The sequence below is a fragment of the Dendrobates tinctorius genome, unplaced genomic scaffold, assembly GCF_039654945.1.
Source record: "Dendrobates tinctorius isolate UK_male_01 unplaced genomic scaffold, ASM3965494v1 ptg000063l, whole genome shotgun sequence".
Classification (NCBI taxonomy): Eukaryota; Metazoa; Chordata; class Amphibia; order Anura; family Dendrobatidae; genus Dendrobates; species Dendrobates tinctorius.
The window spans coordinates 22610029-22754207 of NW_027361731.1; the positions used below are offsets into that span (position 1 = coordinate 22610029).

The following is a 144179-nucleotide window of genomic DNA, read 5'->3' on the forward strand; positions in this document are numbered from 1 at the left end:
GCTTGGAATTCGCAGTCACACAGCTTAAAATTTGTGGTCAGCTATCCAGGCCGAGTTTGAACAATGGCAGTCTCCACACAAACTGGATGCAGGGAATGGTATGTGAGATAATGGCATGAACATGTTGCCTTCCCCACAACAGGGTCAACCGTACACACACGTCTTGCATGGCTCACGTTCTCAACCTGGTGGTATAGAAATATCTCTACCACTATTCGGCCTGGATGAGTTGCTGCAGAAAGCTCGGTCGCTGTGTTGTCACATCCGCCATTTGCACGCTGCAGGTCATCGACTTGCATCACTACAGAGGTCTCTCTGTCTACCGGTTAACCGCTTTATATGCGATCTGCCGACACAGTGGAATTTCACTCTCCACGTGTTGCAGCGACTAGAGATGAGCGACTGCCTTTTTTAGGGTCGGGTCGGGTTTCACGAAACCCGACTTTCTCAAAAGTCGAGTCAAACGTAATCGGCCTACTATCGGGAAAAGTCGAAGGTCCGACTGAAACACGAAACCCAATGCAAGTCAATGGGGAAGCAAAGTCGGCAGGGAGTGGAGGACAGTAAATACACCTACATGCCGAACCGCTTTTTTAAAGTGCGCGAAAACTCTCCCTCTCTCCCCGGACGCTGCACATGTCACCTCGTTACCCGCTGTATACGTCCTTGCTCAGTGGCTTAAAAAAGTCACGTGCAAGCATTCTGGGAAATCCAACTTTGGCGCTTGTTTTGCCGACCACATGGCCGACTTCGCTGTGGTCAGGTTTCGGTCGGTGAAACCCGACTTTGCCATAAGTTGGCGACTTATGAATCTGACCGACCTGTTTCGCTCAACTCTAGCAACGACTATGGCAGTAGCGACAAGCTCTGGTGCTATATGTCCTTTTTTATAGCCTGGGGCAATGTAGTAGAGATGTGAAAATCACGCTTATGTAGTGAGCACAGATGAAGGACATTTGCACCCTTCTGCACAGTTTCGAAATGGTTTTCGCTGACCATGCCATCATCTTCATCTCTATTCTGGTCATCTACATGCTGGAGCACACTTTGAATAGTCTGCGGGAGGTTGTGGTGGTCCCAGAGGAAGATGCGGAAGTGATATCAATATCACAACGTTTCAGACTGTTGCCGCACAAGCGGGTGCCATGGGAGGGTTTATTACAGCGATCGAGGGGGGTTCATGGTACCAGACAAACTGTTATTGAAGGTGCAGGAGCTGAGTAGCAAATGGAGGAGGACAAGGAGGAAGAGGTGATGGGCATGCAACAGTCAGGAGATGAAGAGAATAATGATCCCCTCTCTGTTGTCATGGTTGATGGGAGAGGATGTAGGAAGCAAGCTTGAGTGTTACCCTGCCACCAAGACAGCATGGACTAGGACCTCATGGAAGCGCCTCACATATGAGCGCCTTCTTGCTGCACTATCTACAACATGATGCCCATATTTTTAGGATTAGAAATAGTGCTGGCTACTGGGTTGCCAATCTGTTAGATCCACGGTACAAGAGTAAATTTTGTCAGATGCTCTCCCCCTGTAATGGGATGCGCATATGCTGCTGGAGTATCGAAACACGCTTGTATACAAAATTAAGAGTGGTTTTCCCCAAGACAGCAGTCACCCACAATTGGTGCATCAGTTAGGGTTCCAACCTTGGGAATGTGTAGGAACATTAGCAGCAGCAGTGTAAGTGGCATAAGGAATTTCTGTGTGTAATTTCACACATTTTTTAAGCCAGCACGTGCACCAGCAGAAGAGTGTGCAAGTCTGACATTTGAACGACTGCAGAGGATGGTGCAGGAGTATCTTCAGATCAATATCAGTACCATCGGGGAATTTGGATCCTTTTGCATTTTGGTCTTCAGAAATGGCTGAGTGGCCTAACTTTCATCAAGATGAACAAGTCATGGATCTTCAATTACTTTTGCACACTGGGTGATAGTGTAGTTTTCAGTGGGCTGCATCGATCTTGCGTTATTATAGTATGTGACACCTTTGTCGTGGATCCTGTGCGTGCTGTTGCTATTGTTGCTAACAATTTTTGGAAATGTGGAGATTCTTAAGTTGTGTCTTGCCTGTAGTGGAAGGAGTGTCAGAGTCTCATTATACTTTCTCTGCTGTGGGGAAATTGATGACGCTTTAGTGGTGTCTGCCTCTAATTTTTGGAAATGTTTAGACTTCAATTTGGATCGCCCACATATTTTGTTGCTTGAATTTGGCAGGGCTCCCAGAGCACCAGGCCTACACCTGTCACTCAACCACCTGTTAATGATCAATGTTTAAGCTAGAAATACTGGTCCAAGCCCTGTCCCAGGCCCTGCACCATGCATTACAATTATACGATTAGTATTCTGGGCGAGTTGGGTGGTTGGAGAGTTTTGATGCGTGGAAAAACAAGGGTAATTCTGGTGCCACCTCTGAGCTCTGTACTTTCATGTTGAGGAGGAGGAGGAGGAGAGGCCACTTGATGCAGCGCTTGCCATCTACTGGAGCACATGCTCTTTCTGGCCCTCATCTACAAGGCGTACTGCTGCGTGGCTGCAAAAGAAAGTGAGTTGAGTATCCTGTCCAGGAACACAAGTTGTCAGTTGTGTATGGAAAGGACAATGTTTGTTCAGTAGCGCTTTCAGCAATATTACCACCTGCTCCACGTAAACCTCTAACACCAAGCCTGTTCCCCTTTCCACCACAACTTTACTTTTCCCACTCTTGTTGGCAGTACGCTTCCCCTTTTTGAACTAGATTTTTCTCCTTCGCCTCATTTGAGGACAAAGGTACTGTGGGTGTATGCTACTGCCGCCTGGAGGCTGACACTAAGTGAAAAAAAAAAAGGTTAGCTCCTCCTCTGCCGTATACACCCTCGCCCCGATTGTGGGCGGAAGCCAGTTTTTTGCCTAGTGTCTGTTGGAGGCACATGTCTCTCTGTCTCAAGACTGATTTTTTTTTTTTCTTCTTCCCCCCATGAAGATAAGACGGGGGCGACGGACCCTATTGACAGGGTCCGATCTCCCCAAACCAACAACAGGCGAGCACGTGCGAGTGTCCCTCCACGTATCCTCTACCGCAACGGGGATTTTTTTCCAGATGTTCCTTTCACATAAAGATGAGAGAGGATCCGTCACCCCTATTGAAAGGGTCTGATCTCCCCAAACCAACAACGGGCGAGCATGTGCGAGTGTCCCTCCACGTATCCTCTCCGCAACGTGGGATATTGCCAGTCCACGGAGGTGAGATACGGGCGACGGACCCTATTGAAGGGGTCCGATCTCCCCAAACCAACAACGGGCGAGCACGTGCAAGTGTCCCTCAACATATCCTCTCCCGCACCGTGGGACATGATGCCGGACTTAGCCCTGTCCACCCTAGGGTATTGAAACCCTAGGCTGCACAGAGGCACAAGCGTAGTCCGTGCAGCCCCCACTGCCCCACCAATGCTAAGACTGCGGTGGGGCGAGGCGGCGGACGGTCCCTCTCCTCACCCAGGCAAGGGGTTAGATGGAGTTAGGGTGCCTGCACCGTCCTTTTTTTTTTTTTTTTTTTTTTTCATATGGCCCCCCTCCCCTCTACCTGAGCTAGACAGAGGAGGTTGGCCGGGGAGGGCTCCTGCAGCAGCGCAGGGCTGGAGCCCTTAACTTCTCCCTGGCAGCGGTGGATCCGGTCCCAGCCTTGATTCTGGGGTCCGGCGGTTAAGACCGCCCCCCCCCTGGGCGGATGGTAAAAATTGAGGCCGCTGCTTCAGCCGGCGCTAGTCCGCGGCCGGAAGTCCCCGCCCCTGGCGTCGCATCACGGCGGCCCCGCCCCCGTGGCCTGTGCGGACGCCGAAGAAATTTAGGCCCTGGCTTCAGGCGAAGCTAGGCCGCACTTGGAAGTACCCCCCCAGGATCCCTTTTTTATTCCGGGGGCCTGCCCGCAGTGGTGGCGTGCAGATTGAAGCGACGCCTCACAGGCTGAGGACACGGGACACAGGACTGGGGTAAGTGCTGCCCCCTAGCCCCACAGAGAGGCCACGCTAAGAGAAGAAGAAGAGCGCCCTCCCCTGGCGGTTTTTTTTTTTCAGCGCGGATGGCTGACAGGTACAGCATGTCAGGAAAACCTAAGACGCATACGTTTTTATACGCTGCATGCATCTCCTGTCGGTCCGCTTTTCCGCGGGCGCAGACCAAGCGTGTATGTGAAGCCTGCGAGTCTAAACGCGCTCAGGAGCCCTCCCCTACGACCAAGCCCAGTGTACCAATTCCCCCGGAATGGGTGTTATCACTGTCGCAATCTATGGCGTCATTTACGAGAGCAATCGAGTCCCGAACTATCGGACCCCAGATAGGGACAAGGACAGTGGCTCGCCTGTCTTAGAGGGGTCCTCTACCTCACAGGAGCCTCCGGCCTGCAGGGGCCGCTCTCACTCCAGGCAGACCCGGGGGGAAGCAAACCCACACAGCATCTCCCGGGCCATCCGGTGCCTCGGCATCCGTGAGCTCTGCTTCTCGCTCCCCGTCACCAGCAGTTGATAGGGAGCAAGGCTCGGACTATGACTCGGACAAACCTCTTGACCTAGATACGCCGGGTCGTCAGGAAACGGTTGACAGTCTCATAGAGGCCGTCAACCAACCTCTGGGGACTGAGGATGATTCCATTCTGGCTCTGGGCCATAAGGTGTCATTTTAGCGAGTCAAGCGTCCCCATAGAGTATTTTGCACTCACTCACTCACTGAATTTGAGGACAGTGCAATGACACAGAGAACGACCGGACAGGCGTTTCTTGGGCCTGAAGGCACTCGAGGCGAAGTATCCTTTAGCCCCGGATCTCCGTAAAGAGTGGATGGAATCCCCAACGGTGGATCCACCTCTGTCACGCTTGGCTACAAAAACTCTACTATCCTAGTATTTCTTCTATTAAGGATCCCACTGATCGTCTCAGAGAACTTGGCTCGCTCAGTGTTTGAGGCATCGGGATCAGCACTCTCTCCCTCATTCGTAGCAGCGTGGGTAGCCAAGGCCATGATTTCTTGATCAGAATCATTGAATAGAGCCTTGCAAGACATACTTCAGCCAGTAGGTGTATCAGAAATCACAAATCAGATAGCCATGGCGGGGGACTACTTGATCAATGCATCTTTAGATGCGGCCAACTGCGCTGCACTTGCGGCCGCAAATGCAATCTCCATTAGGAAAGCGCTATGGTTAAGGACATGGCAGGCCGATTCAGCCTCAAAAAAGTCCTTGACAGCGCTACTATACCAGTGTGGCCGCCTGTTCGGAGAGAAGTTAGATCAGCTCATCTCACAGGAGGCGGTTTCCTTCCTCAACAAAAGGTCAAACCGCCATTTCGTCACCAGTTTCAGGCGCGTTTTTGGGCCTTTTGCAACCCCGGGTGGACTACGGCGGCTAATTCCGCCGCGTCAGGGCGCCCCAACTAGAATAGGGACCGACAGGTCTCATATAGGGCCAACCCATTGGGGAGGATGCGTACTAACCAGTCCAGGCCGAGGGGATCCAGATCCCAAAGATCTTCAGCCAAATGACTCGGGGCATTTGTCAGGCGGCCCCCAAGACGATTTTTTTCTTTCCCGTCTTCCCAAAGTGGATACCCGGGCAAAGGCTCTACTAGGAACCATCGATTCGCTCAGCCACAACGGAATCATCATTCCGGTACCGGAAAACGAGAAGACTCAGGGCTTCTATTCCAATCTGTTTGCAGTCCCCAAAAGGGACGGGACTGTCAGGCCCGTTTTGGATCTAAAGCTCCTGAGCAAATTTATCAGGATCAGACATTTCCGGATGGAGTCTCTCCATTCAGTCATATCGGCAATGGGGCAGGTAGAGTACTTGGCCTCTATCGATATTCTGGACGCCTATCTACATATCCCCATTTTCCCTCCGCATCAAAGGTTTCTACGTTTCGCCATCAACGGTCTACATTTTTAGTTTGCAGTGCTGCCCTTCGGGCTAGCCACTGCCCCCAGAGTGTTCACAAAGGTCATGGCAGTCCCCATGGCCATCCTGCACTCCTAGGGCATAGTCGTATTTCCCTACTTTGACGACCTCTTGGTTAAGGGCCCTTCAAGGTGGGCATGCGAGGAAAGTGTCAGCATCACGCTAGATACTCTTGCCCACTTAGGGTGGTTGGTCAATGTAAAGAAGTCATCCCTTGTTCTAGCTCAGAGAATTTTCTTTTTAGGGATGACCTTCGACACTTGCCGAGGGTTGGTAATTCTCCCTCGAGACAAGGCCCTAGCCCTCCGGCAGGGAGTGCGGGTACTGCGCCAACCAGTCCCTCACACAATCCGTTTCTGCATGAGGATTCTAGGAAAAATGGTGGTGGTGATGGAAGCGATCCCGTTGGCCCAGTTCCGTCTTTGCCCCCTGCAGCATGCCCTCTTGTCATCCTGAGACAAGAACCCATTCACGCTCGATCGATGCCGGTTGTCCTCTCAGGTCAGACAGTCACTAGAGTGGTGGACAATCAGTTCCTCCTGTTGTGAATTCGCTTTCTGGCCTCCCTCTTGTTATTACTGAAGGAAGTGGAGCTGGTCAAATTGACAGAGGGGTTGCGAGTTCTCCTTCTGGGCTCCCTCTGGTGGTTACTGGAGGTAATGGAGCTGATCCTATTAACAGTGGCTTGCCACCTGATAATGAGGACGACTATTGGAGAGCTGGGTTTTCAGATTGGGATTTAAGACAGATTTTCTTCCTGCCTCCTGAGGTCTTAGTTTCCAGCTCAGTCCCTGCATGTTCAGCTGAGTGTTCATTTGCTATTCTGTTTACATTTGATCTGGTTTTGTCTATCTCAGTTTTGTGTGGGTCAGCCAGCTCCGGCTGGGGCTGTGCTGAATCACTATCGATATATTACTGCTTGTGCCAGTTTGGTTTTTGTCCCTTATTAGATTGGCCTCTTTTTGCTCTGCTTTCAGAATATACCAGAGTGCTGATATAGTGGGCGAAGTCATGCGACTTCAGTATTTTTTGCATCAGATGTGTTGGACTTTTTTGCAGGGTTTTTTGCGTGATTGCAGACAGTGTCTTTCCTTTCCTGTCCTGTTTAGTCAGTGTGGGCCCCATCATTTGCTTAGTCTATTTTCCTGCCTGCGTTTGTGTTTTCATCTTGTCTCACCGACAATATATGTTTGGGGGCTATCTATTCCTTTGGGGTCTGCTCTGGGGAACTTTAGATTTTCCCCTTTCTTGCTTTAGGCTTAGGTAGCTCTTCGGCTGTGCCTAGGCGTCTAGGATCATCGTAGGCACGCTCCATGGCTACTGCTAGTTGTGTGGATAGGATCAGGGGTCTGCAATCCTCTCTGGTTTTCTGTGGCTTAGCTTGGACTTGCTCTCCTCCTTGGTGACCCAGTCATAACAGAATCACCAGCCCAACCGCAGACTCTAGGGTACTCAAAACAAGGAAAGAATTGTAAAAAAAAAAAGCGTCAATTTTTTAATATATTTTTTTTCCTCTTTTTCTTTGGGGCCGTAGGAGGATTTTTTCTTTAATGGAGATTAAGCAATTGTCCGATCATGTTGAGCAGCTCGCTGCTGAAGTGCGGGGAATTTCTGCCTATCTCACTCAATCATCTGCTGTTGAACAAAAAATTCCTACTCCTGATGTGTTTTCTGGGGATCGGTCTAAATTTTAGAATTTTAAGAATAATTGTAAACTATTTCTTGCCTTGAAACCTAACTCATCGGGGAGCTCTGTGCAGCAGGTTAAAATTGTCGTCTCCCTGCTGCGCGGTGATCCCCAGGATTGGGCTTTTTCTCTGACACCTGGAGATCATTGGAGATCCTATTCTGGCTAATGTGGATGCATTTTTTCAAGCCTTAGGGTTGTTGTATGATGAACCTAATGCTATTGATCAAGCTGAGAAAACCTTATTGGCATTGAACCAGGGTCAAGATTCTGCAGAGTTAGGCTAGTTTCACATTTGCGTTTAAGGCAGCGGTGGCCTGCCCACGGCCACCGCTAAGCCCTGCCTCCTGCCGTGCCTCCACCAGTAGCTCTGCCTACGGGCGCATGACGCTGCATGCGTCCTGCATCCCCTATCTTTAGCACTGGGGACGCAGGCTGTGCGCAGTATGCGTTTGGCGGTGCATGCGTCCTTTTGACACTGTGCCGAGCCCACCAAATTGCAACCTGTTGCATTTGGCGCTGGTCGGCGCAGCGTCAAAAGGACGCATGCGCCGCCAAACGCATACTGCACACGGCCTGCGTCCCCAGTGCAAAAGATAGGGGACGCAGGATGCATGCAGCGTCATGCGCCCGTAGTCAGAGCTACTGGTGGAGGCACGGCAGGGGGAGGGGCTTAGCGGCGGCCGTGCACAGGCCGCCGCTGCTGCCTTAAACGCAAATGTGAAACTAGCCTTACATTGTCAAAAATTCAGAAAGTGGGCGGTCCTTACTAAATAGAATGACGATGCCCTAGCAGCTCTCTTTCGGAAGGGTTTGGCAGAAACCTTAAAAGATGCTATGGTGGGATTTCCTGTTCCCTCTGGTCTTGACGACCAGATCTGCGTTTACGTGAACGTAAAACTACACGAGAGGCGTTGCCGCCTTTTGAACGAACTTCTGAACCCATGCAGTGTGATAGGGTTTTGTCTAGGGCGCAACCTCAGGAGTTTAGAAGGCGTAATAAGCTGTGTTTTTTTTCTGTGGAGACGCCTCTCATACTATTTGTCTGCCCTAAATGAGGAAAACGTTTTGCTCACACATTTGCTGTGGGCAGTGTACAACCTAAGTTTCTTTTGGCAATTACTCTGATCTGCTCCTTATCCACATTTTCCGCTAAGGCTTTTGTAGATTCAGGAGCAGCTTTGAATCTGATGGATTTAGACTTTGCTAAACGTTGTGGTTTTCCCATGATACCCCTACCGACTCCTATCCCTTTGAGGTGTATTGATGCTACTCCTTTGGTGGAGAATAATCCTCAGTTTTGGACCCAGGTGATAATGTGGGTCGCCCCAGACCACCACAAAAATTGTAAATTTTTGGTGTCGCACAATTTGCATGATACCATTGTTATGGGTTTTCCCTGGTTGCAGAATCATAATCCTGTTTTGGATTGGAAATCTGTGTCTGTGGTGAGTTGGGGTTGTCAGTGTGTTCTTAGTGACACTCCTGTTTTCTCCACTTCTCCCAGGCTCATGATATTCCTGATTATTAGGCTGATTTTTCTGATGTATTTAGTGAGAGTAATTCTGTGTCTTTGCCTCCTCATAGGAGTTATGACTGTGCAATTGAGTTAATGCCCGGGTGTAAATTTCCCAAGGGTCAGTTTTTCAACTTATCGGTACCCGAACATGATGCTATGCGATCTTATATCAAGGAGTCGTTGGAGAAGGGTCATATTAGACCATCCTCGTCACCTTTAGGTGCTGTTTTGTTTTTTTTTGTGGCCAAGAAAGATCGTTCATTAAGGCCATGTATTGACTATCGTTCCCTTAACAAAATCACTGTTAAATATCAGTACCCATTACTCCTGATTTCTGTTTTATTTTCCAGAGTTAAAAGTCCCTGTTGGTTTACCAAGCTTGACCTCAGGGGGGCGTATAATCTTATTCGCATCAAGTACGGGGATGAATGGAAGACGGCGTTTAATACTCCGGAGGGACATTTTGAGTACCTGGTGATGCCTTTTGGGCTCACTAATGCCCCTTCTGTCTTCCAATCTTTTATCAACGATATTTTCCGGGACTTTGTGGATCAGTTTTGATCATTTATCTGGATGATATTTTGATCTTTTCCAGTGACTGGGATTCTCATGTGGAACATGTCTGGACTGTTACGGATTTTGAGGGAAAATTCCCTGTATGTTAAGAGATCGAAGTGCCTCTTTGGTGTACAGAGGATTTCATTTTTGGGATTCATTTTGTGTCCCCGTCTGCTATTGAAATGGACCCAGCCAAGATACAGGCCATATATGATTGGGTTCAGCCCACTTCTTTGAAGGCTCTCCAGAACTTTTTAGGGTTTTGCTAATTTCTACCGTAAAATTTATAGGTAATTTTTCTGGTATTGTCAAACCACTGACTGATCTGACCAAAAAGGGCGCTAATGTGGTGAACTGGTCTCCAGAGGCAGTCTCGGCATTTCAGGAGCTTAAGCGGAGATTCACTTCTGCTTCAGTTCTACGGCAACCTGATGTCTCACTCCCATTTCAGGTGGAGGTAGATGCTTCTGAGATTGGTGCAGGAGCCGTTTTGTCCCAAAAAGATCCGGTGACTTCTAAGATGAATCCCTATGCCTTCTTTTCTTGAAAATTCTCCCCATCTGAACGTAACTATGACGTGGGGAATCGGGAATTGTTGGCCATGAAATGGGCATTTGAAGAGTGGAGACATTGGTTGGAGGGAGCTAGACATCAAGTTGTGGTCCTCACCGACCACAAGAATTTGATTTATCTTGAATCAGCCAAACGCCTGAATCCTAGACAGGCTAGGTGGGCCTTGTTTTTCACGCGTTTTAATTTTGTGATCTCTTTTCTTCCGGGCACTAAGAATGTTAAGGCGGACGCCCTTTCTAGGAGTTTCTTTGTGGATTCTCTTATTGTGACCGAGCCTACTACCATTCTAAATGAGGGTGTAGTTCTTTCCACCATCTCACCCGATTTGAGATGTGCCCTGGAGGAATTTCAGGAGGAAAACCTGAACGTTGCCTTATGGGAAAATTGTATGTCCCCGACCAGTGGAGGAAGAGAGTAATGTCTGAAATTTATTGCTCCGCGTTGGCTGGTCATCCAGGTATTTTTGGTACCAGAGATTTGGTGAGTCGGTCTTTTTGGTGGCCTGCCTTATCTCGTGATGTGAGGAATTTTGTGCAGTCCTGTGGGACTTGTTCTCGGTCCAAGACCTGTTCTCATTCTAGTGGGTTGTTGATGCCCCTGCCGGTGCCCAGGAGGCCATGGACTAATATCTCAATAGATTTTATTTCCTATCTTCCTGTCTCTCAGAGAATGACTGTTATCTGGGTGATTTGTGATAGATTTTCTAAGATGATCCATCTTGTACCACTCCTAAAGTTGCCATCTTCTTCTGAGTTGGTGCCCTTGTTTTTACAACAGGTGGTTCAGTTGCACGGGATTCCTGAGAACGTTGTGTCGGACAGAGGAATCCAGTTTGTTTCCAGATTTTGGAGAGCTTTTTGTTCCAAACTGGGAATTCAGTTATCTTTCTCCTATGCATTTCATCCTCAGACCTATGGGCAGACTGAGAGGTACAAACCAGACTTTGGAGTCCTATTTGAGATGTTTCAAATCTGCTGATCAGGATGACCGGGTCTTATTTTTGCCCTTGGCCAAATTCGCGCTAAACAATAGAGCTAGTTCTGCCACTTTGATGTCGCCCTTTTTCTGTAACTTTGGGTTTCATCCTCGATTTTCTTCAGGGCAGGTGGAATCTTCAACCTGCCCAAATGTGGACACTGTGGTAGAGAGAATGCAGCAGATTTGGGACCAAGTGGTGGAAAAGTTGTCCCTCTCTCAGGAAAAAGCCCAACGGTTTTCCAAGCAACATAGGACCATTGGTCCTCGGTTTAAAGTGGGTGATATGGTTTGGTTGTCGTCAAAGAATATTCCTATGAAGGTTGTGTCTCCAAAATTCAAGCCAAGATTCATTGGACCTTTATAAGATTTTGGAGAGCTTTAATCCTGTTTCTTTTCGATTGGCTCTTCCAGTTACGTTTAAGATCCATAACGTGTTTCATAAATCTTTGCTGAAGAGGTTTGTGGAGCCAGTAGTTCCTATGGCGGCGCCTCCTGACCCTGTATTGGTTAAAGGCAATGTGGAATATGAGGTAGAGAAAATATTGGATTCTCGTTTGGCTAGATGGAGACTCTAGTACTTGGTCAAATGGAAGGGTTATGGCCAGGAGGATAGTTCTTGGGTCTCTGCTTCTGATATTCATGCCGAAAGATTGGTTCGTGCTTTTCACCGGGCCCATCCTGATCGGCCTGGTGGCGTGGATGATGGTTCGGTGACCCCTCCTCAAGAGGGGGTACTGTTGTGAATTCGCTTTCTGGTTTCCCTCTTGTTATTACTGAAGGTAGTGGAGCTGGTCAAATTGACAGAGGGGTTGCGAGTTCTCCTTCTGGGTTCCCTCTGGTGGTTACTGCAGGTAGTGGAGCTGATCTGATTAACAGTGGCTTGCCACCTGATAATGAGGACGACGATTGGAGATCTGGGGTTTCAGATTGGGATTTAAGACAGCCGACTCCCTCTATCCCTGTTGGTGATTTTCTTCCTGCCTCCTGAAGTCTTAGTTTCCAGCTCAGTTCCTGCATGTTCAGCTAAGTGTCCATTTGCTATTCTGTTTACATTTGATCTGGTTTTGTCTCTGTTTTGTGTGGTCAGCCAGCTCCGGCTGGGGCTGTGCTGAATCACCATCCACATGTTACTGCTTGTGCCAGTTTGTTTTTGTCCCTTATTAGATTGGCCTCTTTTTGCTCTGCTTTCAGAATATACCAGAGTGCTGATATAGTGGGCGAAGTCGTGCGACTTCAGTATTTTTTGCATCAGACGTGTTGGACTTTTTTGCAGGGTTTTTTGCGTGATTGCAGACAGTGTCTTTCCTTTCCTGTCCTGTTTAGTCAGAGTGGGCCCCATCATTTGCGCAGTCTATTTTCCTGCCTGCGTTTGTGTTTTCATCTTGTCTCACCGACAATATATGTTTGGGGGCTATCTATTCCTTTGGGGTCTGCTCTGGGGCAGTATAGATTTCCCCTTTCTTGCTTTATGCTTAGTTAGGCTAGTTTCACACTTGCGCTTTTGAGCACAGCGACGGCCTGCGCACGGCCGCCGCTAAGCCCCGCCCCCTGCTGCGCCTCCGCCGGTAGCTCCGCCTACTGGCGCATGACGCTGCATGCGTCCTGCGTCCCCTATCTTTATCACTGGGGCGCAGGCTGTGCGCAGTATGCGTTTGGCGGCGCATGCGCCTTTTTGACGGTGCGCCGAGCACAACCAAACTGCAGCCTGCGCCCCCAGTGATAAAGATAGGGGACGCAGGACACATGCAGCGTCATGCGCCGGTAGGTGGAGCTACCGGCGCGGCAGGGGGCGGGGCTTAGCGGCAGCCGTGCGCAGGCCGTCGCTGCGCTCAAAAGCGCTAGTGTGAAACTAGCCTTAGCTCTCCAGCTGTACTGAGGCGTCTAGGATCATCGTAGGCACGCTCCATGGCTACTGCTAGTTGTGTGGATAGGATCAGGGGTCTGCAATTTGCTTAGTTACCAACCTCTCTGGTTTTCTGTGGCTTAGCTTGGGCTTGCTCTCCTCGGTGACCCAATCATAATATCATCCCTTCTTCAGGGGAAACCCTTTCCCCCAGATCAGTGGCTGGTGGTCACAACAGATGCCAGCCTCCTCAGCTGGAGAGCGGTTTTTCACCACCACACGACCCATGAACGGTGGTCACCGCAGGAGGCATGTTTCCTGATCCACTTGTTGGAGATACGGGCGATCCGGCTGACTCTGCAACAGTTTCATCACCTTCTAGGAGGCCGCCCCATCCGGATTCAGTCGGACAACACCACGGCTGTGGCTTACATAAATCACCAAGGGGGCACCCGCAGCAGGGCAACCATGTGCGAGGTAGGGCATGTGCTTCGCTGGGCCGAGAGGAACCGCTCGGTGATATCGGCGGTCCACATCCGGGGGTAGAGAACGGGGCGGCAGACTTCCTCAGCCGGCAGGGGCTTGCGTCCGGGGAATGGTCACTACACCCAGAGGTCTTTCAGCAGATTTGCCAATGGTGGGGAACACCGGATGTGGACCTGATGGCCTCCAGGGTGAACGCCAAGGTGTCCGTATTTGTCGCTCGGTCCTGGAACCCGCAGGCAAATGCCGTGCATGCGCTGGTTCTGCCATGGAATCAGTTTCTCCTCCCATACCTATTTCCCCCGCTGCCACTACTTCCGAGGGTCATCAAGAAGATCAAGGCAGAAGGGGTGCCAGTGATTCTGCTGGCCTCAGACTGGCCTCGTCGGGCGTGGTACACAGATCTAGTGCAGCTGCTCGTCGACGTGCCAAGGAGACTGCCAGAGCGCCCAGATCTACTTTCTCAGGGGCCGATCTGCCACCCAAACTCGGGGGCCCTGTGTTTGATGGCTTGGCCGTTGAATCTTGGATTCTGATGCAGGTGGGGTTTGGGCGCAAAGTGGTTTCTATGATGGTTAGCGCCCGGAAGCCTGCCTCCGCACGAATTTACCACCACACCTGGAAGGTTTTCTTTGCATGGTGTCGAGGCAATGGTTGTTCTCCACTGAGATTCTCTGTTCCTAATATCTTGGCTTTTCTCCAGTCTGGCCTAGACTCAGGCTTGGCCCCCAGTTCTCTTAGGAGACAGATATCGGCTTTATCCGTCCTTTTTCAGCGCAGGATTGCTACCAACTTGCAGGTAAAGACTTTCATCCAGGGGGTCTCATACTTGGTACCTCCCTATAAGGCACCTATGGACGCCTGGGACCTTAACCTGGTCCTAAGTGTTCTGCAGGAAGCTCCATTTGAGCCGCTACAGGATGTCTCTTTGTCATACCTTGGTGTTCTGTTATGAATGAGTCACCGGAGGAGGAAAAAACACAAGCTAAGTCCAGAAAACCGGAGAGGTTGGTAGCTAGCGGATTGCGGACCCCTGATCCTATTCACCACAACTAACAGTAGCCGTGGGGGGTTCCTACGGTGCCTTAGACCCCTCGTCACAGCCGGAGAGCTAAATAAGCCTAAAGAAAGAAAGAGGAAATCTAAACTGCCCCAGAGCAGACCCCAAAGCAATAGACAGCCCACAACATGTATTGTCGGTGAAAAGCAGATGAAAACACAAACACAGACAGAAAGACAGGCTGAGCAAATGATGGGGCCCAACTAACTAGATAGGAAAGGACAGAAAAGATGCTGGCTGCAATCACGCAAAAAAACCTGCCAAAAATAATGTCCAACACGTCTGATAGAAAAGGCCCTGAAGTCACTAGACTTCAAAATCACTATATCAGCACTCCGGTATATTCTGAAGACAGAGCAAAGAGATCAACTGATCAAAGACAAACATGGAGTTCAGCCCGTCCCAACCAGGGCAGGCTGAACACAAACACTAAGTAAACAGACAAAATCTCATGGAAAAATAGCAGAGCAAAAACTTAGCTTTTAGTAGACAGGAACTAAACTGGATGCCAGAGCTCAGAGCAGAAAGGATCACCAGCGACCCTGCAGGGCGTCGGCTGCCTTATATCCACTCAGAAATTCCGGATGTCCAATCACACTCCACCTGCTCAGATGACAGGTTCTTCCCATCCAGATCAATTTCACTACCTCCTTTCACCAGCAGAGGGCGTTCATCAGACATCAGAGGTGAAGGAGAAAATGAACTCATAAGTGTTCCTGGTAGCTATAACATCAATCAGGCGGGTCTCTGAGCTGACAGCATTATCTTGCTGAGCCCCGTTTCTGACCTTTCACAAAGACAAGGTGGTTCTTAGACCAGCTCCTCCTTTTTTGCCAAAAGTCGTTTCCTCGTTTCACATTAATGAGGATATTGTCTTGCCCTCTTTTTGCCCAGCACTGGTACACCGTGTGGAAAAGGACCTGCATACGTTAGACCTGGTGAGAGCACTCAGGAGGTACGTGTCACGGACGGCACCCTTTTGTCAGTCAGACGCGCTGTTCATGCTCCCTGAAGGTCGCAGGAAGGTACTCGCTGCCTCAAAATCGACCATAGCCAGATGGATTAGTTTGGCTATTCAGGAGTCCTACCGCATCAGAGGCGCGCCGATTCCAGCAGGGATCAGAGCGCACTCTACTCGGGCAGTGGGCGCCTCGGCACCAGGCTTCGACGGAACAGGTTTGCAAGGCAGCAACCTGGTCCAGCCTGCACACGTTTACTAAACATTACAATATCCATACTCTGGCTTCAGCAGATGCGAGCCTGGGTAGGATTCTCCAAGCTGCGGTGGTGCACCTTTAGACAGGAGGTGCATGTAGCTTGGATCGGTGAGTCAACTTCCCACCCAGGGACTGCTTTAGGATGTCCCACAGTACCTGTGTCCCCCAATGAGGCAAAGGAGAAACATGGATTTTTGTGATAACTCACCGTAAAATCCTTTTCTCCGAGACGCTCATTGGAGGACACAGCACCCACCCTGTAAGCCAAGTTGGCTTCTGTTTATTTAATTAATATGCTCTTTGTATGAGATTAGGGTGGTTATTTTCTAGACATGTTGTTACCTGCATTAAGGTTGATGTCTGATTTTTGTTTGATCTCCTACTGGTTTTGCACCAAACTGGTTTCCGACAGCAATTGGGGTGAGGGTGTATACGGCGGAGGAGGAGCTAACCTCTTTTTTTCACTTAGTGTCAGCCTCCAGGCGGCATTAGCATACATCCACAGTACCTGTGTCCCCAATGAGAGTCTCTGAGAAAAGGATTTTACGGTGAGTTATCACAAAAATCCATGTTTCACAACCCTGGGCCCAGACCTGTAAGTCACCTGTCACTAATTTAATAATCAGTATTTATTGACTGATATAGTGTGGCTAGACCACAGAATTAGCACAAAAGATTAATATGTTGAAATGTGGACTGGTGCCTGCATCAGAGTATTATCCCAAACGATTTTGATTAGTAAATGTGACCTCTGGAGTCCTGACCGCAATACAGTATTAGCCCAAATGATTTTGAGTAGGAAATGTGAACTACTGCATGCACAACACTATTAGCACAAACTAGTTTGATGCTGGAAGGTTGATTTACACAGGACAGGATTCTATCTGTTTGACAAGTTAACTTGCAGCAGCAGGAACGACCTCTCTGTGCTGTTACACTTAGAAAATAGCGCCAGTAAAGCATGTCCGCTTTTTATATGGAGAGGGACATGTGACTTCATCAATGACAGAAGCCCTTGTGTCATGACGTTGTTGATGGTTTCTGCACCTTGATTGGCTGCCAGAATACACACATTAATTTCATTAAAAAAACATACAGACTGCCGGTACTCTGACCTCTCCCCATTCATCAACCCCTTCCCCCTCATCAAACACGAACCCCCCCATCCTAGCCAAAGTCCTAATGTCAGGACTCGTCTGTCAGGTGACAAGGAGCTCCTTCCCTGCCCCTAACACTAGGGGGTGCCCTAGCTCGCCCTATTTTCCGGGATATTTCTGAAGGTGAAGATGCCGGGGCAGCCACCCTTGCCTTATCTCCTGAGTTAGCCCTCCGTCTGTTCTCTTCCCCACCCAGGGAAAAGGAGCGCTACTGTGCACCTCAGTACACCAAACCGACAAACAAGGCTATACAAACAAGGGTAAACAAAAACACCATGCATGCAAATATTCACCCACATTTAACAGAGGACTGCATCGGGAAGTGGAGGTTGGGAAAAAAAAAACAAAGAGGAGGGAAGGGAATTACTACACTTAAAAAACCACAACAGTCATAGAGAACTCCTCCAAAACTCCTCATGAGAACACCTCTCCTCCTAAGCCATGAAACAAATGCTAGCTCTGACATGGGTTTAAATCAGGGCCCAGATTATATAGGGGATGGGAATGGCTAACCGACCACAGCTGAGAGCTCAGAGTTTCCAACATGGTCGATTAACCCCTGTTCTGCCAAAAGAAATAGACACCGCAATCGGACACTGCGGTTTTCTAGCTACTCTCTGTTGCAGTAACCCCTTGACACTGAACAAAAGCATTATTGGAAATGTGCTTGAACTTTGCTTGGGAACACTAATCTGAATGTGCTACGTTTGTGCCGAATTTGAGATTGGCGAATGTTTTCTGACAAGTTCACACATCTCTACTCCCCGTATAATAAACTGCACATTGATGCCTTCCTGGACAATCTCTTTTTTTTTTTTTTTTTTTTTCTCTTTTTTTTTAATGGACTCATAGCAGAATGAGTTCTGTGACCTCACTATAAGCACCATTTTTTTGGCGTCTTATCTGCTGTTTTCAATTGACTTCTTGTAACTCTTTTGCAGCTTTAGAAATCTGAAGGGGTTAATAGAAGGTTTACAACATAAAACTATGAACAGTGAGTTGTTTTTCACTTTTGTGCATTATGTTCCAACTTTTGCACTTATTCGGATTGGTTACAGGACATGTCCACCTGACATGACACGGCGTGCACATGTCCTTACACTATACCAGCATCACTGCTCCTGTATCTTGTTTTCCCATGGTATTCTGTATGAATCTTCATCAGCTGATCTTCCTTCCATTTAGGATCCTGGCAGATACAATCGGTATAATTATCTTCTAGAAGATTTACTATAAACTTTAACGAATGGCTACGGACAAGATGGTGGAGAAGATATTACACCTCACCCTAGAGATCCTCTTCCGGCTTACTGGAGAGGTGAGAGATTCTGATGACGTCACATTACATCATTCTTATCTATGGGAATAACAGATGGACAGAACTGGAGAGGTGAGGACTCTGGAAATGTCTGTAGTGAGATTTATTAATGTGTCTCTCCATAACCAGGATTACACAGTAGTGAAGAAGACCTCTAGTGAGCGCTGTCAGGACCCTGTTTCTGAGGGATGGGGAAGACCCCTGAGTCCAATCACGGGGCCTACACCTCACCCCCTGATACATGAGGACATCAATCACCAGAAGATCCTTGAACTCGCCTATAAGATGATTGAGCTGCTGACTGGAGAGGTGACACTGCTGGGAATGCTGGGACGTTATACAGTAACACTATGAAGGGATCCGGGGGATGACGGTATCATTGTATGTGTCAGGTTCCTATAAGGTGTCAGGATGTCGCCATCTATTTCTCCATGGAGGAGTGGGAGTATTTAGAAGGACACAAAGATATGTACAAGGACGTCATGATGGAGGTTCCCCAGCCCCTCACATCACCAGGTAATAGACAGGGCTAAATACACACGGCCTATAATTATCTGTATGTAAAGAATGAATTCAGCCCCTGTATGTGTTTCCTCCAGCTCTATCCAGTAACAGGACAACACCAGAGAGATGTCCCCATCCTCTTCTTCCACAGGACTGTAACCAAGAAGATCCCAGTGTTCCTCAGGATCATCAGGTAGATGGAGAGAAGGGGTCATGAGATCTCCCCTATGATGTGTAGGCGGCTGTGTAGGTCTTGTGCTCAGTCTTGTTTTATCCACCAGTATTATATGTTTTATACTTGTGTAATGAGAGCGGTGGAGATGGCAGGATTCGAGCTGATCATAGATGGGACTTCTCCATCTGTCGGTGACTTTTACAATATTTGTTTCAGGGTGAAGATCTGACCCATATTAATACTACAGAGACATATGTGAGGGGAGATGAGCGGTGTAAAGAGGAGATTCCTACAGGTGACTACCCAGGTGAGTAGTGACCACTAAATGCAGAGAAGTCACAGATTCTACTGTAATTACACAGGTGGGCAAAATTGTTGGTTCCCCTCGTTTAAAGAAAGAAAAACCCACAATGGTCACAGAAATAACTTGAATCTGACAAAAGTAATAATAAATAAAAAAATCTATGAAAGTGAACAAATGAAAGTCAGACCTTGCTTTTTAAAAAAAATAAAACTCATGAAATAGGCTTGGACAGAAATGATGGTACCCCTGAAAGTAATGTAACAAAACGGACATGTTAAATCAAGGTGTGTCCACTAATTAGCATCACAGGTGTCTACAATCTTGGAATCAGTGAGTGGCCTGTATAGAGGCTACAGATACTCACTGTGCTGTTTAGTGACATGGTGAGTATCACACTCCACATGGACCAGAGGAAGCAAAGGAAAGAGTTGTCTCAGGAGATTAGAAAATTATAGACAAACGGTAAAGGATAGAAGACCATCTCCAAGCAGCTTGATGTTCCTGTGACTACAGCTGCACATATTATTCAGAAATTTAGGATCCATGGGACTGTAGCCAACCTCCCCGGATGTGGCCGCAGGAGGAAAATTGATGACAAATCAAAGAGACGATTAATACAAATGGTAACAAAAGATCCCAGAAAAACTTCTAAAAAGATTAAAGGTGAACTTCAAGCTCAAGGAACATCAGTGTCAGATCGCACCATCCGTCATTGTATGTAAAGTGGACTTCATGGGAGATGACCAAGGAGGACACCATTGTTGGAAAAAAAAAAAAAATCAGAAAAAAAAGCCAGACTGGACTTTGCCAAACTACATGTTGACAAGCCACAAAGCTTCTGGGAGAATTTCCTATGGACAGATGAGACAAAAATGGAACTTTTTTGGCAAGGCACATCAGACATAAAAATGAAGCATATCAAGAAAAGAATGCTGTCCCTACTGTGAAACATGGAGGAGGCTCTGTTGTGTTCTGGGGCTTCTTTGCTGCATCTGGCACAGGGTTTCTTGAATCTGTGCAGGGTACAATGAAATCTCAAGCCTATCAAGGAATTCTAGAAAGAAATGTGCTGCCCAGGGTCAGAAAGCTTGTTCTCAGTTGCAGGTCATGGGTCTTGCAACAGGATAATGACCCAAAACACACAGCTAAAACACCCAAGAATGGCTAAGAGGAAAACATTGGATTATTCTGAAGTGGCCTTCTATGAGCCCTAACCTAAATCTTATTGAGCATCTTTGGAAAGAGCTGAAACATGCCATCTGGAAAAGGCAACCTTCAAACACGAGACAACTGGAGCAGTTTGCTCCTGAGGAGTGGGACAAAATACCTGTCGAGAAAAGCAGAAGTCTCATTGACAGTTACAGGAATCATTTGATTGCAGTGATTGCCTCAGAAGGTTGTGCAATAAATTATTAAGGGTTCCATCATTTCTATCCAGGCCTATTTCATGAGTTTTATTTTACTAAATTCTTGTGGACGCCTGGTTGAAAAGCAATGTCTGACTTTCATTTGTTCATTTTCATAGATTTTTGATTTATTACTTTTGTCAGATTCGAGTTATTTCTGTGACCATTGTGGCTTTTTTCTGTCATTAAATGAGGGGTGCCAACAATTTTGACCACGTGTGTGTATATGTTGAATTTCTAGCGGCCGTACCGGTCCTGGATGGATAGTCGAGACGTCAAACTGTTTTGAGGTCAACAAGAAATATGTAGGCAGATCAGGAAAGGATTTAGAAGTAGGGTCCGGTAATAATCTACTCAAAACTGGGTAACAACTTAGCTCTGGTAATAACAGATTCTCTAATATGATTCTTACACAATGAACTAAGTGACCCTGTGAATTTAGTGCAGCATCTCCACCAGCGCAGCCATAGACTATATTGGGAAGGCTGGTTAGAAAAGTGACAGTGCAGGATCATGCCAGTACAAGACCATTACAGAGCAGTCATGGTGAGACGTGACATGGCAGCATATGAAGTTCTTCTATGTACAAAGGTGTTTCTCTATACCTTCTGTACACAACTGATTATTGATACCCTACTTTACGTGATGTGTTTGTTGGATGAGATCACTTGGGAAGAATAAACATATTGATGCAGAAATTAGCAAACTTTTTTGAAATGACCATACTGCTAAGAATAAAGATCATTTTCTCTCCACTGCATTTGGCTGCGTGCGGGCACCAGGCAGCATAATAACACTGTTAACCTGCATACTGACCGCATATCTGCAGGTTAATAACGTTATTTCTGGTGACAGGTTCCCTTTAATCCCTTCGCAACATGCGCCATACTCCGAGGTTGAGCCCACATCTTTTCCGGCACATGTCAGCTGCTTTGAACAGAATTGCGATCCACCTGCAGCTCTTAACCTGTTAAATGCCTCTTCCAGACTCTGACAGGGGCATTTAACACACGCTTTCTGCCATCGTTGACCCCCGCAGGTCACCAATGGGTTGGCATGACAACCAGTGGTCTCCAGGAGACCTCTATGGTTGTCACTGCCGGCTTGTTGTGAGCGCCGCCCAGTGGTCTGCGCTCATAGCAAGTGAGGTTTTCTGCTACATACAGGCGATCTGATCATCGCCTGTATGTAGGAGAGCCGATTGGGTTATGTCAGCTTCTAGTCTCCCATGGAGACTATGGAAGCATGCCAAAAGTAAAAAAAAAAAAAATCTTTTATATATATATCTCCCTTTAGCCCCATTCAAAATAAAACAATAAAAAAAATCAAGCATACATATATTTGCCGTTCAGAATCGCCCGATCGATCAATAAAAAAAAAAAGATTAACCTGATCGCTGAACGGCAGAGCGAGAAAAAGTCAAAATGCCAGATTTACGGTTTTTTTGGTCGACATGCATTAAAATGCAGTAAAGGGCGATCAAAAGATCATATCTGCACCAAAATGGTATCATTAAAAACGTCAGCTCGGCACGCAAAAAATAAGCCCTCACCCAACCCGAGATAACGAAAAATAGAGATGCAACGGGTATCAGAAAATGGTGCAATTTCTTTTTTTTTTTTAACAAACTTTGGATTTTTTTTCACTACTTAAATAAAAAAGAACCTAGAAATATTTGGTGTGTATGAACTCATAATGACCTGGAGAATCATAATGGCAGCTCAGTTTTATCTTTTAGTAAACATGGTAAAAAAAAAATCCCCCCCAAAAATTGTGGAATTGTACTTTTTTTGCAATTTCACCACACTTTTTATTCCCATTTTTGAGTACACGATATGGTAAAACCAATGGGGTCATTGAAACGTGCAACTCGTCCTGCAAGAAAACAAGCCCTGTTAACGGAAAAATAAAAAGTTATGGCTCTGGGAAGAAGGAGAGCGAAAATTAAAACGCAAAAACGAAAAAGGGCAAGGTCTTGAAGGGGTTAACGTAGCACAAAAATGTACCAATAAAATTGCTCACAGTTTGGGCGTAGAACTGGTTCAATAGCTAGTCCTGGTATATGCTCCCCCATCCTATTATATGCTCCCCCCATCCTGCATGCGCTGCTGTTGTTCTATACAAACATAAATACAAACAAAAAAATAAACCTTTCCCCTGCTACGCACTGTCTGTGTTAAATAGTCAAATAAAATGGCGCCGGAGTCAGCGCATGGTCATACCATGCTATCCGGCACCATTTTGTTTAAAGGGAATCTGTCACCCCATTTTTGCCCTATAAGATGCGGCCACCGCCATCAGGGGCTTATCTAAAGCATTCTGTAATGCTGTAGATAAGCCCCTGATGAAACCTGAAAGATAAGAAAAACTAATTAGATTATACTCACCAGGTGTTGGGTGCGGTGGATGACGCGTTCCGGTCCGGCACCTCCCATCTTCATACGATGACGTCCTCCTTCTTACTTCTTCCGCAGCTCCTGCGCAGGCATACTTTATCTGCCCTGTTGAGGTCAGAGTAAAGTACTGCAGTGCGCAGGCTCTGGGAAAGGTCAGAGAGATCCTGCGCACTGCAGTACTTTACTCTGCCCTCAACAGGGCAGATAAAGTATGCCTGCGCAGGAGCCAAGGGAGAAGCAAGGAGGACGTCATCATCATATGAAGATGGGAGGCGCCGGACAGAACGGCGACACCCATCGGACCGGACCAAACACCGGGGTGAGTATAATCTAACTTGTTTTTCTTATTACATCGGGGGCTTGTTTACAGCATTACAGAATGCTGTAGATAAGCCCCTGATGGCTGTGGCCTCAGCTTATAGGCCAAAAATGGGGCGACAGATTCCCTTTAAGACACTGGGTACGTATTTGTCTTCAATAAAATAGCGCCTGAGATCGCGCCTTGTACAGGGGCTGACTTCAGCCCAACACTCCTCTTCCAGCCTTGCCGAAGCTCGTGGCAAGTCCTCACATATTTGGTCAGCGCCTACGCATACCGCAATCTCCAGCTCCACACTCCTACTCCATCCTCGTCACCTCTATTAACACTGGATGCATCCTTCTGACTCTGGCCACGCTGCGCAGGCGCAGTCTATACCAGCTTTAGACAGAAGGACGCATTCAATGCTACATTATAGATACCGTCATGGCTGAAAGCAAATTTTGGCAAAGTGCCAGCAATGATGTCTGGCCTGGAGATATGTGTCTGTGTTTCATACATGTGGCAACCATGTGCCGCATCAGTATCACATACCGACGCCAGGGAATTAGCTGTACTGTTTGCGCTTATCCTTGATACCTGGTGTTGAAGACAGCGCCCATCATTGTCCTCTGCTCAGAGCCCACTGTCTACATAGAGTAAAATTAAGACTACAATAAAAAATCACATTATAGTCACATTAAGGGCTCATACTCATCTGCGAGGAAAATGGACGAGTGCAATCCGATAAAAAATCAGACCACACTCTGATCAGTGTTATTCTATGAGCATGCTGCAACTGTCCTTGTATCTCGGACGAGACTCGTCAATGGGTGCGAGAAAAAAATCGCACGGCACTCAGACTATGCGAGTGCCGTACGATTATTTTATTTTTTTACACACCAATGTCCTTTGAAAAGAAGGTCATTCATCTGCCGCATACAGTAAAATCACAGCGTGACCCAACGGAATAGAATAGATAGATATAAAGATGTCGGTCACATATAGAATTAGTACAGTGTGTACAGCTTGCTCTACATGTATTTTATTACTTACTAATTTATTTACTGAAAAAACTGGCATGGGGTCCACCGACAATTTATTAACCAGCAGAGGGAGAGCGGACAGCTGGGGGCAGATGTTTATAGCCTGGGAAAGGGGTAATACACATGAAACTTCCCAGGATATTAATGTCAGTTCACAGCTGTATACTTGGCCTTTACTGGTTATTAAAATTGGAGTCCCCTCAAAAATGACTTAAAGTCCCCCAATAATTAATAACCAGCAAAGACTTAGCAGACAGCTGCGAGCTAATATTAATAGCCTACAAAGGAACCATGGACATTGACCCCATTCCAGACTAAAAACATCAGCTCTCAGCTGTAAGAGAATGGGCGGCCATGATTGTCTCTAGCAGCCATTTTGTTGAAAGTTAGAGAAGATTCAACTTTTGATAAAATGTACTAAATGAGGATGGAAAATGAGATCATGTCTCCTAGCAACCTCAGCCAATGTGCGTAGAGGAAGATTGGATCAATCAATAGGGTCACAGGTCACCAAATATATGGTCAGTATGCTTATACGTGATAGTGTGGTAGCGAAGTGTAGAGTAGTTAAAATGTCAGGATGTAAGAATTTAGGGATCTAGACTGGAGACAATGATAAGATTTTAAGACAGTAGCCATAGATACCAATGACTTATGGGTTTTAGTGTTGCTTGGAGAAATGTTAATTAATATCTTCGTATTATGTCATTATATTCTCTGTTCTAAACCACGTTTCTGTAGATTACATGAAAACTCCTTAGAATTATAATGTTAACGCCCTCTGCGGCAAAATGCAGCTTTCTTTGTTCTGATAATGTATAAGAAGCTCCTGTTACTGTCGATCGGGGCCATTCCATCGCAATCATGCCACTGTGCCTCACCATGGCCAGGGCACAGAGCCTTATCATCGCCAGACTTCCTAGCGAATCTCTGCCTGTCTGTATTCCTGTTTTTGCCCGCATATTCCAACTCCTCTGTTATTCTGTATCTGTTTTGCCGTGTATCTCCGAATAAACCTTCAACCTCAGCTTGATAATAGATCGTCTGTGGAACTTCTTCCCGACTCTTCCAGCTCTCAATAGAACTTTTTCTTACATCAGCCGCCCCAGAAATGGAGCATATATAAGATGCACCAATTCTGGCACTTGCCCTCGCTCTTCCCACTTGCCCTGGTGCTGTGGCAAGTGGGGTGATGGGAGGATTGATGGCACCTTTGTATTGTCAGGTGACATCAAGCCCAGAGATTAGTAATGGAGAGGCGTCAATAAGACTACCCCATTAATAACCCCCTAGTCAAATTGAATAAAAAAACACATACCAAGAATAAAGTCTTTAATTGAAAGAATGCCACTGACTCCTTTTAATGAATCTAAATTAAACCATACTCCCATCATCACCCAGTCCACTGAAGGCAGTGTCTCTTGCAGCAGAATTAAGATAATAAACAATATTCCTCACCTGTCCGCCGAGAAGATAATAATCCATTTGTCCCATGACTGGTCTAGCTGTGCTACATCTACATGGCAGGCTGCCATCCAGCAGAGACACTGAGCTGTGTGTGCTTTCTCAGCTTAGTGTCTCGTGGTGAACTCTCTTCACCTCACTGATGTCACCTCGAGCCTGAGAACTTTGTCACGCTTGCTGTGACATCAGTGAGGCGAAAGGAGTTCATTGAGAGACACTGAGCTGAGCAAGCACGTGCAGCTCATTTTCTCTGCTGGATGGCATGCTGTACAGTTGCATCATGCAACAATGCAGTCTGGATGTAGTAGAGCAAGATGCAACGTGGGACAAATGGATTATTATCTTCTTAGCGGACAGGTGAGGAATATGGTTGTTTATTATTTTAATTCTGTTACAGGGGACATTGGCTTCAGCGGACTGGGCGATGAGGTGAGTATGGTTTAATTTAGGTTTGTTAAAGGAGTCTGTGTCATTCTTTCAATTAAAGGACTTAATTTTCGGTGTGTTTTTACAAATAAAAAGGAATTTTTTTTATATAGAATTTGACTATAGGGTTAGTAATGGGGACATCTTATACACAGCTCTTCATTACTAACCTCTGGGCTTGATGTCATCTGACAATACAAAGGTGTCATGAACCCCCATAACAATCAACCCACTTGCCTCCGTACCAGGGCAAGTGAGAAGAGCGAGATTAAGTGCCAGATTTGGTGCATCCTGTGGATGAGTATTTTCTGGGGTGGCTGAGAACTGATGTTTTTAGTCTAGGATGGGGACAATATACATGGCCCCTTCTCAGGCTAGTAATATCCGCTCACAGCTGTCTGCCTAGCCTTTGCTGGTTATTAATTACAGGGCGACCCTACCTCATTTTTTGGGGTGGTCCCCATTATAATAACCAGTAAAGGTTAAGTATTCAACTGAGAGCTGATATTAATAGCCTGGGAAGCTCCATCGGCATTACCCCCCCTTTCCAGGCTATAAACATCAGCCCACAGCCATTTGCTTTACCTCTGCTGGTTATGAAAACTAAACCCATGCAATTAGTACACACTGTACTAATTATATGTGTGACTGACCTCTTTATATCTATCTGCACTTCAATGCACTCAAACAAGCAACACTTGCATTCAAATCCGCTCTCACCTCTGCTAAACAGGCCTACATTACATCCCTTGTATCTTTCTTATCCGACAAGCCTAAACAGTTGTTCAATACTTTTAACTCCCTCCTCCGCCCACCACTGCCCCCTCCAACTTCCCTAATATTTGCTGAGGACTTCGCCATGCAGTTCAAAAACAAGATAGACCAAACACTGCAAGTCTTTATTATTCAACCACCACAACCCCTTTGTATACCAGACCAATGCCCATACCCCATAACCTCCTCATCCAACTTCACTGAAGGGGAGCTTGCTCATCTTCTCTCCAAATCACACCTCACCACTTGTGCACTCGACCCCAACCTCGCCACCACTCTTATCCCATCCCTAACCCCCTCTTCAACCTATCCCTTACTTCCGGTACCTTCCCTTCTGCTTTCAAACATGCCACAATCACACCTATCCTTAAAAAGCCAACTCTCGACCCAACATCCATGTCCAGCCATCACCCAATATCGCTGCTCCCATTCGCTTGTTAACTCCTGGAACAGCATGTCCACGCTGACCTTTCCTCCCACCTCTCATCTAACTTGCTCTTTGACAGTCTACAATCTGGTTTACGTTCCCATCATTCCACTGAGACAGCCCTGACCAAAATTACCAACGATCTACTAACAGCCAAAGCTAACGGACAATACTCTATACTCCTCCTTCTATACCTGTCTTCTGCTTTCGACACAGTTGACCACTGCCTCCTACTACAGATCCTCTCCTCCTTTGGCATCCAAGTCCTCGCCCTATCCTGGATCTCCTCATACCTTTCCTACCGCACATTCAGCATCTCCCACACCACCTCCTCATCCCACCCTCTCTCTGTTGGAGTCCCCCAAGGCTCTGTTCTAGGACCCCTACTCTTCTCAATCTACACACTTGGCCTGGGACAACTCATAAAGTCCCATGGATTCCAGTACCACCTTTATGCCGATGATACTCAGATCTACCTCTCTGGCCCAGACGTCACCTCTCTGCTGTCCAGAATCCCGGAGTGTCTATCAGCCATATCCTCCTTCTTCTCCTCTCGCTTCCTCAAACTGAATGTAGACAAATCTGAAGTGATCATCTTTCCCCCAACTCACAGATCTTCCTTACCCGACTTATCTATAACAATTGACGACATCACACTTTTCCCCCGTACCAGAGGTCCGCTGCCTCTGAGTAACCCTTGACTCTGCCCTGTCCTTCAAACCGCACATCCAAGCTCTCTCCACCTCCTGTCGCCTCCAGCTCAAAAATATTTCCAGAATCAGTCCCTTCCTCAGCCCTCATTCTACTAAATTGTTTGTACATGCCCTCATCATCTCCCACCTCGACTATTGCAACATTCTTTTCTGTGGCCTCCCTGCTAACACCCTTGCACCTCTCCAGTCCATCCTTAACTCTGCCGCCCGACTAACTCATCTCTCTCCTCGCTACTCCTTCGCTTCTCCCCTCTGCAAATCTCTTCACTGGCTTCCATTCCCTCAGCGTATCCAATTCAAATTACTAATGCTGACCTACAAGGCCATCTATAACCTGTCTCCCCCATATGTCTCTGAGCTAATCTCCCAATACCTTTCCTCACGTAATCTACGGTCCTCTCAAGACCTCCTTCTCTCCTCCACACTTATTTTCTCTTCACCCAACCACCTCCAAGACTTCTCCCAAATAGCCCCCATCCTCTGGAATTCTTTGCCCCAACACGTCCAACTATCAACCACAATTGGATCCTTCAGTCGGAACCTGAAAACCCATCTCTTCAGGAAAGCTTACAGCCTGCAATGATCCCCGCTGCCTCCTCACCACTACTGGGGCTACCGCCTCGCCATCACTGGAACTGCTGCAACCCCCCAACCTACTGTCTCCTTCCCCACCCTCCTGTAGCATGTAAGCCCGAAAGGGCAGGGTCCTCTCTCCCCTCTGTATCAGTCTGTCATTGTTAATTTGTTTACTGTAAGTAATATCTGTACTTTGTATGTTACCCCTTCTCATGTGCAGCACCATGGAATCAATAGTGCTATATAAATAATAACTGTCCTATTCTGTTGTATCACGATGTGATTCTACTGTAGGTGGCAGATGAATTACCAGCTTTACATCAAATACAGTGGGGAAAAAAGGATTTAGTTGGATTACAGCATTTTTAATTCGATTATTTCATCTGTGTGACATTTGCTCATCATAATAATCTTTATTTATATAGCGCCAACATATTCCGCAGCGCTTTACATTTCAACAGTTCATATACAACAGTCATAACAAAGTTAATGATAATACAATAATTGATGCAAAGATACTGACGACCCTGCCCATAAGAGCTTACAATCTACAGTGTGGAGGGAGTGACACAAAGTACAGAGGCTTATTTACAATGATGGTCCAACCATCTTGAGGAATTGGGGGTGGATAAAGGTCACCAGCCAATATTTGTAGTGCTTTTGGGTGCGATGGAGTTTGATGCAGGGTTATGTGGCAACCTCTCCCACTGAAGAGCATAGGAAAATGACTCCCTTCAGCGAGAGCGGGCCTATGAACTGTGATGACTTCAGTGAGAACATTGGAGTTCAGCTTGAGAAATCAGGATGCAATGAGTCATTCTACCCAGCTTTTCAACGTGAGTGGTCGCCGCAGGTCACCGCAGATGCTGATAAGCAAATGTCGTACAGATGGATTCCGGCGTGGGACACTTTGGATTCTTTCAATTTTGGACAGGTGAGGGATATTTTTGTTTTTTCATTTTTGTTTCTTTACAGGGGACAATGGCTTCACTGGATTAGGTATTAAGGTGAGTATAATGTGATTTTTTTTTTTTTTTCTCTTTTTTTTTCTTTTTTTTTAATTTTATACTTAAAGTAAAATTAAGTAGACAGCGGGGGCTGAATACAACTCTCAATATTGTCCCCTGCTTGTGCTGATCACAGGCAGAGCAGGGTACAATGACGTGAGCTGTTTTCAACACCTGGAGCCGGAGATCAGCGCGAACAGTACCGCTGATTCCCAGGCGCCAGTACGTGTCAATGAGGACACACAGTTGTCATCCATGTGTCATTAGTGTGCACGTGTGCGAGACATTTTGTGGCCGTTCTGCTGCTAACAAACAGTCATGCCACAGCATGCCTTGCCCAAAGACACACGGTCCGAGGAAACACACTGACATGTGCGCAGATCCATTCACTTTAATGGGTCTATGTGTTGAAGTGTCTCCGGTACGTATGAAAACTGTCACCACACGTACTGGACACACTGACATGTAAAGAAGGCCTTAAGGGGGTACTCTCATTTCCAAGATCCTATCCCAAAATATAGTAGGTGTAATAATAGCAAATACCTCAAATTAGAAATGTGGTATAGTTTTTCTGATTTTCTATGTCGCTTACCCCATGTCCAGGGCATTGCAGTAGCTTAGGTATCCATGGTTATGTTCACTAGCAACTAACAGTCACTATATGAGTGGTAGTAACCATGGATATCTAAGCTAATGCAATGCCCTGCACATGGGATGAGCAACATAGCGAGTCAGAAGAACTATACTACATATTTCCTAATATTATTATTACACCTGCTACATATTGAGGTAGTTGACCAGAGATGGGAATACCCCTTTAAGAATCTCACATGTTTTTATGGTGTATATTTTTCTGTTGCTATAGATTGTAATGTAATAAAACTTATTTTTAATCCTCCCTTTATTGCTTCAAACTTTTGTGTATTATGTTTGTCGATTGTACTTTAGAGGTTCAGTACCATGGGATTTGTGAACAGGTGGCTCACCACTGTCTTAGGTCATCGTTTCATTATACTTTGAGTTGTATAGAATTATGTATATAGAAATTATATAAAATATAAGGCATTGATAATGAAAAATAATAATATCCGTTTTATTCTTGGCAGGTGACTGTGGTGTCAAACCAGATACCTATGAAAAGCATGCCATTATTCCAGCTATACCTCCAGCCCTTCAGAGCAAAAATCAATCATCGGAGCCTTTTCAATCAGTCACCTCTTTGGATTCATCACAGACTGTTAAGCAAAATGAAAGCCGCAAAAGTGATGTTGAGCATCAAATAATTCCCACAGAGAAGAAATCATTTACCTGTTCAGAATGTGGGAAATATTTTAAATATAAATCTAAATTGCTTACACATGAGAGAATTCACACAGGAGAAAAGCCATTTTCATGTTCGGAATGTGGGAAATGTTTCAACCAGAAAGCACATTTCCTTATGCATCAGCGAAGTCACACAGGAGAGAAGCCATATCCATGTCTAGAATGTGGGAAATGTTTTATTCAGAAATCAAGTCTTCTCAATCATCAGAGAATTCACACAGGAGAGAAGCCATATTCATGTCCAGAATGTGGGAAGTGTTTTACAGAGAAATCATGTCTTGTCAAACATCAGAGAACCCACACAGGAGAAAAGCCATTATCATGTTCAGAATGTGGGAAATGTTTTAACGAGAAGTCAAAATTGCTTGGACATTACAGAAGTCACACAGGGGAGAAGCCATTTTTATGTCCAGAATGTGGGAAATGTTTTACAGAGAAATCATATCTTGTCAAACATCAGAGAACCCACACAGGAGAAAAGCCATTATCATGTTCAGAATGTGGGAAATGTTTTCACGAGAAGTCAAAATTGCTTGGACATTACAGAAGTCACACAGGGGAGAAGCCATATTTGTGTCCGGAATGTGGTAAATGTTTTACAGAGAAATCATGTCTTGTCAAACATCAGAGAACTCACACAGGAGAAAAGCCATTTTCATGTTCAGACTGTGGGAAATGTTTTATCCAGAGATCAGATCTTGTTAAACATCAAAGAATCCACACAGGAGAGAAGCCATATTCATGTCCAGAATGTGGGAAATGTTTCAAGCAGAAAACACATTTCCTCATGCATCAGCAAATTCACACAGGAGAGAAGCCATATTCATGTCCAGAATGTGGAAAATGTTATAATTCGAGATCAAGGCTTGTTGCACATCAGAGAACTCATACAGGGTAGAAACCATTTTTATGTTCAGAATGTGGGAAATGTTATTCCTGGGAATCGTATCTTCTTCCTCATCTAAAAACTCATGTAGAATGTGAAGGAAATAAATAACAAGGGAAATCAATCAGGCAGTAGAGTTACATTTAGTTGACAAAAGGGTGAAACTGGATATACCAGTATTGTAAGCACAAAGTGGCTTTTGCTGGAGGTAGGTGTCAATCCTGGCACCTTATAGCTCCTGGATTCTCAGCTTATAGAGGGGATAGCAAATGGTCTTTACTAGAAGGAATATTTCCTATTGTCTGTGTAGGAAGAGGCAAGTATTTGAAAGTGTGCAACTTGGCTCATTGTCCATTCATAGACAGCATTGTTTAACCCATTCCCGCCTTGCGTTGTATATATACCGGTATAAGGTGCGCAGGAGCTGTGTTCCCACATACCACCATATAGATATTGTGCTGTGATCAGCTAGATGAGCGATCTGTCATTGTACAGTTGATGTCCCAACAGGGGACAATGTAAAAGAGTTAAAATAAATAAGTAATTTGTAAAAATATTTTTTTTATCACAAAATAAAGAACAAAAAAAAAAAGAAATGATTAATCCAATAAATACATTTTATTTTTGTTTAATATAAAAAGTCCACACATTTGGTATCGCCCCTTCTGGAACCACATGACCTATAAAACTGTCCCACTATCCCCTTCAATGAACACTGTAAAAACAAAAAAAAAAACAAGGCAAAAAACTATGCTTTTTCATCATATTGCTGAACAAAAAGTGGAAAAATAAGTGATAAAAAAGCAATCTACATAAAAATTGTACAGCTGAAAACGTATTGTCTTGCAAAAAAACAAGCCGCCATATGGTTCTGTCAGGAGAAAAATAAAGTTATAGCGATTCTTTTTAGAATAAAAGTTTTAGTGTAAAAGCACTAAAGCATAAAAGAATATAAATGAGGTATTGCTGTAATTGTACTGACCCAAAGAATAAAACTCACTCATCAATTTTACTACATGCAAAATAGCATAAAAAACAAATATATGAATTACTTTTTTTTGTTCTTTCTGCCTCTCAAAAATTGGAATATAAAGCGATCACAAAATGTCATGTGTCCAAAAATTATACCAGTAAACATCAACTCCTCCTGCAAAAAAACAAGCCCTCACATGACTGTCAGCAAAACTATGGAAAAATTATAGCTCTCAAAATATGGCGATGCAGTTTTTGCAACAAAAAGCGTTCTCTCCAGGAACACTACAGGATAGCTGCCAGATCATGGCTCCATCACGAGGGAAACAGATTTGACATTTTACAGGATGCCAGCTTAGGGGACCACGACCCCAGCTGAAAGGATAAAGATCTGCTCCATTAACCATCACTGTACCAAAGATATGTTTGGGTAGTCAGGATTTTGGAACCACCAGTCACCAGAGCCCCATGGATACATTTGGGAAAACCAGAATTGGCACCAATCGGTCACCTGGCTCCATGGAGATATTCGGAGAAGCAAGGATGTGACCCTCTGGTCACCTGGCCTTGTGCCTCAATGGACTGTCAGCTTTCTAGGCTTGTTGCTACCTCCTCCTTTGTATTACACTGGTGGAGTAAGCAGCCCTTGAAAGCTCTGAAGTCACAGCTGCTCTTATCCTGGTGAGTCAGCGGAAGTGTGAAACTCTATAATTTTACATCATCTTGGGCACCCACTGACCCCTGTGTCTCCATATCTGGTATCGCTGTACTCGCACTTACCCAAAGAAAAAGGTCACCTAATCACTTATACCACATGATGAGCAGCATTAGAAAAATAAAACCAATTTTTCACCTGCTGTTGATTTGTTCTTTCTGCCTCCCAAAGATCACGCTTGACTCATATTTATTCTGCGCTCTATGCTGAGCGTTTTCTCCGGGGTTTACTTGTAAATCTCTGAAAGACGAGATTCAGATGGAACGTCTGTTGGATGATTACCTATAATGATTCAGAAGGAGTCACTGTGGATGCAGTGTGGCTTCCTATGATCTGGCATTGTCTATATAGGTGCACATAAAAGCGCAGTCAACCACAGTTTTGTGCACTTCTGAAAAGAAGGACATCTCCAAACAGAGTCCAGAGTAACTCTGCTGCTGCATTATAGTGAATAACTTGGAGGTTTCATCTGAATCCTGTCACTAACAGTTTTAGATGCAAAGAGTAAGTGCTCAGTGCAGAGAGCTGGATAAATGTGATCCCAAATGTTATGAAAAATGTTCCCTACAAAACCTTCAAATAAATCCACAAATGGAAATCTAGGTGGCTTCCATGTTACTGGTAGCACAAAGGCTCTGGAAAAGTGCTTTGGCTCCTTGCCTCCCAAAAGAACGTCAGCAAATTCTGCGCTCCCAAATCCAAATGCCCTTTCTGATCACCACAGTGTGCTAAACCACATTTAGCGTCCACATGTTTGGCATTTCTGTAGTGATAACAGGCAAGCTACTTTACAGTTGTGTGTCTACAGAAGCATGAGCTGGTTACTACCACATACTGGTGACTGCAACGTACGGGCGCCACAATGGCAGTTTTCAATTTTCACTAAGCAACATCCACAGCTGCTTGTTCTGGAAAATACCCATGGAGTCAAAATCGTCCCTATACCTGTAGATAAATTCCAAAAGGGTATAATTGCCAGAATGCTTTTACTTAAGGGTCATTCTGCTATTCTAGCACTTACTGTCTCTGTATATGGAGTCCGCAAAGAATTCTCGAAATACCTGCACTCCAGGAGGAAAATAGCGCTCCGTCCCTCCTGAGTCTCGCCGCATGGCTAAGCAATACTAAAACAACATTTTTATGCTAATGTAATTATTTTTTCTTCACTTTTCAATGGTATGAAATTTTATGACACACCTGTGGTGTCAATATGATCACTTCACCCATAGATTAATTCAGTGGGAGGTGTGTTTGTAAAATGGGGTCACTTATGGGAGGTTCTCCAATTCTGGCACTTCAGGGGCTCTCCCAATTTGACATGCACCCTCAAATCAGTCCAGCAAAATCTGAACATGGCGCTTCTTCTGAGCTTTGCAGTGTGCCTAAAAAGTAGTTTTCTCTAGTCACCTTCCACGACAGCCTTATTGGAGGATGTCTCCCCGCCCTAATGGGGGACAGGAAATGCACAAGAGGTTAAATTAACCCTCCCCTTCCTACTACCTCCAGTGTTTTTCCTGTCCCCTATGGGGCATGAAGAGATCCGGATAGTGCTGCCGTGGCCGGCGACCGGAGGCACTACTACGATTTCCTGGAGCTTGGCGGCCAACGGTCGGGGGCTCCGCTCTCCTCCGCGTGATGGTTGCTCCCATCTGCGCTTCGGTGAGGCTCGGGACCCCTGTCCGCCTCTCCTGCGCCCCTTTGCGGGGTAAAGCGAGGCGGTGATGTGCGGCCGGGATCCTCTATGAGCTCCCCGGCATCCTCCTCCCCATGCGGCAGGCGCATGCGCGCACCAGAAGTGACGGAGGGACTAGCGCCGAACTTACGGGTTTGCCTCCCTCCTGCGTTCCTGGCTGGAACGTTTATGCGGCCGATATTACCGGGCTGCCGATAGCGTCTCGGGCCCCCGTCAGTGGCTCTACTGACCCCCATCGTCACACCGACCGGCTGCTAAGCAAGAGGCTGGACTGGGACAAGGAGGCGGAGCCAGCGACCCCAAACGGGGTGGGGGAATGGGATGGCCGCTGCAGCTGCAGAATCAGCTACGAGGAGGGGTGATTACAATGACCCCCACCTGTGGACCAGGAGAGGAGCACGGAACACGCTGGATTGGACCTCAGCTATTAAAACCCTGGTCTGGGTGCGTCCAGATCAGGCCATTTCTGTACAGGTGACTGTGACAGACGGACCATGATCGGCGATAAGCCCTCATGATCTGCTTCTGCGGAGCCCAGCGTTCACCCTCCTTCTGTAAGTAGCTGGGTGGGTCCCGCCTTTATTCTGTCCGGGTGGTCTCTGAGGTGACTTAGTATGCCTTCTCTCTCTGTTTTAGGGAGACAAGGCCCCTGAACCTATAAAGAAACCAAGCTGCAAGTGTGTGTGTGGTACCAAACTTCCCTCGGCATTTAGGAAGAAGCTATGTCAGCCCTGCACGGATGACGTAATACATGCAGAGCAGCCCTCCCCACTGGACAGTATAAAAACCCTCATCAAACAAGAAGTCCAAACTTCTATGATGACTGTTGCCCAGACCCCGACGCCACAGCCCCCTCCTGCTAGGAAAAGGAAAGCGGCCCCTGTGGAATCGGACTCGGGCGAAATTGATACCTCTAACTCAGAGGATGCACGGGAAAATGAGAGTTCCACTTCCGCACCAAACCCGATAACAAAAAATACTACTTCTCGTCTGAGGACATGGGGGATGTAGTTAATATGGTAAGGGATTATATGGGATTTGAGGAGGCGGAAGTGGAATGCTCTATTCAGGATCAAATGTTTGGGGGCCTGAAGCCCAAAGACCAAAAGGGGTTTCCCCATTCACGAAAACATCCGAAACCTGGTTATGCAGGAATGGGCCCTCCCCGAGAAGGGGCTTAGTGTCCCCTCAGATCTGAGAAATCGGTTTCCCTTAGTGGGAGATTGCTCCCTATGGGAGGTCCCTAATCTGGATGTGCAGGTGTCCAGGGTGACTAAGAGAACGGCTCTTCCATTCGAAGATTCATCTCAGCTCAAGGATCCCATGGATCGGAAAACGGAGAGCCTGCTCAGGAAATCCTGGGATGCCCCCACAACCCTGCTTAAGGCCAATATAGCTACGTGTGTAGCCAGGTCCCTATTTCGCTGGCTGCGTACGCTGGAAGACTACCTCACTCAAGGGACCTCCAGGGAAGAAATCCTTGACTCTCTTCCCCTATTACAAAAAGCAACAGGGTTCCTAGCTGATGCTTCTGCGGAATCCATACGAGTAGCAGCAAAGTCTGCGGTCCTCTCTAACTCAGCCAGAAGAACACTGGCTGAAATCTTGGGGAGGAGACTTTACGTCAAAAACAAAACTCTGTGCGTTTCCCTTCCAGGGAAATTATATATTTGGCCCAGCTCTCGATGACATCCTGGAGAAAGCCACGGAAAAGAAGTTGCTTCCAGAACAAAAGAAACCTAGGAAACGATTTTTTTCGTCCCCCCCCCCCCCCCGTGACCAGCCCTCCCAGAGAGATTTGAAAGGGAAGGGCAAAACGGGCCGGTGGAGTTATCCAAAAGAGGTAAGGGCAGAAATATTCTGGCCCCCCAACAACAACAACAAAACCCTATGGACAAACAATGACAGCATTCCGATCGGGGGGCGGACTCGAATTTCATAGATCAATGGCAGTCAATAACCTCAAACCAATGGATTCTTCGCACTATTCGTGATGGACTGAGATTGGAATTCGAGAGTCCTCCCCCCTCAATGCCTGAGAATAACCTCCCTACAGGCGCACCTCCAAAGATCCTTGCTGTCAGACAGAAAAACACTTCTGCAAGCAAGAGCGATCTCCCCAGTTCCACAACAGGAGATAGGAAGAGGCCACTACTCTCGCCTCTTTGTAATTGTAAAACCCTCAGGGAAGCACAGGGTTATAATAAACTTAAAGCCCTTGAACCGAGTGGTGAAGTGCAGACGATTCAAGATGGAGTCGGTCAAATCAGCAATCCCCCTCATAGGACAAAATTGGGTGATGGCCACTATAGACCTGAAGGACGCTTACTAACACGTCCCGATTCATCCAGACCACAGGAGATTCCTCAGGTTTGCGGTGTCCCAGGTCAACCACTACCAGTTCAATGTCCTGCTGTTCGGGGTGTCATCAGCCGAGGAGTGTTTACCAAGGTGATGGCAGAGGCAATGATCTTCATTCGCCAGCAGGGGATCTGCATTGTCCCATACCTAGACGACCTTCTAATAATAGCTCCATCCATATCTCGCCTGAACCAGGACGTAGAGAAATCTCTGGAAATTTTACAGTCGTTGGGCTGGATTCCCAACCTGGAGAAATCAGACCTTCATCCCTCTGCAAAGAAAAAATTCTTGGGGATACTCCTGGGCTCAGAAAAGCGAACATCTTTTCTACCCAGGGAACGACAGCTCTACCTTGTTCAGAGAGTCTACAAGTTCAGAGACCAGAGGGCACCAACCCTGAGAGACTCAATGTCCATCCTAGGTTCGCTTACAGCATGCATCCAAGCCTTCTCCTGGGCTCAAGCCCATACTCGGATCCTTCAGTCCTATGTACTCCGATGCTCGAAGAAATGTCGGAATACACTGACCAAGAGAACCCCTCTTCCAGGTTATGTGAAGGCGTCCCTCCTATGGTGGCTGAACTACCAGATTCTCCAGCGGGGTGTCAGCTGGGATCAGCTCCCCCTGAAAATCGTCACCACAGATGCCAGTCAGAGAGGCTGGGGTGCTATAGTGGAGAAATCACACTTCCAGGGGATATGGCCCCCAGACGTCAGAGCCAGCTGCTCAAATTTGAGAGAACTGAAAGCTGTAGAAGAAACGTTGAAGGCAGCTTCAACCCTTGTCCAAAACCGTCATGTACGCATCTGCTCAGACAATATGACTACAGTGTGCTACATCCGTCACCAAGGAGGCACGAAATTCTTCAACCTAAAATTGGGGGCTGCAAGAATTTTTTCTTGGGCAGAGAAACACTTGCTGTCCATATCAGCAGTACATCTAAGGGCATCGGACAATGTGGAGGCAGACTTCCTCAGCAGGAATGATGTTCATCCCGGGAATGGAGCCTAAACCAAACAGTTTTTTTGTCTCTGGTGTCAAGGTGGGGAAATCCCAATGTGGACCTTTTTGCCAGCGGTCAAAACGCGAAGGTGGAAATGTTTTTTTCCCTCAGTCCCACCGACGGAGCGTGGAAAGTAGATGCCTTCTCCCATCCGATCGATCTGGCTTACGCCTTCCCTCTGATTCCAATGATAGGGAGAACACTGCAGAAGATACGGGCAGAGCAAGTCACTACAATCCTAGTAGCTCCCTTATGGCCAGGGAGAAGTTGGTACGGAGCCCTACGAAACATGGCTCAGGAAGGTCCAATACTTCTGCCCCAGAGGGCCAATCTCCTTCACCAGGGCCCTCTACTGCACCCAGACCCGCACAAAATGAACCTTGCGGCCTGGCTACTGAAGCCGGAATTCTAAAGGCCTATCCGAAAAAGTAATCCAAACTCTACGAAAGAGTTGGAAACCAGTGACTAACACTATTTACGGGAAGGTTTGGAAGAAGTTCTCATCTTGGTGTTCCCCAAATGCTCCAGATCGCTTCCATCCTAATCGCACAGATCTTAGAGTTCCTTCAAGACGGCCTAGATCTGGGGCTCACACCTACTACTTTAAAGGTTCAGGTGTCAGCCCTTAGTTCATTCTACGACGAACATCTGGCAAACCATCGATGGATCAAGCGATTCATAACCTCAGCATCCGTCCCAGACTCCGTAGTCAGGTACCCCCTGGGACTTGAACCTAGTTCTCAGGGGCTTGACCAGGGAGCTGTTTCAACCGCCTCAGACTGCGCCTATGTCCTATCAACCGCCACTTATCACCACCGCTGCCAGTCCCTGTCAGGGAGTTGCGGCCTCCCCCTCTCCCACTCCCAGGCTGTATCCCGCTGCCTCCACTGGGGGGACAACCCACCAAAGAACTCTCCGCGGGCCTGTTGTGCCCCTACTCCTCCTGGGCGTAGGAACACCCGAAGACTAAGCCAGATCTTCAGTGGCTGGGCCCAGTGGCTGCGACGCAAACACACCGTGAAACAGAACACTGAGGGATGTCAGGACGGATAAGTGATACATAGTGACTAAGGACCTGTAGTCGGCCATTCCGCGGCCATATAGTGACCGGTCTTTGCCGGATTATTCGTGTTCTCCCAATCCTTGTTTATGTGTATTGGCTCCCTGCCAGGACAACTACTGTTATTCTGTTGGTTGCGTAACAATAGCCCTAACGGCATTTATCTATAAAAGTTAATGTTTAAAGTCATTTCTGTCTCGCGTCTCGTCAATGCATCCTGCGTACCTGCTATTACCACATTTGGCGTAGTTGGCAGGATGCAGTCTCCGAGCGCGGACAGCGGCACCCCAGGCCAGAGCGGGGCCATAGACACAGCAAGCAACCAGGGACCCCGGCCCAGCATTTCTCTGGGGGCTATGCTAAACAACCTGCCCAGGTTCTCAGGCTCCAACACCATGCTGTGGAGCTGGGCAGAGCGAATCCGATGCCTCTTCCGAATGCATCCGATGACCCCTGACCTGGAAGCCGAGGTAGCTCTCATAGCATTAGAAGGGGAGGCCCGGGATTCAGTAATGTTGAGGTCCCTGGGACACCGCAACACCTTTGCTAGGGTCTTGTGGATACTGGAAGAGACCCATGGGGATCCGACAGATGTGGGAGAGTTGAGGACCCGGTTGTTCAGTTGAATGCAGGGAGAGGGGGAGACTATCACCTAGTATATGAATGTCCTCCAAGAGTTATACACGGCCATCGAGCGGAAGGACGGCGTAGGGGTAGGACCCATCGACATTACCCTACGCAACTTGTTAGTGACTGGACTCCGAGACCCGTTGATAAAGCAGGCACTAGGAGAGCAGGTCTGAGTTAACCCACATTTAGCTTTCTCTGAGGTGGGAAGTCAGGCGCGTGCACGAGAGCAGGAGCAGGGAATGACGGTCCCCGTGGGGAAGGTCCGGAGTGTGGAGGCCGGTGAGACTGCTGTCGGAGAGCCCCAATGGATAGAAGAGATGAAACAAGAGCTGAAGAACATCAGGGGCGAGTTGGCCGAAGTGAAGAGAAGAACCGAGGTCACGTCTGGGCGGCCTAGTTTCAATCCCGGGCCCTGGGGGCCTCGCAATGCTCAGTGCGGCCAGCCCTCACAGCCCCAGTGCTATGAGTGCGGGGAGCTGGGCCACTTCGCACGAGATTGTCCGCAGTATGGGAGGCACCCAACCCGGCCGTCGTTAAACTAGAGGGCTCCGGGCTGGGGGAACGCCGCTGGGAGCCAGAAGCCACGACGTGGTGGTGGAAGTCCTGAAGATCTGGTCGCCAGGTGTCTGGTGGTATGGGCAGAAGTCGAGGGCCATGCCGTATGGTGCCTAGTGGACACGGGATCGCAAGTAACGACCATGCCTGCAACTTACTTTTGGCAGCATTTCCCTGAGGCAGTGAGACCCCAGTGGGGACCCATGATAAAACTGGTAGCCGCCAATCAATTACCGGTCCCTGTCACCGGGGTGGTTTGGGTACAGATGACGCTGTGTGGCAAATCCCTCGGACGCCAGGGAGGGGTCCTGAGTCATGGAGAAACCAATGACAAACATCCAGTTATTCTGGGCATGAACATCCTGCGGGAGTTTGGCAATTTACTCCTCAATGACCCCACGCAAAAGACTGAACCAGTGGGGTTCCCGCACGGCCCAAAGGCAGGTCTTCCAGCAGTTGGTGCGGGAGGCGCGAGTTCTCCAGGACTGCCAGAAGGGCGAGGCACTGGGCAACATCATTGCGCCAGCTGCTCCCCCACTCATGCTGCCCCCCCCGGGTAGACAGTGGTGGCCCTGCCCATCCAGGCCCCGGTGCCTTTGGAGGGCGTGGAGATGCAGGTGGAGCCATGCTACTCGGAACGCCTGCCTCCTGGCATACTGGTGGCCCGCTCCCTGGCCACTGTGCGGAGAGGGACCATCCTGGTGCCCAGTGTCAACCTAGAAGACCAAGACATCGTCTTAAGGCCCCGGCCAAGCTGGTGAGGCCGTTGGAAGAGGTGCTGCCAGGCCCTATGGTCCAATTGAAGGTGCAACCCGAGGACCCTTAGGCAGTGACTATTCGAACTCTGCAGGCTGCCGAGACCTCGACTTAGGAAAAGTCCTGAAACATCCTGGAAAGAATGCGGGCTGAACTCTCTGGCCTGGCTCCTGCCCTACTTCTCCAGGTAGAAACACTACTAGGACAGTATTATGGGGTATTCGCTAGCCACGAGGATGATTTTGGATGCACCACAGCCATCACGCACGGAATTCCCACAGCAGGAATGGCCCCCATACGGGAACGATACAGACAAATTCCCCAACTATACCAGGAGGTAAAAACTTTACTGGCCCAAATGCTGCGGAAGGGGGTCATACGAGAGAGCCAGAGCCTCTGGGCGGCTCCCTTCCTGTTGGTCCACAAAAAGGATGGCACCCTGCATTTTGGCGTGGACTATAGAAAGCTGAATGCCTGTACCATCAAAGACTCGTACCCGTTGCCTCGTATAGAAGAATCCCTGTCCGCCTTGGGGAAGGCAAAGTACTTTTCAACGTTAGATCTGGCCAGCGGGTATTGGCAGGTGCTGATGTCGGAAGAAAACAGGGCTAAGACGGCATTCATTCTTCCTATGGGACTGTTCGAGTTCAATCGAATGCCGTTCGGTCTGGCCAATGCCCCGGGGACCTTTCAGCGGCTGATGGAGCGGTGTCTGGGGGATCTCACCTTCGAGGCCATGCTGATATACCTGGAAGACATAATCATCTATGCCGCCACGTTTGAGGACCACCTGCCGCGGTTGGGGCAGGTGCTCGGCCAGCTGCAGAACTATGGGTTGAAGGTGAAGCCCCAGAAATGCCACCTGTTTCGCACCCAGATTGAATATCTGGGGCATGTCGTCTCTGCTGAGGGTGTTAGACCGTCTCTGGAAAAGGTTGCTGCCATTCAGGGATGGCCTACCCCTGAGACGATAAAAGATGTGCGGGCCTTCCTGGGGCTGGCTGGATACTATCATCGTTTCGTAAAGAAATTTATACGCCGGGCCCGAGCCCTGCAGGACCTGCTAAAGGTGGCTCCTGCCGGGGCGAATGGACAGAAAATCCAGTGGCAACAACCGCAAAAAGAGGCCTTCCAAGACCTTAAGGCTGCGCTCTCGGGTGCCCCAGTGTTATCTTATGCGGATTTCTTGCAACCATTCATACTACACACCGACGGGAGCCTCCACGGGCTAGGGGCTGTATTGTCACAAGTTCAGGATGGCCGAGAGAGTAATCGCGTATGGTAGCCGATCACTTCATGACTCCGAGCGAAACCCTGACAATTACAGCTCCTTTAAGCTCGAGCTCCTGGCGGTACTGTGGGCCATGACGGAGCGGTTCACAGAGTACCTTTCGGGCTCCGAAGTGGTGGTGCGGACCGACAACAACCCGCTGGCCCACCTGGAAAATGCCAAATTGGGGGCTCTGGAACAGCGATGGGTGGCCCGGATGGCCAAGTTCAACTATAAGATCTTCTACAAAAGAGGAGCAGAAAATGTGCATGCGGATGCTCTCTCCAGGATCTGGCACACAACGCCAGGGAAAAGTCGAGATGACAAATTGGAAGGAGAAGAGACACCGTATGCCCTCACCGCCGCCGTCCTCACGGCTGCCACGCAAGAAGGACCCCCAAGGGGTGTGCTGGAGCAATCACGTGACAGATGGATCCAACAGCAGCAAGATGAAGAAAGTGGGCTCCTACACCGATGGGTGACCACTGGCAGACTACCCACTGACGCCCAGAGACAGACTTCATCTCAGGATATGTTGCTGATGCTATGCCAATGGGAGAAACTAGTCAAGAAAGGACTGTTGTATCGTAAAACAGTATCACGGGCAACGTCTGCAACAACTTGGCTGGTAGTCGTGCCCAGAGCCCAACTCGGTGAACTGGCACGGGAAGCCCACGAAAAGGGGGCTCACTTTAGAGTCCAGAAAACCTTGCAATGGTTGCAGCAGATAGTTTACCATCCGTGCTTTCACGCTGCTGTGGAAGAAACTTGCTGGGCCCGCCGCCTATGCGAAATAGCTAAACCACCCGCACAACGACATAGTGACATAGGCACCCCTCGAGCTCTTGACGGTGGATTATGTGACCATTGGCCCTGCATACCAGGGGTATGAGCATCTCGTCATGGTGGATCACTTCACCAAATTTGCCATGGTAACCCCCACCCAAGATCAAACTGCGGAGTCAGCCGCCTATGCAATATGCAAGAACTTTATCCAAGTGTACAGCTTCCCTCAACGGATACATTCAGATCAGGGAGCATGCTTCCTGGGGAAGGTCATGGAGGAGCTACACTGTCTCTATGGTATCAATAAATCTCGGACCACACCATACCACCCACAGGGAAACGGGGCCTGCGAGCACTTTAATCGGACATTAATTCAAATGTTGCTTACCCTGGAGAGTGACCGGAAGGCCCGCTGGCCTGAGTATGTCCCTGAACTAGTGTGGGTCTATAAAAACCGGGTGCACCGAGTTACTGGCTATACCCCCTACTCACTGCTATTCGGGCGAGAAGGCAAAGGGATCACAGAGGTAGAACTAAACCCAGAGGAACCCCAACCCTGGTCTGGAGTGTCATCATGGGTCCGAAACCACCGACACCGGCTACAGACCCTTCCCCGCATCGTCCAGACAAAGCTCCAGGACTTAGAGCACCCAGGGGGGACTCTACCTCCACCCACCGACATTCAGACTGGGGATCGAGTACTCGTACTAGACCAGCGCCCCCAGAACAAGCTAGAACCCCGGTGAGAAGAGAGTCCTTACCGAGTATTGCGCCGAATAAGCCCTGATGGGCCTGTGCACAAGTTACGACCTGAAAGGGATGGGGCACTTCCCACTCGTACTGTGCACCGTAATATGTTGCGGCCCTGAACATCCAACGATCCCGTGCAACCCGAACCCACTCCTCAGGCCCCCGAACCAATGCCCACGGTCTGCGACCTAGATGACGAAGAAGATAACCCAGCGGTACAAGCGGGCCATCCAAGGAACAATATCTCAGCAAGTCACGCCAGCCCACCAGAATTGGCCAGTCCACCACCGGCCACCACCCCAGAAAGCTCCACCACAGTCGAACTAAGACGCTCCGAGCGGTCAACAGCTGGCAAACCCCCCGAACGCTACGAACAGGATCAGTTCGTATGGCAACAGGAACGTTTGTCTCAAAAGGCCAACCCGAGCCTACCAAGACCCTCACCCGAGGACTGGCGAGCATACAGGATTGGGGGAGTGTAGGAGGAGAGGCCTCCGCCGAGTACCCGGGCCAGAACCAAGGGGACCGTCTTCCAGGTTCCTGGGGATCTATTTCCAGGGAGCAGAGCTAGGGGATGGACTGCTGAGACTGACAGGGCAGATGGGGGAGGAGTCCAGAGAAGAGGGGCGGAGAGGGCCAGACTGTGTGAGTCAGCAGAACGAGGGAGAAGGAGGTGGAGACTTGGGGAGGGACAGAGTGAGAGCCACAAGCAGCTTCCAGAGAGGAGAACAGCGACAGGAGGGAGACTCTCGGTGGACCGCAGGGAGACGGCGCCGAGCTTACCGACAAAAGAAGACTGCTGCCTCACTCCAGCTCTCAGCTGTGGCCTACCCACAGCCGTCCGCAGCCGACGCTGCCTCACTCCAGCTCGTGGCTGCGGCCTCCTCGCTGCTGCCCGCAGCCACCGCCGCTTCACTCCTGACCGCGGCGGTGACTCCTCCTTTGCCGCATGCAGCTGCCACCGCCCCGCTCCAGTCCGCGGTAGAGATTGGGCCTGTGCCCACTGCGGATCATCCAGTGCAGCCTCAGACTGCTCCCATGGCCTATCAACCGCCACTTATCACCGCCGCTGCCAGTCCCTGTCAGGGAGTTGCGGCCTCCCCTCTCCCACTCCCAGGCGTTATCACGCTGCCTCCGCTGGGGGACATCCTGACAAAAAACTCTCCGCGGGCCTGTTGTGCCCCTACTCCTCCTGGGCGTCGGAACGCCCGAGGACTACTACAGATCTTCAGCGGCTGGGCCCAGTGGCTGCGATGCAGACACACCGTGGAACAGAACACCGAGGGACGTCAGGACGGATAAGTGATACATAGTGACTAAGGACCCGTAGTCGGCCATTCCGTGACCATATAGTGACCGGTCTTTGCCGGATTAGTCGTGTTCTCTCAATCCTTGTTTATGTGTATTGGCTCCCTGTGAAGTCAACTACTGTTATTCTGTTGGTTGCGTAACAATAGCCCTAACGGCATTTATCTATAAAAGTTAACGCTTAAAGTCATTTCTGTCTCGCGTCTCGTCACTGCATCCTGTGTACCTGCTATTACCACATAAGTATGGAGCCTTTGAAAATGTATGTCTCTCTCACTGCAGTCTGTTCTTTTGTACTAATTTTTTTTCTGTTCCTTTTAGACTGGTTGTCTCCTGGTGCTGCTGTCTGTCCTGGTGCTGCTGTCTTTCCTGGTGCTGCTGTCTTTCCTGGTGCTGCTGTCTGTCCCTGTCCTGTGCTGTTGGACTACTGCCTGTAATGTAAGTATTCGTGTCCATTGTTTTGTTTTGTTTAGCTACATTGTGTTTGGCTCTTAATAAGTTGCTTTTTGTCCCTTATTAGATTGGCCTCTTTTTGCTCTGCCTCAGAATATTTCAGAGTGCTGATATAGTGGGAGAAGTCTAGTGACTTCAGGATTAATTTTGTTATCAGAAGTGTTGGACATTATTTTTGTAGGGTTTTTTTGCAGATTGCAGACAGTGTCTTTCCTTTCCTATCCTTTCTAGTTAGTTTGGGCCCCATCGTTTGCTCAGCCTTTTTTCCTGCCTATGTTTGTGTTTTCATCTTGTTTCACCGTCAATACATGTGTGGGGGCTGTCTATTCCTTTGGGTCTGCTCTGGGGCAGTTAGTTTTCCCCTTTTCTTGCTTTAGGCTTATTTAGTCCTCCGGCCGTGATGAGGCGTCTAGGTTCATCGTAGGTACGCACCACGGCTGCTGCTAGTTGTGTGGTTAGGATCAGGGATCTGCAATCTGCATAGTTACCAACCTCTCTGGTTTTTCTGGGGCTTAGCTTGTTTAGGTTTTACCTCCACGGTGACCAATTCATAACAGCTGCCCAGTCTCCAGCAGTACGCCAGAAGACTGCTACAGAGGCCACCACTCCCACTCGGCCGAAAAAACAGGACAAAAAAAAACAGATTGCCACCAGGACGAAGACCCGGAGGCAAAAAACCCTGCCAAAATTGGACCCACCACCTCCACCCTCACCTAGCAATTTGTCTTTGTTGTCAAATGTGTCACTACCAGAGGCGTAACTAGGGTTTCAGCTTAGGAGGGACGAAAAATCTGAGTGGGTCCCTAACCAGGTACTACTGACTACAGCTACGTTGCGCTCCCTAATTGTAAGTATAGGGGAGCATCAGCAGATGACCGCGCTGTGATTGTGGAGACCATATAGTGGTAGATACCAGAGCTGCCAACCATATAAGAGATCACAGCACAGTTATAGATGGTGACTTACAGCTGACATTCATTCTTATGGAGTTGTTCACGTTTCCCGTCTTTTCCACCTGGCCCAGACCGACATAACAACTTCTCCAGCCAGGACTTGTCTGCAAAGATTACAAACCACAACACATTTGACTTCTCACATTTCCTGCACTGTCCATATCTATCCCGAACCTGCACAAACTCCTCATCTTGCTGATACCCCAATACGGTGCCGCTGCTGCCGTATGTGTCCCTATTACTGCACCTACTGTGTGGTACAATAACCGTGCTCCCCTTACCGCCCAATATAATACTGCCACCACTGTGCTCCTTACATAGAAATACAGCCCCACTTGTGCCCACTTAACATTTAATAATGTCCCCTGAGTTCCCCCATGTACAGTAACAATTGCCCCAGCATCGCTGATGTCAGCAGGCGGTCATGTGATGACTCTTTTGGCTTCTCTCAATTATCTTCTAGTGGACACATTTTTTTTCCTCACCGCTGGAGTGGTGCTTTTAGCGCAAGTCCCCTGCCCTGGTCATATACTCATCCTCCGGTGTATTCACCGTTTTTGGCACCGCTCCAGTCCCACGGCTCAAACTTGTGATCACAGCTTCTGACTGGCCAGAAATTAGAAGCTACATCACAAGCGCTCAATGTAAGTCTATGAAAGACAGAAAGAGGCCAGAAAGAGGCGAGAACAAGGCTAGAACGAGACTCATTGATTAGAGACCTCTGCGCCGCTCTATGAAACACTGGGGCAGCGGACAGGGCAAAACGCCGGAAGGTGAGTATCAAACAGTAGGATTTTAAGTCGTCACTCCAGCTGTGAAATAAAAAAATGCTGGAGTGGTGCTGGAGGGAATGTCACCCTCCGGAATGTGAATGACCTATTAATATGGGTATACAGGTAATAGAGATTTTGCCCTAGTACTACCTGTAGGCCTCATATTATTGGCCTTGCTGTTGAGATATCTTACATTCTTTCCTTATGCTAATGATTTCTTCCAGGCTCCGGGGCGTGCGGTTCTGTAAGAAATAACCGCCTCCTGTCTTCATTATAATACTACCCCCCCTCCCATGTATGTCAGTCATGGCCCCGGAATCCTATATCTGCGAGTCACAACAATCTGAACCTCATCCTCCCTTCTGGGGGCACTGCATTGATTGATCTTCTGCGCAGGCGAGTCACTGTGACCTCCCATGCGCGCACTGATAATATGCTCTACCTATTTCCTCTCTGCAGTCATCGCTAGGAACCATGTGTACATGGTGATGACTATGCAGGGAGGAAATGGGGACAGCACCTTATGGGCGCGCACACTGGAGGTCACTGGAGCGGAAGTCACCGGCGACTGCGCAGGAGATCCCTGAATGCAGTGCCCATAGAAGGGAGGATGAGGTACATATGAATTGAAAGAGCGTTTCATTTCTGCTCCAGTTTTAATCCAATCTCCAGGAACCGCTCATTGTTGAGGTGGATGCCTCAGAGATTAGAGTAAGGGCTGCAATATCTCAAGGTTTCAAAACTCTGAGCAACTTGCCACCATCTGCTTTTTTCTCTCGGAAATTTTTGTCTGCTGAAAGAAATTATGATGTTGGGAATCACGAGCTACTCGCGGTTAATTTAACTTCTGAAGATCGGGGACATTTTGGAGAGGGCGGTTCATCAAGTCATGGTTGTAACAGATAATAAAAATGTTTGCATATATTGAATTAGCTAAACTGTTACCCCCTAGACAGGCCTGATGGTCCTTATTGTTTTCTAGATTGAAAGGCTGATGCTTTATCATGCAGCCTTGATTCCGTTTCTCACCCAGAATCTCTACACCTTGTACACACACAGCTCTGCTCCGTACACCTCGTACACACACGGCACTGCTCCGTACACCTCATACACACACTGCTCCGCTCCGTACACTTTGTACACACACGGTTTTACTCCGTACACCCTGGGTCGTACTGGCCCACCGGCGAAACTGAGGATTCTTCAGTGGGTCCAGGCATTGACACCTGCTGGCATACTGGCCAGCAGCTGCCTAGGGCCCCCACTGCTCCATTGGCCCCCAGCCAGTAGCTATGGGTCCCCTGAGTCAAGGGCGCCCACCCTGTGCTAGTGGAGCAGCAACGGGTGACAGGAAGTCACGCCAGTCCCTGTTGCTAAAGAAAAATGAATATTAACGCTTCCCCACGCCCCATGGGTGTGGAGAGAAGTGAATACCATTTCACTTTAATAGCGGGCAGTGTTAGTCACAGGCTGCAGCTAACACTGCCCGCATGTAAAGCTCCACCACCACACCGTTCTCTCATACACACACAAAGCAACGCACCACATACACACACACACGCAGACAGACACACAACACCACTCACCTCTCGCAGCACTTCCCGGCATCCTGCTTCCTGCCCGGCGCTTCCTGTCTGAGTCAGCGCAGCTGGATTACGTCATCATTCAGCGCGTGGCTGTTTCAGACAGAAAGCTGCTGGTGAGGAAGAGGCTGCCGGGATATGCTGCAAGAAGTGAGTAGTGCTGTGTGTATGTCTGTGTGTGTATGTGGTGTGGTGCTTTGTGTGTTAGTGAGAGAGAGTGGTGCGGTGCTGTGTTTGTGTATGTTGTGGCAGGGCTAAGGGTCGTGTAATCGATGGGCGATATGTGCCTCATAAATGGCTTGTCTCTATAATGTAAAGCCTACCAGATATTATTATTGTTGTTGTTTGAAGGACCTGTGGTGAGGTCACAGTCAGGTGACTAGTCAGCTGCTGGGTTCGTGGGTGTGGCTACAGCCTTATAATGTGGCCTGCTCCTGAACCAGGGAGCTGTATGTGGGGAGGACTACACCTCCCAGCATGTGCTGAGACTCGCGGTCTGAGTCTGCAACCACGAACGGTTATATTTTGTTTGCCTAAGCTGGAGGCTATTTTTGGTGACACGCTGTTTTATGGTTTATGACAGAAATAAACCTTATGAACTTGGAAGAACCTGTCTCCTGATTGTCTCCCGCTGCACCTGAGTGAGTCACATCCCTACAATTGGTGGAGAATGCGAGCAGCGGTCCCAGCAGAGACTTGAGACAGTTGCTGCATGTCCTGGGTGAAGTTTGCAGCGGGGCAACAAGCACTGCCAGGAATCATGGAGGACCTGCTGAAACACCTGGTCCAGTCCCAGGCACTGCAGCAGGAAACCAACAAGCTGTTGTTACAGCAGATCCAGCAAGGCCAGCAGGAGCAGCGGCAGCAGTTCCAGCAGAGCCAGCAGGAACAACGGCAGCAGATGCAGCTTCTGGCAACCGCCATTCAGGAGGGCAGGACGAGCGCCCCAAACCCAGGTCGGGCTGATGACACCAACGTCGAGAAGGCGGTAAGACGTGCATTACAAAAAATGACCCCTGAGGATGATGTTGAGGCCTTCCTGACGGTGTTTGAAAGGGTGGCTGAGAGGGAAAAACTTCAGCCAGAGCGGTGGGCGGAGGTACTGGCCCCATACCTAACGGGGGAGCCCCAGAAGGCGTACTTTGACCTGACGGTACAAGATGCCAGAGAGTATCCCAAATTAAAAGCGGAAATTCTCGCCCGCTTGGGGGTAACAATGACTACCAGGGCACAGAGAGTGCATCGTTGGGCCTATCACCGGGACAAACCCCCGCGCTCCCAAATGTTTGACCTGTTGCACCTGGTCCAGAAATGGCTGCAGCCAGAGTCGGCTTCCCCGGCACAGATGGTAGAGCGAGTTGTGATGGATCGGTTTGTGCATTCTCTGCCGAGACCTCTACAGACTTGGGTTGCCCAGGGTGATCCCCAAAATGCTGATGAACTGGTTGGGCTGGTCGAGAGATACCAGGGGATGGAAGGTTCCTTGGGAAAGCAGCCCATTCCGTATTGGGGGTCCCAGCAGGGGGCGAAGTCACAAAAAGGGGTGGTGCGTCCAAGGTCAAAAGGGGCGGGGGGAGGCGATGCCCAAGGTCCCCTCGGGTGTTATTTGCTGGAAGTGTCATGAGCCAGGACATATAGCGGCCCGTTGTCCCCAGACCACCGAGCAGATGGACTGCAGCATGGGACGCCGTAGTTCATACTACGCATATCCAGCCTGCAGTGTGAACTCGCTACCTAACAAGGGGCCACAAGTGTGTCCCGTGAAGGTGAACGGTCGAGCAGTAATGGCGCTTCTGGACTTCGGGAGCTTGGTGACCCTTGTGAGGGCCAGTTTTCCTCTAAACATACTCCCGGGTAAAAAGATTGGTGTCCGGTGCATACATGGCGATGCAAAGGACTACCCTATGGCTAGGGTGAATATTGAAACGGCGCATGGCACCGAGTCGCATGAAGTTGGCGTTGTTCGAGACCTGTTGCATCCTATAATTATTGGCCGGGATTGCTGTCTGTTTTGGGATCTGTGGGGGGTGGGTTCTGAGTGTGCTAGCCAGAGCAAGGAACCAATCCACCCCACTGAGGTATCGCCACCACCAGACGCAGACGACTTTCCTTTATGTGTCCTTGTTGGGGATGAAGAGGAAGGGTCCCCTGTACCTGACATCCCGGAGTTAGGGGTGGCCGGGGAGAATTTTGGGACTGCCCAACATAGGGACCCCACACTAAGGGAAGCCTTTAACAATGTCACCGTCATTAATGGGGTTTCACAAGAGCCGGGAGCAGACACAAGGTTTCCCCATTTTATGTTGAGTGGGGAATTGTTGTACCGGGTCACAAAAATAAGGGAGGAGGTGGCAGAGCAGTTAATAGTACCAGCCCCCTATAGACGAAAAGTGTTGGACATGGCCCATTCACACATCTTGGGGGGGACAGCTGGGGGTGGAAAAAACCCAGGAACGGATTGTACAGAGGTTCTATTGGCCTGGGTGTCACCGGGAAATAGTAAACTATTGCAGGTCCTGCCCGACATATCAGTTAACTGCCCCCACATCTAATTTTCGGAACCCTCTTGTGCCACTGCCCATTATCGAGGTGCCATTTGAGAGAATTGCCATGGACTTGGTCGGTCCCTTAGTTAAATCAGCTCGGGGCCATCAGTATATATTAGTCATCCTGGACTATGCCACATGCTATCCTGAGGCCATTCCCCTGAGAAACTCCTCCGCGAAGAGTATAGCCCGCGAGCTGGTCCATGTGTTTTCCCGGACGGGTTTGCCGAAGGAGATCCTGACCGACCAGGGGACGCCTTTTATGAGCAAGGTGATGAGAGAATTGTGCAGAGTCTTGCAAATTTCCCAGTTAAGGACTTCAGTGTACCATCCGCAGTCAGATGGCCTTGTTGAGAGGTTTAACAAGACACTGAAGAGCATGCTGAGAAAAGTCATAGAGGAAGATGGTAGAGACTGGGATTGTCTCTTACCGTATTTACTGTTTTCTATCCGTGAAGTTCCCCAGGCCTCCACGGGGTTCTCCCCCTTCGAGCTTCTGTACGGCCGGCATCCGCGAGGTCTCCTAGATATAGCCAAGGAAACCTGGGAAGCCGAAGTCACGCCCCACAGAAGCGTCATTGAGCATGTGCCACTGATGCAGCAGAGGGTTGCGAAGGTGATGCCCATTGTTAAAGAACATCTCCGCCAGGCACAAGAGGCTCAGGCCAGGGTCTACAACTGGTCAGCCAGAGTGAGGCAGTTCAATCCGGGAGACCGAGTTCTCGTGCTAATCCCAACGGTGGAAAGTAAGTTCTTGGCCAAGTGGCAAGGGCCATATGAGGTGGTGGAGAAGCTGGGAGACGTAAACTACAAGATCCACCAGCCCGGAAGACGGAAGCCATACCAGGTTTACCATGTTAACCTTATCAAGCCATGGCAAGATAGAGAGCCAGCGGTAACTCCGTGCTTGCTGGGCAACCTAGAAGGGGAGGTTGGAGCCGTTACCATAGCGGAGACTCTGTCGAAGGCCCAGAAACAGCAGTGCCTGGAGTTACTCCAGAAAAACCGCGACCTGTTCTCAGAGTTGCCGGGGTGCACGAAGGTGGTGGAGCACGAAATTCTGACCGAGCCACATGTGCGGGTGAACGTGAAACCCTATCGTATTCCTGAGGCCCGGCGAGAGGTAATCTCCAAGGAGGTGCAGCGTATGTTGAAGCTCGGGGTCATTGAGGAATCCAAGAGCGGCTGGTCGAGCCCGATTGTCCTGGTCCCAAAACCTGATGGTGAATGGAGGTTCTGCAACGATTACCGAAAGCTGAATGAGGTCTCCAAGTTCGACGCTTATCCCATGCCACGCGTTGATGAGCTCATCGAGAGACTTGGACCGGCCAGATACATAACCACTTTGGATCTGACAAAGGGATATTGGCAGATTCCCATGGCACAGGAAGCCAAGGAGAAGACGGCATTCTCCACACCAGACGGGTGCTTCCAGTATGTCCGGATGCCGTTTGGCCTACAGGGAGCTCCAGCAACCTTCCAGAGGGCGATGGATAGAATCCTTGCGCCTCATAAGCTATATGCTGCCGCATATCTAGATGATATCGTCATCTTTACCCCGGACTGGGAGACTCACCTGGAGAAGGTCCAAGCAGTGTTTGATGCTCTAAGAGAGGCAGGGTTTACAATAAACCCGAAGAAGTGTGCCTTGGGGAGAGAAGAAGCCAAGTACCTCGGATATGTAGTGGGGCGTGGCGAGATCAAACCCCAAATCAATAAAGTGGAAGCAATTCAGACATGGCCGAGACCTCTGTCAAAGAAGCAAGTTAAAGCTTTCCTGGGGATTGTGGGATATTACAGGAGGTTCATCCCAAACTTCGCCACAATGGCTGCACCTCTAACTGATCTGCTTAAGGGGACGAAGTCAGTGATGGTCAGCTGGTCCGAAGAAGCAGAGTCAGCCTTCCAAGAAATGAAGGGAGCTCTTTGTAAGCAACCCGTTTTGGTGGCCCCAGACTTTAAACGTGAATTTGTCCTCCAGACAGATGCCTCAGATGTCGGGGTAGGAGCAGTCCTCTCTCAAGAGATACGTGGGGAGGAGCATCCTGTTCTCTACTTGAGTAGGAAGTTGACTTCTTGTGAGAGAAATTACTCAGTTGTAGAGAAGGAGTGTTTGGCCATAAAATGGGCAGTGGACACATTACGGTACTACCTGGTGGGACGGAAGTTTAGGTTAATATCCGACCATGCCCCACTCAGGTGGATGAGGGAAACAAAGGGCAAGAATGCTAGGGTCACCCGCTGGTTCTTAGCCCTACAAGACTTCAGCTTCCATGTAGAGCATAGGGCCGGGAAGCTACATGGGAATGCCGATGCCCTCTCCAGAATCCCTTGCCTGGTAGGTGAAAGTGCCAAGCCCTACTGCTTTAGGCAGAGGGGGGAGGTATGTGGCAGGGCTAAGGGTCGTGTAATCGATGGGCGATATGTGCCTCATAAATGGCTTGTCTCTATAATGTAAAGCCTACCAGATATTATTATTGTTGTTGTTTGAAGGACCTGTAGTGAGGTCACAGTCAGGTGACCAGTCAGCTGCTGGGTTTGTGGGTGTGGCTACAGCCTTATGATGTGGCCTGATCCTGAACCAGAGAGCTGTATGTGGGGAGGACTACACCTCCCAGCATGTGCTGAGACTCACGGTCTGAGTCTGCAACCACGAACGGTTATGTTTTGTTTGCCTAAGCTAGAGGTTATTTTTGGTGACACACTGTTTTATGGTTTATGACAGAAATAAACCTTATGAACTTTGGAAGAACCTGTCTCCTGATTGTCTCCCGCTGCACCTGAGTGAGTCACATCCCTACAATGTGTAGTGGAGATTGGCAATGATGGGGGTGGTGAGGAAGGAGGCAATGAAGGGATGGTGAGGAAGAAGGCAAAGATGGTGGTGAAAAGGACAATGGTGGTGGGGTAGGAGGCAATGATTGAGGTGGTGGAATGGGCAATGATGGGGGTTGTGGGGGAGAAAGCAATGATGGAGGTGGTGGAAAGGGCAATGATAGAGGTGGTGATGAGGACAATGATGGGGGTGGAGGGGGAGAATAATGATGGAGGTGGAGAGGGGCTGCATTATACCCTATGAGGCGGGCTGCATTATACTCTGTGGGGGGGCTGCATTATTCTCCCAGGGGACATCATATTCTGGGGGGGGCTACAGTATACTCTATGGGGGGCTACATTATATTCAGTGGTGGGGCTGCATTATTCTCTCAGGGGACTACATTATATTCTGAGGGTGCTTCATTTTACTATATGGGGGGCAGCATTATGCTCTATGAGGGGGTTACATTATACCCTATGGGGGCTGCATTACACCCTTTGAAGGTGCTACATTATATTCTATGGTGGGGACTGCAATCTACCTTATGAGGGGGTTGCATTATATTCTATGAGGGGGCCTACATTATTTTATGAGAGGGGCTGCTTTATATTCTATGAGGGGGCTACCCAACACCTGCTACATGTTTAAGACGTGTACTACCTTATATTTTACCCTGATATTAGCGTGTTTGTTACACCACTCCGTCATACTCACCTGGCCTCCGCTCCCACGCCGCAGCCTCTCCCCGCCCAGCGGCCGCGGCGGTCACCTCTGACGGGCTCGCGGCCGACGCCATCCCTGCATGCAATGCGCATGCGCCATAGGCCGCGGCCGCGCCTCCCTTCTGCTTCTTGTGCCCCAGATGTGCCCTGACCCGGAAGCACCTTTGGACCAATGGCAGACCAGACGGGTCCATATCAGGCCGCTTCCCCCTGAGGGAGGCGCCTGATCATTGTGTTACCTTGCACACTGGGCCCTGCTTCCTCCTGTGCTCTCTGCAGCCTCTCGGTTCTGTCCGCGGTGTTTTCTGCAGCAGCCTCGCAGTCCTGTTCCTGTGTTCCAGTTCCATTATACTACGGTCCTGCTCCAGCGTTCCTGTTCCTTCCTACTCAGCCCTGTTCCTGTGTTCCATTCCATCCTACTCCAGTCCTGTTCCATCCTACTCCAGTCCTGTTCCTGTCTTCCTGTTCCATCCTACTCCAGTCCTGTTCCTGTCTTCCTGTTCCATCCTACTCCAGTCCTGCCTCCAGGTGTTCCTGCTCCATCCAGTTATCCATACTCCTACAGTCCTACTTCAGTCCTGTCTCCTGTGTTCCGCTCCAGCCATCTCTCCATATTCCAGCCTTACAGTCTACGCTTCAGGCCCGCACTCCTACTCCAGTCCATTCTGAGCCACCCCTCTCAGTACCGGCTACCGTGGTACTTGAACCCCTGGGCCTGCTCCTAACGGTCCCTGTATAGTGGTCGGTTCCACCTGGCAGCTCACCAGGGGCCCCTCGGTGCCACAGTCCAGAGGGTCCACTCCTGGAGATTCCGGCTCCCGACCACCCACGCTAACAGTGTTTTACCGCCCATTTGGTGGTCTTGTATTTATTTCTATGTAGCTACATAGTGGGCCCCAAAAATGATTTTTTTTTTCTGGTGGGCCCAAGGTGCTCCAGTCCAAGCTGAGTACACCTCATACACACACGGCTCCGCTCCGTACACCCCGTACACACACCGTACACCGGCTCCACTCCATCCACACTGTAAACCCCTCCTGACCCCACATATAAACGTCCCCTCATCCAGCACCATGACAACCAGCACAGCAGAGTCCTGCACACACTGAGGCCCCTGATCATGTGACCCCTGACTCCTCCCCTCCTGTGACCTCATCACAGGTCCTGTGCGCACAGAGCAGCCATATATGTGGAGTGCGGCTCTGCGGGTGGAGGTCGGTGCTGGAGGCTCCATTATTCTCTATGAGGAGTGCGGCTCTGCGGGTGGAGGTCGGTGCCGGAGGCTCCATTATTCTCTATGTGGAGTGCGGCTCTGCGGGTGGAGGTAGGTGCTGGAGGCTCCATTATTCTCTATGTGGAGTGTGGCTCTGCGGATGGAGGTCGGTGCCGGAGGCTCCATTATTCTCTATGTGGACTGCGGCTCTGCGGGTGGAGGTCGGTGCCGGAGGCTCCATTATTCTCTATGTGGAGTGTGGCTCTGCGGATGGAGGTCGGTGCCGGAGGCTCCATTATTCTCTATGTGGAGTGTGGCTCTGCGGGTGGAGGTCGGTGCCGGAGGCTCCATTATTCTCTATGTGGAGTGCGGCTCTGCGGGTGGAGGTCGGTGCCGGAGGCCCCATTATTCTCTATGTGGAGTGCGGCTCTGCGGATGGAGGTCGGTGCCGGAGGCCCCATTATTCTCTATGTGGAGTGCGGCTCTGCGGGTGGAGGTCGGTGCGGGAGCCTCCATTATTCTCTATGTGGAGTGTGGCTCTGCGGGTGGAGGTCGGTGCCGGAGGCTCCATTATTCTCTATGTGGAGTGCGGCTCTGCGGGTGGAGGTCGGTGCTAGAGGCTCCATTATTCTCTATGTGGAGTGCGGCTCTGCGGGTGGAGGTCGGTGCCGGAGGCTCCATTATTCTCTATGTGGAGTGTGGCTCTGCGGATGGAGGTCGGTGCCGGAGGCCCCATTATTCTCTATGTGGAGTGCGGCTCTGCGGGTGGAGGTCGGTGCCGGAGGCTCCATTATTCTCTATGTGGAGTGCGGCTCTGCGGGTGGAGGTCGGTGCGGGAGCCTCCATTATTCTCTATGTGGAGTGTGGCTCTGCGGATGGAGGTCGGTGCCGGAGGCCCCATTATTCTCTATGTGGAGTGCGGCTCTGCGGATGGAGGTCGGTGCCGGAGGCCCCATTATTCTCTATGTGGAGTGCGGCTCTGCGGGTGGAGGTCGGTGCTGGAGGCCCCATTATTCTCTATGTGGAGTGCGGCTCTGCGGGTGGAGGTCGGTGCTGGAGGCCCCATTATTCTCTATGTGGAGTGCAGCTCTGCGGGTGGAGGTCGGTGCTGGAGGCCCCATTATTCTCTATGTGGAGTGTGGCTCTGCGGGTGGAGGTCGGTGCTGGAGGCCCCATTATTCTCTATGTGGAGTGTGGCTCTGCGGGTGGAGGTCGGTGCTGGAGGCTCCATTATTCTCTATGTGGAGTGCGGCTCTGCGGGTGGAGGTCGGTGCTGGAGGCTCCATTATTCTCTATGTGGAGTGCGGCTCTGCGGGTGGAGGTCGGTGCCGGAGGCTCCATTATTCTCTATGTGGAGTGCGGCTCTGCGGGTGGAGGTCGGTGCCGGAGGCTCCATTATTCTCTATGTGGAGTGCGGCTCTGCGGGTGGAGGTCGGTGCCGGAGGCTCCATTATTCTCTATGTGGAGTGCGGCTCTGCGGGTGGAGGTCGGTGCTGGAGGCTCCATTATTCTCTATGTGGAGTGCGGCTCTGCGAGTGGAGGTCGGTGCTGGAAGCTCCATTATTCTCTATGTGGAGTGCGGCTCTGCGGGTGGAGGTCGGTGCTGGAGGCTCCATTATTCTCTATGTGGAGTGCGGCTCTGCGGGTGGAGGTCGGTGCTGGAGGCTCCATTATTCTCTATGTGGAGTGCGGCTCTGCGGGTGGAGGTCGGTGCCGGAGGCCCCATTATTCTCTATGTGGAGTGCGGCTCTGCGGGTGGAGGTCGGTGCCGGAGGCTCCATTATTCTCTATGTGGAGTGCGGCTCTGCGGGTGGAGGTCGGTGCCGGAGGCTCCATTATTCTCTATGTGGAATGCGGCTCTGCGGGTGGAGGTCGGTGCCGGAGGCTCCATTATTCTCTATGTGGAGTGCGGCTCTGCGGGTGGAGGTCGGTGCTGGAGGCTCCATTATTCTCTATGTGGAATGCGGCTCTGCGGGTGGAGGTCGGTGCCGGAGGCTCCATTATTCTCCATGTGGAGTGCGGCTCTGCGGGTGGAGGTCGGTGCTGGAGGCTCCATTATTCTCTATGTGGAGTGCGGCTCTGCGGGTGAAGGTCGGTGTTGGAGGCTCCATTATTCTCTATGTGGAGTGCGGCTCTGCGGGTGGAGGTCGGTGTTGGAGGCTCCATTATTCTCTAGGTGGAGTGCGGCTCTGCGGGTGGAGGTCGGTGCCGGAGGCTCCATTATTCTCTAGGTGGAGTGCGGCTCTGCGGGTGGAGGTCGGTGCTGGAGGCTCCATTATTCTCTATGTGGAGTGCGGCTCTGTGGGTGGAGGTCGGTACCGGAGGCTCCATTATTCTCTATGTGGAGTGCAGGTTGTAGGCTTGTCGGAAGAGGTGGTTCTTCAGGTTCCTTTTTAAGATTACTACAGTAGGCGAGAACATGGTATGTTGGGGTAGAGAGTTCCAGAGTAGGGGGATGCGCAGGAGAAATCTTGTATGCGATTGTGGGAAGAGGAGATAAGAGGGGAGTAGAGAAGGAGATCTTAAGTAGATCCGAGGTTGCCTGCAGGTAAGTACTGGGAGACTAGGTCACAGATGTATGGAGGACACAGGTTTTGAATGGTTTTGCATTCCATGGTTAAGGTTTTAACTGAAGTCTCTGGGTAATGGGGAGCTAGTATAGGGACTGACAGAGGGGAGAGGCAATAGTGTGGGGGGGAGGGCTTTAGGTGGATTAGTCAGGCAGCAGAGTTTATGATGGATTGGAGGGGTACAAGACTGTTAGAAGGGAGGGCACAAAGCAGGAGCCTGCAGTAGTCAAGACAGGAGACGGGTTTTTGCAGATTCTTGATTAAGGAATGTATGGATTCGGGAAATATTTTTGAGTTGTAGTCTGCAGGAAGGGGAAATGGCATGGATATGTATTTTGAAGGAGAGATCAGAGTCCAGGGTTACCTTGAGGCACAGAGCTTTCGAGACGCACTCATCTACACTTGTAGATGAGGGCCAGAAAGAGCATGTGCTCCAGTGGATGGCAAGCGCTGCATCAAGTGGGCTCTCCTCCTTTTCCTCCACCTTGACATCACACACAGTACAGTCCTCAGAGTTGGCACCCCAATCACCCTTGTTTTTCCCCCGTCTCACAACTCTCCAATCACCCAACTGACTGTGGGGAACCACAGATGTGAGTCATGCTACCACGAGAAGTACTGCATCCTCAGCCACAACTCTGGTTGTGGCCAGCAATGGTGGCAGGTGTGCAGTTCGCATGGGTGGAAAGGGTTGCCTAGCCTGGTCCTTTGAGACCCAACTCGGGTCATCTGCCAACTTTGTAAAAAAAAAAAAAAAAAATAGTAGAGGCAAATATTGCAATATATTGAATACTACATGCATGAACCGGCACATGAGCGATCAACATGCATTAGTCTGGTTAACTCGCTGTGCTAAAATGTGTCCTAGTGTGTCTCACCACCCACCCGTCCACCCAATCAACCACATCAGCTGCTTCTTCCTCCTCCTTCACTGTGGTAAGTGTTCTCCACACAAGTCTCCGGCCTCAGATCCTCCACTTGTTTACCCACTACAGTTGCGGTGAGTGACAGCCCATCAGCTGTTACGGAAGTGGACATGCCTGCTGTTTTTGACAGATCTCAGTGACCAAACACATCACATCTTTTTCAATCCAACATCTCCGTCTGCACCTTATTCACAGTACAGCAGTTTGTCGTGTTCTCCATACTCCACCCTCCCTCCGCACTGGAGGAAGCCCTTGGTCCCGCAGTTGTGGTCACGTAAAAGATTGTTTCCTCCTACACAAGGCAAAGCTAACAGTTTGAACTTCACCATCTCCAATCCGTTTGCCATGGAAATGCTGCTTTTCCTCCTGGTGTATGCAGTCGCTTTCTGAAAGCTGATGGCCATCGCAGTCACACAGTGCCAGTTGCCCAGTCACCATTATTTATGTAAAAAAGCTGTTCCTCCTCTACACCAGCATGTTGCAGACAACATCAACCGTTCCTTGAAAAAATCAATGTCTACTAAACTGCTTTTCACTACTGACACCTGGACGAGCAAGCATGGCCAGGGGTCATTACATCTTGTTGCATTTCACTACTGACACCTGGGTGGCTGTGGGCACAGGCGTGGAAGGGGGTGCTCTGTAAGTCTTGGAATCCCCAAGGCCTGCAGGGTGCTTTGGGATGGAGAAGTAAACCACTACACAGCAGAGGATGGAGAACTAAACTACTAGACAACAGGGGTTGGAAAAGTAAACTACCAAACACCTGGAATTGGTTAACTAAACCACTACATACCAGGGGATGGAGAAATAAGCCACTACATAACAAGGGATGGTGAACTACACCACTAGACGCCAAGGTGTACAGAAATATCTTTACCACTATCCAGCCTGGATGCGCTGCTGCAGAAAGCACGGTCACTGTGTTGTCACTACCACCATTTGCACCCCGCTGGTAATCTACTTGCATCACTACAGAGGTATTTCGGCCTACCAGTTAAACATTTTATATGCGATCTGCGGACATGGTGGCTGTGACTGTGGCAGCAGGACAAACCCTGGTGTAATATGTCCTTTTGCATAGCCTGGACCAACATAGTACAGATGTAATGAAAATCACGCTTACGTGGTGCGGACAAATGAAGGACCTTTGCACCCTTCTGTACAGTTTCGAAATGGCTATTAAGATGGTTTTTGCTGATGATGCCATTAACATCACTGTTCCAGTCCTGTACAAGCTGGAGCACACATGCATGATGTTGTGGTGGTCCCAAAGGAAGAGGAGGAAGATGCGGAAGTGATATCAATATCTCAAAGTTCCAGACTGTTGTCACACAAGCGGGTGCGATGGGAGAGTGGATTACAGCGATTGTGGTGTGTCATGGTGTGGTACTCGCAGGTACGCAGGATGCAGTGACGAGACTGAGGCGGAGCAAGCTTAAATTCAACCTTTATATATCAGTTATAGGAATAACTGGCAAGCTGACAATAGTTTTTCTCGCAGGGAGTCAGACAATAATATGCATAAATAACCCAATATCAACTACCCAGTTTGATTTGATCCGGCAACTATATGACCACAATAAGGCCAACTACGCGTCCTGGAATTACTATTAACTACCAACAGAGTGTCACTTATCCTTCTCTGACGTCTTACAGAGTTGTTGTCCGGAAGGTGTCCGTTCGACATCTCAGCCACTGGGCCCAGCCAACGAGGAGCTGTTGCAGGCTTCTGGCGTTCCGACACCCAGGTGTAGCTGGGGCGCGACGGGCCCCAGGAGGGTTCCTCAGTGTTGGGGTGCCTTGTGGAGGCAGCCGTGGGCCTGGCCGTATAAGCCGCAGCCGCGGTCTGGGACAGGGCAGTGGCGGCCGCAGGATGCAGCATCTGAGCCACAGCCGCGGTGTGGATTGGAACGGTGGCGGCTGCGGGTGGTAGCGTACAGGCCGCAGCCATGGGACGGAGCGAAGCAGTGGCGGCCGCAGGTGGCAGCGTACAGGCTGCAGCCGCGGTTTGGAGTGAGGCAGTAGGCCGCGGGTGGCAGTGTACAGGCCCAGCTGCGGGGCAGTGGCGGCCACAGATGGCAGTGGTTCGGCTGCAGCCGTGGGCTGGTGGCGGCCGCAGATGGCGGCGGGCGGGCTGGAGTCGGCCAGCGGACTGGAGTTGGTCAGTGGCAGGCCGCTGGTGGCAGCGTACAGGCCGCGGGACGGAGTGGGACTACAGCGGCCGCGAGTCTCTCTGGGCCGCAGACGCGGGTCTCTCTGTCTGTGGCGCGGCCGCAAGTCTCAGGTCTGTGTCACTCCCACGCGCTGCTTGGTGCTGTCCTCTCCTTGGATCAGGTGAGCCCTCATTCTGTCTCACTGGAAGGCGCTGACTTTCTCTATCCCTGCAGCGCCACCTAGGTTCCTGCTCCTTTTCTCTCTCTCTCCGTCGAGTGCCCCCTGCTGGTCCCTTGTGCTTCTTTTATAACCTCTCCGCCCCCACACTTTCTAGAAGAGTCTCTGGTCCATCCTCTTATCACGTCCCCCGGAAACAGACCCCCCCAGGGAACCTTGGTTCCGGCCCGATTACACAACGGGGGCTCTCTCTCCTACACTCCCCCATCCTTTTTGCTCGCCAGTCATCGGGCGAGGGTTTGGGGGGGTTTGTGTTTTTGTCTTGATGCTGGAGTCGTGTTTGCTACACAAACTGATCTTGTTCATATCGTTCGGGGGGTTTTCCTGCTGTTGTGGTAGAATCTTCTGGGGTGGTGGAAGGTGGTTGGGCGGCTGAGGCCATAGGAGCACTGGCCCTAGGCGTGTCCGCTCTGAACACCAGTTGGTCTTCGTCGTCCCAAATAGCTGGCGGGGGATCTGGGGCCTGAGGAGCGGCCTCAGGCTGCTCGGGGTCCGCGGATAGATGGGGCCGCAACATATTGCGATGTACTGTTCGAATGGGTTGGGCTCCTTCTTTCTCAGACTATCTCATACATCGGTCCATCTGGACTTATTCTTTGCAGTACTCGGTAGTGGCTTTCTTCCCACCTGTGCCCTAATTTGTTCTGGGGGCGCTGGTCTCGCACGAGTACACGATCGCCTTTTCGGAATTCAGCGGGTTGTGACAGGGCCTTCCCTGGGTGTTCCAGGTCCCGGAGCTTTGTTTGTACTAGACGATGTAGGGTTTGCAGACGGTACCGGTGATTTCGGACCCAGGAGGGGATTCCCGCCCAGGGTCGTTCTTCTTCGGGGTCCAACTCCACTTCAGTGATTCCTTTGCCTTCTCGGCTGAAAAGTAGCGAGCGAGTATGGAGTGTAGCCGATAACGCGATGTACCCGGTCGTTGAATACCCAGACCAGTTCGGGAATGTACTTAGGCCAACGGGTCTTCCGGTCGTCCTCCAGGGTATGCAACACTTGGATTAATGTCCGGTTAAATCGCTCGCAGGCCTCATTCCCCTGCGGATGGTATGGTGTGGTCCGGGATTTGTCAATACCATACAAACGATGCAGTTTCTCCATTACTTTTCCCAGGAAGCAGGCACCCTGGTCCGAATGGATTCGTTGGGGGCAGCCATACACTTTAATAAAGTTCTTACAGATAGCGTAGGCAGATTCGGCTGTTTGGTCTCTAGTGGGAGTTACCACGGCGAACTTGGTAAAATGGTCCACCATGACCAGGCAGTGCTCGTACCCCTGGTGGGCCGGACCGATAGTTGGTAATCTATCATTAGTAGCTCGAGGGGTGCCATCGTTACTATCGTTTGTACAGGAGCCCGTTACTCTGGTGGTTTTGTTAGCTCACATTGGTGGCACGTTCGGCAAACTTTTTCCACCTCTGTTTGTAATCGGGGATGGTAGGCTATTTGTTGTAACCACTGGAAAGTTTTTTGCCCCGAAATGAGCCCCTTTTTCATGAGCTTCTCAAACAAGTTCAGTCAGCTGGGCCTCCGGCACCACCACCTGCCATGCTGGTCCTGCGCGTAGCACCGTTTTCCGGTACAATATTCCATCCTTGATCACCAGTCTTTCCCACTGGCGGAGCATTAGTACTGTGTCCCTAGAGAGCGTCTTTCTCTGAATGTCATTGGGCAGTTGTCTCATGGTGACCCACTGCCGTAGGGCGCCAAACCCTCCCCCCCGTCTTCCTGTTGCTGGCGTATCCATTCGTCCCGGGACTGCTCTGGGATGCCCCCAGCGGGTTCCACACGGGACTGTTCTCTTGTCACTGCCATGGTTGCGGCGGGGTTTGAGGGAAAACTGTGTTTTCTACTCCCTCTAGCTCTTCATCCCGGCTTTGCCCTGGAACGGTGTATCGGATTCGGGACAAGGTGTCGGCATGGATGTTCTCTGACCCTTATTTGTAAATGATTTTCTATTTGAATTTTGCCATCCTGGCCACCCAACGCTGCTCGAGGGCCCCTAATTTGGCATTTTCGAGGTGGGCTAGTGGGTTGTTGTTGGTTCGTACCACCACCTCGGAACCCGCTAGGTACTCCGCGAATCGCTCCGTCATAGCCCACGCCACATCCAGGAGCTCGAGCTTGAAGGAGCTGTAGTTGTCGGGATTGCGTTCGGAGTCGTGAAGTGACCGGCTGCCATAGGCAATCACCTTCTCCTGGCCGTCCTGCATCTGTGACTACACAGCCCCCAGCCCGTGCAAGCTCCCGTCGGTGTGCAGAATGAACGGTTGTGAGAAGTCCACGTAGGCCAACACCGGGGCTTCCGAGAGTGCGGTCTTGAGGTCTCGGAAGGCTTCCTCTTGCTTTTCATGCTATTGGATCTTCCAGCTGTTGGCGCCGGCCGGGGCTCCTCTCAATGGGTCTTGCAGGGCTTGGGCTCGGCGGGCGAAGTGTTTCACGAAGCGACGGTAATATCCATCCAGTCCCAAAAAGGCCTGCACATCCTTTACCATCTCAGGGGTAGGCCACTCTCGTATTGCAGCGACTTTTTCCACAGATGGTCTCACGCCCTCGGCTGAGACGACATGCCCCAAATACTCGATTTGTGTGTGGAATAGGTGGCATTTTTGGGGCTTCACCTTCAACGCGTACTTTTGTAGCAGACCTAGCACCTGTCCCAGGCGTTGCAAGTGGTCTTCAAATGTGGCGGCGTAGATGATGATGTCGTCCAAGTATATTAGGGTGGCCTCGAAGTTGTGGTCACCCAGACACCGCTCCATCAATCGCTGGAAGGTTCCAAGGTCGTTGGCCAGTCCGAACGGCATACGATTGAATTCGAACAGTCCCATGGGCAAGATGAAGGCAGTTTTTTCATGGTCTTCCTCTGACATTGGTATCTGCCAGTATCCGCTGGCCAAGTCCAAGGTAGAGCATTATTTTGCCTTTCCCAGGGCCGACAGGGACTCCTCTATACGGAGAAGCGGATACGAGTCTTTGATGGTGCAGGTGTTCAGCTTCCGGTAGTTCACGCAGAATCGCAGCATACTGTCTTTTTTCCGCACTAGCATGATGGGGGCTGCCCAGGGACTTTCCCGGATAACCCCCTTTCGTAGCATCTGGCTCAGCAGCGTGTTCACTTCTTGGTATAGCTGTGGAGGGATCTGCCGGTATCGTTCCCTGATGGGGGCTGTTCCTTCGGTGGGGATGTCATGCATGATAACTGTGCTGGCTACTGGGTTGCCACTCTGTTAGATCCGCGGTACAAGTGTAAGTTTTGCCAGATGTTTTACCCCTGTAATGGGATGCACATATGCTGCTGGAGTATCGAAACATGCTTGTACACAAAATTATGCTTGTGGTTTTCCCCAAGACAGCAGTCATGCACAATTGGTGCATCACAGTTAAAGTTTCAACCCTGGGAACATGCAAGAACATTAACAGCAGCAGTGTTAGGGCATAAGCAATTTCTGTGAGTCATTTCACACATTTTTTTTTTTTTTTTTTTTTTTTAGACCAGCATGTGCACCAGCAGAAGAGAGTGCATATCTGACACTTCAACGACTGGAAAAGATGGTGCAGGAGTATCTTCAGCTCAATATTAATACCATCAGGGGGAACTTGGAACCTTTTGCATTTTGGTCTTCAAAAATGGCTGAGTGGCCTAACTTTCATCAATATGAACAAGTTATGGATCTCCAATGTCTTTTGCACCCCAAAAGGGTGTATTTTTCTGTGGCTGCATTGATCTGGCGTTATTGTAGTATGCAACACCTTTGTTGTGGATCCTGTGTCTGCTGCTGCTGCTGCTATTGTTGCTGATGTTGGTAACAATTTTTGGAAATGTGGAGATTCTTAAGTTGTCTTCATCTGGTGGCTTGTCTGTAGTGGAAGGAGTGTCATTTATACTATTTATATTCTCGGGAAATTGATGGCCCTTTAGTGGTGTCTGCCCCTAATTTTTTGAAATGTTTAGACTCCAAATTGGGTCTCCCACATATTTTGTTGCCTGAATGCCTGAATTTTAGCAGGGCTCTCAGAGCACCATTTCTATACTTGTCACTTATCCACCTGTTACTGATCAATGTTTAAGCTAGAAATGCTGGTCCCTGCCCCATGCATCCATGCATTGCAATTATATGATTAGTGCTCTGAGTGAGTTGGGTGGTTGGAGAGTTTTGATGCGGTGAAAAACAAGGCTAATTCTGGTGCTACCTCGGAGCTCTGTACTTTGTGTCATGTTAAGGTGGAGGAAGAGGAGGAGACGCCACTTAATGCAGCGCTTGCCATCTACTGGAGCACATGCTCTTTCTGGCCCTCATCTACAAGGTGTACCGCTGTGTGGCTGCACAAGAAAGGAAGTTGAGTATTTTGTTCAGTAACACAAGTTGTCAGTTGTCTTTGGATAGGACGATGTTTGTTCAGTAGAGCTTTCAGCAACATTACCACCTACCGCACTTAAACCTCGAACACCAAGCCTGTTCCCCCTTCCACCACAACCTTACTTTTTCCCACTCATCTTGGCTGTACCCTTCCCCTCTTTTAGCTAGCTGTTTAACAACCCTGGGCCCAGAACTGTAAGTCACCTGTCACTAATTAAATAATCAGTATTTATTGGCTGATATAGTGTGGCTAGACCACAGAATTAGCACAAAAGATTAATTTGTTTAAATGTGGACTAGTGCCTGCATCAGAGTATTATCCCAAAAGATTTTGATTAGTAAATGTGACCTCTGGAGTCCTGACTGCAACATAATGTTAGCCCAAACAATTTGGATTAGCAAATGGGGCTTAGTGCCTGCACCCCAATATTGGCCCTAACAATTTTGATTAGCAAATGGGGCCTCCTGAGTCCTGACTGCAAGACCGTATTAGCCCAAATGATTTTGTGTAGGAAATGTGGATAACTGCATACACAACACTATTGGCACAAACTAGTTTGATGCTGTAAGGTCGATTTCACTCTACAGGATCGTATCTAACTGTATGACAAGTTAACTTGCAGCAGCAGGAACGACCTCTCTGCGCTGTTACACTAAGAAAATAGTGCCAGCATGTGACTTCACCAATGACAGAAGCCCTTGTGTCATGACGTTGATGGTTTCTGCACCTTGATTGGCTGCTGGAATGCACACATTCAGTTCATTAAAAAAGCATAAAGACCGCCGGTACTCTGACCTCTCCCCATTCGTCACCTCATCAAACTCAACCCCACAAAACCTAGCCAAGTCCTAATGTCATGACTCAGCTATCAGGTGACCCGGGACAAGGAGCTCCTTCCCTGTTCCTAACACTTGGGGGCGCCCTAGCTCGCCCTATTCCCAGGGATACTTCTGCAGGTGAAGATGCTGAGGCAGCCACCCTTGCTTTATCTCCTAAGCTAGCCCTCTGACTGTTCTCTTCCCCACCCCCCACTCAGGGAAGAGGGGCTCTACTGTGCACCGCAGTACGCCAACCTGACAAACTAGGCCACACAAACAAGGGTAAACTGAAAACACCAGGCATACAAATATTCAGTGGAGGATGGGGGAAAAGCCAAAGTAGAGGAGGGTATGGAATTACCACACTTACAAATCACGCAACAGTCATAGAGAACTCCTCCAAAACTCCTTCTCATGTGAACACCTCTACTCCTAAGCCATGAAACAAATGTTAGCTCTGACATGGGTTGAATCAGGACCCAGATTATAAAGGAGATGTTAGTGGCTAACCGAGCACAGCTGAGAGCTCAGAGTTTCCAGCATGGTTGATTAACCCCTGTTCTGCCTAAAGAAATAAACACCATTAAAAAGAAGTGCTATTCAATCAATCAATCAAATTTATTATCGCCAAGTACATATTACATATATACAAGGAATTCTTTGTGGCAAAGAGGCAACATAATATATAACAGATACAACAAGTAACATCTAACAAGACAGATACAGTATATAGTCTACACATGACGATTTAATTGTTGAACAGAGAGTGGATAGAAGCTGTTCATATGGCGGTTGGTGCTGCATTTGGGGACTCTTCAGGACGTCGCTTCAGAGTCCCCAAATGCAGCACCAACCGCCATATGAACAGCTTCAGCACAGGAGTAGGAGCAATCGGACGCTGCGGTCTTCTGGCTACTCTGTTGCGGTAACCCTATGACACCTAACAAAATCATTATTGGAAATGAGCTCGAACTTTGCTTGGGAACACTAAACTGAATGTGCTATGTTTGTGCCGAATTTGAGATTGGGGAACATTTTCCTACAAGTTCGCACATCTCTACTCCCCGTATCATACACTGCACATTGATGCCTTCCTGGACAATCCTTTTTCTTTTTTTCTTCTTTTTCATGGACTCATAACAGAATGAGCCCTGTGACCTCACTATAGGCACCGTCTCTGGTCCTCAGAATGGACGGGGTCCTGAGATGCCATTTTTTTTGGCGTCTTATCTGCTGTTTTCAAGTCACTTCTTGTAACTGTTTTGCAGCTTTGGAAACCTGAAGGGGTTAATAGAAGTTGAAAAGCTGAAACTATGAACAGTGAACTGTTTTTCATTTTTGTGCATTATGTTCCAACTTTTGCACTTTTTCGGATTGGTTACAGGACATGTCCACCTGAAAAGACACGGTGTGCACATGTCCTTACACTATACCAGCATCACTGCTCCTGTATCTTGTTTTCCCATGGTATTTTGTATGATTCTTCATCAGCTGATCTTCCTTCCATTTAGGATCCTGGCAGATACAATCGGTATAACTATCTTCTAGAAGATTTACTTTAACGAATGGCTACGGACACAATAGCAGAGAGGATATTACACCTCACCCTAGAGATCCTCTTCCGGCTTACTGGAGAGGTGAGAGATTCTGATGACGTCACATTACATCATTCTTATCTATGGGATAACAGATGGACAGAACTGGAGAGGTGAGGACTCTGGAAATGTCTGTAGTGAGATTTATTAATGTGTCTCTCCATAACCAGGATTACACAGTGGTGAAGAAGACCTCTAGTGATCACTGTCAAGACCCTGTGTCTGAGGGATGGGGAAGACCCCTGAGCCCAATCACGGGGCCTACACCTCACCCCCTGATACATGAGGACATCAATGACCAGAAGATCCTAGAACTCACCTACAAGATGATTGAGCTGCTGACTGGAGAGGTGACACTGCTGGGAATGCTGGGACATTATACAGTAACACTATGAAGGGATCCGGGGGATGACGGTATCATTGTATGTGTCAGGTTCCTATAAGGTGTCAGGATGTCTCTGTCTATTTCTCCATGGAGGAGTGGGAGTATTTAGAAGGACACAGAGATGTGTATAAGGACGTCATGATGGAGGTTCCCCAGCCCCTCACATCACCAGGTAATAGACAGGACTAAATACACACGGCCTATAATTATCTGTATGTAAAGAATGAATTCAGTCCCTGTATGTGTTTTCCTCCAGATCTATCCAGTAAGAGGACAACACCAGAGAGATCTCCCCGTCCTCTTCTTCCACAGAACTGTAACCAAGAAGATCCCAGTGCTCCTCAGGATCATCAGGTAGATGGAGAGAAGGTGCCATGAGATCTCCCCTATGATGTGTAGATGGCTGTGAAGGTCTTGTGCTCAGTCTTGTTTTATCCACCAGTATTATATGTTTTATACTTGTGTAATGAGAGCAGTGGAGATGGCAGGATTAGAGCTGATCATAGATGGGACTTCTCCATCTGTCTGAGACTTACATTATTTGTTTCAGGGTGAAGATCTGACCCATATTAATACTACAGAGACATATGTGAAGGGTGATGGGCGGTGTAAAGAGGAGATTCCTACATATGACTACCCAGGTGAGTAGTGACCACTAAATGCAGAGAAGTCATAGATTCTACTGTAATTACACACATGGTCAAAATTGTTGGTTCCTCTCGTTTAATGAAAGAAAAACCCACAATGGTCACAGAAATAACTTGAATCTGACAAAGGTAATAATTAAAAAATCTATGAAAATTAACAAATGAAAGTCAGACACTGCTTTTCAACCATGCTTCCACAGAATTAAAAAAAAAAAAAAAATAGAACTCATTAAATAGCCCTGGACAGAAATGATGGTTACCCCTGAAAATAATGTGACAAAATTGACATGTTAAATCAATATGTGTCCACTAACTAGCATCACAGGTGTCTACAATCTTGGAATCAGTGAGTGGCCTCTATAGAGGCTACAGATACACACCATGTCACTAAACAGCACAGTGAGTATCACACTCAACATGGAAGAGAGGAAGCGAAGGAAAGAGTTGTCTCAGGAGATTAGAAAGAAAATTCTAGACAAACATGTTAAAGGTAAAGGCTATAATTGCATCTCCAAGCAGCTTGATGTTCCTGTGACTACAGTTGCACATATTATTCAGAAATGTAAGATCCATGGGACTGTAGCCAACCTCCCTGGGCATGTCCGCAGGAGGAAAATTGATGACAAATCAAAGAGACGGACAATACGAATGGTAAAAAAAAAGAGCCCAGAAAAACTTCTACAGAGATTAAAGGTGAACTTGTATGAGCCAAATTGGACTTCATAGAGGAGGACACCATTGTTGAAAAAAAAAATTATAAAAAAGCCAGACAGGAATTTGCCAAACTACATGTTGACAAGCCACAAAGCATCTGGGAGAATGTCCTATGGACAGATGAGACAAAAATGGAACTTTTTCCCTTCCCCCATGACAGCACACTTGAGAGAGGGGATCCGCCCAGTCAGGACAGGAAACCTACTGAAAAGAAAAGGGTGGTAACTCTCCCTCGCTTCAGTTGGGTTTCCTGTCCTGTCAGGGACCCATGTGCTGAAAGACGGCGGTTGAAACACTTCTTTTTTTTAATTTTTTTTACTCACCCACGCCTTTCCCGGCACTAGAAAAACAGGCAGGGCACCTGTATGCCAGCCTTCTTCAGGTGGTGGAAGTGCCGTCCGCAGGTCCTGTGGAGCCTTGAAGTACGTGCGGGCATGGGGCAGGGCGATCAGGGGTCCAGCAACTCTTCTGCGTCTGCCGCGCCACTCTCCGTCCTCTGCCGTCCATCACTCTGTTAGCGCGGGTGGTCAGGAGCGGGAACTCCGAGAGTGGACCCTCTGGACCGTGGCACCGAGGGGCCCCGGGCGAGCTGCCAGGTGGAACCGACCCCTATACAGGGACCGTTAGGAGCAGGCCCAGGGGTTCGAGTACCACGGTAGCCGGTACCGAGAGGGGCGGCTCAGGATGGACCGGAGTAAGACTGAGACTGGAGTTGGACGGCAGGAGCACTGGAGACAGGACTGGAGTAGGACGGCAGGAACACAAGGCAGGGCTGGAGTAGGACGACAGGAAGACTGAAGGCAGGACTGGAGTAGGTCGGCAGGAACACAAGGCAGGACTGGAGTAGGACGACAGGAACACAAGGCAGGACTGGAGTAGGTCGGCAGGGACACAGGTAGCGGGACTGAGAAGCTGCTGTGAGGAGCAGCCGAGACAGGAACTGCAGCAGCAGTGTGTGCACGATGGAGCGAGGCCAGAGTGTCAGGAAACACAACCATCAGGCGCCTCCCTCAGGGGGAAGCGGCCTGATATGGCCCCGTCTGGTCAGCCATTGGTGCACAGGTGCTTCCGGGTTAGGGCACAGCCGGAGCATAAGAAGCAGGAAGGAGGCGCGGCCGCGGCCTATGGCGCATGCACATAGCATGCAGGGAAGGCATCGGTCGCGGACCTGTCTCGGGTGACCGCCGCGGCCGTCGGGTGGAGAGAGGCTGCGGCGTGGGAGCGGAGGGCGACTGCGGCGAGGGAGCGGAGGCCGGGTGAGTATGGCGGAGCGGTGTAACAGTACCCCCTCCCCTAAGCCGCCCCCCCCGGAGGTTAACAAGAAACCTCTTGAGGATACGGGGAGCATTAATATTCTCCCGAGGCTCCCAGGATCTCTCCTCAGGACCAAAGCCCTTCCAATCAACGAGAAAGAAAGTCCTACCTCTAACCCTTTTCACAGCGAGGATGTCCTGTACTTCAAAAATGTTGTCGGCCCCCACCGGCTGAGGACCAAGATCAAGCGAGGAGTGGAAACGATTCAGCACCACAGGCTTCAGGAGAGAGACGTGAAAGGTGTTCGGGATCCGGAGCAAAGCAGGCAACCTCAATTTGTAGGCAACTTCGTTAATACGTCCCAGAATTTCAAACGGACCAATGTAGCGTGGACCCAACTTGTAAGAGGGCAGTTTTAGTCGGACGAATTTGGAGGAGAGCCAGACCTTGTCGCCAACACGATACGGAGGAGAATCCAACCTCTTTTTGTCAGCATAGTTCTTCATCTGATCAGCGGATCTCTTGAGTGATGTGTTGGTCTCAGCCCAAATCTTAGAAAATTCCGAGGACAAGGCATTGGCCGCGGGTACCTCAGAGGCAGGGGTTATCGGAAGAGGAACACCAGGATGTCTGCCAAAAACAATGAAAAACGGAGACTTGGCCGAAGACTCACCAGCATGGTTGTTATAAGCGAACTCTGCCCAGGGGAGTAAGTTGACCCAATCGTTCTGGCGGGCGTTAGAGAAGTGGCGTAAGTATCCCGTAAGCGTCTGGTTGGTACGCTCTACTTGTCCGTTGGACTGTGGATGGTAGGCCGAGGAGAAGTCGAGGGAAACGTTCATGAGCTTACAAAGCGAACGCCAGAACTTGGAGGTAAACTGAACCCCTCGGTCAGACACAATGCGTCGAGGTAGACCATGAAGCCTGAAGACTTGATGAATGAAGATTTTGGCCAGCTCAGGCGCTGAGGGAAGACCCGGCAGAGGGATGAAGTGAGCCATCTTGGAAAAACGATCCACCACCACCAGGATGACTGTGCAGCCCGCAGAGCAGGGTAGATCGGTGATGAAATCCATGGCGATGTTCTCCCAAGGAACCGTAGGGACAGGCAACGGAAGCAACAAGCCGGACGGAGATCTCCGTGGCACCTTGTTTTTTGCACAGGATGGACAAGAAGCCACAAAGTCGAGTACATCTTGGCGAAGTGAGGGCCACCAGTAGTGACGTTTTATAAGGTCTAGAGTCTTCTTAGTTCCGGCATGGCTGGCCAGTTTGGAGGAGTGCCCCCATAGAAGAACCTTTTGCTTGAGATTCTCTGGCACAAGCGTCTTGCCAGGCGGAGAAGTAAGCCAGTTCACTGGAGCCACGGTGATGATCCTAGTGGGATCAATGATATGTGACGGTTCCTCCGTGGATTCGTGTGGTTGGAAGACCCTGGACAGGGCGTCGGCTTTGGAATTCTTGTTGCCGGGATGGAATCGGAGCTCGAAATCAAATCGGGCAAAAAATAAAGACCATCTGGCCTGGCGAGGGTTAAGTCTCTGGGCAGACTGGAGATAGGCCAGATTCTTGTGGTCCGAGAAGATGACAAAAGGATGTACAGCTCCTTCCAGGAGGTGGCGCCATTCCTCCAAGGCCAACTTGATAGCCAAAAGTTCCCGGTCACCGATCGAGTAGTTACACTCGGATGGAGAAAAGGCCTTCGAGAAGAAGCCACAAGGGTGCAGGCGACCGGAGACGGTTCTCTGGGACAACACCGCCCCTGCACCAGTCGAGGAAGCGTCCACCTCGAGTACAAAAGGTCGATCGCTCTCAGGGCGATGCAGGACCGGAGCCGCGGAGAAAGCCCGTTTTAGGGTCAGAAAGGCCTGCTCTGCCTCAGGAGACCAATCCTTGGAAGTAGACCCTTTACGGGTGAGCACAGAAATGGGTCTTGTGATCGCGGAGAAGTGGGAGACAAATTGCCGGTAATAGTTGGCGAATCCGAGGAATCGTTGTATCGCCTTTAATCCGACGGGGCGAGGCCATTTGAGGATGGCAGACAACTTCTCGGGGTCCATCCTTAGACCAGCGTCGGAGATAATGTATCCCAGAAATGGCAGAGAGGTCTGTTCGAAGAGACATTTCTCGATCTTTGCATACAGACGGTTCTCCCGAAGCCGCTGAAGCACCAGGCGGACACTCTTTCTGTGGGACGAGAGGTCCGGCGAGAAGACGAGGATGTCGTCTAAGTACACGACCACACAGGAGTACAAGAGGTCCCGGAAGATCTCGTTGACGAACTCTTGAAAGACTGCAGGAGCATTGCAAAGACCGAAGGGCATGACCAGGTACTCGTAATGGCCATCTCGGGTGTTGAAAGCGGTCTTCCACTCGTCACCTGCACGGATACGGACCAGATTGTAGGCTCCTCTGAGGTCCAGCTTGGTAAAGACCCGAGCCCCTCTGAGACGGTCAAACAGTTCTGGGATGAGTGGAAGAGGGTACCTGTTCTTGATGGTAATCTCATTCAAGCCCCTATAGTCAATGCATGGCCGAAGAGTCCCGTCCTTCTTTTTGACGAAGAAGAACCCGGCTCCTGCGGGCGAAGAGGATTTCCGTATAAAGCCTTTGGCGAGGTTCTCTCGGACATACTCAGACATGGCGGTGGTCTCCACGGGAGACAGAGGATAGATTCTGCCCCTTGGAGGGGTTGAACCAGAAACAAGTTCAATTGGGCAGTCAAACGGCCGGTGTGGAGGGAGGACCTCCGCTTCCTTCTTATCAAAAACATCGGCGTAGGAGCTGTAAGCTGGAGGAAGACCCGGGAGGTCTGGAGGTGACCGTGGAGCGGCCGCCAGGCGGACAGGAATCAGACAGCGAGCTTGGCACGGGTGCCCCCAGCGGAGTATCTCCCCAGAAGACCAGTCGAGAACAGGCTGATGAGTCCTTAACCATGGAACACCGAGTAGAATGGCGTGAGAGAGCTTAGGTAAAACGTAAAAGGCTATCTTCTCTCGATGTAAGGCTCCGATTTGCAATTCCACCTCTTCAGTGACTAAGGTGACGGACACCTGTAGCGGTTTGCCATCCACGGTGGCAATCTGAATTGGGTTAGGTAGAGTGACTACAGGAATTCGGTATTTGTCTACCTCCTCCGGCCGAATGAAGTTACCCGCTGAGCCCGAATCCACGTAGGCCACCTCGGAACCACGCCTCCCTCCTGAAACCAAAAGCACAGAAATCGTAAGGGGTTGAGAGGAATCATCATCATCACCTAGGAAGGCCTCTCTTACCTGACCTAGGTGGAGTCGTTTCCCTTTCTCTTAGGACAGGTGCGGATATAGTGTGACGAATGGCCGCAATAGAGGCACAGACCTTGTGCCCGTCTCTCTCTCTCTGACGTAACTTGGCCAACCTGAGATGATCTATCTGCATGGGCTCACCCGAAGAGAGGGAAGAAGATCCGACTGAACGTGAGCTGGCCGGCTGAGTGAAAGGAGAAACTGACCTGGAGGAGCGCCTGTCTCTCACTGACTCCCGAGCGCGCTCCAGGAAGCGCAGGTCAATGCGGGTAGCCAGCGAGATAAGGTCCTCTAAGGTGGACGGGGTATCTCGACCTGCGAGTTCATCCTTTATTTTACTAGAAAGACCGCGCCAGAATGCCCCCACCAAAGCTGCGTTATTCCAGCCGAGCTCGGAGGAAATAGTGCGAAAGCGAATAGCGTACTGTCCGACCGTGAGAGAGCCCTGGTGTAAGTTAAAGAGTGACTCAGTGAGAGAGGCTAACCGGCCCGGCTCATCGAAAACCTTACGAAACGTATCCAGGAAAACCGGGAGACTCGAAACGACCGGGTCGTCACGTTCCCAGAGCGGGTTTACCCAAGAAAGGGCCTTTCCCTCCAGATGGGACATGATGAAGGCCACTTTGGCCCGGTTTGAGGGGTATTGCTGCGGCAGCCATTCAAAGTGGAGACTACACTGATTTAAGAACCCCCTACAGAGCTTGGGATCCCCAGTGAAACGAGGCGGCTTGGCGAGGCGGGGCGTCGGAGGAGCAGTAGACGCAGGGGGAGGTGTCAGCACTGCAGCGGCAGCCTGGAGGGCCGACAAGCGACTATCAAAGGAGGCCATGTAGGACAAAATGTGGGTTTGAGTATCTTGCTGCTGACCCAGCTCCTGTTGGAGACTGGCCAGCTGAGTGGCATTTCCAGGATCGGCCACCTGTAAGGCCGACAAACGGGTGTCCATCGACTTCATGATTGACATAATGCGCCCCTGATTCTCCTGTAGGAATAGCAACTCTTTCTGGGTAGCAGCCGTAGTACCGGCGGAGTCCATGGCCTGATCGTACTGTTAGCGCGGGTGGTCAGGAGCGGGAACTCCGAGAGTGGACCCTCTGGACCGTGGCACCGAGGGGCCCCGGGCGAGCTGCCAGGTGGAACCGACCCCTATACAGGGACCGTTAGGAGCAGGCCCAGGGGTTCGAGTACCACGGTAGCCGGTACCGAGAGGGGCGGCTCAGGATGGACCGGAGTAAGACTGAGACTGGAGTTGGACGGCAGGAGCACTGGAGACAGGACTGGAGTAGGACGGCAGGAACACAAGGCAGGGCTGGAGTAGGACGACAGGAAGACTGAAGGCAGGACTGGAGTAGGTCGGCAGGAACACAAGGCAGGACTGGAGTAGGTCTCCAGGGACACAGGTAGCGGGACTGAGAAGCTGCTGTGAGGAGCAGCCGAGACAGGAACTGCAGCAGCAGTGTGTGCACGATGGAGCGAGGCCAGAGTGTCAGGAAACACAACCATCAGGCGCCTCCCTCAGGGGGAAGCGGCCTGATATGGGCCCCGTCTGGTCAGCCATTGGTGCACAGGTGCTTCCGGGTTAGGGCACAGCCGGAGCATAAGAAGCAGGAAGGAGGCGCGGCCGCGGCCTATGGCGCATGCGCATAGCATGCAGGGAAGGCATCGGTCGCGGACCTGTCTCAGGTGACCGCCGCGGCCGTCGGGTGGAGAGAGGCTGCGGCGTGGGAGCGGAGGGCGACTGCGGCGTGGGAACGGAGGCCGGGTGAGTATGGCGGAGCGGTGTAACACACTCCAGGGTGAGCTGTGCTTCCGGGTAGCGGACCACTGACGTCGTGTGCGTGATGTACAGTACAGACCAATGTTTGGACACACCTTCTCATTCAAAGAGTTTTCTTTATTTTCATGACTACGAAAATTGTAGATTCACTCCGAAGGCATCAAAACTATGAATTAACACATGTGGAATTACATAATTAACAAAGTGTGAAACAACTGAAAATATGTGTTACCACGGCTGGTCGGGTGAGGATAATCTCCAGGAGTGGACCCTTTGGATCGTGGCACCGAGGGGCTGCCAGGTGGAGCCAACCCCTATACAGGAATCGTTAGGAGCAGGCCCAGGGGTTCGGGTACCACGATAGCCGGTACCGAGAGGGGCGGCTCAGAATGGACTGGAGTAGGCGCACGAGACTGTAGGAGATAGGACCAGAGTGGGGTTGCGGGACTGGAGTATAGACAGCAGGATAACTGGAGACAGGACCGGAATAGGACTGCGGGACTGGAGCCTAGACAGCAGGATGGAGCAGGAACACGGGAGGCAGGACCGGAGTAGGACTGCAGGGCTGGAGCTTAGATAGCGGGACGGAGCAGGAACCCTGGAGGCAGGACTGGAGTAGGACTGCAGGGCTGGAGCATAGATAGCAGGATGAAGCAGGAACACGGGAGGTAGGACTGAGAGACTGCGGCAGGAACACGAGGAAGCAGGACCTAGTGTGCTAGCAAACACACCGATCAGGCACCTCCCTCAAAGGAAGACGGCCTGATATGCCCCTGTCTGAACTGCCATTGGTCCGGTGGCGCTTCCGGGTCAGGGCATTGCCGGAGCATAATTGACAGGAGGGAGGCGTGGCCTATGGCGCATGTGCATTGCATGCAGAGACGCCGTCGGCTGCGGACCTGTCAGAAGGGACTGCCGTGGATGGCGGAGGGCTGCGGCGCGGGAGCGGAGGTCGGGTGAGTATACAGTGGCGGCGTGACAGTGTGTCTTATATTCTAGGTTCTTCAAAGTAGCCACCTTTTGCTTTGATAACTGCTTTGCACACTCTTGGCATTCTCTTGATGAGCTTCAAGAGGTAGTCACCGGAAATAGTTTTCACTTCACAGGTGTGCACTGTCAGGTTTAATAAGTGGGATTTCTTGCCTTATAAATGGGGTTGGGACCATCAGTTGTGTTGTGCAGAACTCTGGTGGATACACAGCTGACAGTCCTACTGAATAGACTGTTAGCTGCTTTTTTCTTGCCATAATACAAATTCTAAGTAAACAAAAACGAGTAGCCATCATTACTTTAAGAAATGAAGGTCAGTCCGAAAAATTGGGAAAACTTGGAAAGTGTCCCCAAGTGCAGTGGCAAAAATTATCAAGCGCTACAAAGAAACTGGCTCACATGAGGACCGCCCCAGGAAAGGAAGACCAAGAGTCACCTCTGCTGTGGAGGAGAAGTTCATCCGAGTCACCAGCCTCAGAAATCGCAGGTTAACAGCAGCTCAGAATAGAGACCAGGTCAATGCCACACAGAGTTCTAGCAGCAGACGCATCTCTACAACAACTGTTAAGAGGAGACTTTGTGCAGCAGGCCTTCATGGTAAAATAGCTGCTAGGAAACCACTGCTAAGGACAGGCAACAAGCAGAAGAGACTTGTTTGGGCTAAAGAACACAAGGAATGGACATTAGACCAGTGGAAATCTGTGCTTTGGTCTGATGAGTCAGAATTTGAGATCTTTGGTTCCAACCACTGTGTCTTTGTGCGACGCAGAAAAGGTGAACGGATGGACTCTACATGCCTGGTTCCCACCGTGAAGCATGGAGGAGGAGGTGAGATGGTGTGGAGGTGCTTTGCTGGTGACACTGTTGGGGATTTATTCAAAATTGAAGGCATACTGAACCAGCATGGCTACCACAGCATCTTGCGGCGGCATGCTATTCCATCCGGTTTGCGTTTAGTTGGACCATCATTTATTTTTCAACAGGACAATGACCCCAAACACACCTCCAGGCTGTCTAAGGGCTATGTGACCAAGGAGGAGAGTGATGGGGTGCTACGCCAGATGACCTGGCCTCCACAGTCACCAGACCTGAACCCAATCGAGATGGTTTGGGGTGAGCTGGACCGCAGAGTGAAGGCAAAAGGGCCAACAAGTGCTAAGCATCTCTGGGTGCTCCTTCAAGACTGTTGGAAGACCATTTCCGGTGACTACCTCTTGAAGCTCATCAAGAGAATACCAAGAGTGTGCAAAGCAGTAATAAAAGCAAAAGGTGGCTACTTTGAAGAACCTAGAATATGACATATTTTCAGTTGTTTCACACTTTTTTGTTAATTATACAGTTGTGGCCAAAAGTATTGACACCCCTGCAATTCTGTCAGATAATACTCAGTTTCTTCCTGAAAATAATTGCAAACACAAATTCTTTGGTATTATTATCTTCATTTAGAGATAATTATTATGGTATTATCTTCATTTAGCTGCCTTTAGTGGACTCTGGCATGCTAAGAGACCCATTAGACAAAAAAGCAGATGGGATCTTGAGGCACACGTGGGAGGCAGCTGCAGGGGGACTGAAATAGGCGATAGACGGGACATGTATTACCCGCTCTCTTATGATCTGACTGCAACAGAATAGCTGAGGAGTAAGGTTCCAAGGAATGAGATCTTGGTCAATATGTCTCTGGTGCAAGGGGAAGCAGCCTTCTTAGCGGACTCCTCAGCAGACTCTGTGAGGTTGGCAGCTAGAGCGGCAGACCTATCTAATGCAGCTAGATGCACTTTGTGGCTAAAAGGGTGTCCAGGTGACTTGCCTTCAAAAAATAGACTCTGTTCCATTCCATGTGACTGTCAGTTTCTGTATGGGCAGAAGCTGGAGGATATCTTGGAAAAGGCTGGGGATAAAAAGAAGGGTTTTTCCCATTTCCCAGGTGAAATCGGGAAACCTTTTTGGAGGAGGAAATTTAATAGAGGTCGTCCCCCTGGGGAAAGGAAGAGCTTGGACATCAAAGACAGAAAGGGGTCTGGTTACATATCACAGGTAGGAGGGAGGCTCTCTCTCTTTCTCCCTGCCTGGGTGAACATCTCCCCCGTTGTTGGGTACTGAATGTCATCAGGGGCGGCTTAAGGATAGACTTCATCTGTACACCCCAACAGACTTTTGTGTTAACACCCTGCAGGAAGTCTCCAGAGGAACAACTAGCCCTGGAGGCAAAAGTCTTGGGACTGGTGCAAAAACAGGTTCTACAATAGGCCTCGAGGGAAGAGCAAGGAAGGGGATTTTATTCCCCCCCTCTTTTTGATACAAAAGCCAGACGTTTCTTGAGAACTACTGTCAAACTGAAGAAACTCAACGGGTGGGAAGTGAATTACTCCTTCAAGATGGAGTCAGTAAACACGGCTATAAAAATGTTGTTCCGGGACTGCTTCATGGCGGTCATAGACTTAAAAGATGCCTATTACCACATCCCAATCCATCGGGACCATCAAAAGTTCCTAAGGGTAACTCTGTATGTCCAGGGACAGGGCAGGCACTATCAGTATGCAGCCCTACCATTTGGTCTGTCTATAGCTCCAAGGGGGTTTACCAAGGTGATGGCGGAGGTGATGTCATACCTTAGTTCTTGGGACATAGTTATCATTCCGTACCTGGATGACTTCCTTATATTTGGGAGGTCTGAGGGTCACTGTGTAAAACAGGTGGACAAAGTGACTTTGACCCTAAAGGAGCTGGGGGGTAAATAACCAAGTTAAGGATAGCACCGGAAAAAGTACAGTCCTTCGTCAGGTTGGTTCTGGACTGAGCGCCAGCTCTGCCTCCTGCCAGAAAACAAGATAGTCAAAATAATAGGTTTGGTACTGTCAGCAGTACAGCAGCCCGTAATGACACTGAGGAACGTGATGTCCCTGCTGGGATCTCTAACATCCTGTATACCGGCAGTAGGCTGGGCACAATTTCACCTAAGGCAGCTGCAGTGGGAAGTCCTGTCGGCGCAGAGATCATTGAAAGGACATTTAGAAGGAAAAATACATCTTTCCTTAGTCGTAAGGGAGCATTTGGCATCAGGGGTCCAGTGGTTAAGACCGGTAGAGGACGTAATTACGACAGATGTGAGTGGCACGGGATGGGGAACACTTCTAAGGTTCCACTCAGTACAGGGAACCTGATTTACTCTAGAAAGAGGTCAAGGTTCGTATGCAAAGGAGCTGTGAGCTGTGGAAAAGGCCTTAAGACATTTTCTCCCTTTACTTCGGGGTCGCCATGCCCGGGTCATGTTGGACAATCGGGAAGTGGTGGCTTATATCAACCACCAGGGGGGAATGTGGTCCCGTACCCTTATGGGAGTAGCCAGCATCCTGTTTCAGCTAGTAAAACAACACTTGCTATCTCACTCGGCGCTTCACATAAGGGGAATGTCAAACGTGAAGGCTTCCTGACTCGCAGGGAACTGAGACCGAGGGAATGGTCTCTAAACCCTCGATTATTCCAGCATATAGTGCAGGCTTGGGGCACGCCAGAGATAGACTTGTTTGCCACCTTACACAACAGGAAAGTAAAGATCTTCTGCTCGCTAGATTCAAGGGAAAATCTGTTTGCGGTAGACGCCCTTCAAATATCTTGGTGGTTCACCATGTTCTACGTGTTTCCTCCGATAGCTATGATTCCAGCGGTAGTGAGGAAGATCAGAGAGGATCAGGCAAAAGTAATTCTCATTGCTCCGTTTTAGCCGAGGACACCATGGCTCTCCCTTCTAAGGTGGATGTCTGTTAGCGATCCATGGATTCTGCCAGAGATTCCAGACCTATTTACCCATGGACCAGTATGCAACTGTAACAACCCTGCTAACATCACTGCATGGCCACCCATCACCCACACACCAACTTACTCACTGCTCCAGGTCATGCTGTGATTTCTGTCTGCTGCCAGCTTCATGCTCTGTGCCTCTTGTCTCCTGTCTGCTCTGTGCATGTTTCCTGGCTGTGTGCATAGGGGGGCGGCGCCAGAACTCTCGGGTTCTTATGGAATCAGGATGCACCTGTCTAATGAGTCCCTGACCAATTACCAAGAGCCCTCTAGTATTTAGGGCAGCTCCACCCAGTGGATCTTGCCTGTGAAATGTTAACTCGGTTAGTTTCGTGCTGCTGAGTAAGTCAGGTCCTGTCCTATATTTTGCATTCTCTGGATGCTTTATTCCTTGTCTCTGTACCTTGCCTAGTACCTCCGTCCGCCCTCCAGGAGGCAGAATATCATGATCCCTGTACTATAGTTTCTTACCTTGCCTTGTACCTCTGTGTCCACCCTACAGGAGCCAGAATATCCTGGTCCCTGTGCTATTACTCCTTGTCTTGTCTTATCCTGGTCTCTGTGTCTTTGTTCTAGCCTTGTGTTGTACATGTCCTCTCTGCCCACCAGGAGGCAGTATTTCCTGGTCCTTTTGTCTTTGGTCTTGTACCTTGTCTCATACAGTTACCTTGTCTGAACTCTTACCTCTGTCTGTTTTCTTGTCTGTGGCTTCTTTCCCTGCTGTGTCTCTCCTCTGTCTGCTTATGATCCGCACTCTTGCGGCTCTGCCTGTGCTCCGCACCCTTGCGGCTCTGCCTGTGCCCCTCACCCTTGCGGCTCTCCTTCTGTGTGAACAGGTCCAAACCTGTTCCATCATACTCCACTCCTTCCTGCCTATTCCAGTACCTGCACCTTCTGTGTGAACAGGTCTCTACCTGTTCCTTCATATACCAGTCGTGCCTGCCCTGTGTCTCAGCCATGCCTGCCTGCCCTGGGTACCAGCCGTGCCTGCCGTGCCCACCTGCTTGCCTCTCAGTCGCACATGTCCAAGTGTCCTGTTCCCCTGTGGGATCAGCAGCCACAGCCAGACACCACCCTAGAGTGGCACCTGGCAGCTGCCTGCCGCACAAGCCTGACCTCACCATCAGAGGCTCCAGTGAAAACCAAGGCAGCTGTCTTGGTCACGCCCCCTCCAGGGTAGTCTGGTTTGTGGCATAGTGGGGCCTCAAACCACCCCTGACAGCCACTCTCAAGTGAAGTGCTTTCATCTGGCAGCATGGAATTTGAGAGGGTGTTACTGAGTCACCAAGGATTCTCACCAGGGCTAGTCTCCACCCTGTTGAAGAGTAGGAAGCCGATTACATCAAAAATCTATGGCAAAACATGGACGAAGTTCCTGGAGTTCCTAGGTTGACTTTGAGGGATGAAGCTCCAGTAGGGGCTATTTTAGAATTTCTACAGGTGGGAATGCAACTTGGGTTAGCAACTAATATGCTCAAAGTTCAGGTTTCGGCCTTGGGGGGGCCTTGTGTAATTGCAACCTAGCATCCAATAGGTGGGTGTCCCGTGTTATTAAATCCTGTAGTAGGTCTAGGCCGGTCACAGTTCCAAAAACTCCTCCTTGGGACCTGAATCTAGTCTTAAGAGGCTCTAACCAGGAATCCGTTCGAGCCCTTACAAGAGCTGTGAGCGAAATTCCTCATTCTTAAAACAGTGTTGCTAGTGGTCTTAATGGCGGCCTGTAGGGTAAGTGACATACAGGCCCTGTCTATATGCCCCCCATACACACAGGGTTTTGAGGACAGGGTAAGTCTAAGGCCAGATCTGGCCTATCTCCCCAAGGTAGTTCTTAAAGGGAAGGTGCCGCAATTTTATATAATTTGCAAAAAAATAGTAAGTTACAAAACATGTTGTTTCAGCAAATGTTGTACTAACCAGGATTTATGGTTTGTTTGTAATAATGTTTTCATGTAGCCACTGGGCGCTGCCATCTTGATTTGCAGATCTGTGGAGGACTCATACAGTCTGCAAATATGGCCGTCCCTGCACATAGGAAACTGCGGTCGGCTTCCGACCGCACATTGCAGCCTCAGTAGCAGAGAACTGGGCACGCCCCTGTGGGCTGCACCATTCACTGCTGTAGGTGTGGCTGGGCGCCATTGTACTGTAGCCCAGTGCTATCTGCTGAGCTCCACTTACCCTCTATCACAGGACCACTTGTGGCATAACGGGTCCTGTGTTGTGAGGAGAGGCTGAAGAAAAGGAGAAGGTGGTCAGCAGAGGAGAGAAGCGCTCACTGGAGCCGGAGGATGGAGAGTGGTGAGTGCGGGTGACTTTCATCTATGCTCCTCTGTACTGCTTACTCCAGGCTCAGCCCTGTGCTTCCTGCTCCAGCGTCCTCCTGCTCTGTCTCCGCCTCCTCACACACAGCCCCAGTGATCTCCGGTAATCTGACACCTTTGATTTTATGGCTGTCTGAGGAGGACAGTGACTTATACAGCCCATAGTCTTGTGTATAATTGGGGGAGGGCTGGAAGTTTCACCAGTGTGGGCATATCTGTAATACTGTCGTCTGAGCCGTGCATCTAATCCTCTCCTGTGTGATACTGCCTGCTGAGCCGTGTATCTAATCCTCTCCTGTGTGATACTGCCTGCTGAGCCGTGTATCTAATCCTCTCCTGTGTGATACTGTCTGCTGAGCAGTGCATCTAATCCTCTCCTGTGTGATACTGCCTGCTGAGCCGTGCATCTAATCCTCTTCTGTGTGATACTGCCTGCTGAGCCGTGCATCTAATCCTCTTCTGTGTGATACTGCCTGCTGAGCCGTGTATCTAATCCTCTCCTGTGTGATACTGTCTGCTGAGCAGTGCATCTAATCCTCTCCTGTGTGATACTGCCTGCTGAGCCGTGCATCTAATCCTCTTCTGTGTGATACTGCCTGCTGAGCCGTGCATCTAATCCTCTTCTGTGTGATACTGCCTGCTGAGCCGTGTATCTAATCCTCTCCTGTGTGATACTGCCTGCTGAGCCGTGTATCTAATCCTCTCCTGTGTGATACTGCCTGCTGAGCCGTGTATCTAATCCTCTCCTGTGTGATACTGACTGCTGAGCCGTGTATGTAATCCTATCCTGTGTGATATTGACTGCTGAGCCGTGTATCTAATCCTATCCCGTGTGATACTGTATTCTGAGCCGGGTATCTAATCCTCTCCTGTGTGATACTTTCTGCTGAGCCGTGTATCTAATCCTCTCCTGTGTGATACTGTCTGCTGAGCCGTGTATCTAATCCTCTCCTGTGTGATACTGTCTGCTGAGCCGTGCATCTAATCCTCTTCTGTGTGATACTGCCTGCTGAGCCGTGTATCTAATCCTATCCTGTGTGATACTGACTGCTGAGCCGTGTATCTCATCCTATCCTGTGTGATACTGTATTCTGAGCCGTGTATCTAATCCTCTCCTGTGTGATGCTGCCTGCTGAGCCGTGTATCTAATCCTATCCCGTGTGATACTGCTCTCCTGAAATACTCTGTGCTGCTGTCACCCTGCTCCCAGAATCCTTGCTGCCTGCCATCCTCGGTGACCGAAGACCCCATTCCTCTCTCCTCAGATCCCGTCCTGGCGATGTGTGAAAGCGAGGCGACAGGGGCCTGATGTATGGTGGAAGGAGCAGGGCGACAGCTGCACAGAGTATTTCAGGACAGCAGTGTGCTGGTCTGTGGGGGGCGCCCTGTTCGGTGCCAGGGATTGTACATAGAGCGCTGTGTTTTATTCACATGGATGGACCGTCTGCTTGTCTGCTCCACAGAAATCCAGGAAACATGTCTGCTGATTGATGGCCTGTTCTGATCCAGACTTTACATGCAAAGACAGTCAGTAACTTTGCAAGCCCCATCAAAATGGCTGCTCACTGTGTCTATAGATGTCATAGGTTTTTGTGCCAGATTTCAGTAGCTGCTCCCCCTAGTGTTAACAAGTGGAAATGCCAAACTTTTTAAAATTATTTTTCATATTTTGCAAAATTAAAAACAAACGATAATATTTTTTAAGAAAATGTAAACATTAATTCTTTACATTTTTTCAATTGCTGAAAAAAAAATTTTTGGATGGCACCTTCCCTTTAAGTTCCATAGGAGCCAGGAGATCACCTTGCCATCATTCTGTAATAACCTTAGGAATCCAGGGGAAGAAAAGTTCCATACTTTAGACGTGAGAAAGTCCATGTTGCATTACATGTCCATGACTAGTCAGTGGAGGAAAGATCAGTCCCTATTTGTAGCCTTCCAGGGTAGCAAAAAGGGGTATCCAAAAGTACCATTGCCAGATGATCAGGGAGGCCATTAGCTTGTCCTACTCCGCGAGTGGTTCTCCAGTTCCTGAAGGCATCAAGACTCTCTCCACCAAAGTTGTGGCTACCTCCTGGGCAGAAAAGGCAGAGGTATCGATTGATCATATATGTAAGGCCGCTACCTGATCCTTACAGTCTACTCTCTTTAAACACTACTGACTAGATCTGTCCTCCTTGGCTGACCTAACCTTTTGTAAAGGGGTGCTGCAAGCGGTGGTCCCTCCCTAAGGTGTTTTTCATTCTCCAAAAATCTTTCAGGTGTGCTGTCTTGGGGGAAGGGAATACACCAAGGTTACTTACCGGTGGCCTTTTTTTTTCTAGAACCCATGATACCTCCCCCTTTTTTCACTCCCTTGATGTGCACTATAGTTTGGGTGCCTTTTTTTTATATAATGTGGTGGTAGTTTTATCATGTGAACTAACCAGTGGGCCACTCATGTTCTGTAAACCAACTGAAGCGAGGGAGAGGTACTGCCGTTTTATTTTCAGTAGGTTTCCTGTCCTGGCTGGGCGGATGACCTCTCTCAGGTGTGCTGTCATGGGTTCCAGAAAAAACGGCTACTGGTAAGTAACCTTGGTGTTTTGGCAAGGCACATCAGCTCTATGTTAACAGATGGAAAAATGAAGTATATCAAGAAAAGAACGCTGTCCCTACTGTGAAACATGGAGGAGGCTCTGTTATGTTCTGGGGCTGCTTTGCTGCATCTGGCACAGGGTGTCTTGAATCTGTGCAGGGTACAATGAAATCTCAAGACTATCAAGGGATTCTAGAGAGAAATGTTCTGCCAAGGGTCAGAAAGCTTGGTCTCAGTTGCAGGTTATGGGTCTTGCAACAGGATAATGACCCAATTTGAATTGAGAAGGGGGAGGGCACCATCACATAAAGGGGGGATCCACCTGCAGTATGTCTATAAATATACTAGTAGCAACCAAAGACAAAAGGACATACAAAAAAAGCAGGGATCACCATGCAAAATGACAAATTTATTTCATGGGAATACACAAAAAAAACAATGTAAAACCAGTTAAAATACAAAAATAGTTACAAAGAGTAAGCTATATACCGTAGCTATATATGCATCTTTTTGTTAATATGAGGTCTTTATATACCATTTATTGTTGAAATGAGGTTAACTGTTGCTCCTATATGTAAGAGTTACTCTTTGTAACTATTTTTGTATTTTAAATGGTTTTAAATTTTGTGGGGTTTTTTTTTGTGTATTCCCATTCACCCTGAAGCCTGTTTTCACCTTCCTGACCGGCCAATTTTTACAATTCTGACCACTGTCACTTTGAGGTTATAACTCTAGAACGCTTCAACAGATCGCAGTGATTGAGACTGTTTTCTCATGACATATTGTACTTTATGATAGTGGTAAAAATTCTTTGATATCACTTGCGTTTATTTGTTAAAAACACGTAGCTTTGGCGAAAATTTTGAAAATTTTGCAAATGTCAGACTTTTAATTTCTATGCCCTTAAATTGGAGCGTCATATCGCACAAAATAGTTAATAAATAACACTTCCCACGTATCTACTTTACATCAGTACAATTTTGGAAACATTTTTTTTTTTTTTTGTTAGGAAGTTATAAGGGCTAAAAGTTGACCAGTGATTTCTCATTTTTACAACAAAATTTGCAAAACCATTTTTTTAGGGACCACCCCTCACTTGAAGTGACTTTGAGGGGCTTGTATGACAGAAAATAGCCAAAAATGACACCATTCTAAAAACTGCATCCCTCAAGGTACTTAAAACCACATTCAAGAAGTTTATTAACCCTTCAGGTGCTTCACGGGAATTTTTGGAATGTGGAAGAAAAAAAATAGACATTTACTTTTCTTTCACAAAATTTTCCTTTTAGACCTAATTTTTTTATTTTTTTTACTTTTGCATGATTAACAGGAGAAAATGGACCATACATTCCTGCGATCTTTGGGTGGCAGAATGAAAAAATCAACAGCACATGAAGAATTGGTTTTATTTATTTATTTACGCCGTTCTTCGTGCGGTATAAGTGATTGGGTGACTTTATTCTTTGGGTCAGTGCAATTACAGTGATACCAAATATGGATACTTTTATTGTTTTTTTATTTACATATTTTAATGGGAAAATATTTATTATAATCTTTATTTGGGGATTTTTAAAAATATTTTTACACTTTCTAATTTTTTCTTAGCTTTTTTTTTAATTTTTTTTTTTTTTACATTGTCCCAGTATGGGAAATCACTATATGTCAGATAGCTGATCTGACACTTAGCACTGATCTGTATCAGATCACTGATCTGACAGGCAGGGAAGGAGGCTTCACAGGTCCTGCTCTCAGCAGGCACTGACAAGCCTCCTCTCTGTAGGGCTCGGAAGGACCCCATGGCCATCTTTGTGCTGGGGTCTCCATGGAGACCCTCAGGAAAACGCAATCTCATCATGTTGTGAGGGAAGCGTGCAGGGAGCCCCCGCCCTGCTCAATGCTTCTCTATGCTACTGGCATTGACAGTGGCATCAGAGGGGTTAAATGCCTGCAATCAGTGCTAGCATGTACAGCTTACGTCGGCATGTGATTGCCGCGGTGCTCAATGTGAGGCTATGTGATCGTGCCGCTGCAGATATACTGCTCATTGCGGGAACGCACCTCCCGCAGAGCAGCATATGTACGGCGCATGTCGGGAAGAGGTTAAAATTCTGTGGACGCCTGGTTGAAAAGCAATGTCTGACTTTCATTTGTTCATTTTCATAGATTAGTTATTTATTATTACTTTTGTTAGATTCAGGTTATTTCTGTGACCATTGTGGGTTTTTCCTTCATTAATCGAGGGGAACCAAGAATTTTGACCACGTGTGTATATGTAGAATTTCTATCGGCCGTACCGGTCCTGGAAGGACAGTCAAGTGAGAAGCCAAACCGTTTTGAGGTCAACAAGAAATATGTAGGCAGATCAGGAAAGGATATAGAAGTAGGGTCCGGTAATAATCTACTCAAAACCGGGTAACAACTTAGCTCTGGTAATAACAGATTGGCTAATTTGATTCTTACACAATGAACTAAGTGACCCTGTGAATTTAGTGCAGCATCTCCACCAGCGCAGCCATGGACTGTATTGGGAAGGCTGGTTAGAAAAGTGACAGTGCAGGAGCATGCCAGTACAAGACCATTACAGAGTAGTCATGGTGAGACGTAACATGGCAGCATATGAAGTTCTTCTATGTACAAAGGTGTTTCTCTATACCTTCTGTACACAATTCATTATTGATGCCCTACTTTACGTGATGTGTTGGATGAGCTCACTTGGGAAGAATAAACATCTTGATGCAGAAATGAGCAAACTTTTTTGAAATGACCATACTGCTAAGAACAAAGATCATTTTCTCCCCTCTGCATTTGGCTGCGTGCGGGCACCAGGCAGCATAATAACACTGTTAACCTGCAGGTTGACTGCATATCTGCAGGTTAACAACGCTATTTCTCTAGCAACCTTCCACGACAGCATAGGAGGAGAATGTCTCCACGCCCTAATGGGGGACAGGAAGCACGAGAGGTTAAAAGGTCCCTCCCACCTCCCTCTCACCAGTGACTTTCCTGTCCCCATGGGGCATGGAGAGGTCTGGTATGCTGTGTGGCAGGCTGCTGCAGCGTACCTGGAAGATTCAAAAAAGCCGGGCAGTGGTGGTCGGTGGCGCCGCCTCCCCTCCTCCGATCTGCTCCCGTCTTCTCTCGAATTCGGAACCGTTTCCAGGCCCTCCCACCCTCCCCCATGGGGAGTAAAGCAGGCCAGTGATCCCTGACCGGAGACCTCCCGCAGCTCTCCGGTCTCTCCTCCTCCCCCTGCGTGCAGTGCGATATCGGAAGTGACGTTACACGCGGGTCACTTCTGGGGTATGTGGAGGACGCGCTGTCATGGCGGCTCCCATCCTATTGCCGGCGTGTGGAGCTCCCCAGCGCTTGCTGTGCCTGCTCCGGGACCCAGGGAGGAGGAGAGGGAAACAGACGACTGCGCTGAGGGCGGAGTTAATCCCATATTAACCAGCCGGAAGACGCCGACAGGTAAGATGAGAATCCCCTGTTAGCATGGACGCGTCTTCCTGCCCTGCATCTGCAGAGCCCAGCACTGCCCCAGCCACAGTAAGTGTCCAGGGGTGGGTCCTAGTGGTGCGGTCAGGGCATGGGTCCTCAAAATGCTTCTCCCCCTTATTTCATAGGGAGAAAAGTCTGCCCATAAGAGCACCAATACATCTAGCAAGTCGACCAAATGTGCCATTTGCAGCACAAAATTTCCCTCAAATTGGGAGAAGCTATATCAAGCTTGCACGGATAAGGTGGTTAGGGCTGAGCATCCGTCATTGATAGACGAAATTCGCAGCTTGGTTACCCATCAGGTTCAAACCTCCTTAGCTGCCCTGCCCCCACCTCCACCACCTCCATTCCCTTCGATTGTGGGTTCACCACCCCCTAAAAAACGGAAGATTCAAATAGAGGATTCAGAATCAGGATCAAAAAGATCATACAATTCGGGATCCGAGAATTGGGAACAACCAGGAACCTCTAGGTCAGCCGACACTAGAAGGTACCTCCTTTCCACGGAATATGTGGAGGTGCTGGTCAGTGCAGTACGTGCCACTATGGGCCTAGAGGACGAACCCGTCACGCAGACAGCACAGGATCGTATGTTCGGCGGATATGAAGGGCCTAAGCGAACGGGTTTTCCAGTTCACAGGAGTGTAGCAGATATGATTTCCCAGGAATGGGAGTATCCAGACAAACGCTACTCGGCCCCTTCAGAACTCCGACATAGGTTTCCCCTAGAGGGAGAGGAATTTAAGTGGGACATCCCAAAAGTAGATGTCCAGGTAGCAAGGGCGGTAAAAAAGACGGTTCTGCCGTTCGATGATGCATCCCAGCTTAGAGACCCTATGGACCGTAAAGCAGAAAGCCTCCTAAGGAAAGCCTGGGAAACCTCTGCCTTTAATCTAAAATCAGGAATCGCGTCCACTTGTGTCTCTAGGTCCCTCTTCCAATGGATTGAGGAGCTGGAAAGCCATATTTCTCGTGGTACCTCAAGGAGTGATCTCCTTAACTCTCTTCCTATCCTGCAGAGAGCTACGGGTTTCCTGGCGGATGCATCTGTGGAGATGATCCGTGCCTCCGCCAGGGCTATGGTCCAGTCAAATTCCGCCAGGCGGGCCCTCTGGCTTAAAACATGGAGCGGGGATGTTGCATCCAAAGTTAAACTCTGCTCTTTACCCTTCAAGGGCGAACATGTTTTCGGCCCGGCCTTAGACGAAATTCTATAAAAGGCCACAGATAAAAAGGTGCTTCCAGAGCAAAGGACCACAAGAAAGCATCTTTTTCGAGCCCCCCAGAGTCAGTCATCCCAACCGCGAGGAAAGGTAAAGACGGGAAGATAGAGCTACGCTAAAGGGAGAGGCAGGAACATCCTGGTCCCCCAGCAGCAGCAATCACAAGAAAAACAATGACCCGACCCCGGTGGTCGGCGCTCATAGCAAGTGAGGTATTCTGCTACATACAAGCAATCTGATCATAACCTGTATGTAGCAGAGCAGATCGGGTTATGGCAGCTTCTAGACTATTAAAGCACGGCAAAAGTTAAAAAAAAAAATTAAAAAAAATATTTAAAAATTTAATAAAATATAAAAGATTAAATTACCTCATTCAAAATAAAATGATAAAAAAATAAAAGATACTCATATTTGGCGTTCAGAATCACCCAATCTATCAATTAAAAAAAAAAAGAATTAACCTGATCGCTAAATGGCGTAGCGAGAAAAAAATTAAAAATGCCAGAATTACTTTTTTTTTTTGATCCCCACGACATTGTGTTAAAATGCAATAATGGGCGATCAAAGGATTGTATCTGCCCCAAAATGGTCTAATTAAAAATGTCAGCTTGGAACGCAAAAAATAAGCCCTCACCCCACCCGAGAGCACGAAAAATGGAGACGCTACGGCTATCGTAAATTGGCGCCATTTTTATCTTTTTCAAACTTTGTATTTTTTTTTCACTACTTAAAAAAGAACCTAGACATGTTTGGTGTCTATGAACTCGTAATTACCTGGGGAATCATAATGGCAGGTCAGTTTTAGCATTTGGTGAACATGGTGAAAAAAAATCTAAAAAAAAAAATAAAAGTTGTGGAATTGCATTTTTTTTTTTTTTTTTTGCAATTTCACCGCACTTGGAATTTTTTACTCATTTTTGAGTACAAGATATGGTAAAACCAATGGTGTCGTTCAAAAGTACAACTTGTCGTGCAAAAAAAACAAGCCTTAACATGGCCATATTGACGGAAAAATTAAAGTTATGGCTCTGAAGAAGAGGAATGAAAATCAGAAACACAAAATCGAAAAAGGGCCACGTCTTGAAAGGGTTAACATGGCACAAAAATGTACCAATAAAATTGCTCACAATTTGAGCGTAGAACTGGTTCAGTAGCTTGTCCTCGTATATGCTCCCCTAATCCTGGTATATGCTCGGCTTGCTTGGTATATGCTATCTATCCTAGCTTGGTATTTGTCCCCCATCCTATTATATACTCCTCCATCCTGCATGCGCTGCTGTTCTATCCATACATACAAACAAGCAAATAAAAAAAATAATAAACCTTTCCCCTGCTCCCCTGCTATGTGCTGTCGTTAAATAAAATGGCGCCGGAGTCAGCGCATGCTTATACCGTGCTGTCCGGCGACATTTTGTTTATGACACTGTGTGTGAATTTGTCTTCAATAAAATAGCGCCTGAGATCGCGCCATGTACAGGGGCTGACTCCGACCCAACACTCCTCTTCCAGCCTCACCGGAGCTCACGGTACGTCCTCATGTATTCAGTCAGCGCCAACGCATACCGCAATCTCCAGCGCCACACTCCTACTCCATTCTCGTTGTCCCTGTCACCTCTATTAATGCTGGATGCATCTTTCTAACACTGGCCACATTGAGCAGGCGCAGTCTATACCGGCTTCAGACAGAGGGACGCATCCAACGCTACATTATAGATACAGTCATGGCCTTTGTATTGTCAGGTGACATGAAGGCCAGAGATTAGTAATGGAGAGGCGTCATTAAGAGTCAGTCAATTTGAATAAAAAAAACACACAACAAGAATAAAGTCTTTAATTGAAAGAATGACACCGACTCCTTTAATGAATCTAAAATAAATCATACATCATCGCCCAGTCCACTGAAGGCAATGTCTCCTGTAGCAGAATTAAAATAATAAACAATATTCCTCACCTGTCCGCCGAGTAGATGATAATCCATTTGTCCCATGACGAGTCTAGCTCTGCTGCATCTACATGGCAGGCCGCCATCCAAAAAAGACACTGAGCCGTGCATGGCTGCTCTGCTCAGCAGCATGCTCACGATGCCGTCAAGAAGGTCCTGTGAGTTCACAAACAATGTGTCAGGAACACCGCACTGCACTTGCTTACTGAGTCAGTGCGCGTGTCCTGAGTACAAAACCTGTGCTCAAAGATGCCTGTGGAGCGGGGCAGCAGTGGTGACGATGTGTGCTTCAGACTAACAGGACCTGAAGCACGTGACTGCTGGGGGCGTGGCCTAACCCACAGAGCTAGGAGCTGAAGGAAAACTCCTAGAAAGGTAACTACGGGACAAATTACCAAGGGGCATAGACAAACGTAAACCAGATCAAGCCGGGGTCAAAGCACGAGATAGCACAACAATACCAAAGGGTTAGACAGAACGGATAGTCAGGACATAGCAATAGATCAGAAAACCAGAACGGGCAATAGACAGTACAATAGGGACAAACTGTAATGGAGTAACGATAGCCAAGCCAGGAGGTCAGAACCGGAGAAGACAATAGTACCAAAACGTGAGACAGAGAACAGAGTGAGGGGACAGACCAGGTCATACACGGGAAGCAAACAAGCAAAGCAGTATACACACATACACACACCAGGGGTCAGACACACAGCCAGAACAACAGTATAGCTGACAGGGAATCCTAGTCTGGAGTGAGTTTAAATACCCCTCCCAGATCCAAAGGGAGGCCAGCAAAAGTTAACCCTGAGAGAACAGGACATTAACCATGTCCTATACCATGACACAATGAACTCGGTTCGACTCACTAACTTCAGCGCTATCGCTGTGGGAAGAGTTCTAACAGCACTTGCACTGACGTTAGTAAGTTGAACTGAGTTCATTGGGCCTGAATTCCCAGGACCTTTCTGTTGGCACCGCGAGCCTCAGAAATTTCTTGCGCTCGCTGTGACGTCAGTGAGGTGAAAGGAGTTCACTGTGAGATGCTGAGCAAGCATGCGCAGCTCAGTTTCTCTGCTGGATGGCATGCTGTACAGTCGCTTCATGCAACAATGCAGTCTGGCTGTAGCAGAGCTAGATGCGACGTGGGACAAATGGATTATTAGCTTGGCAGACAGGTGAGGAATATGGTTGTTCTTTTAATTCTGTTACAGGGGACATTGGCTTCAGCAGACTGGGCGATGACATGAGTATGGTTTAACTTAGGTTTGCTAAAGGAGTCTATTATTCTTTCAATTAAAAGGCTTTATTCTCGGTGTGTTTTATTTTTTACAAATGCAAAGGTTTTTTTTATATACAATTTGACTATGGGGTTAGTAATAGGGACATCTTAATGACACCTCTCCATTACTAACATCTGAGCTTGATGTCACCTGAAAATACAAAGGTGCCATCAACTCCCCCAACCATCAACCCACTTGCCACTGCACTAGGGCAAGTGAGAAGAGCGAGATTAAGTGCAAGATTTGGCGCATCCTGTGGATGAGCCTTTTCTGGGGTGGCTGAGAGCTGATGGTTTTTAGTCTAGGATGGGGCCAATACACATGGACCCTTCCCAGGCTAATAATATCAGCCCGCAGCTGTATGACTAGCCTTTGCTAGTTATTAATTATAGGGTGACCCTACTTCATTTTTTTTTGGGGTGGTCACTCATTATAATAACCAGTAAAGGCTAAGTATACAACTGAGAGCTGATATTAATAGCCTGGGAAGCTCCATGGGAATTACCCCCTTCCCAGGGCTTAAACCTCAGCCCTTCAGCCATCTGCTTTACCTCTGCTGGTTATGAAAATTAAGCCCATGCACTTTTTTTTTTTCAAAAAAATAATTTAATTAAATGTGCAGTAAGCTGCACACTGTACTAATTATGTGTGTGACTGACATCTTTATATCTGTCATTTCTATGTACATATACTGTTTGGAGTCTATTTGTTCTGTCGCGTCATACTGATTCTGCTGTACGCGGCAGATAAATTGCCGGCTTCCGTCAAATATTTTATATAATATATATATATACAGTGCCTACAAGTAGTATTCAACCCCCTGCAGATTTAGCAGGTTTACACATTCGGAATTAACTTGGCATTGTGACATTTGGACTGTAGATCAGCCTGGAAGTGTGAAATGCACTGCAGCAAAAAAGAATGTTATTTCTTTGTTTAATTTTTTTTAAAATTGTGAAAAGTTTATTCAGAGGGTCATTTATTATTCAACCCCTCAAACCACCAGAATTCTGTTTTGGTTCCCCTAAAGTATTAAGAAGTATTTCAGGCACAAAGAACAATGAGCTTCACATGTTTGGATTAATTATCTCTTTTTCCAGCCTTTTCTGACTATTTAAGACCCTCCCCAAACTTGTGAACAGCACTCATACATGGTCAACATGGGAAAGACAAAGGAGCATTCCAAGGCCATCAGAGACAAGATCCTGGAGGGTCACAAGGCTGGCAAGGGGTACAAAACCCTTTCCAAGGAGTTGGGCCTACCTGTCTCCACTGTTGGGAGCATCATCCGGAAGTGGAAGGCTTATGGAACTACTGTTAGCCTTCCACGGCCTGGACCGCCTTTGAAAGTTTCCTCCCGTGCCGAGGCCAGGCTTGTCCGAAGAGTCAAGGCTAACCCAAGGACAACAAGGAAGGAGCTCCGGGAAGATCTTATGGCAGTGGGGACATTGGTTTCAGTCAATACCATAAGTAACGTACTCCACCGCAATGGTCTCCGTTCCAGACGAGCCCGTAAGGTACCTCTACTTTCAAAGCGTCATGTCAAGGCTCGTCTACAGTTTGCTCATGATCACTTGGAGGACTCTGAGACAGACTGGTTCAAGGTTCTCTGGTCTGATGAGACCAAGATCGAGATCTTTGGTGCCAACCACACACGTGACGTTTGGAGACTGGATGGCACTGCATACGACCCCAAGAATACCATCCCTACAGTCAAGCATGGTGGTGGCAGCATCATGCTGTGGGGCTGTTTCTCAGCCAAGGGGCCTGGCCATCTGGTCCGCATCCATGGGAAGATGGATAGCACGGCCTACCTGGAGATTTTGGCCAAGAACCTCCGCTCCTCCATCAAGGATCTTAAGATGGGTCGTCATTTCATCTTTCAACAAGACAACGACCCAAAGCACACAGCCAAGAAAACCAAGGCCTGGTTCAAGAGGGAAAAAAATCAAGGTGTTGGAGTGGCCTAGTCAGTCTCCTGACCTTAACCCAATTGAAAACTTGTGGAAGGAGCTCAAGATTAAAGTCCACATGAGACACCCAAAGAACCTAGATAACTTGGAGAAGATCTGCATGGAGGAGTGGGCCAAGATAACTCCAGAGACCTGTGCCGGCCTGATCAGGTCTTATAAAAGACGATTATTAGCTGTAATTGCAAACAAGGGTTATTCCACAAAATATTAAACCTAGGGGTTGAATAATAATTGACCCACACTTTTATGTTTAAAATTTATTAAAATTTAACTGAGCAACATAACTTTTTGGTTTGTAAGATTTATGCATCTGTTAATAAATCCTGCTCTTGTGTGAAGTTTGAAGGCTCTAACTTATTTGCATCTTATCAAACCTGCTAAATCTGCAGGGGGTTGAATACTACTTGTAGGCACTGTATACACACACACACACACACACACACACACACACACACACACACACTGTGTGCAGAATTATTAGGCAAGTTGTATTTGAGAGGATTTTTTTTATTATTGAACAACAACTATGTTCTCAATCAACCCAAAAGACTCAAAGCGTAATATTTTTGGAAGTTGGAGTGGGTTTTTTTAGATTTGGCTATCTTAGGAGGATATCTGTTTGTGCAGGTAACTATTACTGTGCAGATTTATTAGGCAACTTAATAAAAACCAAATATATACCCATCTCACTTGTTTATTTTCACCAGGCAAACCAATATAACACAAAATTTAGAAATAAACATTTCTGACATTCAAAAACAAAAAAAAATAATCCGTGAACAATATAGCCACCTTTCTTTACGATCAACATTGCGTGTCGCAGCCACCACAGCCTCCCAGACACTGTTCCGAGAGGTGTACTGTTTTCCCTCCCTGTAGATCTCACATTTTATGATGGACCACAGGTTCTCTATGGGGTTCAGATCAGGTGAACAAGGGGGCCATGTCATTATTTTTTCTTCCTTTAGACCTTTACTGGCCAGCCACGCTGTGGAGTATTTGGATGCATGTGATGGAGCATTGTCCTGCATGAAAAATATTGTTTTTCTTGAACGATACCGACTTCTTCCTGTACCACTGCTTGAAGAAGGTGTCTTCCAGAAACTGGCAGTAGGTCTGGGAGTTGAGCTTCACTCCATCCTCAACCCAAAAAGCTCCCACAAGTTCATCTTTGATACCAGCCCATATCAGTACCCCACCTCCACCTTGCTGGTGTCTGAGTCAGAGTGGAGCTCTCTGCCCTTTACTGATCCAGCCTCGGGCCCATCCATCTGGCCCATCAAGAGTCACTCTCATTTCATCAGTCCATAAAACCTTAGAAAAATCAGTCTTAAGATATTTCTTGGCCCAGTCTTGACGTTTTATCCTATGTTTCTTGTTCAAAGGTGGTAGTTTTCCAGCATTCCTTACCTTGGCTATGTCCCCGAGTATGGCACACCTTGTGCTTTTTGATACTCCAGTAACATTGCAGCTCTGAAATATGGCAAAACTGGTGGCAAATGGCATCTTGGCAGCTTCACGCTTGATTTTCCTCAATTCATGGGCAGTTATTTTGGGTTTTAGGAAATTTCGCCCCCGTACGTTTCACCTCCAGCAGTTCACACCCGGATGTTACGCCAATATCTCAGTTCTGCAGAGATGGTTGGTGGGATTAACCCTGTAGTCAGTCAACAGTCCCGCTGCTTCCATACATAGCCTGCATTACGGGGGTATTCTCATGCCGAACAGCAAAATAAGGCAGCATGCTTTCAGCAATCATGTTGTGGTAAGCATGCTGCCGATCTTCCCCTCCTGGTACTTACCTAGAGGTCTTCTGCTCATCTTTGTCTGATCTGGCTGTGTGGGCTGGCGATCGCCATGCTGGATCCAGAGGCCACCACGAGTCCTCTCCTTCCCAGTGTCCTCTTCTTCTGCCTGATCTCATCGCGGCATTGCGCATGCACAGCAGTGATTTGGTGACAGGAGAGACATCTTGCCCTCTGGATTGACTGATGAATGGGGCAGGAGTGACGTCATGTCAGTGAGCGGCCAGGAGATATTCGGCCTCACTGCCATGGCATTCTTCATGCTTCATGGATCAGTGATCCAGGCAAGATGAAAAGACAGCCAGAAGCAGGAGAAGACGTCACGGGGAACCGCTAGACTGCACTGCAGGACCCAAGGAGCTGCAGCTGCGACAGGTAAGTATGTCAGTTTTTTGCGTTCTAGGGTGATAATACTCCTTTAAGGCCAGCTAATAGAGCTGCTGAAAAGGCAGCCACAAGAATCTCCGGCAATTGGGGTCCTGTATATTTTACCCCCAGGTATGTTCAGCCCTAGATGTTTTGTTCCCTGCATGTTGACCCCAAAAGCTGAGGGTGCAACATCTGGGGTCAAAATGCTAGGGGCAAAACATCAGATGGTGACACATCCAGGGACAAAATGCTGTAGGTGAAACATCCGGGGGCAAACTGCTGGGGGCAAAAAATCCAGGTGTGAAACATCTGGGGTTGAAACATCGGGGGGCGAACCGCTGTGGACTGCTGGGGGCGAAATGTGCGGGACGAAATGTGCGGGGGCGAAACATCCAAATCCCGCAATTTTGTGCCTTTTTTTATCAACGTGCTTCTTGCGACCCTGTTGGATATTTGCCATGAAACGCTTGATTGTTCGGTGATCACGCTTCAAAAGTTTGGCAATTTCAAGACTGCTGCATCCCTCTGCAAGACATCTCACAATTTTTGACTTTTCAGAGTCCGTCAAATCTTTCTTCTGACCCTTTTTGCCAAAGGAAAGGAAGTTGCCTAATAATTAAGCACACCTTATATAGGGTGTTGATGTCATTAGACCACACCCCTGCTCATTACAGAGATGCAAATCACCTGATTTACATAATTGGCAGTTGGCTTTCAAGCCTATACAGCTTGCAGTAGGACAACATGTATGAAAAGGATGATGTGATCACAATACTCATTTGCCTAATAATTCTGCACACAGTGTGAGTGTGTGTGTGTCTGGTGTAATTCTCTATGTTAAGGTTCATGTTTAATTAGTATTGCAATCGAATAGCAATTACATGGCATTTGGATGTCAGTCGGATGCAAGGTGTGAAAAATCGGATTGTACTCGTGAAGCGATGGCCGGGGGACCACCACAATGCAGGGAGACTACAGTACGCAAGATGAGGTGCAAACAACAAAGGGTTAATTTATTTACAGGCAAGGAATGCAGTGTTAGTAAAGAGTAAACAGAGGTATGCAATGACAAAAAACAATTTACAAAAGTGATATTCTCTAGCTGGGCCGTACAAATAGCACGGTGCACCAACTATTACAGATCCTGATGAAGGACTGACCCTCCGAAACGCGCGTCGGGGTGGGTGTACAGACTAGTAGCCGCTGGTGAGTGTCCTCTGCCACAATTTTTACACTTCTGTACCGTGCCCTTTGTGGACATATGATGTCTTGATGCTGTGTGAGGAAGTATGGACACTCGATATAATTATGATTTTGAGTATATTACTCCATTTATCACATTACCTTTCCTCTCCTCTTACATCAACTTTGTAAACCAGTTTGGCTTTCCAGTTCTGTCTCCCTTTGCTGTTTAGCTCATTCTGTTCTGGATTTGACACTAATTTTCCTAACATCCCCCTATATGGATCTGTATTTGATTTTTTAATATACCTTTGTCAATAAATTTATATATTTTTCTACCATATTATGTGTGGATCTATTTATCGCTTTTTTGGAGCTCTTTTGCTCATGGTTTGTGTTACATATTAGTGCGATAGGTCTATTTGTTCCATGAATGTCCTATTATATGATCTTTGTAATTGATGTAATCCTCTACTAGGATGACATTTGTCACGAGCACACTACTAATTTATTACAGATCAGTGTATTTCTCAAAAGCCAAAACAATGCAATAAAGCTACTCTAACTCTAGCCTGACTGGCTGCTTCTACACCAGCTGCACGGCTACCGTGCTCTGTCTATTACAGCCTGCCCTAAACATGTGCGCACACAGGGTTAACACTCACAGTACAGTTGGCATTGCAGTTCCTTTCTGGGGGCCCCCTGCAGTTCACTGCAAGATGATGCGATGTCCTCCCTGGAAGCTCTGTGCAATGTGGTCTTGTCCTTGTGTGAAGATCCCGAGCCTGTTCCTTCCTTGTATATCTTCATGGCTCCTCGCAGTAACACAGGAAAAACCACCTTTGTTATCCCCAGAAGGGTACACACAATCCCACAGGTTCAGTCAGTTCTAAGCTGCATGTTTTTGTCACAGCTCACAGCACGTCAGTCTCCTGCAGCTCCCAGCTCCAAACACTCACTGGGAAAACAGCCCCTCCCCTCTTCATAGCTGGAAGAGCAAACCATAGCAGTCTTTTGAAGGGTAGAATCAACTGTACCATCGCATCAGCCAAGGGGGTGCTGTCTCTTAAAGGGGCAGCGTGTCTCTGCTGTCCATTACAATGTCAGCCCCTTACATGCCTCCTTACTTAAAGATGGTCGTCCTCGGCCATCACAGCATCAAGGTTGCAGTGAAATGAAGAAACTTGCAAAGTGGGAACAGCACCTATAGAGGAGTGCATGCTGGTTTACTTGAGGATGAGTATTTAGTGCTATTGTTTTATGTGCGATTATCTATGGTATTTGTAGTTTGTACCTTTATTGAATTGATACATGTTAACTTAGGTGGTGCCTGTGTACATCATTTGTCCACTTTTGCAGCCTCTATTTAATCCTTTTAGCGCAGGTCATAATCATCATCTTTATTTATATAGTGTCAACATGTTCCACAGCCCTTTACAATTCAACAGTTAATTGACAACAGTCACAACAAAGTTAAAGATAATACAATAATTAATTCAAAGATATTGACGACCCTGCCCATAGGAGTTTACATTCTACAATATGGTGGGAGTGACACAAAGTACAGGGGCTCATTTACAATGATGGTCCAACCATCTTGAGGAATTGGAGGTGGATAAAATTTGGATGAGCTAGTCACCAGCCAATATTTGTAGTGCTTTTGGGTGCGATGGAGTTTGAGGGCAGGTTATGAGTCAACTGCTCCCGCTGGAGAGCAGGGGAAAATGACTCCCTGCAGTGAGAGCGGGCCTATAACCTGTGACCTTAGTGAGATCATCGCAGTGTACTTTGAGAAATGAGGGTGCAACGAGTCATTCTACCCAGCTTTTCAATGGGAGTGGTCACCACTTATGCTGATAAGCAAATGTTGCACAGATGGATTACAGCGTGGGACACCTTGGTTTCTTTCAACTTTGGACAGGTGAGGGATATTGTTGTTTGTTCATTTTTGTTTCTTTACAGGGGACAATGGCTTCACTGGATTAGGTGTTAAGTGAGTATAATGTGATTTTTTTATTTTATACTTAGAGTAAAATTATGTAGACTGAAGGGGTCGAATAAAACTCTCAATATGGTCCCCTGCTTGCTGATCACAGACAGAGCAGGGTACAATGATGTAAGCTGTTTTCAACACATGGAGCCAGGGATCAGCGTGAACAGTACCACTGATTCCGAGATGCTGGTACGTGTCACACTGATGACACACGGATGTCATCCATGTGTCATTGGTGTGCACATGTGCGAGACATTTTGTGGCCCGTTCTGCTGCTAAAAAGCAGTCATGTCAGCGTGCCTTGCCCATAGACACATGGTCCGTGGAAACACACTGACATGTGCACAGATCCATTCACTTGAATGGGTCTACGTGTTTAAGTGTCTCTGGTACGTATGAAAACTGTCACCATATGTATCGGACACACTGACATGTAAAGGAGGCCTTAAGGGGGTACTCTCATTTCCAAGATCCTATCTTAAAATATAGTAGGTGTAATAATAATAGCAAATACCTCCAGTTAGAAAAGTAGTTTAGTTTTCCTGACTCTGTCGCTTACCCCATGTCCAGGGCATTGCAGTAGCTTAGGTATCCATGGTTATAACCACTAGCAACTAACAGTCACTATATGATTGGTAGTAACCATTGATACCAAAGCTAATGCAATATTCTGCACATGAGGTGAGCAACATAGCGAGTCAGAAGAACTATATTACATATTTCCTAATATTATTATTACACTTACTACATATTGGGATAGTTGATCAGAGATGGGAATACCCCTTTACTGTCATGATCTCAGTGCGGGTTTGACTCGCACACATGGGGTTAATGTCTGGAACCAGTGCTGATGACTGGCATTTCTGGGGTTAAAGGTTGTGATCCCAGTGCAGGCTTACCTGCACACCTGGGGCTTATGATTGTGGCCTCTCCCTGGTTCTGGGAAAGCTTCTTATAGCCTCAGGACGCTCCCATCCCCGTCAGTTATACTTTCGCCCTTGGCATAGTGTGGTGACCCCTGTGTGTGTTTGTGCTGTGTTCTGGTTGCTTGATTCTCTGTGTATGACTCGGTCTGTTCTCTGGATACTGCTTGTTGGATTCTGCTTGGTACCTTCTATGTCTGTTTGGTTTTGATCTCTGCTTGGCCCCCCGACTCTCCTTTCTGTCTCATCCCTGGTACTTTACTGCTATCTCTGTGTATGACCTGGTTTGTCTGACTTTGAGAATTCCTGTATTAGTGTTCTGCCTATCTCTGACAGCTGGACGCTAAGCCCGCCCCCTTGTGGTCACATGACTGTAGGTCCTTCACTGCTCACTGACTTTAGCTTCTCCAGGTCCTGTTTGCTTGAACTATCCGGCCATGTCTGACCTCGGGCCCCTCTGCAGTGTGGATGAGTCCTTGCTCAGCGGTGGCTGCACGCCAACCTTAACAGGACCGTGACATTTACGAATCGTACATGTTTTTATGGTGTATCTTTTTATCTGTTGCTATAGATTGTAATGTAATAAAGCTTATTTTTAATCCTCCCTTTATTGCTTCAAACTTTTCTGGGTTTGTGTATTATGTTTGTCGATTGTACTTGAGAGGTTTGGTACCATGGGATTTGTGAACAGGTGGCTCACCACTGTCTTAGGTCATAGTTTCATTATACTTTGAGTTGTATAGAATTATGTACATAGGAAAAATATAAAATATAACGCATTGATATTGAAAAATAATAAAATCTGTTTTATTCTTGGCAGGTGACTGTGGTGTCAAACCAGATACCTATGAAAAGCATGCCGTTATTCCAGCTATACCTCCAGCCCTTCAGAGCAAAAATCAGTCATCGGAGCCTTTTCAATCAGTCACCTATTTGGATTCATCACAGACTGTTAAGCAAAATGAAAGCCACAAAAGTGATGTTGAACATCAAATAATTCCCACAGAGAAGAAACCATTTTCATGTTCAGAATGTGGGAAATATTTTAAATATAAATCTCAATTGCTTACACATGAGAGAATTCACACAGGAGAAAAGCCATTTTCATGTTCAGAATGTGGGAAATGTTTTATCCAAAAACAAGCTCTTCTTAACCATCAAAGAATTCACACAGGAGAGAAGCCATATTCATGTCCAGAATGTGGGAAATGTTTTAAACAAAAATCTCAATTGCCTACACATTACAGAAGTCACACAGGAGAAAAGCCATTTTCATGTTCAGAATGTGGGAAATGTTTTAACCATAAGTCAAATTTGATTACACATTCCAGAAATCACACAGGGGAGAAGCCATATTCATGTCCAGAATGTGGGAAATGTTTCAACCAGAAATCACTGTTCTTTATACATCAGCAAAGTCACAAAGGAGAAAAGCCATTTTCATGTTCAGAATGTGGGAAATATTTTAACCAGAAGTCAAAATTGCTTATACATTACAGAAGTCACACAGGGGAGAAGCCATATCCATGTCCAGAATGTGGGAAATGTTTTACCCAGGGACAAGATCTTATTACACATCAAAGAATTCACACAGGAGAGAAGCCATATTCATGTCCAGAATGTGCGAAACGTTTTATCCGGAGATCAGATCTTCTTAAGCATCAAAGAATTCACACAGGAGAGAAGCCATATTCATGTCCAGAATGTGGGAAATGTTTCAACCAGAAATCACATTTCCTTAAGCATCATCGAATTCACACCGGGGAAACGCCATATCCATGTCCAGATTGTGGAAAACGTTTTTTCCAGAGATCAGATCTTCTTAAACATCAAAGAATTCACACAGGAGAGAAGCCATATTCATGTCCAGAATGTGGGAAATGTTTTAACCAGAAATCAAATCTTCTTAAACATCAAAGAAGTCACACAGGAGAGAAGCCATAGCCATGTCCAGAATGTGGGAAATGTTATAGTACAAGCTCAAAGCTTGTTGCACATCAGAGAACTCATACAGGGTCGAAAAAAACATTTTTTATGTTCAGAATGTGGGAAATGTTATTCCTGGGAATCATATCATCTTCACCATCTAAAAACTCATGTAGAGTGCGAAGGAAATTATAAGGTAAATCAATAAGACAGTAGTTACATTTAGTTGACAAAAGGAGTGAAACTGGATATACCAGTATAGTAAGCACAAAGGGGCTTTTGCTGGAGGTAGGTGTCAATCCTGGCACCTTAGCTCCTGGATTCTCAGCTTAGAGGGGGGATAGCAAATGGTCTGTACTAGAAGGAATATCTCCTATTGTCTGTGTAGGAAGAGGCAAGTATTTAAAAGGGCACAACTTGGCTTAACCCATTCCTGACTTGCACTGTATATATAAGGCACCGCAGGAGCTGTGTTCCCGCAAACCGCCATATAGGTATGGCGCTGTGATCAGCTAGATCAGCAATCTGTCATTATTCAGTTGATGTCCCATCCAGGATCAATGAAAGAGTTAAAAGTCAATATTGTAAATATATATTTTTTTTTTTAAATCACAAAAGAAAAATTATTAATCCAATAAATACATTTATTTATGTTTAAAATAAAATACACATATTTGGTATTGCCCCTTCTGGAACGACCCGACCTATAAATCTATCCCACTGTCCCCTTCAGTGAACACCGTAAAAACAAAGAAAATACAAGGCAAAAAACTATGCTTTATCATCATGTTGCTGAACAAAAAGTGGAAAAAATGCGATTAAAAAAAAAAGCAATCTACATTAACTTGTCTTGCTAAAAACAAGCCGTTCTAAGGGTCCATCAGCAGAAAAATAAAAACATTATAGCTCCCATAATAAAGCGATTAGTTTTTGAATAAAAAAGTTTTTGTGTAAAAGCACTAAAGCATAAAAAATAAATGAGGTATCGCTGTAATAGTACTGATCCGAAGAATAAAGCTGCCTTATCAATTTTACTACAACAGCATAAAGAAAAAAATAATGAAAACCTTTTTTTTTTGCTTCATTCTGCCTCTCAAAATTGGAATAAAAAAGTCATATGTCCGAAAATTACTGTATATAGTCGCGTATAAGCTGAGATTTTCAGCCCATTTTTTGGGGCTGAAAGTCCCCCTCTCGGTTTATGCGTGAGTCATAAACGCCAGGGGGTTGGCGAGGGTGTCAGATCATACCCCCGCTGGCGCGTCTCTGCAGCCCCCCCGCTTCTCCCACGGTCTCAGGCTCCTTCAGTGGTCATGTGCTACCGCTCATTAAAGTCATGAATATGCGCATTCATGACATTAATGAGCAGTAGCACGTTATCACTGAAGGAAGGAATAGCTGCCAGAGAAGCGGGGCTGCAGAGACCGCGCCAGGAGGGGGTAAGTATATGCGATATGCACCTGTCCCCAGTCCACCGCTGCGCGCCGCTCTGTCCTCTGCGTCCTCTGTCAGTGACGTTCAGGCAGCAGAGGGCGCGATGACGAGGTTAGTGCGCGATGCGCCCTCTGCCTGAACGTCACTGACAGAGGGACCCGGAAGACAGCGGCGCGCAGCGATGGGACAGGTGAATATCGCAGGTGCTGGGGCCCTGAGCCAGCGGTGACCCCGGCACCTGTCCCCCATAGCGTGCCAGTGTCCCCGCCTGCTCAGGACACCGGCACCTTCGCCCCAGCGACAAGAGGTGAGTATGTCTTTTTTTTTTGCAGCAGTATATGGGGCATAATCTATGCAGCATCTTATGGGGCAGCATATGGGGCATAATCTATGGAGCATCTTATGGGGCCATAACCTTTTTGGGGCAGCATATGGGGCATAATCTATGGAGCATTTTATTGGGCATAATCTATGGAACATCTTATGGGGCCATAACCTATATGGGGCATATTATTCTATGGAGTATCTTATGGGGCCATTATTAACCTTTGTGCAGCATTATATGGGGTGTATTTTCTATGGAGCATTTATGGGGCCATCATGAACTGTATGGAGCATTATATGGGTCTCCTGATTCAATATGGATATTCAAAAACAATTCAAATACTGATGTCTCAATTAATTTTACTTTTATTGGTATCTATTTTTATTTTTGAAATTTACCAGTAGCTGCTGCATTTTCCACCCTAGGCTTATACGCAAGTCAATAAGTTTTCCTATTTTTTGTGGCAAAATTAGGGGGGTTGGCTTATACTCAGGTCGGCTTATACACGAGTATATACGGTATACCAGTTAGCGTCAACTTTATCCTGCAAAAATCAAGTCCTCACATGACTGCCAGCAAAACTATGGAAAAATTATTATAATAGAGAAGGCCCTTTACATGAAATTGAGTCTGTGTTACGGACACCTGGAAAGTCATTACAAGATTTTGGCCTACAACTTCCTGTTGGCACGTACGATGATCCAATCAATTCTGGCAAATATTACGACCCTGTTGTGGAAAAGGATTTGATTGAGGAGAAATTCCAAATGTTAAACCCAGGACAACTAAAGGCTTTCAAAAAAATCAGGGAAGCTTTTGAGAATCCCAACTTGGAAAAACGCCTATTTTTTAATGATGGACCTGGTGGAAGTGGTAAAACATTCATGTATAATACAATCGTGTATTATTTTGGGAGCAAAAATGAATTAGACTTGCCATGTACATTTACAGGCATTGCTACCACTTTGCTTGATGGAGGCTGAACTTCCCATAATATGTTCAAACTGCCTAAACATCGACGTGCGATATTTGTCATGGCAGCAATACTGCCAATGAGATATAAAGTGCCAAACTCATAGTCTGGGACAAAGCTTCTATGGCTCCAGCTTATGCTGTAAATGCAGTTGACATATTCTGCAAAGAACTCATGGCTGAAGATCCCAAAGTTCTGTCCAAAAAACTTCGGAGGTGCAGTTCTTCTTTTTGGTGGAGATTTTCGTCAACTCCTTCCTGTTGTACCACATGGCAGCAGAGCCAAAATAATTTTAGCATGCATGAAAAACAGCTATCGGAGGATTATTGAAGTCCTCAAATTGGACCAAAACATGCGTACCAATGAGGACAATGTCCCCAAAGAACATTAAGGCTTTTCCTAATGGCTTTTAAACCTTGGAGATGGAAAACTTCAAGAACCAGGACTAGAGGAAGGAATCTTTGAAATTCCTTCTGTCTGCATTGAAAATGGATGCATTGTTGATGCTGTCTTTCCTCATGTCATACAACCAGAAGATGAAAGCAATGCAAACCATGCAATCCTAACTCCAAAAAAACAACATTCACATGAACTGAATGAAAATGTTCTTAGACGAATTCAGTCTGAATTGAAATGCTACACCAGTACTGATTCCATTCAGCAAGATACTGCAAATGCTGAGGAAGCAGCAAACTATCCAATGGAGTTCTTAAACAGCTTAACGCCTGGTGGTATGCCTCCTCATAGATTAATTTTGAACGTTGGGGCAGTAGTCATGCTATTAAGAAACCTTAACTCAACAAGAGGTGTTTGCAATGGCACCAGAATGGTTGTGAAGCAAATGATGTCAAAAGTCATTGACTGTGAAATCCTCACCGGATCATTTAAAGGTACAAGGGTATTCATTCCCAGAGTTATTCTGGCACCAAGCGAACCTAATCTACCTTTTACTTTGAAACGAAAACTGTTTCCCTTAAGACTTGGTTACGCTATGACCATCCACCAAAGTCAAGGGCAAACACTAGATTCAGTTGGCATATATTTGCCACCTCCAGCCTTCAGTCATACCCAACTTTGTCGCCTTTTCAAGGACAAAATCCTTCCAGCAAGTCAAAGTTTTCGCTAAGGATCAACAAGGCCACTTAAAGAAAGACCACAGTTTACACCAAAAATGTTGTTTACAGAGAAGTTTTTCCACAATAATTGTTTTCTTTACCTAATAGTTTAATAAAATTAAAAATGTTATATATAACAGTGAATGTGTCTTTCTGTTGAAAGCCAAAATGGGTGACGCCTGTGCAGTGTGGTACCTGAGTCAGAACGCATGCATACTGCACTACAATGCTATTTTAGTGAAGACGCTGTGTGTGCAAGTTCCTAGACACCGTGTCTTCAAGAAAATGGCACCAGATATTGTGAGATATGCACACGTTGAATCAGGTTCTCTTTTATGGGAGTAGCACATCACAAGATAGCAGCACATACCAGGATGGGAGCAGCACATACCAGGATGGAGACCATATACCAATAGCTAGTATATGTATGTCAGTGACACACACACATATATATATTATATATTTTATTTATTTTACTCATTTATATAGTGCCATTAATTCCACAGAACTTTACAGTCTTTATTGGCACTGTCCCCCATGTGGCTCAAAATCTAAATTCCCTATCAGTATGTCTTTGGAATGTGGGAGGAAGTCGGAAAACCCGGAGGAAACCCACGCAAACATGGGGAGAACATACCAGCTCCTTGCAGATGTTGTTCTTGGGATTTGAACCCAGGAGCCCTGCACTGCAAGGCTGCAGTGCTAACCACTGAGCCACCGTGCTGCATTTATATTACATAGAGAGATAGAAAGCTGGTAAAACATTTGCCGGGTTCTGAAAAATCACTGCAGGGGCCAACAGGATAGAAGAGATGGTTTACATACAGTAAAGACAAAGGGAATAGGTAGATATATACAGTAGATGTCAGTGACAAATACAATTAGTACAGTGTGTGCAATTTTCTGGACATGTATTTAATAAAAGATTATTTTTCCGAAAAAAATGGCGTGGGCTCCCGCACAATTTTCATGATCAGAGGGTAAGCCGACGGCTTGGGGCCAATGTTTATACCCTGGGAAGGGGTAATACCCATGGAACTTCCCAGGCTATTAATATCAGCTCACAGCTGTATACTTAGCCTTTAGTGGCTATTAAAATGAGGGACCCCCCAAAAAAATGGCGTGGGGTCCCCCTATAATTAATAGCCAGCATAGGCTATGCAGACAGCAGCGAGCTGATATTAATAGCCTAGGAAGGGATCATACTAATTGTATTGTTCACTGACATCTATATATCTACCTATTCCATTTGTCTTTACTGTATGTAAACCATCTCTTCTATCCTGTTGGCTCCTGCAGTGATTTTACAGAATCCAGCAGATGTTTTCCCGGCTTTTCTTCTATCTATGCAATATATATACTGTACATATACAGCTCTGGCAAAAAGTAAGAGACCACTGCACAGTTTTATAAAAATCAGCTTCTCTACATCTCTGACAGCCATTCCATTCCAGTGTCAGTTGAATTACACCCAGAGTACACCTCATTTTACTTAATGTGCTTCTGATTAGGTGATCACCTGAACCAAATCTTATTTAACAAAGGAAAGTATAAAGAAAAAACCTGCTGTGGTGTGCAAAACAAGTGCTAGTAATATCCCAAAAGTAATAGGAATTAAAAAAATAACTTTTAACCATGCCAAAGGAGTTGAAAAGAAAAGTTTTGAGTGAGGAAAAGAAGGGCTCAATTCAGGTTTAACTAGCAGAGGGATACAGTGAGCGTCATTTTACCTCCATCCTTAAAATTTCTAAGACGGCAGTCTATTAAATCAAGGTCAAGCAGCATACATTGGAGACAATAAAGCTACAGACAGGCAGAGGGCGAAAACGACTCCCCATTGACCGGGATGACTGTCATCTTATTTGAATGTCACTCAGCAACCGCAGGATGACATCAAGTGACCTACAAAAGGAATGGCAAATGACAGCTGGGGTAAAGTGCATGGCAAGAACAGTTCGTAGCAGGCACCTAGAGGCAGGGCGCAAGTCATGTAAACTTCGAAAAAAGCCTTTCATCAATGAGAAGCAAAGGAGAGCTAGGCTTAAGCTTGCCAAAGACAATAAGGATTGGACCATAGCGGACTGGAGTAAGGTAATCTCTGATGAGTCTAAAGCCCCCTGTTAGGAACAGCGGAACGCACTAAATAAAAATAAATAAAGTGCGTTCGCTGCTCGGGGTCCACCGTGCAGTAGGTGTTACACCGCTGCTAGGTAATGGCAGACGCACAATATGGCGGTATATCGCACACGGGTTGAACGTCACCCAAGTGCGGCAAGCAATCTCTGTTTGCTCACAGAGATAAACACAAAAGGCTGAGCCTGTTAGTGTCACAGGACTCAGGTAAATGCACACACGGTATCTGGTCACAGGAGCAGAACCCAAGACAGAGGAGCTTTGTCCGTCTAGACCTACCGTGCGTGCGGCGTCGCTACTGCGGATGCCAAAGAGGGCTGCAGCGCGGCGTAGAACACTGCCTCTAGTCGACAAAGCAAGGAAGCAGGCGCAATGTCGGACGCTAGCACTGTGGATGATGCTGTAGTGGCTTGAGGCTTGCCACACGCTGATGCTGACTCTAATCTAAGTCCCTGTACACATTCGCAATATCAAAGGAAGGGGATCTTAATGAGTCATTCACAGGTTCATACATCCATCATCATTCACACAGTAGCAACTAGAGATTATACTAGCACATGGCCGAACGGTCATGCGCTCTTTTTATAGCCGGGACCCTCCGGAAGCTTCCAGATCTCCGAGATGGACCAATGAGATCTGGAGCAGGACCTGGGCACATGACTCCCGATCTCCAATGGGAGATCGTCTCGTGAGCATGCCCAGTAGGAGAACAGAGGGACTTAGTCTCTGGAGCGATCTGCTGCAAAGCAATCTCCTCTGCGGTAGACAGCAGGAGACCGCAGAATGTGAGGCTCTGGATTCCTGCAAAGCAGATGCAGAAACCTGACACCTAACACCCCCGTCTCACACAGCGAGATCGCTACCGAGATTGCTGCTGAGTCACAAGTTTTGTGACGCAACAACGACCTCAACAGCGATCTCACTACTTTTGACAGGTAGCAGCGACCAGGCTGCTGCTGTGAATCGCTGGTCGTGTCGGAATGCCCTGGACATTTTTTTTGGTCACTGAGGTCCCGCTGGGTAGCATGCATCGGTATGTTTGACACCTTTTAGCAACGAACTCATCAGCGACTCAGAAGCGAGACACATGGGGTGACATCGTTACAAAGGTCGCTACGGGTCGCTGGATCGTTGCTGCGTCGTTGGGAAGATCTGACTGTTTGATATCTCACCAGCGACCACTTAGCGATGCATCAACGATCCTTATCAGGTCGTATCTTTGTCGGGATCGCTGTAGCGTTGTTATGTATGACGGGGCCTTAATTTTCAACTTTGCCCAACACCTGGTCATCTAATGGTTAGACAGAGACCTGGAGAGGTTTACAGGCCACAGTGTCTTGCACCCACGTGAAATTTTGTGGAGGATTGGTGATGATCTGGGGATACTTCAGCAAGGCTGGAATTGGGCAGGTTAATCTTTGCGAAGGACGTATGAATCAAGCCGCATACAAGGTTATCCTGGATAAACAGTTGCTTCCTTCTGCTCAGGCAAAGTTCCCCAACTCTGAGGAGTGGTTTTTCCAGCAGGACAATGCGCCATGCCACACAGCTAGGTCAATCAATGTGTGGATGAAGGACCACCACATCAAATCCCTGTCATGGCCAGCCCAATCTCCAGACCTGAACCCCATTGAAAACCTCTGGAATGTAATCAAGAGTAAGATGGATAGTCAAAAGCCATCAAACAAAGAAGAACTGCTTAAATTTGTGTACCAGGAGTGGTATAAGGTCACCCAAAAGCAGTGTGAAAGACTGGTGGAAAGCAGCCAAGATGCATGAAAGCTGATTAACCCCTTCATGACCCAGCTTATTTTATATAATATATTTCTTTATTGTGGAAAATTTTAGCAATAATATAGCTTTGCAATGCATTTCCAGATAAACATGCAGTAGTCAGACAAGCAGTATATTGCCAAGAATATTAGGTTTGACTAACGGAGTCAGACCGATATAATAAAATACAACAATATAACAGATTAACAGTGAAGAAAATAATGCATTGGTACCAAGAGATGCAGAGGCAACTGAATGATTGTCATCTTGATGAATAAGCATAATAAGGTTCTTGTTCAAGAAAGTAGTTGTAGGTGAAGGGATCTGGTGTAGAAGACGTTAAGGCCTGAGAATCTAAAATCTAATGACCTATTGGTGGGAGGACTCCTTTAAAGAAGGGGAGCAGTTAATTAGTAGAATGGGTATGTGAAGACCGAAGAGGTCTGGGGTCTCAAGAAAACTAAGTAATAGCATATTTTTGCCTCCAAGAGGCCCAAGCCTTTAAAAAAAAATGGGTGAGAATGGGATTCCCAACTGAAGAGTTCCTCCATTCTATAGATGAGTTTGATTTTTTTCTAACCATTCAGCAAGGGATGGGGAGATAGGTTTCTCCAGTGGGAAGAGATTAAATGTTTGACTGCGCTCAACATAAGAGCAAGAGGACCATGTTTTGTTAGCTTGCAGTCTGGTGTGGGGCACGAAAGAACCACTTCTTTAGGAGAGAGGTTTCTGGTTGTCAACTTTAGGTCTATAAGCGTTTTGTTGACCCCCGACCAAAAATCTTTCAGAAGGGGACAGGTCCAGAAAATATGCGACATATTGCCTACTCCCAAACCGCACCTCCAGCATAATTTGGATTCAGTTAATCCAAGATGATGCATAAACTCAGGTGTCCTATACCACCTCGAGAGGATTTTGTAAGCGTTTTCTTGTAACAAAATGCATCTGGAGAACCCTCTCGAGTTGGCAAGAACCTTATGCACTTCTGAGTCAGATAGCGAGATGTCTAACTCTTTTTCCCATGAAAGTAGGCAAACTGGTTTCAGTGAGCTGGAGGGAGAAACAATCTTTTTATATATTCTGGAGAGCAGTCCGGGAATAGGCACGGGGAGTTTTGTCAGAATTTCGATCCAGGACCAGCTTCTGGTCTTGGTGTATTTAGCATTACATTTTTTTAGGACCTTAGAGGCGTGGGCCTCTTGAATAAAGTTCTCAGGGTATGTGCAGGCATCTGCCGACCATATATCCAATAAGGAAACACTTCCCAAGTTTAGATGGGGAATTGTCTGATATGGGAGTCGGTGCCACATATTAAAAATGTCAATATAGTTGGGGTCAAGAAGATATAGAATGACGTTGGTGGGTGTTAAGGCGGATAGGCTTTTGGAAATAGGGAAAGACTTACTTAAGTCAATTTTAACTTTTAAGGTAGTTAATGTAATTGGGTCTACTTTTAGATGGGCAGAGGGTGTCAAATCGTTCCAGATATAATGATGTGCATTATTCTCAAGAAGGAGTAGATCAAGGTTATTGTGATTTGGAGTTTGATAAGCACGTACAAGTTTTAACCACCTACTGATGTGAATGGCTTTATGATAAGAAGAGAAATCTGGGAAGCCCAGACCCCCAGATCTAGACGGGAGAGTAAGGAATTTATGGGAAAGCCTTGATTTTTTGAACTTCCAAACGTATTGCGAGATAGTTCTCCTGATGGATGAAAAGAAGGTTTTAGGGAGTGGAATTGGTACCATGGACATTGTGTGTAGAATTTTAGGTGTGATGTAGGTTTTGATTACGTTTATCCTTCCCAGCCAAGAGAGGAATGGGTGATCAAAGGACTTTAATTGCCCCTCGACCACCTTGATCAGTTTCTCATAGTTTTCTTTATATAGATCTGGAAGGTTCTTGGTAAGGAAAATTCCTAAATATTTAATATGGTTAGTAGGCCATTTGAATGGCGACGTGTCCTTCAGGAAGGAGACGTCTTCATCCGGGCCGATATGTTCAATGCCTCTGATTTGTCCCAGTTGATTTTAAAATCAGATAATTCATTAAAGTTGTGGAAGAGGTTGACTATGTGATGCATAGCTGCTCTGGGATTGGTGATAAGGATGAGTGTTATGAGCTCATTTTCTGCTCCACCAGTTGAGAGTTCTCCTTCCGTCCTCCCTCTGGTGGTGGCAGGAGGTAGTGAGGTTGGTTTAATTGGTAGTGATCTGCCTCCTGGTGAGGAAGATAACGATTGGATCTCTGGAGTATCAGACTGAATATAAGACAGCCGACACCCTATCCTGGTGCTGGTGATTCAGTCTGCTTCTCAGGTCTTGGACTCAGCTCTGTTCCAGTCTTCTCAAGTTAAGTTTGTTTTTGCTAATGTTCACACTTGCTCTTGTTGGTCAATTCAGTTTTTTGTGTGGTCAGCCAGCCCGACTGTGCTGAATTTCCACTCTTATTTATCTGTATTTGCCAAATTGCCTTTTTTTGTCCCTTATTAGATTGGCCTCTTTTTGCTCTGTGTCAGGATATTTCAGAGTGCTGATATAGTGGGAGAAGTCTAGTGACTTCAGGGTTAATTTTGCTATCAGTTGTGTTGGACATTTTGGTAGGGTGTTTGGCAGAATGCAGACAGTGTCTTTCCTTTCCTGTCCTTTCTAGTTAGTTTGGTCCCATCGTTTGCTCAGCCTATTTTCCTGCCTTTGTTTGTGTTTTCAGCTTGTTTCACCGACAGTACATGTGGGGGGCTGTCTTTCCTTTGGGGTCTGCTCTGGGGCAGTTAGTTTTCCTCTTTTCCTGCTTTAGGCTTATTTAGCTCTCTGGTTGTGACGAGGCATCTAGGACCACCGTAGGAACGCTCCACGACTGCTGCTAGTTGCGTGTTAGGATCAGAGGTCAGCAGTCTGCATAGTTACCAGCCTCTTTGGTTTTCTGAGACTTAGCTTGTGTTGTTTTTTATTTCCTCCTCGGCGACCCATTCATAACAGATGAGCAGGTCATCAGCGAAAGCTGCACATTTCTGTTCAGTGTGTTTGATTTTCAATTCCCTTAATATCTGGATTTTGTCGTATTGCTTGTATTACTGTTTCTATTACCAGTATAAAGAGGGTGGGCGAGAGGGGACAACCCTGTTGTGTGCCATTTCGGATATCAAAGGGTTGAGAGTATATTCCATTAATTTTTATCTTAGCGGACGGGACTGAGTATAGGGAGAAAATGGCTCTGACGAAATCCAAATTTTTCAAGTGTTTTTTCCATGAAGTGCCAATTTACACGATCGAAGGCCTTTTTGGCGTCGGTTATGACCCAGCCTATTTTGACCTTAATGACCTGGCCATTTTTTGCAATCCTGACCAGTGTCCCTTTATGAGGTAATAACTCATGAACGCTGAGACTGTTTTTTCGTGACATATTGGGCTTCATGTTAGTGGTAAATTTACGTTGATAATTTTTGCGTTTATTTGTGAAAAAAATGGAAAATTTTGAACATTTTGCAATTTTCAAATTTTGAATTTTTATTCTTTTAAACCAGAGAGTTTTGTGACACAAAATAGTTAATAAATAATATTTCCCACATGTCTATTTTACATCAGCACAATTTTGGAAACAAATTTTTTTTTGTTAGGAAGTTATAAGGGTTAAAAGTTGACCAGCGATTTCTCATTTTTACAACAAAATTTACAAAACCATTTTTTTAGGGACCACCTCACATTTGAAGTTACATTGAGGGGTCTATATGGCAGAAAATACCCAAAAGTAACACCATTCTAAAAACTGCACCCCTCAGGCTACTTAAAACTACTTTCAAGAAGATTATTAACCCTTCAGGTGCTTCACAGGAACTAAAGCAACGTGGAAGGAAAAAATGGACATTTTAATTTTTCCAACAAAAATTTCTTTAGCATTAATTTTTTCATTTTCACATGGGCAACAGGATAAAATGGATACTAAAACTTGTTGGGCAATTTCTCCTGAGTACACCGATACCTCATATGTGGTCATAACCCACTGTTTGGGCGCACAGCAGGGCTCAGAAGGGAAGGAGCACCATTTGACTTTTTGAATGGAAGATTACGGTAGCTCCAATTGTTAGCGGACACCATGTCGCGTTTGGAGAGCCCCTGTGTGCCTAAACATTGGAGCTCCCCCACAAGTGACCCCATTTTGGAAACTAGACCCCCCAAGGAACTTATCTAGATGCATAGTGAGCACTTTGAACCCCCAGGTGCTTCACAAATTGATCCGTAAAAAAAAAAAGTACTGTTTTTTTGTTTTTTTTTTATAAATCTTGCCTCAGTTTTTTCATTTTCACATGGGCAACAGGATAAAATGGATCCTATAATTTGTTGGGCAATTTCTCCCGAGTACACCAATACCTCATATGTGGTCATAAACCACTGTTTGGGCGCACGGCAGGGCCCGGAAGGGAAGGGGCGCCATTTGACTTTTTGAATTGAATATTAGCTCCAATCGCTGGCGGACACCATGTCGCGTTTGCAGAGCCCCTGATGTGACTAAACAGTGAAAACCCCCCACAAGTGACACCATTTTGGAAACTATACCCCTTAAGGAACTTATCTAAATGTGTAGTGAGCACTTTGAACCCCCAAGTGCTTCACAGAAGTTTATAACGCAGAGCAGTGAAAATAAAAAATATTTTTTTTCCTCAAAATTGATTTTTTAGCCCGATATTTTTTATTTTCACAAGGTTAACAGGAGAAATTGGACCCAAAAGTTGTTGTGCAATTTGTCCTCAGTATACCGATACCCCATATGTGGGGGAACCACTGTTTGGGCACACGTCGGGGCTCGGAAGGGAAGTAGTGACGTTTTGAAATGCCGACTTTGATGGAATGGTCTGCGGGCGTCATGTTATGTTTGCAGAGCCCCTGATGTGCCTAAACAGTAGAAACTCCCAACAAGTGACCCCATTTTGGAGACTAGACCCCCGAAGGAACTTATTTAGATGTATGGTGAGTACTTTGAACCCCCAAGTGCTTCACAGAAGTTTATAACGCAGAGTCGTGTAAATAAAAAATCATTTTTTCCACAAAAATAATTATCCCCCAATTTTTTATTTTCAAAAGGGTAACAGGAGAAATTAGACCCCCAAAGTTGTTGTGCAATTTTTCCTGAGTACGCTGATACCCCATATGTGGGGGTAAACCACTGTTTGGGTACACGTCGGGGCTCGGAATGGAAGGAGCACTGTTTGACTTTTTGAATGCAAAATTGGCTCCAATCAATGGTGGCACTATGTCGTGTTTGGAGACCCCTGATGTGCCTAAATAGTGGAAACTCCTCAATTCTAACTCAACCCTAACCCAAACACACCCCTAATCACAACCCTAACCACAACCCTCACCTCAACACACCCCTAACCCTAATCCCAACTCTAACCCTAACCACAAGCCTAACCCTAATACCAACCCCTAACCCTAATTTCAACCCTAATTCGAACCGTAACCCTAATTCGAACCCTAACCCTAATTCCAACCATAACTCTAACCCTAATTCCAACCCTAACCCTAACCCTAGTTCTAACCCTAACCCTAATGGAAAAATAAAAATATTTTCTTTATTTTATTATTTGTCCCTACCTATGGGGGTGATAAGGGGGGGTTTATTTACTTTTTTTTATTTTGATCACTGTGATAGTTTATCACAGTGATCAAAATGTATCTGCAATGAATGAATGAATCTGCAGCCGGCAGATTTGGCGGGCGCACTGCGCATGTGCCCGCCATTTTGCAAGATGGCGGCACCCATGAAGGATCCGGGAGGGACATCGGGACGGACACAGAGACATTGGAGGTACCGGGGGGTTGGGGGGATCGGAAGACGGGGGGAGCAGGGGGAAGGGAGCAGATGCTGACGGGGGCGGCTAATCGCCGCCGGCAGTCGGCCATGGCTGGATTGTAATATTTCACCAAATTTCACTGGTGAAATATTACAATCGCTCTGATTGGCTGTTTCACTTTTAACAGCCAATCAGAGCGATCGTAGCCACGGGGGGGAGTTAAGCCACCCCCTGGGGTGAAGTACAAGGCCCTATGTACCTGCGGGTTGGGTGACCTATCAGTGACCCCAGTCACCGAACCCCAAGGGGGGCTATCAATTCATGACACAGCATATGCGTCACAGGTCGGATTGGCACCGACTTTCATGAGGAATACGCTGTGTCACAGGTCGGAAAGGGGTTAAAAAATCATGGTTATTCCACAAAATATTGATTTCTGAACTCTTCCTGAGGTAAAACATTAGTATTGTTGTTTCTACAAGATTCTGAACTTGTTTCCTCAGCATTATTTGAGGTCGGCATTTTTTTGTTATTTTGAACATTTCTAATCTTCTGTAAATAAATACAAAATCTTTAGTGCTTGGAAATTCGGAGCCATGTTGTCAGTAGTTTATAGAATAAAAGGGCAATGTACATTTAACTCAAAAATATAAAGAGAAAAATCAGAGAAACTGAACATTTTGCAGTGGACTCTTAATTTTTGCTAGAGCTGTATATCTATCTATCTATCTATCTATCTATGTGTGTGTGTGTTTATATATATATATATATATATACTGTATCTAAAATGTGTGTGTAATCTATGTGTATATATCTATTCTATTCTTACCTGTCAATGTGATTTTACCTTACACCGCACATGAATTGCTGGCTTTTCTAAGCCAAAATGAAATAGAGACATCCCTGTATCAGAAGCCAATTGACCGTCCAACATACATCAAATGGGACAGCTTCCAACCAAAACACATAAAAAAACCTCTGTCTACAGCCAAGCCATCAGATGCAGTCGTATATATTCCAACCCCATGGATAGAGATGAACACCTTGGTCGCCTCAGAAAGACCTTTTTGAATCAGGGCTACCATCCAAGAACAATTCAAAACCAAATTACAAGAGCCACCAGAATGTCAAGGAATCACCTGCTACATTACAAAGCTAAAGAAGAAAATAACCGGGTGCCTCTAGTGGTCACCTACAACCCAAATCTGGAGGTGCTAAGGGGCGCTGCACGGAAATTACAACCTTTACTACAAAAAGATGCTCGATTACAATCCATGTTTCCAGACCCCCCACTGCTGTGTTTTAGGCAGCCTCCAAATTTAAGAAACATCATTGTCAGAACCTCCCTGTCCTCTCCAACAGCTACAGGAACCTTTCCTTGCAACCAGAAAAAAGTAAGACCTGTCCATTTATAATGACCACGGACAAGATAAAGATCCCCAACTCACATCAGGACTACAAGATCCCAGGTGCTTTTAGCTGCACCACATCTAATGGGGTGTACTTAAAGGGAACCTGTCATCACATTTTTGGTCTACCAGCTTAAAATATCCTTTAACTTTAGTGCCACCTATGCATTACAGAACTAGTTTTTGAAACCCCCTGACTCCCCATGTATCATCCAGAAATACCATTTTTTATTACTCCCACGCTATATGTTAATTGTTCGGTCCGTTCCGATGGGCATGTATTCGGTTTCTGTCTCTCCACCCCTCCTCGCTTGCGGTGAATTTTGGCGATGGCGTACATTTTTTGCACTTGCGCATTTGAAAGGCATCTTGCGCGTGCACAGTATGCTCTGCCCAACTGTAGGCAAAGCTGAAAATCAGTATTACGCATGCGTCGGCATACGCGATTGCGTTATATGTCCCGGAAGTATTTCCCTTCCATTTCTGTGTTCCGTGACGCTGGAAAACTAATGTGGTAAGGAACACAGAAAAATGGCAGTGAAATACTTCCAGGACAGACAGAGAAAGCAATCGCATATGCCAGAGCATGCGCAATACTGATTTTCTGCTTTGCCCACAGTTGGGCAAAGCATACTGCGCACGCTCGAGATGCCATTGCGCATGCGCGAAAACTGTTTGCGATCTGTGATATTCAAAGAAAGGAATACGTACAGCAAGCCGAGGAGAGGTGGAGAGAGAGAAAATAAGCGACGCCCATCGGACTGGACAGAACATATTTACATACAGCGCAGGAGGAATAAAAAAAGGTATTTCGGGATGATACATGGGGAGTCAGGGGGGTTCAAAAGTAGTTCTGTAATGCATAGGTGGTTTTGTTTTAAGCTGGTAGACCAAAAAATGTGATGACAGGTTCCCTTTAATTATTTGTACTAAATGTCCAACTGGGGTCTGTATGTGGGGGAGACCGGACAAAAACTGAGAACAAGGATGAATTCTCATCGCCACACAATAAGAGAAAAAAAGAATGGATCTACCTGTGGCCAAACACTTTTGTATACCTGATCACAGCACCATGGACATGAAATTACTTGCATTGAAAGGTAATTTCAAATCTCAGAGAGACAGAAGGGTCTGGGAATACAAATTCATGATGACCTTTGACACACTCAATGCAGGAATGAATGTGTCACATGTATTTGTCTATTTACATCAATTAAGGAATTTGCCCCTCAGACCTTTTGTAGGGCATCACAACACAGAACCAGACCCCAATCAGAGGACTATAAAAACATTCACACTCCTTATCTATAAACGGTTCCAATATTTATGGCCACAACTGATGATCACTCTCCCATAATGATAAATCTGCTTCATGTCATTTGTCTTATCTATTGCATTATTTCTTTCTGTGCTGTGCATAAATATGTGATACTCAGATTTTGTATTAGTCTATCCCTGATGAAGAGACCTGAGTAGTCTCGAAAGCTTGCAATTTGTTACCATCTTTTCAGTTAGCCATTAAAAGGTATCAACTACTGAGGACTCTCAATTCTAAATATTTTTCAGCTTTTCTAAGGACACCGGTGCGTACAAATCGGACAGCACTTGCATGGTCCGAGTGCTGTACGATTTTTTTTCTCTCATCCATTGACTTGCATTGGCGAGTCTCGTCCAAGACTACAGCATGCTGCGATTTCTTTCTCAGTCCGATTTCAGCTGAGAAAAAAATCGCAGATTAGATGTAACTCATTGAATAACATTGGTCAGAGTGCAATCCGATTTTTTTCTCGGATTGCACTTGTCCGTTTTTCTCGCAAATGATTATGAGCCCTAACTTGCTTGAGAGTGGTTTTGGCCAGATTTGGATTGTGTTCATTTTACTGATCTGGGGTTTGAGCTCACCTCTACCTCCTACATATTCTAGGTATTTGCCCACTTCTTTCCCCATGGCACATTTTTTCAGATTTATAGAAAACCTGGCTATCCTGAGAGCATCAAGCACAGCTGTAGCGTCATTCTTATGGCATGAGAGGATCCGATCCATGGTCCTCTGGAATGTGTCCGGGGCTCCCTGTAAACCAAACAGCATCCAGACGTTGTAGAGAAAGTAGTGATCTCCTTGGCGTCTTTTGACATGGGGATTTGCCAATATCCCTTTGTTAAATCCAAGGTGGCTATATACCGTGCCAGCCAAATGTTCTTTGATCAGGTCATCAACACACGGCATCAGACAGGGGCATGTCTACCGCGGTCGCAGGGGTCGCAGCTGCGGGGCCCAGAGTCTTTAGGGGCCCGATCTCGGAGCTGCAGCCGCTCATTGGCTGTACAGCTCCATTCTTTGGCTGTGAGGCTGCAATTGGCTGCTCTGTGCGCACAGGACCTGTGATGAGGTCACAGGAGGGGAGGAGTCAGGGGTCACATGATCAGGAGTGTGTGTGTGTGTGTGTGTGTGTGTGTGTGTGTGTGTGTAGGACTCTGCCGTGCTGGTTGTCATGGTGCACTGCTGGATGTGGGTAAGTTTATGTGTTGGGTCAGGGGGGTTTACAGGGTGGATGTAGCAGAGACGTGTGTGTACAAGGTGTAAGGAGCAGAGCCATGTGTAGGAAATGTATGGAGCGCAGCCTTGTGTGTATGAGGTCAGTGGAGCCGCGTGTGTATGAGGTGTACGGAGCGGAGCTGCGTGTGTACGGGGTGGACGGAGCTGAGCCGCGTGTGTACGAGGTGTACGGAGCGGAGCCGTGTGTGTACGGGGTGTACGGAGCGGAGCCGCGCGTGTACGAGGTGTACGGAGCTGAGCATCGCGTTTACGGGGTGGACGGAGCTGAGCCGCGCGTGTACGGGGTGGACGGAGCTGAGCCGCGCGTGTACGGGGTGGACGGAGCTGAGCCGCGTGTGTCAGGGGTGGACGGAGCTGAGCCGCGTGTGTACGGGGTGGACGGAGCTGAGCTGCGTGTGTCAGGGGTGGACGGAGCTGAGCCGCGCGTGTACGGGGTGGACGGAGCTGAGCCGCGTGTGTACGGGGTGGACGGAGCTGAGCAGCGTGTGTACGGGGTGGACGGAGCTGAGCCGCGTGTGTACAGGGCGGGTGGAGCTGAGCCTCGTGTGTACGGGGCGGACGGAGCTGAGCCACGTGTGTACAGGGCGGGTGGAGCTGAGCCGCGTGTGTACAGGGCGGCAGTGTTAGGAGTCTGATTTCTCCCTTCTCTATGGTGAAATCTAGACCCTTACATGCTGCAGTCTCCTGTGGTTCATCTGCAGTAAAGGAGATTGCAGAGGAGAGTGCTTTGCGGCAACTCTCTCCAGAGGCTAAGTCCTCTGTTCCCTCCACTGACCATGCTCACATGCTCAGGTCCTGTGTCTAATCCTATTGGCTCCTCCTGGAGTTTGGGAGATCTCCGGAAGGTCCCATTTGGTATAAAAAGCGCGCATGACTGTTCTGCCATGCGCTAGTATTTCATACTTGCTGCTGTATGTATGGTGACGGATGCTTGGACTGGTGGCTGACTTATTATGAAACCCCTTTCCTCGGATAATACGAATGTGTGAGTAACTGGGCAGCCGCCAGTAGCAGCGCTTGCGCCAGCGTGCTCCAGCTATATCTGTCTCAGCAGCTAGCGTCCTGCATCGCGCCAGCGATATTGTGGAGTCTCTTCTTTGGCTTCGTTCACACAGCAATGCGATTGCAGTTCTCCGAGCGTTTGCAGTTGCGACGCCACGCACCTTTTTTTCATGGTAGGTCCTTTTGGGAGTAGTCCTGACGTTTAAGGCTACTCCTGTGACTTTTTAATACCGTGTCTATAGCGCTGTTGTTCTGTGAGTTAAACAGACACAGCGTTTTTGTGTGTTTTAAGTTTGCAGTTCTGTATCCTCAACAGAGCTTGCTTTGGTGCACTCTGGGTGCAGTTAACCCCGTGCACATTAACGCCATAGTGCTCTGCCTCTCTAGCAGCGGTCATATCACCTGCCGCACGGTGGACCCTGAGTGGCGAAGGCACTTTAATTATTTATTTTTTTAGTGCCTTCCGCCACTCCTAACAGGGAGGAGCTGAGCCGCGTGTGTACGGGGCGGGCGGAGCAGCGTGTGTACGAGGTGTACGGAGAGAAGCCGCGTGTGTACGAGGTGTATGGAGAGAAGCTGCATATGTTATGATTGGGTCACCGAGGAGGAAAGCAAGACCAAGCTAAGCCACAGAAAACCAGAGAGGTTGGTAACTAAGCAGATTGCAGACCCCTGATCCTATCCACACAACTAGCAGTAGCCGTGGAGCGTACCTACGATGATTCTAGACGCCTCGACACAGCCGGAGAACTAAATAAGCCTAAAGCAAGAAAGGGGAAATCTAAACTGCCTCAGAGCAGACCCCAAAGGAATAGACAGCCCCCAAGCATATATTGTCGGTGAGATAAGATGAAAACACAAACGCAGGTAGGAAAATAGGCTGAGCAAATGATGGGGTCCACACTAACTAGACAGGACAGGAAAGGAAAGAAACTGTCTGCAATCACGCAAAAAACCCTGCAAAAAAGGTCCAACACGTCTGATAGAAAAAACACTGATGTCACTAGACTTCTCCCACTATATCAGCACTCTGGCATATTCCGAGCAAAGAGAGGCCAATCTAATAAGGGACAAAAACAACCTGGCACAAGCAGTAACATAAGGATGGAAATTCAGCACAGTCCTAGCCGGGGCTGGCTGACCACACAAAACTGAAATAGACAAAACCAAATCAAATGTGAATAATAGCAAATGAACACTTAGCTGAACATGCAGGCACTGAGCTGGAAACTAAGACCTCAGGAGGCAGGAAAAATCACCAGCAGGGATAGAGGGAGTCGGCTGTCTTAAATCCAGTCAAAAACTCCAGATGTCCAATCGTCCTCCTCATTATCAGGTGGCAGGCCTTTGTTAATTAGATCAGCTCCATTACCTCCTGTAACCACCAGAGGGAGCCAGGAAAGAGAACTCACGACTTCTCTGTCAATACAACCAGCTCCACTACCTTCACCAGTAACCAGTGGCAGGCCAGAAAGTGAATTCACAACACGCATGCGTACGAGGTGGACGGAGCGGAGCGTGTACGGAGTGGAGATGTGCCTGTATTTTGGCATTGGGGGGGGCCCATTTGAAAGTTCGCACCGGGGCCCATAACTTTGTAGTTACGCCACTGGCATCAGATATACATCGAACTTGGAGACTTCATTCAGAGATTCGGCATATGCTTTATTTCCTTGTAAATTAGCTGTTGCCGGGCCTTGGGAATTCGATAGGGCTTAAAGTTCACTTGCAACAAGAAATTCGGTCCGAACCTCGTGTTCTATGACCTTTGTACACCGTGAAAAATCTGAGGACAGGTCCCTGTTCTGCTGCAGCAACTCCCAACACTGCTGTTTTTGAACCTTCAACAATGTCGTCCCTACTGCGACTTCTTCAACATCTGCTTCTGCCTTGACCAGCAAACATGGATTTTCAATGGGCTCCATGTGTTGCCATTGCTTGATAAGATTGTCTTGGTACACTTGGTACGATTTCCATCTTCCTGGTTGGTGAATCTTGTAGTTCAATTCACCAAGCTTCTCCATCACCTCATAGGGGTCTTGCCATTTGGCCAATGACTTACTTTCCACTGTGGGACAAGGACTTGGTCCCAAGAGCTGAACTTCCTCACCCTGGCTGACCAGTTGTAGACACTAGAGGAGATGTCCTTTTGCGATGGGCATCAAATTCACAATCCTCTTCTGTATCTCGGTGATGTTCTCCATGAAGCTCCGGTGGGAGGGTGATTTTGGCTTCCCAGGTTTCCTTTGCTATATCTAGGAAACTCTGCAGATGTTAGCCATACAGAAGTTCAAACAGAGAGAATCTGTTAGAGGTTTGTGGAACCTCCTGGATAGAAAGCAACAGATGAGGCAAGAGACAGTCCTAGTCTCGACCATCCTTCGATGTTTTATTAAAACTTTCCACAAGGCCATTCATCTGGGGATGGTACATGGACGTCTTCAATTGTGTAATTTGCAGGGCCTTACATAGTTCCCTCATCTCCTTATTCATACAGAGTGTTCTTTGGTTGGTCAGTATCTCCTTCTATAATCGTATCCATGGAAAAATGTGTGCCAACTTGCAGGCTATACTTTTCGCAGAGAAGATTCTCAGGGGAACTGCTTCAGGGTACCAAATAGCACAGTCAAGGATGACCAACATGTATTTATGCCCACTAGCAGATTTATCCAGGGGACATACCAAGTCCATGGCAATTTGCTCAAATGGCACCTGTATGATGGCCAATGGCATGAGGGGAATTTGAAAGTGAGAGGAGGGGGCGTTTACCTGGCAGATGGGACAGGACCTGGAATACGGTAAGATTTTCTGGTGACATCCAGGCCAAGAGAACAATCGCATAACCCATTCTTGAGCTTTTTCCATGCCCAGATGGCCACCCAAGACATTTGAATGGGCCATTCCGTCCACACATGGCTCCGCTCCGTCCACATCGTATACACACGGCTCTGCTCTGTAAACCTCGTACACACCCAGCCCGGCTACAGTACATCCACACTGGAAACCCCTCCTGACTCCACACTCTTCATCCAGCACCATGACAACCAGCACAGCAGAGTCCTGCACACACTGAGGCCCCTGATCATGTGACCCCTGACTCCTCCCCTCCTGTGACCTCATCACAGGTCCTGTGCGCACAGAGCAGCCATATATGTGGAGTGCGGCTCTGCGGGTGGAGGTCGGTGCTGGAGGCTCCATTATTCTCTATGTGGAGTGCGACTCTGCGGGTGGAGGTCGGTGCTGGAGGCTCCATTATTCTCTATGTGGAGTGCGGCTCTGCGGGTGGAGGTCGGTGCTGGAGGATCCATTATTCTCTATGTGGAGTGCGGCTCTGCGGGTGGAGGTCGGTGCTGGAGGCTCCATTATTCTCTATGTGGAGTGCGGCTCTGCGGGTGGAGGTCATTGCTGGAGGCTCCATTATTCTCTATGTGGAGTGCGGCTCTGCGGGTGGAGGTCAGTGCTGGAGGCTCCATTATTCTCTATGTGGAGTGCGGCTCTGCGGGTGGAGGTCAGTGCTGGAGGCTCCATTATTCTCTATGTGGAGTGCGGCTCTGCGGGTGGAGGTCAGTGCTGGAGGCTCCATTATTCTCTATGTGGAGTGCGGCTCTGCGGGTGGAGGTCGGTGCTGGAGGCTCCATTATTCTCTATGTGGAGTGCGCCTCTGCGGGTGGAGGTCGGTGCCGGAGGCTCCATTATTCTCTATGTGGAGTGCAGCTCTGCGGGTGGAGGTCGGTGCTGGAGGCTCCATTATTCTCTATGTGGAGTGCGGCTCTGCGGGTGGAGGTCGGTGCTGGAGGCTCCATTATTCTCTATGTGGAGTGCGGCTCTGCGGGTGGAGGTCGGTGCCGGAGGCTCCATTATTCTCTATGTGGAGTGCGGCTCTGCGGGTGGAGGTCGGTGCCGGAGGCTCCATTATTCTCTATGTGGAGTGCGGCTCTGCGGGTGGAGGTCAGTGCCGGAGGCTCCATTATTCTCTATGTGGAGTGCGGCTCTGCGGGTGGAGGTCAGTGCCGGAGGCTCCATTATTCTCTATGTGGAGTGCGGCTCTGCGGGTGGAGGTCGGTGCTGGAGGCTCCATTATTCTCTATGTGGAGTGCGGCTCTGCGGGTGGAGGTCGGTGCTGGAGGCTCCATTATTCTCTATGTGGAGTGCGGCTCTGCGGGTGGAGGTCGGTGCCGGAGGCTCCATTATTCTCTATGTGGAGTGTGGCTCTGCGGGTGGAGGTCGGTGCTGGAGGCTCCATTATTCTCTATGTGGAGTGCGCCTCTGCGGGTGGAGGTCGGTGCCGGAGGCTCCATTATTCTCTATGTGGAGTGCGGCTCTGCGGGTGGAGGTCGGTGCCGGAGGCTCCATTATTCTCTATGTGGAGTGCGGCTCTGCGGGTGGAGGTCGGTGCCGGAGGCTCCATTATTCTCTATGTGGAGTGCGGCTCTGCGGGTGGAGGTCAGTGCCGGAGGCTCCATTATTCTCTATGTGGAGTGCGGCTCTGCGGGTGGAGGTCAGTGCCGGAGGCTCCATTATTCTCTATGTGGAGTGCGGCTCTGCGGGTGGAGGTCGGTGCTGGAGGCTCCATTATTCTCTATGTGGAGTGCGGCTCTGCGGGTGGAGGTCGGTGCTGGAGGCTCCATTATTCTCTATGTGGAGTGCGGCTCTGCGGGTGGAGGTCGGTGCCGGAGGCTCCATTATTCTCTATGTGGAGTGCAGCGCTGGAGACTCCATTATTCTCTATGTGGAGTGCGGCTCTGCGGGTGGAGGTCGGTGCCGGAGGCTCCATTATTCTCTATGTGGAGTGCAGCGCTGGAGGCTCCATTATTCTCTATGTGGAGTGCGGCTCTGCGGGTGGAGGTCGGTGCTGGAGGCTCCATTATTCTCTATGTGGAGTGCGGTGCTGCGGGTGGAGGTCGGTGCCAGAGGCTCCATTATTCTCTATGTGGAGTGCGGCTCTGCGGGTGGAGGTTGGTGCCGGAGGCTCCATTATTCTCTATGTGGAGTGCGGCGCTGCGGGTGGAGGTCGGTGCTGGAGGCTCCATTATTCTCTATGTGGAGTGCGGCTCTGCGGGTGGAGGTCGGTGCCGGAGGCTCCATTATTCTCTATGTGGAGTGCAGCGCTGGAGGCTCCATTATTCTCTATGTGGAGTGCGGCTCTGCGGGTGGAGGTCGGTGCTGGAGGCTCCATTATTCTCTATGTGGAGTGCGGCGCTGCGGGTGGAGGTCGGTGCCGGAGGCTCCATTATTCTCTATGTGGAGTGCGGCTCTGCGGGTGGAGGTTGGTGCCGGAGGCTCCATTATTCTCTATGTGGAGTGCGGCTCTGCGGGTGGAGGTTGGTGCCGGAGGCTCCATTATTCTCTTTGTGGAGTGCGGCTCTGCGGGTGGAGGTCGGTGCTGGGAGCCCCATTATTCTCTATGTGGAGTGCGGGTGGAGGTCGGTGCCGGAGGCTCCATTATTCTCTATGTGGAGTGTGGCTCTGCGGGTGGAGGTCGGTGCTGGAGGCTCCATTATTCTCTATGTGGAGTGCGGCTCTGCGGGTGGAGGTCGGTGCTGGAGGCTCCATTATTCTCTATGTGGAGTGTGGCTCTGCGGGTGGAGGTCGGTGCTGGAGGTTCCATTATTCTCTGTGTGGAGTGCGGCTCTGCGGGTGGAGGTCGGTGCTGGAGGCTCCATTATTCTCTATGTGGAGTGCGGCTCTGCGGGTGGAGGTTGGTGCTGGAGGCTCCATTATTCTCTATGTGGAGTGCGGCTCTGCGGGTGGAGGTCGGTGCTGGAGGCTCCATTATTCTCTATGTGGAGTGTGGCTCTGCGGGTGGAGGTCGGTGCTGGAGGTTCCATTATTCTCTGTGTGGAGTGCGGCTCTGCGGGTGGAGGTCGGTGCTGGAGGCTCCATTATTCTCTATGTGGAGTGCGGCTCTGCGGGTGGAGGTTGGTGCTGGAGGCTCCATTATTCTCTATGTGGAGTGTGGCTCTGCGGGTGGAGGTCGGTGCTGGAGGCTCCATTATTCTCTATGTGGAGTGTGGCTCTGCGGGTGGAGGTTGGTGCTGGAGGCTCCATTATTCTCTATGTGGAGTGCGGCTCTGTGGGTGGAGGTCGGTGCTGGAGGCTCCATTATTCTCTATGTGGAGTGTGGCTCTGCGGGTGGAGGTTGGTGCTGGAGGCTCCATTATTCTCTATGTGGAGTGCGGCTCTGCGGGTGGAGGTATAATGGGGGGAAAAATGTATTTAGTCAGCCACCAATTGTCCAACTTCTCCCACTTATGAAGATGAGAGAGGCCTGTAATTGATATCATAGGTATACCACAACTATGAGAGTCAAAATGAGAAAACAAATCCAGAAAATCATCTTGTCTGATTTTTGCATTGGAAATCGCAGTTACACAGCTGAAGATTTGTGGTCAGCTATCCAGGCCAGGTTTCAGTAAAAGCAGTCTCCACTAGTGTTGAGCATTCCGATACCGCAAGTATCGGGTATCGGCCGATACTTGCTGTATCGGAATTCCGATACCGACTTCCGATATTTTTTCAATTTCGGAATTCGGCATCGGAATCGGAAGTTCAAAGTTGATTGACAGACTGACGTCATCATGATGCGCGGTGTGTGCGCATCATGATGCGCCGTCATTTCGGGCCTTCCGGGGGTCTCTGCCGGCCTGCTGGGGGGCTGTGCCGGCCTGCCGGGGGGCTGTGTGGACTGCCCGGGGTCTGTACCGGCCTGCCGGGGGGCAGTGCCGGCCTGCCGGTGGTCTGTGCACCCTGTGGGGGTCTGTACCGGCCTGCCGGGGGGCTGTGCCGGCCTGCCGGTGGTCTGTGCACCCTGTGGGGGTCTGTACCGGCCTGCCGGGGGGCTGTGCCGGCCTGCCGGTGGTCTGTGCACCCTGTGGGGGTCTGTACCGGCCGGCCGGGGGGCTGTGCCAGCCTGCCGGGGGGCTGTGCTGATGTCCGGGGGTCTGTGCAAGCATCGTCCGATGGGACTACAAGTCCCATCGGGCGATGCCTGCTACCATGACAGTGATTGACACATTAGCCAATGATGGGACAGTAGTAGTCCCATCATCCGGCTAATGTGTTAAATGTTAAAAAAAAAAAAAAAAAAATACTACATACATACTACATACATACTACATATATACTACATACATGCTACATACATACTACATGCTACATACACACTACATGCTACATACACACTACATGCTACATACACACTACATGCTACATACACACTACATGCTACATACACACTACATGCTACATACACACTACATGCTACATACACACTACATGCTACATACACACTACATGCTACATACACACTACATGCTACATACACACTACATGCTACATACACACTACATGCTACATACACACTACATGCTACATACACACTACATGCTACATACACACTACATGCATGCTACATACATACTACATGCTACATACATACTACATATATGCTACATATATGCTACATACATGCTACATACATGCTACATACATACTGCATGCTACATACATGCATGCTACATACATGCTACATACATACTACATGCATGCTACATACATACTACATGCTACATACATACCACATACATACTACATACATACTACATACTACATATATACTACATGCATGCTACATACATACTACATGCATGCTACATACTACATACATACTACATACATGCTACATACTACATACATACTACATACATACTACATGCATGCTACATACATACTACCTGCATGCTACATACATACTACATGCCACATACATACCACATACATACTACATACATACTACATACATACTACATGCTACATACATACTACATATATACTACATGCATGCTACATACATGCTACATACATACCACATACATACTACATACATGCTACATATATACTACATGCATGCTACATACATACTACATATATACTACATGCATGCTACATACATACTACATGCTACATGCATGCTACATACATACTACATGCTACATACATACCACATATATACTACATACATACAATACATTCATACAATACATACATAGACATACAGTACATATAACATAGAGTAACATACTTACCAATACTTGTCACATTGTTCCCCGAAGCCATTGTCTTTTCCGGAATAAATATTAACATAACAAACCACAAAAATACTCACCCATGATCCGAAGCAGTCCACGAGTGTGTCCCACGACGATCTTGGGTAGAGAACTGCAGCATCAGATGATGCTGCCGTTCTCTACGGGCTGCAGGAATCCAATGACGGAAGGTAGGTATCCTTCCGCACTGTATTCCTCCGCCACTTAAAAAAAAAAAAAGTCCCTAGTCTCACTTTATGCCATTGCTGTGTGGGAATTTCCCACGCAGCAATGGCATAAAGTGAGACTAGGGACTTTTTTTTTTTTTAAGTGGCGGAGGAATACAGTGCGGAAGGATACCTACCTTCCGTCATTGGATTCCTGCAGCCCGTAGAGAACGGCAGCATCATCTGATGCTGCAGTTCTCTACCCAAGATCGTCGTGGGACACACTCGTGGACTGCTTCGGATCATGGGTGAGTATTTTTGTGGTTTGTTATGTTAATATTTATTCCGGAAAAGACAATGGCTTCGGGGAACAATGTGACAAGTATTGGTAAGTATGTTACTCTATGTTATATGTACTGTATGTCTATGTATGTATTGTATGAATGTATTGTATGTATGTAGTATATATGTGGTATGTATGTAGCATGTAATATGTATGTAGCATGCATGTAGCATGTAGTATGTATGTAGCATGCATGTAGTATATATGTAGTATGTATGTAGCATGCATGTAGTATATATGTAGTATGTATGTAGCATGTAGTATGTAGCATGCATGTAGTATATATGTAGTATGTATGTAGCATGTAGTATGTATGTAGCATGTAGTATGTATGTAGCATGCATGTAGTATGTATGTAGCATGCATGTAGTATATATGTAGTATGTATGTAGCATGTAGTATGTATGTAGCATGCATGTAGTATGTATGTAGCATGCATGTAGTATGTATGTAGCATGTAGTATGTATGTAGCATGCATGTAGTATATATGTAGTATGTAGCATGTAGTATGTATGTAGCATGCATGTAGTATATATGTAGTATGTAGCATGTAGTATGTATGTAGCATGCATGTAGTATATATGTAGTATGTAGCATGTAGCATGCATGTAGTATATATGTAGTATGTATGTTGCATGTAGTATTTATGTAGCATGTATGTAGTATGAATGTAGCATGTATGTAGTATATATGTAGTATGTATGTAGTATGCATGTTGTATGTATGTAGCATGTAATTTTTTTTTTTTTTTTTTTTTACATTTAACACATTAGCCGGATGATGGGACTACTACTGTCCCATCATTGGCTAATGTGTCAATCACTGTCATGGTAGCAGGCATCGCCCGATGGGACTTGTAGTCCCATCGGACGATGCCGGCACAGCCCCCCGGCAGGCCGGCACAGCCCCCCGGCAGGCCGGCACAGACCACCGGCAGGCCGGCACAGACCACCGGAGCCTGCACAGACCCCCTGGCAGGCCGGCACAGCCCCCCGAAAGGCCCGTACAGACCCCAGAGAGGCTGTACAAGGGCAGGAAAGGGTTTTTCTTATTCCGATACCGGAAGTCCCATAGACTTGAATGGGACTTCCGGTATCGGAATCGGCGATACCGATACTTTTTTTAAAGATCGGCCGATACCATCCGATACGATACTTTGAAGTATCGGACGGTATCGCTCAACTCTAGTCTCCACACAATCTGAATGCAGGTAATGGGGTGTGCGATAACTGTGCAAACATGTTTCCTGCTATATGCTGGGTCAACCTCACACACGTGCCTTGCATGGCTCATGTCCTCAACCTGGTGGTACTGCAATATCTTCTCCACTCTCCAGCATGTATGCGCTGCAGAAAGCACAGTCGCTGTGTGTGCTCACTTCCGCCAGTTGCACCTGGCAAGTCATCAACTTGCAACACTACAGATCTGTCAGCTTACCAGTTAACCAATATGCGACCTTCCGACACAGTGGAATTCCACGCTCCACATGTTGCAGCTACTGTGGTAGCAGCTTTGAGCCCTGGTGCAAGTTGTACTTTTGCATAACCTGTGCCAAAATAGTATGGATGTGGTGCAAATCAAGCTTGCATATTGAGCACAGATGAAGGACCACTGCATCCTTCTGCACAGTTTCGAAATGGCTACTAAGATGGTTAGCACTGACGATGCATCACTATTCCAGACATCTACATGCTGGAGCACACTTTGAATAGTCTGCAGGAGGAAGTGGTGGTCCCAGAGGAACAGGAGGAAACTGAGGAGGATGCAGAAGGGATAATGATATCTCAAAGTTCCGGACTGTCTTCACACAAGTGTGTGCCATGGGAGGGTGGATTACAGTGGTCGAGAAGGGGTTATGGTACCAGACAAACTGTTAGTGAAGGTGCAGGAGCTGAGGAACAAATGGAGGAGGAAGGGATGATGGGCACAGAACAGTCATGAGATGAAGAGGATTATGATCCATTCTCTGTCTGTGGTTGGCATAAGGGGAAGTAGCAAGCAAGGTTGAGTGTTATCCTGTTATGCTTCCTCAAACTCAATGTAGACAAATCTGAACTCATCATCTTTCCTCCATCTCACAGATCTTCTTTACCCGACCTAGCTATAAAAATTAATGACATCACACTTTCCCCAGTACCAGAAGTCCGCTGCCTCGGAGTAACCTTTGACTCTGCCCTGTCCTTCAAACCGCACATCCAAGCTCTTTCTACCTCCTGTCGCCTCCAGCTCAAAAATATTTCCAGAATCCATCCTTTCCTCAACCCTCAATCTAATAAAATGCTTGTGCATGCCCTCATCATCTCCCGCCTCGACTACTGCAACATCCTTTTCTGTGGTCTCCCTGCTAACACCGTCGCACCTCTCCAGTCCATCCTTAACTCTGCTGCCCGACTAATACATCTCTCTCCTTGCTACTCCTCCGCTTCTCCCCTCTGTAAATCTCTTCACTGGCTCCCATTCCCTCAGCGTATCCAGTTCAAATGACTAATTCTGACCTACAAAGCCATCTATAACCTGTCTCCCCCATATGTCTCTGAACTAATCTCCCGATACCTTCCCTCACATAGTCTCCGGTCCTCCCAAGACGTCCTTCTCTCCTCCACACTTATTCGCTCCTCACCCAACCGCCTCCAAGACTTCTCCCGAATAGCACCTATTCTCTGGAATTCTTTGCCCCAACAAATCCGACTATCAACCACATTTGGATCCTTCAGACGGAACCTGAAAACCCACCTCTTCAAGAAAGCTTACAGCCTGCAATGACCCCGCTACCTCCTTCTCTCTCACCACTACCGGTGATATCACCTCAACCAACACCTGAACTGCTGCAACCCCCCAACCTACTGTCTCCTTCCCCACCATCTTGTAGCATGTAAGCCCGAAAGGGCAGGGTCCTCTCTCCACTCTGTATCAGTGTGTCATTGTTAGTTTGTTTACTGTAAGTGATATCTGTAATTTGTATGTAACCCCTTCTCATGTACAGCACCATGGAATCAATGATGCTATATAAATAAATAATAATAATAATCCTGTCACCAAGACACCATGGACTCAGACCTCATGGAAGCGCCCCACATATGAGCATCTTCTTGCTGTACTATCTGCAACATGACGCCCGTATTGTTAGGATTAGAGATAGTGCTGAAGCCCTGCCTCATGCATCCATGAGTCTTGGAGACGGGAGTGGGAGGTTCTGATTAATAATAATAATTTTTATTTATATAGCGCCAACATATTCCGCAGCACTTTACAATTAAGCGGGGACATGTACAGACAATAAATTCAATACAAGTTAAGACAATTCAAACAATGACATTAGGAGTGAGGTCCCTGCTCGCAAGCTTACAATCTACAATCTATGATTATTGAGGATGTTAACCTCAGGTCATTAGCAGAACGGAGGGCATGGGTAGGGTGGTAGATTGAGACGAGGGAGGAGATGTAGGGTGGTGCTGAGCCATGGAGAGCTTTGTGGGTGAGGGTAATAAGTTTGTACTGGATTCTGGAGTGGATGGGTAACCAGTGTAAGGGCTGACACAAGGTAGAGGCATCGGTGTAATGGTTGGTGGTGATCCTGGCTGCAGCATTCAAGATGGATTGGAGAGGGGAGAGTTTGATAAGAGGGAGACTGATTTAGTAGAGAGTTACAATAGTCCAGACGAGAATGAATAAGAGAAACAGTAAGAGTTTTTGCAGAGTTGAAAGTAAGAAAAGGTCGAATTCTAGAAATGTCTTTGAGGTGCAGATAACAAGAGCGAGCCAGTGATTAGATGTGGGGGGCAAAGGAAAGCTCTGATTCAAGTATGACCCCAAGCCAGCGGGCATGTTGCTGGGGAGTAATGGTGGAACCACACACGGAAATGGCAATGTCGGGTATAGGTACATTAGTATAGGGAGGAAACACAAGGAGTTCAGTTTCAGATATAAGGAGGACATGATGTTAGACAGCGGTAAGACAGTCACTGGTGTTTTCTTAAAAAAGGCAGGCGTGATATCAGGAGAAATGTATAATTGGGAGTCATCAGCATTGAGATCATTGCAGAGCCCACATGATTTTACGCAGGACAGGATCCTATCTAACTATATAACAAGTTAACCTGCAGGAGCGGCCTCCCTGTGCTGTTACACTGAGAAAATAGCACCAGCAAAACAACATGTCTGCTTTTTATATAGAAAGGGACATGTGACTCCGGCAGCCAATGACCAAAACACTTGAGTCATGACGTCGTTGATGGTTTCTGCACCCCGATTACCTGCTGGAATGTACATTAAGTTCATTTTTTTTAAAATACAGTACGCCGCTCCTCTGACCTATTCCCAGTCCCCACCCCCTCCCCTCAAACACGTCCCCCTCCACTCAACATCCAGCACCACTATCCTAGCCAAAGTCTTAAAAAAAAAAAAAATCCATTAGTGGAAACGCGATTATTTACTCAACTGTGACCAAATTTTGACGACGCTAAGGAAAAATACTCGGGAAACCAAACACGAATCTGAATGTGCTACACTGTGGTACACTGCACATTGATTCCTTCCTGGACAATCCTTTCCTTTTTCTCTTTTTTTTTTTTTTTCTTTTTTTACTCATGGACTTGTAACTGTGTCCTGTGACCTCACTATAGGCACCGTCTCTGGTCCTCAGAACGGACGGGGTCCTGAGATGCCATTTCTTGGCGTTTTATCTGCTATTTTCAGGTCACTTCTTGTAACTGTTTTGCAGCTTTGGAAACCTGAAGGGGTTAATAAAAGTTTAAAAAATGTAAAGTATGAACAGTGAGTTGTTTTATACAGTGCTGTCCTTTATGTTCCAACTTCTGCACTTTTTCGGATTGGTTACAGGACGTGTCCACCTGACATGTCACGGTGTGCACATGTCCTTACACTATACCAGCATCACTGCTCCTGTATCTTGTTTTCCCATGGTATTTTGTATGATTCTTCATCAGCTGATCTTCCTTCCATTTAGGATCCTGGCAGATACAATCGGTATAGTGATTATCTACTAGAAAATTTGCCTTAAATCTTAATGGATGGATATGGACAGAGACAAGATGGCGGAGAGGATATTACACCTCACCCTAGAGATCCTCTTCCGTCTCACTGGAGAGGTGAGAGATTCTGATGACGTCACATTACATAATTCTTATCTATGGGAATAACAGATGGATAGAACTGGAGAGGTGAGGACTCTGGAAATGTCTGTAGTGAGATTTATTAATGTGTCTCTCCATAACCAGGATTACACAGTAGTGAAGAAGACCTCTAGTGATCGCTGTCAGGACCCTGTGTCTGAGGGATGGGGAAGACCCCTGAGCCCTATCACGGGGCCTCCACCTCACCCCCTGATCCATGAGGACATCAATGACCAGAAGATCCTAGAACTCACCTATAAGATGATTGAGCTGCTGACTGGAGAGGTGACACTGCTGGGAATGCTGGGACATTATACAGTTACACACTATGAAGGGATCGGGGGGATGACGGTATCATTGTATGTGTCAGGTTCCTATAAGGTGTCAGGATGTCTCCGTCTATTTCTCCATGGAGGAGTGGGAGTACTTAGAAGGACACAGAGATCTGTACAAGAACGTCATAATGGAGGTTCCCCAGCCCCTCACATCTCCAGGTAATAGACAGGGCTAAATACACACGGCCTATAATTATCTGTATGTAAATAAATTCAGTCCCTGTATGTGTTTCCTCCAGATCTATCCAGTAAGAGGACAACACCAGAGAGATGTCCCCGTCCTCTTCTTCCACAGGACTGTAAACAAGAAGATCCCAATGTTCCTCAGGATCATCAGGTAGATGGAGAGAAGGTGTCAGGAGATCTCCCCTATGATGTGTAGACGGCTGTGAAGGTCTTGTGCTCAGTCTTGTTCTATCCACCAGTATTATATGTTTTATACTTGTGTAATGAGAGTGGTGGAGATGGCAGGATTAGAGCTGATCATAGATGGGACTTCTCCATCTGTCTGTGACTTTTACAATATTTGTTTCAGGGTGAAGATCTCACCCATATTAATACTACAGAGACATATGTGAGGGGTGATGAGTGGCGTAAAGAGGAGATTCCTTCAGATGACTACCCAGGTGAGTAGTGACCACTAAATGCAGTGAAGTCACAGATAAAAAAAAAAAAAAAAAAATTATATTACATGTCATAATCTGTGTCCTGTCAGGAATTCTTATCTGTATATTAATTGTTTCTTAAAGTCATCTGAGTGGCAGTATTCTTTATCTAAGTAAAGGCCGACATGGATACTGTTCTTGTGGCAAGTGCTACGGGATTAAAATATCTGGAATGAGTCTGGAAAATAAATTGAATTGTATGAAATGAACGCTCCCTTTATTGTGACAAGAAATTCTTTAGAACTAAGAATCTTAGGGAAAAAAAAATTTAAAACACTGGGTGACCTTTTCGGTTTCAGGAACAATGTAAATGGCGTTATATACTTCCAATATAAAGATAATTAGTACCAAACCTAATAGATTCTGCTAAACGTAGGATCTAATAGGCTGCCGCTTACTATAATACTGGCAGCCAAACATAATGCACTCTACTACATCAGTAGTGCATTGTATTAGTTAAGCAAACAATTATATTATTCTGAAAATAAAATCTAAAATTCTCCTAATAAAAAAAAATTGCTTATTTTGAAAGATAAAAACCAAACATGGTATATTTGGTATCACCATTATATGTAGAAAAAATATATACACTGCTCGAAAAAATAAAGGGAACACTAAAATACTGCATCCTAGATATCTCTGAATGAAATATTCCTGTTGCAAAGTTTTATTCATTGCATAGTGGAATGTGTTCAGAACTATAAAACATAACAATAATGTAAATCAAAATGAATGTCCCATGGAGGTCTGGATTTGGAATGATACTCAAAATCCGAGTGGAAAATCAAATTACAGGCTGATCCAACTTCAGTAGAAATGCCTCATGACAAGGAAAAGATGCTCAGTATTGTGTGTGTGGCCGCCACGTGCCTGTGTGACCTCCCTACTATACAACGCCTGGGCATGCTCCTGATGAGGTGGCAGATGGTATCTTGAGGGATCTCTTCCAAGACCTGGACTAAAGCATCTGCCAACGCCTGGACAGTCTGTGGTGCAACGCAACATTGGTGGATGGAGCGAGACATGATGTCCCAGATGTGCTCAATTGGATTCAGGCCTGGGGAATGGGTGGGCCAATCCATAGCTTCAATGCCTTCATCTTGCAGGAACTGCTGACACACTCCAGCCACATGAGGTCTGGCATTGTCCTGCATTAGGAGGAACCCAGGGCCAAGCGCACCAGCATATGGTCTCACAAGGGGTCTGAGGATCTCATCTCGGTACCTAATGGCAGTCAGGCTACCTCTGGCGAGCACATGGAGGGCTGTGCGATCCTCCAAAGAAATGCCACCCCACACCATTACTGACCCACTGCCTAACCGGTCATGCTGAAGGATGTTGCAGGCAGCAGATCGCTCTCCACAGCATCTCCAGACTTTCACGTCTGTCACATGTGCTCAGTGTGAACCTGCTTTCATCTGTGCAGAGCACAGGGCACCAGTGGCGAATTTGCCAGTCCTGGTGTTCTGTGGCTAATGCCAAGTGTCCTGCACGGTGTTGGGCTGTGAGCACAATTCCATCTGTGGACGTCGAGCCCTCAGACCATCCTCATGGAGTCGGTTTCTAACCGTTTGTGCAGACACCTGCACATTTGTGGCCTGCTGGAGGTCATTTTGCAGGGCTCTGGCAGTGCTCCTCCTGTTCCTCCTTGCACAAAGGCGGAGGTAGCGGTCCAGCTGCTGGGTTGTTGCCCTCCTGCTGCCCCCTCCACGTCTCCTGGTGTACTGGCCTCTCTCCTGGTAGCGCTTCTAGACACTACGCTGACAGACACAGCAAACCTTCTTGCCACAGCTCGCACTGATGTGCCATCCTGGATGATCTGCACTACCTGAGCGACTTGTGTGGGTTGTAGAGTCCGTCGCATGCTACCACGAGTGTGAAAGCACAACCAACATTCAAAAGTGATCAAAACATCAGCCAGAAAGCATTGGTACTGAGATGTGGTCTGTGGTCCCCACCTGCAGAACCACTCCTTTATTGAGGGCGTCTTGATGATTGCCAGTAATTTCCATCTGTTTATTCCATATGCACAACAGCATGTGAAATTGATTGTCAGTCAGTGTTGCTTCCTAAGTGGACAGTTTGATTTCACAGAAGTTTGATTTACTTGGAGTTATACTCTCTTGTTTTAGTGTTCCCTTTATTTTTTGAGCAGTGTATATTTATCTAGCACAGTGAATAACCTGAAAAAAATAACTATTTGCCTGAATTGCAGCTTTTGCTTATTCTGCATGATAAAAAAAATCAAGAAGTGATCAAAACACAAAAACACCATTAAAAAAAAAAACACATGCACAAGAAATAGAATATATATAAAACTGTATAAATAAGTTTCTTAGTTTGTGCCGAAATTCTTTGTTCAGCCAAACCAATTATAGCAGCAGCTGTCCAGGTGGCTGGTCTCAGACGATCTTGGAGGTGAAGATTTTGGATGTTGAGGTCCTGGGGCTGGTGTGGTTACACGTGGTCTGTGGTTGTGAGGCCGGTTAGATGCACTGTCAATTTCTCTACCAAACGGCGTATGGTAGAGAAATGAACATTCGATTTACGAACAACAGCTCTGGTAGGGCATTCCTGTAGTAGGAATGCCAATGTCATGCTCTTTTAAAACCTGTGGCATTGTGTTGTGTGATAAAACTGCACATTTGAGAATGGCCTTTTATTGTGGCCAGCCTAAGGCACAATAATCATGCTGTCTAATTCGCATCTGGATACGCCACACCTGTGAGGTGGACGGATTATCTTGGCAAAGGAGAAGAGTTCACTAACACCAATTTAGGCAAATTTGTGAACAATATTTGAGAAAAAGGTCTTTTGTGTCCAGCTCATGAAAAATGCTCCCAGCAACAAAAGTGTTACTTTTTAATTTTTTGTTCAGTAGAGTAAATATAACATTAACAATATAAAGATAGTTACATTATTAAAAATATGTTTTTATTCTTGACAGATATCTTTACCAGGAACTCAGAAAGATATATGATATCATCAGATTTGAAAGCAGATGGTCATGGTATCACACCAAAAACATATGAAGAGCATGTCATTGCTTCATGTATAACTACAGCCCTTCACCACAAAGATGTATTTTATAATCAACAGGTCCTATCTTCTGATTCATTACAGAATGTTAAGCAAAGTCAAAGTCACAGAAAGGTTGTTAAAGCGCAGAGAGCAGGGGTGAAGCCATTATCCTGTTCAGAATGTTGGAAATGTTTTAATTATAAATCAGATCTTGCTATACATCAGAGAATTCACACAGGGGAGAAGCCGTATTCATGTTCAGATTGTGGGAAATGTTTTAATCGGAAATCAAATCTTGTTGAGCATCGAAAAACTCACACAGGGGAGAAGCCATACTCATGTTTAGAATGTGGAAAGTGTTTTAAGCAGAAATCAACTCTTATTGTGCATCAGAGAATTCACACGGGGGAAAAGCCATTTTCATGTTCAGAATGTGGGAAATGTTTTCGCCGTAAATCAGGTTTTGTTGTACATCAGAGAATTCATACAGGGGAGAAGCCATATTCATGTTCAGAATGTGGGAAATGTTACAGGGGTAGAGTAGATCTTGTTAGACATCAAAAAAGCCACACAATGGAAAAGCCATTTTCATGCCTAGAATGTCAGAATTGTTTTAGTAGGAGATCAAATCTTATAGAACATCTTAAAACTCACATTGTGGGTCAATCATAATTACGTTTAGTATGTTGGAAATGTTTACCCTCACAGCTTCGTAATCATCAAAGAGCTTACAAGGAGAAATAATCATTTTTATTTTTTAAGTGTATTTATTTGACGGATCTTACAAAAAAATACAACAGTTACCGGCAAAGGACAGTCCTATGCCAAAAAACTGCTTAAAGACCTTTGGTGACATCAAAGGTCCATTAACTGGAGGAACAAAAGAGGAGGCTGGTATGCAAGACTGATATTAGAGGGACATACTGGGCAATTTCACAGGGCCCCCACTCTCCTTGGGGCCCTCAGCATTTCTCTTGAGAGTTTAAGACTGCTTACAGAACTTTGGTAACATCACAGTCTTGTGACTATGATGGTCACAGGTAGAGATGAGCGACTTTGCCTTTTTTAGGGACTTTCTCAAAAGTCGAGTCGAACGAAATCGGCCGACTATAGGGAAAAGTCGTGAAACACGAAACCCAATGCAAGTCAATGGGGAGAAAAGTCAGTAGTGAGTGGAGGACTGTAGACACACCTGGCATGAATTTTAACCCTAGAGGCGGTGAAATATCTCTCTCTCTTTCTCTCTTCTCTCATTGGCTGAAAAAAGTCACGTGCAAGCTTTCAGCGAAAACAGACTTTGGCGCTTGGGTCGCCGACCGCATGGCCAACTTCACACTGTGGACGGGTTTCGTTTCATGAAACCCGACTGGCGAAAGTCGGCGACTTTTGAATCTGACCGACCTGTTTCGCTCAACTCTAGTCACAGGTCTTTTAAGTGCAGGAGTCTAGAGGAACTGAAGAGGAGGCAGGCTGGTGTGTATGTGCAATGTGTGTGTTTATGTATGTATGTATGTATATATATATATATTGCATCTCATGGTTTGTCTGGCTCGGTTATTCTAGGGTTAATTCCTGTAGCCTCACTCTGACCCTGGGTGGACTTTTTATGGCCTCCATTTGGGAATTTCCCTTGTCAGTGATACTTTCGCCCTTGGCTGAGTGTGTTACCCTTAGTGTGTTTTGTGCCGTGTGCTGGTTAGCCTTATACTTTGGTTTTTGACTCGGTCTGATCTCTGGCTACTGCTTGCTGGATTCTGTTTCTGTACCTTCTCTGTCCGTTTGGTATTGGCCGCTGCCTGTACTCTACTATCTGTTCTGTCTAATCCTTTCGTACTGTCGTGCTATCTCATGCTTTGACCCCGGCCTGGTTTGGTTTATGTCCCTGTCTATGCCCATGGGTAATTTTGTCCCATAGTTACCTTTTCAGGAGTTTTCCTTCAGCTCCTAGCTCTCTGAAGCTTAGGCCATGCCCCCAGCAGTAATGTGCTTCAGGTCCTATCTGGCCTGAAGCAATCTCACTTCAGTCCTGCTCACCCTAGGAGCCTGAGGCTGTCTTCTGAACCCATCTTCCGGGAGATTGCACCGGTGAGTTCACTTGCAACCCTTCCCGAGACATTACAATTGTATATACATTCCATACCCTAGCTCAAAGTGGTCTAAACACTGATTTCTACCATTTTATTAGCTGCCTTGAATAAAGACCAAGCTTATACTCTGAAAAAGTATTATTTGTGCAAGGACGCTCTGAATTGTAAAGTGCTGCAGAATGTCAGCGCTATAAAAGTAAAAATTATTATTATACATACAGTTTAAATCAAAATTATTCAACCTTCGTTCCAAATTCTGTTTATTTCGAAAGTTTACAAACGTTCTGTTTCCAATAAGCATTTTTCTTAATTGAGCCACCTTATAAAGTACAAT

General features: G+C 47.6%; 1 protein-coding gene and 1 pseudogene across 1 annotated transcript in view; both read left to right on the top strand.

Annotated features, from left to right (window-relative positions):
* The first annotated feature begins 16104 nt into the window (after positions 1-16104).
* On the top strand, positions 16105-109463 carry LOC141094357 (uncharacterized; annotated as a pseudogene).
* Positions 109464-127152: 17689 nt separating this feature from the next.
* The window catches only part of LOC141094320 (oocyte zinc finger protein XlCOF8.4-like), a 17460-nt gene continuing 433 nt past the window's right edge, over positions 127153-144179 (top strand). The window contains exons 1-7 of the mRNA XM_073580158.1: positions 127153-127298; positions 137572-137713; positions 137843-138022; positions 138108-138231; positions 138312-138409; positions 138608-138698; positions 141685-144179. The exon at positions 141685-144179 is cut by the window's right edge and continues 433 nt beyond it. Of these exons, the coding sequence (XP_073436259.1) occupies positions 137636-137713; positions 137843-138022; positions 138108-138231; positions 138312-138409; positions 138608-138698; positions 141685-142430 (1317 nt within the window). The 5' untranslated portion in view covers positions 127153-127298; positions 137572-137635 and the 3' untranslated portion in view covers positions 142431-144179. The remainder of the gene's footprint in view (positions 127299-137571; positions 137714-137842; positions 138023-138107; positions 138232-138311; positions 138410-138607; positions 138699-141684) is intronic.